At 38.9% G+C, this 144,179-nt stretch overlaps 2 protein-coding genes across 3 annotated transcripts; both read right to left on the minus strand.

Annotated features, from left to right (window-relative positions):
• Nucleotides 1-42,907: 42,907 nt before the first annotated feature.
• Nucleotides 42,908-89,857, minus strand: LOC139165747 (vitellogenin-1-like). Of its 2 annotated transcripts, none has more exons than XM_070748991.1 (26): nucleotides 89,819-89,857; nucleotides 89,246-89,371; nucleotides 86,821-87,027; nucleotides 84,768-84,985; nucleotides 84,583-84,683; nucleotides 80,941-81,065; nucleotides 78,394-78,483; nucleotides 76,527-76,646; nucleotides 75,354-75,540; nucleotides 74,407-74,500; nucleotides 74,094-74,279; nucleotides 67,271-67,406; nucleotides 65,608-65,821; nucleotides 64,181-64,305; nucleotides 62,785-63,156; nucleotides 61,333-61,389; nucleotides 59,385-59,447; nucleotides 55,966-56,169; nucleotides 54,668-54,810; nucleotides 53,018-53,159; nucleotides 51,385-51,508; nucleotides 50,628-50,826; nucleotides 47,718-47,803; nucleotides 44,563-44,657; nucleotides 44,306-44,450; nucleotides 42,908-43,155 (listed from the first exon to the last, which is right to left on the minus strand). In XM_070748991.1, the coding sequence occupies exons 1-25, from the start codon at nucleotides 89,819-89,821 to the stop codon at nucleotides 44,337-44,339; spliced, it is 3,531 nt and encodes a 1,176-aa protein (XP_070605092.1). In that variant the 5' UTR covers nucleotides 89,822-89,857; the 3' UTR covers nucleotides 42,908-43,155; nucleotides 44,306-44,336. The 2 variants fall into 2 exon arrangements, with proteins under 2 accessions (XP_070605092.1, XP_070605091.1); XM_070748990.1 differs by having other exon boundaries at nucleotides 47,709-47,803.
• A 343-nt stretch (nucleotides 89,858-90,200) lies between these two features.
• On the minus strand, nucleotides 90,201-105,370 carry LOC139165345 (vitellogenin-1-like). Its single transcript, XM_070748539.1, has 9 exons — nucleotides 105,331-105,370; nucleotides 104,751-104,927; nucleotides 101,901-102,139; nucleotides 97,309-97,470; nucleotides 92,298-92,455; nucleotides 91,385-91,529; nucleotides 91,086-91,231; nucleotides 90,821-90,986; nucleotides 90,201-90,299 (listed from the first exon to the last, which is right to left on the minus strand). The coding sequence occupies exons 1-9, from the start codon at nucleotides 105,368-105,370 to the stop codon at nucleotides 90,201-90,203; spliced, it is 1,332 nt and encodes a 443-aa protein (XP_070604640.1).
• Nucleotides 105,371-144,179: the final 38,809 nt, after the last annotated feature.

The raw sequence follows: 144,179 nt of genomic DNA on the forward strand, positions 1-144,179 counted from the left end.
ATCTTCCAAAAGAGAAAAATGCCTCTTATGAATGGATGTTCACAAAAAGTAGCTTTCCTATAAACACTTCTGTCTTCAGCCAGACTTAATTTGAAAACAGCATTTGTAGACCTTACGTGTCCGCACTATAAGGTTTTATACTACGTAACTTGATACATAATACAACAAAAGTGGAAAACCAAAGACTCATTCTCTTAGAAAACTTGGTCATATTATCAAGGAACTTCCAAAACTGGTTACCAAATTAAAATAATGTGATAAAGCTAGAAAAATATTGCATGCATGATTGAGGAATAACTGAAGAATAACTATACTGAGTAAATTTAATTTTATGTACATTTAAATTTAAGTGTAAATGAAATGTAATTTTTGCTTGTTATCCAAGTTGAGGACAACATTTGTCCTTTAATGATGTGTGGAAAGACCGCATTTAATCAGACAAAGATTAAATATGGTCCCCAGACAAAGTAAGCAATTTATATACTAAAATTTGTTACCTATGGGGCATTTTACTATGGCAGTAAAATGAATTTTGAGCATATACTGCTGAGTTTACTTAAACATACAGACTATATTGGGGATTTATTCTCTAAAGGTTCTGGGAAATAGTGTCAGCCCTCCTCTCAACAAGTTCTTGTTATTCAAAAGGGGTGTATATATTTCTACAGGATATGCATGATGAAATGTGTGATTTTGAGCTCACACAATTACCGTAAGAACCATTCTTGATGAGAAAAAAATGGTTTGAAAAGGTAATCGCTGCAGATTGGAAAAATGACTGCCAAGTTTACAATGCTCAGTCGATCGAATAAAGGGTGAAACTATTTTATACAAGTACACTTGTTATTTCTCAGTGAAGAATAGCTACTTCATTCTTTTCTGTACTCTGCTCCCTGTATATAAAAAAGTAATCACTCTTGGAAAAGGATGTGTGATTATCCGAGCCATGGATCAGAGATGTGTGATTCTTGAATGTTCTGATGTATGTTCAAGGATCAGGAACACGTTGTCTCTTAATTATTACATTGGAGGGGTGGGAGGCAGAAGTGGATGAATAAGCCTGAGAACAACACAGGGAAAGAAAAAGGAGATAGCTATGAGCCTTGTTCCAAGAGGCCATCTAAACAAGTGAAACCAGAAGAAATGCATCATGTACCTGATATAAATGATGCTGGTATATGGAAATATAAAAATGTAACATAATGTCCTCAATAGCACCAGTATGTACTGTGGCCTTAAACCTTTCTTCTAAATGCTGAATATGTCATTCTCAATATATGTTTATTATACTCAGTAATTTACTACTAAATTTCTCCTGAATATTGTTTACACTATGCTTTTCTACTGAAAATAACAGAGCAATTCCACGAACTAGATTACCAGAGAATGAGCGTGAGATAAAAAGAATATTTCCCAAATATCTTGTCTTGGACGAGATTTGTAGAACTGGCTATGTATTTTTAGGTTAAGAATGAAAAATATATACCGAACTGAAATCTCATATCCTTTCACATATCCATGTCTGCTTGGATTTCTTCCCTAATGTATTATTTTTCAAAAGCTTACTTTGTTTTAAGAGAAGGAAGTGTTGCCTTAGTCGCATCATTAGACTGATATGATTATATAATCCCTGTTAATTTGTGACAAATAATTCAGGAATCACTCCATAAAATTAAATTCCTTTCACCCCAATTCTATTGTTGAATACTTGAAGAAATTGACATTTTGAAGCTCCTTCCAATGCTTTGGTGCCTGATGTTTTGTGACTGAATTGTAAAGCAAATATTTTGAACCTGTGCTTGATTTTACAGATTGATCATGAGCATCATAATAGTTATTTTGTGAAAATGCCTTTAGCATCCTATAGAATGCTTATTGCTTTATCAATCCACATCTTGGCCTGGACTACACTAATTCACATTATAGACAACAAATTGGTATGATTAAATGTTCTTCTACCTAAATTGTATTCCATAGGAGACTCTTCTGACATACAAGTTTCCATCAATATTACTACTTTGTCTGCTGATTATACAACCTCACCAAATTCCTACTTTTATAAGACGCTTCTGCACTATTCCCAGGTTCCTAACCACATCCTTTTAATTGGTCAAGGAATCCTTTCTTGAGTAAAGAAATTTGCTTTCCAGTGATGCAGTCTTACTATATAAAACTGCCAATCAACCTATCAAGTCATTGCTATGTGATTCATTTGCCACTTTCAAATATATCTTTTTAGAAGGTCACTGATGATAAAAATAACCCTATGTCATCTCTCTCTGTCTCTCTTCTTCCCTCTCTCCCTCATTGGAAGCAGAGGTGGGTTCCACTTACCTTTGCCACTGATTCCCTTCGTGATGCTTCACGTGCATGTGCTCCCTTCGCTTGTTCGTGCGTGCATGTCCCTTCGTGCAATTTTGTTTCTGCACATGCTCAGTAGCAGGAGTCAGCCCAAAACACAGATGAGGAGCTGATCAACTGTGCTTTGGGCAAAGAAATAAAGGTCAGTTTTAACCCGGAGGCCCTTTTTCAAGCAGCGGAAGAAAACTTTGCTAATTTTTTTTTTTAAAAAGATGGCAGCACCCATGGACCGACACCAACCATGAAGTCATCAGTGGGTCACTACCAATTTGGGCAATATGATCCAAACCTGGAGAACCCACCCCTGACCAGGAGACTTTGTAATCTATCATCCATGATCCATCATCTATCATGTATCATCTATTTTCTCCACAAAGCTGTGCTAGTGATAATTTGAAGGAATTCAGGTGATCAGCCTATTTGAAGGCTGTGGCAGATGCCAGTAGGAAAGGGAAGAGTGGCACAGCTGCTTCTTTTCTATTATGGGTTGAACACACTGAGGATTTCTCCTGATCTCTTTGGTCTTGCCAAGATATCTCTCCCTCAAACAAGGAAAGGCAGGAGGGCAGGCAGGTTATAGTGGAGGCAACATTGCTTCTACTATCATTAAATTTCAAAATTTGAAAATTATAGTGGGGAAAGTTGGGTCACAGCAGTAAACAGAAGTGATGAAGAAGTCACCACATGGCTCCTTCTCTACCTATCTGTCTATACCAGGGGTCCCCAAACTTTTTACACAGGGGGCCAGTTCACTGTCCCTCAGACTGTTGGAGGGCCGGACTATTAAAAAAAGTGTGAACAAATCCCTAAGCACACTGCACATACATTATTTAAAGTAAAAAACAAAATGGGAACAAATACAATATTTAATATTTATTCTTCCTCTTTCTCTCTCTCTCCCTTTCTCTCTGTCCTTCTGTCTTTCTAGTTCTCTTTCTCTCTGTCCTCTCTCTCTCTTTCTTTCTCTCTTCTCTCTTTCTCTCACTCACTCTCTTTATATCTCTCCCTCTTTCTCTCTCCCTCTCTCTGTCTCCTCCTTTCTCTCTCCCTTTCTATCTCTCCTCTTCCTTTTTCTCTCCCTCTCTATTCTTTCCCTCTTTCTCTCCCCCCTCTCTCTTTCTTTCTCTCTCTCTCTTCTCTTTCTCTCACTCACTCTCTTTCTCTCTACCTTTCTTTCTCTTTCTCTCTCTCCCTTTCTCTGTCCCTCTTTCTTTCTCTCTGTCCCTCTCTTTCTTTTTCTCTGTCCCTCTCTTTCTTTTTCTCTGTCCCTCTCTTTCTTTCTCTCTGTCCCTTTCTTTCTCTCTGTCCCTCTCTATCTTTCTCTCTGTCCCTCTTTCTTTCTCTCTGTCCCTCTTTCTTTCTCTCTGTCCCTCTCTTTCTTTCTCTCTGTCCCTCTCTTTCTCTCTGTCCCTCTCTTTCTTTCTCTCTGTCCCTCTTTCTTTCTCTCTGTCCCTCTCTTTCTTACTCTCTGTCCCTCTCTTTCTTTCTCTCTGTCCCTCTTTCTTTCTCTCTGTCCCTCTCTTTCTTACTCTCTGTCCCTCTCTTTCTTACTCTCTGTCCCTCTTTCTTTCTCTCTGTCTCTTTCTTTCTCTCTGTCCCTCTCTTTCTTTCTATCTGTCCCTCTCTTTCTCTCTGTCCCTCTTTCTTTCTCTCTGTCCCTCTCTTTCTTTCTCTCTCTTATCTCTGTGTGGGGGGGAGGCGGCTGCTTGAAAACCCCTGACCTCCATCGCCTCCCCCCCACGGCACAAGACGAGCACACCTCGCCGCTGACACAGGCGGCGGGGACTGCCCTGTCCCCCTGTCCCCCCTGCGCAAAACTACGCAGCCCCAGATCGCTCGCTTCTCCAGCCAGCAGCTGAGAGGCGCGTCCACTCCTTCGCCCTCCCCGGCACCCAGCGTCCGGCCCCACGCCGCCTCCACCTCCCGGTAAAGTGCCCGATCTCTTCCTGCAGGAACGGGTGGTGGGGCGCCGCGAAGGGTCGCGCTTGAAGGCCACCACGGCGCCGCAGTCCCAGAAAGTGGCGTGCTTTTTAAATGTGACGCTTTCCTTTCCTGCATCAGCCAGCAAAGCCGGGCAGTCGGCTTTGCTGGCTGGAGAAGCGAGCGATCTGTGGCTGCGTAGTTTTGCGCAGGGGGGACAGGGGGACAGGGCAGTCCCCGCCGCCTGTGTCAGCGGCGAGGTGTGCTCGCCTTGTGCTGTGGGGGGGAGGCGATGGAGGTCAGGGGTTTTCAAGCAGCCGCCTCCCCCCCCCACACAAACTTAGCCATGGTGCACTTAGCTGTGACTTTCAGTGGACAGTTTTTCAATTGCCGATCGCCTTTTCATGAATTTCGCATCCACTCACTGCGGAGGAGGAGGGGAGGAGGAGGTGGAGAGGCAAGGGGGCGGGGAGGAAAGCGGGCCTGCAATTGGCCAATTTCTTTCTCGCCTTTAGGGAGAGGAACTGTTGCTGCTCTGCCATAGGGCAGCAACAGTTTCTCTCCCTAAAGGCGACAAAGGAAGGGGCCAATTGCAGGCCCGCTTTCCTCCCCGCCCCCTTGCCTCTCCACCTTCTCCTCGCTGAGCAGCCGACCGCGGTGAGTTGACAGGAGATTCGGGAGCTTATTTTATCGACCAGTAAAATCTCGTGAGCTTGCCACGGGCCGGTTAAAAGACCTCGTTGGGCCGCATCTGGCCTGCGGGCCGTAGTTTGGGGACCGCTGGTCTATACTATGGAAATTGTTGTTTAGTTGGGAAGCTTGTTAGCAGGAAATTGCTTTGATTCTCATTCCCAATCAACTGAGGGGAAAGTTGACCAAAAATTAGAATTTATGACAAAGATGCACAGAATAAAATCAATATGGATTTTGCAAAAAGAATTTATGTACTTACAACCCTCAATTTAACTGAAATGGAGAGAAGTAAATATGCTGGGTTTTTTTTTTTTAAATGGATTTATTTTTCGACAAAAAAGAAATTCAATGAAAAACTCATGAGATATGTCATTTTAATTAAAACTTTAATGAAACTTTAAGTAATTTCAAGAGTGATAAAATAAAGGAAATGAAAATATGGTTGCTTTGTTCATTAGCTTTTGGAGTGCAGTGCTGATAAATGCTGTATCTTATTTTGGATAAGATACAGCAAATTAAAATATTTAACTCATAGCAACATCATGTTCTTCAACTGAATTTACTCTGTGATTTCCCCCCCCTAGCTTGGTTGCAAATGAGAATATTTTTCTTCCAAGAAATCTTGTTGACCTGTTGTTCTAACCTTTCTTTCTTACTACAAATTTATTTGCTACATATTTTCCAAAATAAGCAACACTGTTTATATCAGTTGACCTTTAGAGATGTAAATAAGTAAGACAAGTGGATACTTCATTTCTGTTTAGTTCTATTGAAAGAAAATGACAAGATCTAGCAAATTAAAGATTGGCTATGAAGGAAAGCTAGTACCCATAATTTTCAATAGAAGAAAAGCAAAGGTTGGGTTTAGATATTAACAAAGCAGTCAATTTTATGAAAAAGTCTTATTCCTCATAAATATCAGGTAGATTACATCATCTAAAGCTCCAAAGTACAGTGCAGTTCTAATTCTTCAGTGTTAGCCTGTAATTCAGTGATTTTCAACCTTTTTTGAGCCACGGCACATTTTTTACATTTATGAAACCTTGGGGCACATTGAGCGGAGGGAGGGTGGGGGCTAAAAAAAGTTTGGACAAAAAATTCTCTCTCTCTCTCTTCCTCCCATTCGCTCTATTTCTCTCTCCCTCTTTCTCTCCCTTCCTTCTTTCTCTCTCCATCCCTCTTTCTTTCTCTTCCTTCCTTCCTCTCTCTTTTGCTCTCTTTCTTTCTCCCTCCCTACCTCCCTCTATGTCTTTCTCTCTCTCTCCTTCCCTCCCTCTTTCTCTCTATTGCTTTCTTTCTCTCTCTTTCTGTCTCTCTTGCTTTCTTTCTCTTGTTCTCTTTCTCTCTCTCTTGCTTTCTCTCTTTCTTGTTCTCTTTCTCTCTCTCACTCTTTCTCTCTCTTGCTTTCTTTCTCTCTCTGAGCTTCGCGGCACACCTGACCATGTCTCACGGCACACTAGTGTGCCGCAGCACACTGGTTGAAAAACACTGCTGTAATTGACTGAAAGTATGATTTAATCTCTGTTTGCAGTGGGATTTCTTTTTCTGTCCTTCACATTTTGATTGAAATACTTCATTACATTATGGTCTTCAGAATATAAATATATTTTAGTTAGTGTGCTGCTTTCTTTTCTTATCCACCTTCCCTTCTTGTTTAATTCTTCCTCAGGATGATCCACCTCACTCAAAATGCTGCCATCAACTTACATTATGGAAATCAGACCCTGCCAGAGGAGAGTGAGAGAAATCACTAGGCACTGCAGGGTCCCAAAGGTGCTTTCTTTTTGGCGACAATTGGACTTTCCTTTTTCCCCCCTTTTGAAGATGTTTCACTTCTCATCCAAGGAGCTTCTTCAGCTTTGACAGAACAGTGGGGAATGGAAGGATCTTCTCAGATCTGAAGAGACTTCCTGGATGAGAAGCGAAACATCTTCAAAAAGAAAAACAAGAAAGTCTAGTAGCCTCTTGAAAAAAGAAAAGCATTTTTGGGACAGCCATGACCTGGATGCAGAGTAGTGCCGAGGATTTTAACATGTTTTTCGCTGATGAAATCGCTCGGATCCGAGCGGACCTCAACTCCAATTGTAAAACAGAGTCGACTGACAATGAGTCAGTCGATGTGACTGGGGCTAAACGTCTTTGTCCATCTGTCTGGGGGGAGTTTGACTTGGTGACACCTGATGAAGTGGACAAGACCATTGTAGCTGTGAGTTCCGCCACCTGTCTACTGGATCCGTGTCCCTCTTGGTTGGTTTCGGCCAGTCGAGAGGTGACAAAGAGCTGGGTCCAGGAGATTGTCAATGCCTCCTTGGGGAGGGGGTCCTTTCTGGCTCCTTATAAGGAGGCACTTGTGCACCCCCTCCTTAAGAAGCCTTCCCTGGACCCAGCAGTGCTTAATAACTACCATCCAGTCTCCAACCTTCCCTTTATGGGGAAGGTTGTTGAGAAGGTGGTGGCGCTCCAACTCCAGCGGTCCTTGGAAGAAGCTGATTATCTAGGTTCTCAACACTCTGGATTCAGGCCCGGCTACAGCATGGAAACTGCTTTGGTCACGCTGATGGATGATCTCTGGCGAGCCTGGGACAGGGGCTTGCCCTCTGTCCTGGTGCTTCTTGACCTCTCAGCGGCTTTCGATACCATCGACCATGGTATCCTTCTGTGCCAGCTGGAGGGTTGGGAGTGGGAGGCATTGTTCTTCAGTGGTTCTCCTCCTACCTCTCTGGTTGGTTGCAGTCATGTTAGTGGGGGGGTCAGAGGTCGACCTCTAGGTTTCTCCCTTGTGGGGTGCCTCAGGGGTCGGTCCTCTCCCCCCTGATATTTAATATCTACATGAAACCGCTGGGTGAGGTCATCCAAGGGCATGGGGTGAGATATCATCAATATGCCAATGATACCCAGTTATACATCTCCACCCCATGTCCAGTCAACGAAGCAGTGGAAGTGATGTGCCAGTGCCTGGAGGCTGTTGGGGCCTGGATGGGTGTCAACAAACTGAAACTCAACCCAAACAAGACGGAGTGGCTGTGGGTCTTGCCTCCTAAGGACAATCCCATCTGTCCATCCATTACCCTGGGGGGGAAAATCATTGATCCCCTCAGAGAAGGTCCGCAACTTGGGCATCCTCCTCGATCCACAGCTCTCATTAGAGAAACATCTTTCAGCTGTGGCGAGGGGGGCGTTTGCCCAGGTTCACCTGGTGCACCTATTTGGACCGGGAGTCACTGCTCACAGTCACTCATGCCCTCATCACCTTGAGGCTCGACTATTGTAACGCTCTCTACATGGGGCTACCTTTGAAAAGTGTTCAGAAACTTCAGATCGTGCAGAATGCAGCTGCGAGAGCAATCATGGGCTTTCCCAAATATGCCCATGTTACACCAACACTCCGCAGTCTGCATTGGTTGCCCATCAGTTTCCGGTCACAATTCAAAGTGTTGGTTATGACCTATAAAGCCCTTCATGGCACAGGACCAGATTATCTCAGGGACCGCCTTCTGCTGCACGAATCCCAGCGACCAGTTAGGTCCCACAGAGTGGGTCTTCTCCGGGTCCCATCAACTAAACAATGCCGCTTGGTGGGACCCAGGGGAAGAGCCTTCTCTGTGGCGGCCCCGGCCCTCTGGAACCAACTCCCCCCAGAGATTAGAATTTTCCCCACCCTCCTTGCCTTTCATAAGCTACTTAAAACCCACCTCTGCCGCCAGGCATGGGGGAATTGAGATACCCTTTCCCCCTAGGCCTTTACAATTTTATGCATGGTATGTCTGTATGTATGTTTGGTTTTTTATTATAATGGGTTTTAATTGTTTTTAGTATTGGATTATTGTTATACGCTGTCTTATTATTGCTGTTAGCCGCCCCGAGTCTCCGGAGAGGGGCGGCATACAAATCCAATCAATCAATCAATCAATCAATCAATCAATCAATCAATCAATATCTACAGATCATTAGGCATTGCAATAATATTGACATCAGGAAAAATTTTTTAGTAGCCTCACCTAATGCAATAACATTGCAGAAGAGACGGAGTAACGACTCGGACACAAGAGCTGGATTTAAACTTGGGTCATTTTTATTATAATAAATTTGCATAATTTATTAATTAAATTAGCATGAATTAGCATAAATTTGCATAAATCAACATACTCAACTATGACCCGGAACCAAATGGACCTGCAGGGTCAAACAAACACTTCCGGGGCGGAAATGACGTAAAAGGTCAACATTCCTGGGCAACTATGGGCGTAATCGATGCTGGTCCAGGTGAGGGACCTCTCCCTCACCTGAGACCCCGCCATACACTCGCATGAGGGGGGTCCCGCCGGCTCACCCCTACCCTGGGACTTCAATAGCGGGACCCAAAGACAGGTTTCCCCCAAGTGCGCAGGTAGCACCCACCATGGTCTTGGAGAGAACCTGTCAATCATCCCCAAAGATGCCCAAGGGAGAACGCGCAGTTGCTGAAACCACCCAGATTTCCGCCCCTAACCTGCCACGGAGCGGGGGTCAGATCTCTATCTTGGCCCCCCGACTCCCCCCTCTATCTGCGCCAGCTCACGCAGAGACCTCTGCAGGTCCTGTAAGAAAATGGCGTTCCCCTGTTCTGACAGGTGAACGCCATCGGCCCGGTAAAGCCACGGCCGATCTACAGTGATGAGGGGATGGGCCACTACAATCCCCCCTAATTCTTTGACAGTTTTTCCCACGGCCTTATTCACCCTGCGTCTAACCCGGTGGATGGCCCTAAGGGAAATGGCGTCCCTCCAAACGATCCGTGGGAGGATCTCTGACCACACCACTTGCGTGGTGGGCCATAACGTGCGAAGCCGCCGCAGGTCTTCGCGTGCCTGGACGATCAACGGTAGACCGCCAAGCAGGCATAGGTCATTGCCACCGAGGTGCAAGACCAGCCATCTGGGTGCGGCTATGGGCTGCCGACCACCCAGTCCCATCTGGGCGCGACCCTGGGTAGCCGCCCGCCCAGCAGCGCCGGGTACCGCCCTGAGATGCTGAGTACCCAGCAACGTCGGTAGGAGGCCCTCCCACCGCATACCCCTCCGGCCCATCCAAACAACATTGACCCACCGTCCCAACGACAGCTGGGTCCCGATGGCACTCCTGGCTGCTGAGCGGCCGGCCCAGAAGACCATGCTGTGGCCACACAGCAGCGCCGTCGGTTTCTGCCTGGACTGGGAACCTGGAAGAGGACACACACAGAGAGGTTACCTAGCCTAAACCCTGCCCCGGATCCTCAGCGGGCCTAACATAACCCAAATATGCCGCTGACCGCCAGCGGCCGGGAAACCAGAAAGTGCCGCGCTAGTGGCGGCGCCGATACGGAACGAATGCGTTCCATAGCCGGCGGGATCCATGCCTACCTGAGACATAGCCTTAGACACTATCGCCCAGAATTGATACCGGGTCAGGGGGGAACCATCCTGGTGTATAAAAAGGTACCCAAGCCCTGACCCCCGCAAGACACAAAATTGCTGCAAAGCAGCCACCGGGCAAACAGACTTATCGGTGGCTGCGCTAAGTTCAAGTCTAACCCCTCTGTGTAACTGATCTGTCTTGGAGTGTCTCACCAAAAGAGAGACACCCCCCTGTCTAAAGGTCAGATCAGCGAGCTGGAAGGCGCGGAGCGACAAGTCAGCCTGTGAGGAGGCCATTGCCTCGCTGACCCTGAGGGCCCCAAAAAACATAACGCAAGTCGCTGCCCTGAACAGCCGCGCCTCGTAAGGAGAGGCACACAGACTGCCAATTGCCTGATTAATCAGAGACAGCTGCTGAACCGTCAGGGCCCGACGAGCGTCAGAGGGGAACCCCTGTTGCTCCCTCACCCAACCTTCCAGCATCCTCCGGATGCGAAAATCACCCGTAAGATCACCAAACCCCCCCGCCTTGGACAGAAAGGCGAGGCCGGCTAACCTGGCCCTGATAGTCCTCACTGAAAGGCCACGCCCCTTCAGCAGGACACAGAATTCAGCTAGGTGCTCAACCGGGGCAGGCCAGCAATGGGGGTAACCCTTACCCAGCCTGAAATCCCCAAACTCCTTACCTGCACGCTGATAAGCACGCAGGGTGCTAGGAGCTACCGATAAGGCGATCGCCCTGGAGGCCTCGTCTCTCCAGCTCTCGAGAGCCCGCCCAGGCTCCACAGGTGGGCTGGAAACACCTCTGGCGACTCTCGGGCCCACGGGGCCAGGGTCCGAAACCTGGACAACTGACCACGGGACAAGGCGTCAGCCACCCCATTATCTAAACCAGGGACGTGCCTAGCCAAAAACAAGGCGTTCAAAGACAAGGACCTGTGCACAAAATGGCGGACAAGCCGCATCACCCTGTCACTCTTAGAGGACAGGGCGTTCACAACATGGACAACCGCTAGATTGTCACACCAAAAATGCACAGTCTTATCCCTGAACTGCTCCCCCCAGAGCTCCAAGGCCACTATTAAGGGGAAGAGCTCCAAGAAAGTTAAGTCCTTAACCAACGAACAGGCACTCCATTCCGGAGGCCATGCCGACCAGCACCACTGGTCACCTAACACTACCCCAAAACCGCAAGTCCCCGCGGCGTCGGAACACAGCTGCAGCTCCGCTTCCAAAAGAAGCTCCTGCCGCCAAAACGACAACCCGTTGAAACGTTCCAAAAACTCCCGCCACACGCAGAGGTCAGCCCTGACACCTGCACACAAGCGGGTACGATGGTGGGGCAAACTTAGCCCCTTCATCGCATCATACAACCGGCGAGAAAAAGCCCTGCCAGGCACCACTACCCGACAGGCAAAATTAAGAATCCCAGCCAACTCCTGGAGCTGCCGAAGAGTAACCTTCCTGCAGCCCAGGACCGCCTCAAGCTTGGACCTGATTTTAAACAACTTATCCAGGGGCAATCTGGAAGATGGCTCCACTGAATCCAATTCAATACCAAGGAAGGTAATCCTGGTAGCAGGGCCTTCGGTCTTCTCGGAGGCTAAAGGCACCCCCAATTGAGCACAAAGGGCTTCGAAGTCCCGCATCAAAGCAAAGCATTGCTCCGATTGCGCAGGCCCTGCCATCAAGAAATCGTCAAGGTAATGAACGACGGACCCCAGACCACTCCGCCTCCTGAGCACCCACTCGAGGAAGGTACTAAAGCTCTCAAAAAGGGAGCAGGAAATAGAGCAGCCCATCGGCAATGCCCTATCCACGTAAAACCCACCTTCGAAATGGAAGCCCAGCAGCTCGAAGTCGCCTGGGTGAATGGGGAGGAGCCGAAATGCCGACTTAATGTCGCATTTACCCATAAGGGCCCCCACCCCGCACTCCCTAACCATAGCCACGGCCGCATCAAAGGATGCGTACCGGACTGAACAAAGTTCGTCAGGAATGAAATCATTCACTGACTCCCCTTTCGGAAAAGACAAATGGTGAATCAACCTAAATTCACCACTCGCCTTTTTGGGGACCACACCTAAGGGGGACACACGAAGATTCGGAAAGGGCAGCTCCGGGAAGGGCCCAAGGACCCTGCCCTCAGCCACCTCCTTTCGAATCTTAGCCCGTACAATGTCTTCATGTCCGACAACCGACCTGAGGTTGTCGGACATGAAGGCCCTCCTAATACCCACATAAGGGATCCTAAATCCCTCGGAGAAGCCCCTCAAGAGCAACTCGGCTCTCGGGCGAGGGTGGTAGTCGAACAACCAACCCTCGAGCACCGACACCCTAATTGGACTGGGCCCCTTTTCCCCCAGCTGGTGGGGGAGGTTTTCCTGGACCCCCGCCCTTCTTCTCCGCCCCTTTCTTGGGGCGGGGACAGACTGAAGCTGCATGGGACCCCCCACAATTCCCGCAGGCATGCTTGTATTTACAAAAGGGACGAAAACACGCCCCTTTCGCAGCAAACTCATGACAAGCGGGCGAGGCCCCCTTGCCAGCCACACCCGGAGTCGCCTTGGCTGGCGAAGCCGCGCCAGGCTCCTCCTCCATAAAGTGCCCACTATCCGTGCGCTCACACCCTTCCTTCCCGGACATATGCGTGGCCCGGAACCACAGGTCCGGGACCACCATATCCCACGGCAAGTTAGGCTCCACTGACATCCTCATGCGGAAACCCTTATCATAATGGCGCCAGATGGTGCCCTTATATTCAAAGTGGGCCCTGGCAATCAAGTCTATGTACTTAAACATGGCAGAGGCCATAGCCGGCTGCCGTTGGATCACCACCGACCCATAGGTAAGAAAGGCATACAGCCAAGAGCTGAAGCATTTCGTTACCTTGGTCTTCTTTGTTTTCTCCCCCGGGACTATCTCTTTCTCCTGCTTGGGAACCTCACGGTTCAAAAGCGAAAAAAGATCCACGTATTCACCCCGCCAAATAGCCTCCTTGACCGACGGGTGAAGGTGGCATCCTAGAGGGATGGACGGCAGCCCGCACGGTATGGCCCCCGCTTTAATACAAGCGAAGGGGTCCCACACCGAGTTGGCCGCCACGCCAAAAACACCCGCCCCATGAGGGTAAGGGAAAACCAGGAGCGGGGGCATGACAGGAGGGGCCGGAGGAACCCACCCCCCTGCCCCTGGCACCGCTGGTGTCCCCGCAGGACCCGTCCCAGACAACAGAGCAGCGCTGGCCGCCGGTGGCCCCGGAGGAGGAACCGGCGGAGCCCACACCTGCCCGCAGGTGCCCGCGGGGGACCCCAGAAAGCTGGACCCACTCCCGACCCCCGCCGGGGGGAAACCCGGGGCGGGGGGAGGAAGAAAAGACAGGGATGTGGTGTGTGGTGCAGCCTCACCTGCCCCGTACGGGGTTGAAGACATCCACGGGGGGCCCAATGGTGTGGGGCCCGGGAAAGCCGCCATCGGCCCTGCAGGGGCCTGCCGTCCGAACGGAGCCGGCTGCCCAGCCTGGGCCGCCGCCGGATCTCTCCCCAATGCCGCGGGCACTTGATCGCTGGACGCTCCGGGGACCGCACCGCTCCTCCACTGCTCGAGCTCGTCGAGCCTCTCCAACACCCTGGCCCAAGACAAAGCAGGAGAAAGATCAGGTTGAGGGGCCGGAGGCAAAGAAACCACCCCCCCCTGGTCAGGGACCACCCCCGCAGTCCCCTCCCTACTGGCCCGAGCCCGGGCAGAAGGCCTAAGGGCCCTCCTGGGGCGCGCCGCTGGCGGAGCCATCGGAGCAGTGGCAGGCCTCTTCTTAGGAGCCATCACAGGTTTTCCTAAATTGCAATGAGCCACCAAAACACCTAGAACCGAACCCCTTGAAAGAGTGGCAGGCACAAATCCCCTACCGCAGGGCCCTACCTAGGGCCTGGTTCCAGAGAAGAAAAAAAGGGGGGGGGAACCCCTGCTACCACGACCCCTTTAAGGTATTATAATATTTATAATTAAATGACTAGTGATACAATTTATTATTTTATCCTTTTATATTGCCCTATGGCAGGCCTTCCCAGCCCAGGCAGGCCTCAAAGGCCTGCGAACCCGGCCTCCCGCACAACAATCGCCCAAGACCGGGGGCCCAGACCGAACACCCCCCACCGCGCCCTCCTCCCAGCCGGGAGGAGGTTACCAGTCCCCCTCGGGCCCGAGGGGGATCCTGCAGACTGCTGTCGAGTGGAGAGGAGTAAGGCCTCAACGTTGTCTCCGCAAGAAAAGTTTTACTGAGACTCCGAATAAACCTCGTTGCGCAACGAGCACGGCACTTTTCACCCCCTCGGCAGGCCACAAAATGGCGGCCGCAACACGAGGGAGACCCAAAATGGCGGCCGAGCAGCACCAAAGAAGTGTCTGCTCAGGCAACCAGGTCCGGGCGAAAAGGCTGTTTCCCGGCCTGCTGCCCCTTAAATAGGGCCAGCAGGCCCCGCCCGGACCCGACGTCATGCCCGGCCACGTGGGCAGGGCATTCCCGGCCGAAATCTCGTCTCGCGAGATTTCGGCCGAAAACAAGATGGCGGCCGCCATCTGAAGGGTCCGAGTCTGCCCGGCCCTTCAGCAACATCGCCGTGGGGCCGGTGAGTCAGCCGGCGTTATTATATTGTTAACTGCTATTTATGTAGCATCATACTTTTAGAATAAGTCCTTGAAATTCCACAGTGGGGACTATATAAGAAAAAAGAATAAACAGAAAAAGTGTTGTGTTCAGTTGATGTACTTAATACTTAATTATACCTAGAGATTGGTAATAATATTATTTGCTTCGCTGTTTACATGCAAATTGGTAGCTCCAACAATTATAACATACAAAGATTTTTTGAGAAAACTGTTTCTACTTTAACCTTTTTTTCATTAACAGATATTTATTTAATCAGCACCTCTCTCATATATAGTTTGATTCAACTGCTCTCTAATTGCTATATTGTGTCCTTTTTCATTTTTCTCTATAATCTATCTGAAACCAGGCAACCAAATAGCACAGGTGTACCAAAAATCCCAATTTCAAAGATCATATCTTTGTTGTTGATAAGTTCATGTTTGAGAGCTTACCTGAGAAACTGGAAGGAAACTTGAAAACAATTCAAAAGAAAACATCACATTTGGTCATTTTAAAAACTGGCCCATAAAAATAATCTGCTACAATGTTAACGACTACGTCGTTCCTCCTGTTAACGACTACTTCAGCTTAAACCACAACAATACATGAACACACAACAGATACAAACTTAAATTAAACCGCTCCAAACTCGACTGCAGGAAATACGACTTTAGTAACCAAGTTGTTCATGTATGGAAGTCATTACTTGACTCTGTAGTATCATCCCCTAACTCCCAAAACTTTACCCTTCGACTATGCACTATTGACCTCTCCTGATTCGTAAGAGGTCAGTAAGGGGAGTGCATAAGTGCACCAGCATGCCTGCCATCCCCTCACATAATGTTTCTCTCTTACTAGTATCATGTATATAGAATAGAATAGAATTTTTATTGGCCAAGTGTAATTGGACACACAAGGAATTTGTCTTGGTGCATATGCTCTCAGCGTACATAAAATAAAATATACATTTGTCAAGAATCATGTGGTACAACACTTAATGATTGTCTTAGGGGTCAAATAAGCAATGAAGAAGCAATATTAATAAAAATCTTAGGATATAAGCAACAAGTTACAGTCATACAGTCAACATGGGAGGAAATGGGTGATAGGAATGATGAGAAAAACTAGTAGAATAGAAGTGCAGATTTAGTAAAAAGTCTGACAGTGTTGAGGGAATTATTTATTTAGTAGAGTGATGGTGTTCGGAAAAAAAACTGTTCTTGTGTCTAGTTGTTTTGGTGTGCAGTGCTCTGTAGCGACGTTTTGAGGGTAGGAGTTGAAACAGTTTGTGTCCAGGATGTGAGGGGGTCAGTAAATATTTTCCCCGCCCTCTTTTTGACTCGTGCAGTGTACAGGTCCTCAATGGAAGGCAGGTTGGCAGCAATTGTTTTTTCTGCAGTTCTGATTATTCTCTGAAGTCTGTGTCGATCCTGTTGGGTTGCAGCACCAAATCAGACCGTTATAGAGGTGCAGATGACAGACTCAATGATTCCTCTGTAGAACTGTATCAGCAGCTACTTGGGCAGTTTGAGCTTCCTGATATAAACATTGTTATATCTTTGTATACTACCAATATGTACTTGACAAAATAAATAAACATTTGATATTTCTGGATCCTTCAGTGGATCATTTGCTCAGTGTTTGAAGAGAAACATGACCTGTCTCTCCAGATCCCTTCAATGGCTCCAGAATTATTCTCAAAGAGATGAGCCATGTTTCTCTTCAAAGACTGAGTAAATTCAATTCAATTCAATTTATTAGATTTATATGCCGCACCTCTCCGTAGACTCAAAGTAAATGTATAATCCCATGAAATTGACGGTTTAATACTCACTTGCTATATATAATTATATGCAGTGAAGGGCCGCTGCACATGGGCAGAAGCCAAATCTCATGCAAGGATATGCGCACAATTGAGATTTCACCAATTTTCTGAATTTTTTGCTTCCGCGCATGCACAGAAGCAAAAGTTAGCTGAAAATCAGCTGCTGCAGCTTGGAGGGCAAGAGAGGAGCAGAATAGCCTTCTCCTTCCTCCCAGCCCCCCACCTATAAGATAAGAGACTTCTGGCCACCACCCCTCCCGATGTGAAAGGTTCCCCTCTGAGTCCCCGCCACTCATTCTGGCTGCCCCTGCCCATTCCCCTCCACATCCTAGCTGCTCATTCCGGCTGTCTCTGCCCGTTTCCCTCTGTGGCTCTGCCATCTGGTCTCTTTCTCCCCTACCTTTCCTGCCGGTTGCTTACTAATGCTTCTTCACTCTCTTCTGCAGCACAGGGAGCAGGCTGGGCAGCCATAGCCTGCTGCCACCGCCAGTGTTCCCTCTAATTTTTTTGGGGGGTGGGCGGAAAAGTATAGTGTCTGAGCGGCAGTCCCTTTGGGACTGGGCGGCACAGAAATAATAGATAGATAGATAGATAGATAGATAGATAAACAAACAAACAAACAAACAAACAAATACATAAAAAACCCACCCTGTTTTGCGTCAGAGAATTTCAAAATAAAATACTGTACTGTGTGTCTATAACAGTGAACTCATAATAGGGCAACTCTATCAATATCAAAATGCCACTTAAATAATTGAGCTAGTTTCAAACAAGATTTTGATTTTCTTTCTCTCTTCCTTACTCCCATTCTTTTTCTTTCTCTTTTCCTTCCTCTCTTTTTTCTATTTGTTTCTCTCTCTTCCTCTCTTCCTCTCTCTCTCCTTCCCTCTCACTCTTTCCCTCTCGGCTTCTGGGCAGGTTTGGAAAACTCTGAGTTGATGATGATTTTTAAGTGAGCGATTGCTCACTGCTCAGCTTAGAGGGAACTATGGCCACCGCAGCTTGTTGCTGTTGGCTGGGACTCTCAGGTGCATGGTGAGATTTGGCTGCTGCATATGCACAGCAACCAAAATATTGTGTGAGCAAGATTTCAGTGATTTTTGCAGGATTTTTTTTAAAACGGAATCTCCCCGGTTAAACCCGTGAACAGCTGCCGGTAAGCTGGAACTGCACATGCAGCTTCATTTTTGCTAAAGGAACAGTGTTCCCCCCATTCTGGGTGGAGCACTACTGATTATATGTTGTATAAGGTAAGAAAGATTCCCATGAAAAAAGGCTTTAAAGTAGAGGACCATTAATTTATTACAGTTGCACTGTTTAGATTTTTTTAATTTCCTAATCATAATATTGCTTCCCCATGATGGAAAATTGATCCTGATTCACATATTAATGTCCCCTTGGCAGTAAAAAAAGTTATAGCCCATGAGAGAAGATGGATATATGTTGTTTAAGTGAGTTATTTCAATAATAATAAGAAGGAAGGGAAGTATCAATAATAATTGATACCTTGGGTGCAATGCCAAAACATCTAGAGCATTATGTGAACATCACTGACATTGACAAACTTACCATCCGTCAATAGCAAAAGGAAGGTTAAGTTACCAAGTATAAAACCTTATGTTGTGTTTTTATCTTACAACATAAGACAAAAACATCAAAAATATATGCCTGTCCTAGATCCTTGGCAAGGATTTGATATGTTAATAAAAATGTTAAATCCAATCTAAACATCTGTGCAACCAGTCATAATAATAATATTCAAAACTCTTTCCCAAATGACTATTATTTGGAAAATGTAGCTTTGCTTGAAAGACAATCCTCCCAATTATTCTATTTCTCTCTCTTTCCAGAATCCTTCCATATATGGAGAAATGCAAATAAAGAAGCACATTTGTGTCTAAATGTGAAAACTTGCATTTCACATTCATGCAACATTATCAATCTGATTTGATTGTGTTTCTATCAAAGAATTTCTGGAAGCCGAATGCTCCTTTAGTGATATTTCTCAATATGATTTTGTTCATTTTTGTTCATGTGTAAAACATTTTGGTTTGCTGGAACAAAATAGTCCTTCAGATTTTTATTTTGTTTACTATTTATGCAGGAAAAAAACCCCTTCCTCTCCAATAGTGAGATGCCTTAAAACTGTCCAAAAATGCAAATTTTACAAAATTGCAACTAATAAGCACCCTTGATCATCTTTTTTGTTAAAATGTTCTTAAATGACACAAAATGGAATCGGTCTTATTGTTCAGTAAACATGTTTAAATGCAGCATCTGCATCGCTAATTCTGGTGTAGTATCTATATGGCTAAATGAAGCATTAAGAAGGAATGGGAGAAACAAGAGTAAAGTCAAGCAAATTTAAACAGTCTTTGCCTTTGATAATAAGTGACAGCGGGCAGGATTGTAGCAAGTCCTAAAAACTATTTTTTTTGCAATTTAGTGGCTTCTTCCCCTTAGCAAGACATGTATAGATTATTTGGTCATTGTTGGAGGCTCAAAAGCCTGATAAAAATAAATCAGCTAACATCTTTATATCTTCAAGACAGTGAAAAGCTGTTAGATATTATGAGTAATAAATGTAATTGCTCTAACCTGGGATCTCTCTTTACAAAGTAAAGTCTTTCAAATACTAAAAATAGTCTAAAGTCTCATAAGGAAGATTTTCTAGCTCCATTTTTGCTTATAATAGATAAGTTGTTTTGAAGACTGATGATCCTTTGGGTGACTCATCATCTTCTTTGGGAGAGAAATTTCCAATAATTTATGCTAATGAAGAGCAGATGGAAAAGTTATTATCTTTAGAAAGACCATTCAATGCAGCAAGCTTCATTTTTCAGCACTTTTTAAATTTGCAAATCAATGTCTGTTAACTATCAGAACTGTGACTGATATTTTTGAATAAATCATTTTGCTGCGTAGAAAAATAAACTTATAAATGATGTTTTCTGAGAACTTTGTCCAGAACTTTGCTGAACACAATTTCAGTAACTCTTGTGATCTGTGATCAATTACCATTTGGGAAAAAACTAAAGTTCTCTTGTCATGCTACATATTGATTTGGCTGGGCCATTTAATTGCCAAACCTTCCTGATCTTGGTAGACACCTATTCCAAATGGGTCAAAATCTTCCTAATGGGGGTCAACCACTGCTGAGGTGGTAATTGAGCTCCTCTGGTACCTATTCACCACCCATGGGCTACCAGATCCAACAATCCTTGTCCATGCCATTCCATCTGGCATCAAATAGCCTTGTTGTCAGCCTCACTTTGTTTCATCCTTCAACTGTGCTTCAGCTGTCATGAGAAATGGGGGGATGGGGCAGGTGTTGGGATTTAGGAATGGGGGAAGTCTGCTGGAGGAGGCCAAGAGAGTTTCATTTCTCCTGAGAAGGAGTGATAAAGGGGTGGGTTAGTGGCGTGCATTCCAAAAGTGTGACGCGTCGATGAAAATGTGTCCATCTGACGAAGATGGACAATGGGGTTTCGGTGAATTGTCAAGGGGATGTTTGGGGTTACTTTGTAATGAGTAACTATCGTGCTTTTTTCCTCAGACTTGATTTAGTCAAGTTCACTTTTGAAGTTCAAATGGGCTCTGAGTTTACTTTTCCTAAATTTTGAGTGAACCCTGAAACATTCATATGATCAGCCAAGGGAGTCTTAGGAAGGCTAGCCCTGGGGACTGGCAGGACAGGGTGTTCAAATTCCTATTAACCCAGTATATTACCCCTTATGCAACCACAGCCTGCAGCCCGGCTGAACTACTCATGGGACGCAGGCTTTGTTTGGTCTTAGATCACCTGCATTCGAATTACACTCCAACAACAGCAACAAAACAAGCCAATCCATTAGATCCTTCTCCAATTCCGTGTTTGCACGGAATTATGCCGAGGGGTCCCTAGGGCTACATGGAGAAGTGGAAATTTTTTTAGGGTCAATGTCCTATTTAATCAGCTGAGCAATGGTCAGCAATAGAAACAGCACATCGAGCAGCTTAGAAAATGTACTAAGGGGGAAATTCTAAATCCTCAAAACATGAATAATTATAATCCTTCCCTAGCTAACTCAATCCGATGGAGCAGGAAGACCTACGGTACTTGAGGAACCATGAGTCTAGCGGGGATTGTAGGATGAACCAGTTCCAATATCCAAGGAGGCCAGTCCAGAGATGTTCCAGGAGCTTCCAAGCTCAGAACTTGGAGCAGCAGCAGAGCTGTCTGCTCAGGCTGCTGCCTCGCCAATGACTGAGCTACGCAGGACAGGGAGGGTTCCCAAACACCCTGCCTACCTGGGTATGTCTACCAACGTATGCCACATAGATTGCTCCATGAGGAGGGGGGGATGTTAAGTATTAAGCTGTCTACATGGTATTGTATTGATGTATGAAAGGAAGATATGATAGAACTGTGATGTGTGTGTGTGTGTGTATATATATATATTAAAAATTCATCAAAAATAGTCTCCCTTAATTTTAAAATTCCTGGTGCTTCTGTCCTTGTTCTAGGGTGAACATAGCGAGACCTGAGCTGCCTTCCTTCTATAAATACTGGTGGATGGGTGTGGTTTGATGGCTCAGCAATTGCCTGCTGTGTAGAAACTTCCTGGTGAGTCTGTGGGGTAACACCTGGGGTCGTTGATTTAACTGAGGCATGCTGATTAGTTAATGATTGTGGATTAGGGGTGATATCCTGAGTAGTTGGAGCTTGCAGGCTACTTGGTTGTTTTGCAATGTGTGTACTGAGTCTGGTTTCAGTTTCTATGGCTGGGATACATTTGTTAATGAGGGCTGGTTTCCAGATGTCTGGTAGGCGGGAGGTATCATCCCGCTTGTTCATATTTTGAGGATGTTTTTCTATCTACATCGATATATATATATATGTTTTTTGTTTTTTTTTATGTCAGATCATCATGGTATATTGAAGGAACGTCACAGCTCCTTCAATATGGGCAGTTAATTTATTCATAGCCAACAAACTATGTTTTGTATGTATCACCTATTTTTGCTGAATATTTAAAATTAAGGGAGACTAGGAGATTAAAAGGGTGTGGCTACCTGATCAAGGCAAATAAGCCCCAAATAGATCTATAGTGGTCTCCCTTCCTATTCATTATCAGCAAAAATATGTTACATATATGTATATATATGTTTGCGTGTTTTCCTTTTGTAGTTCTGTTTTTTTGTTCTCTGTGTATTGTTTTCTTTTTTGTATACATCACAAATGTCAGCTTTTAAAAAAAAAAAATTAAATAAAAATCCAATATGGCTTGACGTGCCATAGGTTCACTATCACTGGTATAGGGTTTCCTGATTGAGCATGGCATTGAACTAGAAGATCTCCAAGGTCCCTTCCAATGCTGTTATTCTGTTCTTCCAGTTTTTGAATCTGTTGAATGGATTTCTAGAACAGAAAGTAAACTAAAATGGTAACTTCACTTTGATGTTCAGAAATAGGTGGTCTTGATAAAGTGCTTTTAAAGTTGTTTGCAGCACCATTGAACTGAAATAACATTTCATGGATTTATTACATTTATATTGTGTGTAGATTAGATTATGCAAATATGATTAATAAATATTTTTAAAAGTATACTTTTAAGGTATTTTAGGAGTCATGTATTTGACCAGTCCTTCTCTATATCAAAGAGAAGGAAGAATCTGGTGAGAGAAGAAAAACGTATAAGTCTTCTCTGAATTTCTTAGACAGTTGGAGATGACGGATTAATTAAACCCTGTGACTTTTACTTTTCAAAGCTATTTGAACACATAGGGTGGATTGGATTCCAAACTTTGGTTGATGTCATCAGTTAAATTTATTTCAGTATTCTTATCCAGACATATACATCATCAAATAAATAATTTTCTTGTCATGACAGACACAGAGGTAGTGTCCATCATTTAAATTATTGAGATAACAACATTTTAAACGCTGGTGAATAGCTCCAAAAGGTTTTCTCAAATTGTATGGAAAGCAGGTGATAATAAATACAAAGGTCAAGTGACATGTGTTGAAACAAGAATCGGATATAATAAGTTCTGCAATGGTAAAGTGGTAAAATATTTTCTATATTGTATATTCAGTTTAGGATTAAACTGAGCAGCACCATTTGTACATTAAGAATGTTAAAAAACTAAATTGGAATGCCTTTTTAAATTTGTGTTAGTAGATATATCTATCAATGACACATATAAAAGATAAGGAGAAGGTGATAGAATATACTGTAATATCATGCAGGTCTTTTTTTTTCTTTTTTTAAAAATAGCACTGGTTCAAAATGGAAATGATGGAAAGCCACGACCCATCATTTTCTGTGACACTGACAGATTGGAAGAATAATAAGGAGGTAGTCTGCTGTTGATGAAAGGCCTATTCTATTAAAAGGTCATATTCCTAATAGATTCCAGGTGGAATCCATCATTTTAATACTCAAACTTATTTATAATTTTAATTTATTTATGCAAGAATGCTGACTTCATCATTTCATTGCAATGGTCTCAATGTTTTAATGTATTTCACATCCTTTCACATTCCCATTCCTGCCACTACCGGTGTGCTGCGTGCACAGCTTCGCTTCTCCTTTATGCATACATGCATGTCACAGTGTGTTTTTGCTTCCTACTCATACGCAGAAGCAAAAACACACTGGGATGCATGTGAACACATGCATGATAACTGAAGCTGCACATGCAGTGCAACGTTTGCTACCAGAGTGGTGTATTCATCCCTACCGGAAGCAACCCAATACTGGTGATAGTGGTGTATGTGCAAACAGAGTACGTGCGCAGCGTGCTTCCAAACCAGTAGAGAAGGTAAGTAGATTTTACCACTGTGAACAGGTAATCTATCGATCAAGGACTTCACCAAGAGATCTGCTCATTCTATGAAGAAAAACTGAAGAATTCATTGTTTTCCTAATCTAGGAAAGAGTCATCTTTAAGAACACGATAGACACTTATAGAACTACAGTACTACTAGTTTGAAGTCACAGCACACCCAGATCTGTGGTCTGTTGGAAATCCAGTTCTCATAGAAACAGATGTTTCTATACCTTTCAGTATGAATATGTGTAGACCCATATTATCCACTGAACTGAATCCTGGAGAAATTCTGGCAACAAGGAACCTTGAAATCAGATGACTTTCTACCTGGCTTTGATTTACTTTGGATTACACTTTAACCCCAAAGTTCAGGCCACAGCCTTCCAGAAAGGAAGTGTACTTTGCGGAAATATATTTTTTCCTCAAATTCTACTATGGTAACAACTGAACAGTTTCCAAAACACTAACAAGCATGAATTTGTTTTAGGCCTAGGATTAAGTGGAATATGCTTTAAGACAAAATGATTGAACCTGTGAAAAAAGCTGGCCTTGCAAATAACTATGTAACTTGTTTAGGAGAGGTCTAAAATCTAATGTAGTATTCCTTTCAAAAGAGTGCTGTGTTTTAAAGTGCCATAGCATATAAAAGTGGATGTTAGGTTTATGTTCTGTCCCACGTGCTGAAGTCCCAAATAAGTATGCAACACACAACATGGTTTGTTTTAGAAAGTAATTTACGAACAGTTCAAAGAAGACCAAGAAAAGGAAGACAAGGAAGTCCGGTTATTTTACTGAGCCTCCAAGAGTTGGCAAAGTTTCTAGAAATTAGTCCTTAAAGAATCCATGCTGAAACAAAGAAAGCAAACTAGAGTCGTTGAGCAGGCTATGAACAGACAGGTTTTCACACAGGTTATGAACAGACAGGTTTTCTGAAGACTGGAACCACTGAAGCCAAGATTCAAACCACGATGCAAACTGAAAACTGAAGTCAGGATTCAGGATTGGTGTTGTTCCCTGCAATTAGCCCTAGTGTGGTTAGGCCTTAAGGGTGTGGCCAATTAGCCTGCAATTCTACTCTCGAGTAGACCTCCACCAGAGTAAACCTTACTGAATTTCAGTAGTTACTGCATTTTGGTAGTTACTGCATTTCCTGTGTGCGCTTGCATTCAGGCAAAGGAGTAGCCCTCCTTTCTCAGCCCTGCTAAGAGGCACCTCAGGCTTCCAAAGGCTCTGGATGCACAAGCAACAACAGTTTATTAGAGTTGTATCAAGCTATTTTATTTAATCAAAAGTTCATGGGGATAAAAACAGCCAGGTTTGCCCTGTTCTTGTGTAGGGGGAAGGAAATTCAGGTGTCTCATATGTTAAAACCATTTACTGTATTATTTTATACCCTTCAGTCTGGCATAGTGGTTAAGGCAGCTGAGTGGAAATTGGGAGACCATGAGTTCTAATTCTATCTTAGGCACAAAGGAAGCTGAGTAACTTTGATCCAGTCACTTTAGAAGGGAGCAATGGTGAACCACTTCTGAAAAAACCTTGCCAAGAAAACTGCAGGGACTTCTCTAAGAACTGGACATGATTGAACAGAAAATCTATTTTTTTATATCCCTATATTTCTCTTAGTTTTTTATCTCTCTCTTGCAGAGGAAGTTACTTAAAAATAAGAGGAAAAGATTTCCTATAAACCAGAGTTGGCTTGTAACCTATCTCGCTGCCAGTTCACTTCTGTCCATGCCATGTGGAAAACTCAGCTTTTGCGCATGCGCAGAAGAAAAAAAACAGCTTCTGCGTGTGCACAGAAGCAAAAAACAAGATGATGGTCCCTATGGCACTACCAAGAGAGCCAATTCTGGGCTGTGGCAGCCATCATTCCCTATTTGGAAAATGGGGAAATTCCTACACCTGGTTCTAAAGAACTGGTCCAACACGGGGGGAACCAACGTCTCTTACAAACCTTAAATAATTTTATTGCGTATGTTAGAGTCTAGTCTAGATTAGTTAAGTTTGAGTTTATGGAGTGGATCTTAAATGGCTATGTTTATTACTTGAAAAACACACAGCTAAAATCCATTCTCTCCCTCTGCCGTCCAATACAACTGTACTTACACTCTGGATATGTTATAGCAAAAATTGATAGCTCCACACTTGTCAAATTCAGATTCAAAACTGTACTCACAGTTTTAAAGGATATTACTCTTTTCAGAACCATGTTCTTATAGATATTAAACCAAAATAAGAGTATTTGTGGAGCAAATTCACATCAAATATGTATATGTCTCCCTCATTTTATATATCCAACCAATTTTTTTTAAAAAATACATTCTGCCATAAGATGAACAAATATGAAAAAAATTAAAATAATTAGAACAATATAGAAGTGACAATTTTTAAAGGCAATCCTTATCTTAAAAAATTGAATATTCTAATTCTAAATTCCAGATTTTTGTAACTAACTAATATGTACTCTTATAGAATTTTAAAATTTTCTTTTACAGTTTTTGCAATTTTGGGAACATATTTCAAGATAGTTCCAGAATTAAATGCTGCTAATACGGATGGACTAAAGTATAAAATCAGAAGATAATTTTATTGACTATAATGCCACTCTGACTGAAATTATTTAAAAACACAATAAGCCATAAACTGATTAAAAATAGTAATACTTTTATTTGTCAAAATAACTGTAACTATGGGATTTAGTCTGTTTATATATTGGCTAGGTGCCTCCTTGTGGTGACCACTGGATAAACTAGAGAGTCTTAGGTCTGGGCTTTTTGAATTACAGTGTTCCCTCGATTTTCGTGGGTTCAAACTTTGCGAAACGTCTATACCACGGTTTTTCAAAAATATTAATTAAAAAATACTTCACGGTTTCCCCCCCATACCACAGTTTTTCCTGCCCGGTGATGTCATATGTCATTGCCAAACTTTCATCTGCCTTTAAAAAACATTTTTTTAATAAACTTTAATAAATAAACATGGTGAGTAATAATCTAAATGGTTGCTAAGAGAATGGGAAATTGTAATTTAGGGGTTTAAAGTGTTAAGGGAAGGCTTGGGATACTGTTCATAGCAAAAAATAAAGTATTTACTTCCGCATCTCTACTTTGCGGAAATTCGACTTTCGCGGGCGGTCTTGGAACACATCCCCGCGAAAATCGAGGGAACACTGTATATCTGACCTAAGATTCCCACCCTCCTTCTGTTGAGCTAACTACTCTGCAGGAAATTCTTTCTATTGATTTCCAAGGAAACAAAGGGTGAAATGTCTTGGTCCTTCTGGAATTCAAGACTACAATAGATATAGGAACAAAGCATGAATGACCTGTCTTCTAGCTATGAAACTGGTTTTAGCTCTGGTACAATTCCCATCTAAACTTAGTATAGCATAATATGAGTCTTAGTAAACATAAATTTCACCACTATCCTGAAGAACTGGAACTGGATGCTGAATGAGTCATGTCTCTTGTATCAAAAAGACAGAATTGATCTAAAGAAGACGATGAAGCACTAATGAGACATGCAAATCAGGGATTAAGGGATGCTTAAAACAGATCTTTTCCAATGGATGTGTTCCCTGGACCCTACAGAATCTATCAAGAAATGTATTTAATAATTAAAATGGGCTCCTTCAATAATACTTTGCAAATCTCAGCACTGCTTGCCAATAGACTCTACACCACCCATACCTGGTTCCACATATCTAACTGGAAGAGTCGCCCAGAAAGTAATGCACCACATTTTTTTCTCGGCCTACAGTAATGGTATGAATGCAAAACTTTAGATATACATTATTTGAATTGTCAAGAGTGCATGTGTAAATTTTGCATTTCTCCAAACAGATAGCATAGCTGCAGCAGTGTTTCAAAATGGCATCTGTAAGTGATGTACATTACAAGCAGCGTTGTCATCATTGAATTTCTCACTGTGGAGAAAGAAGCTGTTGTGAACATTCACAAATGTTTGTGTGCAGTTTATGAAGAATCTGCAGTCGACAGAACTACAGTTAGTCACTGGGCACAGAGATTGAGGCCATTAGAGGTGATTCGCACAGTGCAGAAATGGCTTTGTGACCAGAACAAGAAGTTGTGTCTCACTGGAGGAAGGCCATAGAACAGGTTGGAGATTACATGGAAAAATAGGGAGTGTAGAAGAAACATCACTCTTTTTTGTGTGTAAGTTTCATTGTGTTCAATTGTTGAAGAAAAAAATGTGGTGCATTACTTTCTGGGCAACCCTCGTATCATGATTAATATTTGACGATATTAAATATCATCAAAGGCCTACATTGGGAGCAGAAACTCTACATTGCGTGCACCATCTGTTCTTGCAAACTTACCCCATAGTAAGATTGCAGAGTTTCGGAAAGATCAGGTCAAACAATTTCCCCATACATGGCAGCTGAGCATTATGCAAATCATACTGTCTAATTAGACATTGGTTTAATAAATTAATATAAAAGGCAAACCATGGAACTTTACAGTTATGAAGTTTCTGAAAGATGCCATAATTCAGTGATTTTCAACCTTTTTTGAGCCACAGCACATTTTTTACATTTAGAAAATCCTGGTGCACACCACTAACCAAAATGACCCAAAATGACATTCTAACACAGTACATATTATACATATAGTTAATAATATAATTTCTAAATGTATTTATACTCACTTAGTGTGAAACCTGGTCCTGTTTCGATGAACACAAAAGGGCAGGAATGGTAGAAAGACACACAAAAAGCTCTTCTTCAACAATTCTATCTATCTCTATTTTTAATTTTTATTGCAATCAAGCTTGAGAAGCTCAGCTCATATAGATATGTGGTTGAAAATGGGAGCAATCTTTGTTGGTCAGAATGGGGAACTCCTAGGCAACAGATAACCAAAAACTATCCAAAGGAAGATCAGCAAACTTTAGCTTTAAATCACGATTAAAAATCGGGAAAATGGAGAGGAGTAGCAGCTTCAACTACTCGCCATGGCCACACAATGACAAGTGCGCGGCAGCCCGAGCAGGGACCTTCCTGGGTGTGGATGAGAGGCGGCCAGCTATTTGTTCATTGCTAGTGGTTGGGATGAATCCTAGAAGGTGATTGGTCAGTGAGCATTCCCTGTGCCTCCACTCTTCCTGTCGCTGATAGCTGAAGGGATTGTGAGGGGAATGTTTATGTTCGGATGGAAGCGGCTGGCGGCAGGCTGGATAAATGGCCTCTGCAGGCTGTAGTTTGGGGACCCATGTTTAATTTCCCCACGGCACACCTGACCATGTTTCACGGCACACTAGTGTACTGTGGCACACTGGTTGAAAAACACTGCCCTAATTAATTCAAGAGCCATGAGCCAAGATTCAAAAAAGTTGATAAAAGCATCTGAATAAAGTTCAATGCAGTCTAATGCAGAAATTGAAAAAAAAATTGTTTGTGATTTCTGTTTGTCTTGGACCTAAGAACATATCACAGTATTTAAATTGACACTGCTTGGGTGTATCTGTTCTAACATTCCAAAACAGTCAAACTTGTTCTAATGTTTATGTTCTGTGTTAACAGTTTAGGTTTATATTGCAAGATTTATGTCAATTTATGTGTTATGAAATCCATGTATTAAAAGGTGAGAGATTGAGAAGGAGAGAGGAAAAAGGAGTGGGAGAGATTTTTTTCAGGAAAAAACCCAGAATTGGTGGACTTTGGGATACTACTTGCTTTGTTTTGATCAGTTATTGACACACAATACAGCCCCCAACAGATAAACCACACAGAAATTCACAGGGAAAAAGGAAGATCACTTTTGATCTTATGCTGTGGAAAAATAGGAACAATGAAGCAATCTCTAAAGTATAGAGAAGAGAACAGCAAGTATAATTTGCAAGTTTTTAATGTGGGAATCTTGAAAACAAAATCATTTCTTTCCCCCAAAATCTCTACTCTGTTAACAGCGGAATGTATCCTACCAAAGGATAGTCTGGTTAAGAAATGCCTGTCCCTAAGTGACATAGTGTGCTGGCAAAACATCACAGTTCAAAATGTAGTGCTTCTGAACTGAAAAGCATTGAAGAGAATCTGCGTCAAAGTACCTGAAATGTTCATACACCTTTTTCTCAACTATCAAAGTTTGAACTAAAAAAGAAACGGCCACTAGATGGCATGAGAGTCTCATGATTTAATATTTAAAATGCGGGAGAATTGCCTAGCTCCTGCTGATTTTGTTCAATGCACTGGTGCTTTGCAAAGCGATAGCAAGTTGAATATTGCAAAATATCCTTGTCAACCAGTTCCCTGAGAAGTACATTTGCAAAAAGACTAGACAGCCATCTGATTGGGATACTTTAATTAGGATTCTCACACTGAGCAAGGGGTTTGACTTGATAGCTGCAACGACCACTTTCAACTCTATAATTCTGTGATACTTCTCTTTCACATAGCCAGCCAAATACTGCACATGACTGTGTTACAACATTAAATTCAGTTTAAAATGAATATAGCTGAATTGTTTATGTTTTAATTTTTTAAAAAACTGGTGTTATATTTAGTAAGCTGCTCAGACTCCACTGGAATAGGTAGGTGCATTCAATTTAAATATTACCACTACTAATACTATTAATAACTTGTATTATACATTTTCTCTGGATGTAAAAATGGCCACATATGTTAAAACCCTTAGTCTTTCTCAATATGGCTGACATTTAACATTAACCCAGTCAAATATTTTATCGGCTCTATCACTACAAGGAAGATTTTAGTGTATTCCCTTTGCTTCTCATTCATGATGCCATAAGATGGGGAAGTCTGTTTAAACAGATCTTATATTATCCTGCATATTTTGTTTAAATGTCAGATTGAAATCTTTGGTAGCTGCAAGGTAATCATTCTTAGTTATACCTATGAGACCGCCTTCTGCCGCACAAATTCCAGCGGCGAATTAGGTCCCACAGAGTTGGCCTTCTCCAGGTCCTGTTGACTAAACAATGTTGCCTGGCGGGACCTAGCGGAAGAGCCTTCTTTGTGGTGGCCCTGGCCCTCTGTAGATTCGAATTGCCCCCACCTTCCTGTCTTCCGCAAGATGTTAAAGACTCACCTATGCCACCAGGCATGGGGGGATTAACTCCCCCCTGTCTTCTGACTATAGCACTTGAGAATGGTATGACTGTGTTGCATTGATTGTTTTTAATATTAAGGGGTTTTAATTTTACTTTTATTAATAGGATTTATATTATTGTTTACTGCATTTATTGTTTTTGTGAGCCGCCCTGAGTCTTTGGAGAGGGGTGGCATACAAATCTAATAAATTAAATTAAATTAAATTAAATTAAATTAAATTAAATTAAATTAAATTAAATTAAATTAAATTAAATTAAATTAAATTAAATTAAATTAAATTAAATTAAATTAAATTAAATTAAATTAAATTAAATTAAATTAAATTAAATTAAATTAAATTAAATTAAATTAAATTAAATTAAATTAAATTAAATTAAATTAAATTAAATTAAATTAAATTAAATTAAATTAAATTAAATTAAATTAAATTAAATTAAATTAAATTAAATTAAATTAAATTAAATTAAATTAAATTAAATTAAATTAAATTAAATTAAATTAAATTAAATTAAATTAAATTAAATTAAATTAAATTAAATTAAATCAAATTATTATTTGGATTTGTATGCCGCCCCTCTCCGAAGACTCGGGGCGGCTCACAGCAAGTAGTACAAATCATAAATAATCCAATCAGTTAAAATATTTAAAGCTTTAAAAAACCCCATATACTAACTAACAGACACACACACAAGCATACCATGTATAAATTAAACATGCCCAGGGGAAGATGTTTCAATTCCCCCATGCCTGACAGCAAAGGTGGGTTTTGAGGAGTTTACGGAAGGCAGGAAGAGTAGGGGCAAATTAAATTAAATTAGATTAGATTAGATTAGATTAGATTAGATTAGATTAGATTAGATTAGATTAGATTAGATTAGATTAGATTAGATTAGATTAGATTAGATTAGATTAGATTAGATTAGATTAAATTAAATTAAATTAAATTAAATTAAATTAAATTAAATTAAATTAAATTAAATTAAATTAAATTAAATTAAATTAAATTAAATTAAATTAAATTAAATTAAATTAAATTAAATTAAATTAAATTAAATTAAATTAAATTAAATTAAATTAAATTAAATTAAATTAAATTAAATTAAATTAAATTAAATTAAATTAAATTAAATTTTACTATGTAGGCTTTCAAAAAAGATTGAGAATATAGATCTAAAACTAAAACAGTTGTTCTTTGTCTTCTCAAAGAACCCAATATTTCAAAAAGGTCATTTAGTCCATGAAATCCAACCGAATGCAGGAATTTAAATTAAGGCAACTCAACTAATAATAGTCGTCCTTCAGGCAAACTTTTTTTAAAAATGAAAGTGAGTATATACTTGCCCACATTCTGGAAAATTGATCCCACCCCTCACCTGATTTTAAAAATTCCACTATTGGATTAATTTTAGGTATGTTAAAATGTCCCCAATCCCCTGTCTTATTTATTTGCCTTAGTTATATACTGTCCAATTTCTTATGGGTTCATAGCAGTGCCTTTTAGCATGTTAATTGCTACTCAATTTTGGATCACCTGCATAATTTATAACCATTCCCTGTATCATTTCAATTCAAACATTTATACAATTTTTAAATAAATAAAACCCTGAGACTGAATCTAGTGATGCCTCATCCCATTTAATGAAGAGTCACCAATGGGCACTCTTTGAGTATGATGTCCCAGATTGCAGGACAAGAAGCCATGGGTGGGAACTAATCAAAGAGATAGCCAGCCTAGAACCAATGAAAAGTGTCCTGATAGTTTCATCAGTGGAATGATGTGTCTCCAGAAGTTGTAGGTGTTGCAATACTGGAAGATTTTAAGAAGAGATTGAACAACTGCCTGAAACGTTGTAGGGCTTCCTGCTTGATCAGGGGGTTGGACTAGAAAAATATCTGTCATTATTTTATTCTGTTGTTCTGCAATGATCTACCTAATTGTCCAATCTTATTAGCCTTTACTAATAAAGTTCAGTTATTCAGACGTATAGCAGGGAAAAAAAGGCTTCGGATCATACTCAATTCATTTCACTTGTTGATCCGTCTTAAAGAATCTTTTTGTAGTGATGCACAATAACTTCAAGTCTTATGGAATTTGAGATAAGGAGGTCCAGTATCCTTTTCCAGTTCTTGAAAACAGTATATGCCTCATCAGTTATTCTGACATTATCTCCACAATTATGGACTAGTTACAGTGTTTTTAATTAGTGTCTTTGCCAGAGGTGGGCTCCTCTCAAACTGGTAATAAACCTCTGGCGATGTCATGATGATGTCATGGAACTGGTTTGGTTGGTGCCGGTTTGTGGGTGGCACCATCTTTTTGTTTTGAATTTTATTTGGATTCTATTTTATTTTATTTTAAAAAAAATAAAATTTATTTATTAACAAGGAATAAATGGGGGGAAGGAAAAAAAAGGGGGGGTACATAAATTCAAAATGGGTAAGAGTATTTATCACATGATATTATATTTCATAATATATGTAACAAAATGAAACAGAATTTCAATATTCACATTTGTATCTTATTGCTATAAATCAGTGATTTTCAACCTTTTTTGAGCCGCGGCACATTTTTTACATTTACAAAATTCTGGGGCACACCACCAACCAAAATGACACAAAATGACACCCTAAGACACTCTCCTCTCTTTTTCCATCCCTGTCTCCTCCCCACCCTTGTGTGTGTGTGTTTGTGTGTGTATACACACACTCTTGAACCATTTCCAAAAACAGGTGAGGGCTGAGGGTTTTTTCTCTCTTATTCTTTGGGTGCTTTTTATCATATGCTTTAAATCAAGAGTCACTTCTCTCTCTCTTGTTTCTCTCTCTTTCCTCTCATTCTCTGTCTCAATCATTTTCTCATTTCTCTTTTTTTCCTCCCCTTTTTGCTCATTTCTCTCTCTCTCTCCCTCTCCTTTTCTCTCTCTCTCTCTTGCTTTCTTTCTCTCTCTTTCTCTCTCTCTCTCTCTTGCTTTCTTTCTCACTTTCTTTCTCTCTCTTTCTCTCTTTTCTTTCTCTCTCTTGCTTTCTCTCACTTCTCACTCTCTTTCTCTCTCTCTTTCTTTCTCTCCCTCTCTCTCTCTCTCTCTCAGCAAAAACTTGCAAGACCGGAACCTGAGCTTCCTTCTTCACGGCACACCTGACCATGTCTCGCGGCACACTAGTGTGCCACGGCACACTGGTTGAAAAACACTGCTATAAATAATTCATTTATCTATCTCATCGTATTAATTAAAGCTTATTAAGAATAATAAGTATTAGTAAGAGTAGTAAAAGACTTATTTGTAGAAAAGTAAGTAGAAAAATAAGATTAGGTTTATATGAAATATTGCGCAAAAGGAAAGTATATATTAAAAAAAATTAAATAAGTGGGGGAAAATGAAAAGGGAATCTGCATGAGTTGCAGACGTTATCAGGAAATACGACTAGGTGTATTTATTATTTATTTATTTATTATTTGGATTTGTATGCCGCCCCTCTCCAAAGACTCGGGGCGGCTCACAACAAGTGAAAAACAATCCAATACATAATCCAATTAATTAAAATATTTAAAAATTTAAAAAACCCCATATACTAACATACACACACACAAGCATACCATGTATAAATTCAACGTGCCCAGGGGGAGATGTTTAGTTTCCCCATGCCTGACGGCAAAGGTGGGTTTTGAGGAGTTTACGGAATGCAGGAAGAGTAGGGGCAGTTCTGATCTCCGGGGGGAGTTGGTTCCAGAGAGTCAGTGCCGCCACAGAGAAGGCTCTCCCCCTGGGGCCCGCCAACCGACATTGTTGACGGGACCCGGAGGAGGCCCACTATATTGATATATTATTGGGTGTATCAGTAATATTTCAGTAGAAAAAAAAAGAAAAAGGAAAAAGGAGTAAATAGAGAAAATAAGATATATTTATATCTATGCAGTAAGTGTTAAGTGGATTTTATTTTTGGGGGGGGGGGATTTTTTCCTCTGTTTTTTCTTCTTCTGTGCATGGGCAAAAGCTGGGTTACCCGCACTGCACATGTGCTTGCCATCCTGTTTTCAGCTTTTTGGGGGGATTTTTTAAAAAATTTTTTTGACTGTGCAAGCACATGTGCATAAAGCACTCGCACATCCACAAGCCATGGTCATGTGGCACGGGAGGAAATGAACTGGCAGAGAGGTAAGTTAAAACTCACCCCTGATCTTCACCCTTCCACTTCCCATATGTGTCGTGCCTTGTTTTCAAATCTCCACTGAAATTGTTGTTAGTTAGTCACTACCTTTCCGTGTTTCTGTAACTTCCAGTTTTTGGATTCAGGCATTCCCAAACGAAGCATATTTGGACCGGGAGTCACTGCTCACAGTCACTCATGCCCTCATCACCTCGAGGCTCGACTACTGTAATGCTCTCTACATGGGGCTACCTTTGAAAAGTGTTCAGAAACTTCAGGTCGTGCAGAATGCAGCTGCGAGAGCAATCATGGGCTTTCCCAAATATGCCTACGTTACACCAACACTCCGCAGTCTGCATTGGTTGCCGATCAGTTTACGGTCACAATTCAAAGTGTTGGTTATGACCTATAAAGCCCTTCATGGCACTGGACCAGGGACTGCCTATCTTAGAGACCACCTTCTGCTGCACGAATCCCAGCGACCGATCAGGTCCCACAGAGTGGGCCTTCTCTGGGTCCCGTCAACTAAACAATGTCGCTTGGCGGGACCCAGGGGAAGAGCCTTCTCTGTGGCGGCCCCAGCCCTCTGGAACCAACTCCCCCCAGAGATTAGAATTGCTCCCACCCTCCTTGCCTTTCATAAGCTTCTTAAAACCCACCTCTGCCACCAGGCATGGGGGAATTGAGATACTCTTTCCCCCTAAGCCTTTACAATTTTATGCATGGTATGTTTGTATGTATGTTTGGTTTTACAATAAGGGTTTTAAACTGTTTTAATATTGGATTGTCAAATGCTGTTTACTACTGTTGTTAGCCGCCCCGAGTCTACGGAGAGGGACGGCATACAAATCCAATAAAATCAAAATCAAATCAAATCAAAATAGTTGGTACTCTCTGCCATCTTCTGAAGGAGAAAGTGGCTAGCTACACAAAATGGGAAATAATGTTATAATTTTAGCAAGGATTGTGCACCACTAAATGCTGTCATAGTTAAACATCTACTTTTTAAAAGCATCTTGTTTGATGGATGGATATTAGCATACAACTGAATTATTTTTGTCGTCATGTATTTTCCACCCCTAAATAAGTGCTGTCTACCAGATTACAGGAATCAGTATTTTGGATCCCTGTGAATGTGTGCTTAATCTTCAATGGAATTTCTTTTTTTAAACCAATTCCATTCTTCAGTACCTATTCTAAAATAGGAGTCATTAAATTGTATTTGCTTTCTTATATTAATGGTCAGGACTAGAACTGTTTATTTTTCATGATGTTATGGTAGAGACAGTGAAGGCCTTGGATATTATGAGCCAATGTTCTGATTCACCATTAAGGCATTTCATAGACTCATTAAAGCAATCTAATGTTTTCATAACATGACTAATTTTCTGATAATCTTTTGCAAACTATACTCTTTATATCTCTCTGCCAGTTTAAATGACAATCAAATGTTCCAAGCAGAATAGTGGGTGCTGAGCCTGCAATAATCACAGTGCAGTCAAAAGAATCTGGTTGTATGAATGTTGGCTGAGAAAAAGTTATATCAGAAAACATGATAAGCTATTATTAGATTCAAATGTAACAGAGTAAATGGAAATGGAAAGTTTAAGAAAATAAACCAAGACATATAGCTTTATGCCAAAAAAAATATCTGAAAATATTTAAATATAAAAATATGGTATACACACACACTACCATCACCACCAAACCCAGTATGAGGTAGTTTGTATGAATCATCGATGTGTAAATTGGTAAATTACACAAAAGTAATAAAATGTACTGTTCAGTTATTATATTTTAAAGTTGACTTTTAATAATATATCAGCAATATTTTCCAGCTACTTTGTTATTTAATTATTATTTTTTTTAAAAAAAAATATTGTTTAGACTTTTAAATCCTCACTTTATTACTTTATAAGTAACTCAAAGTGTAGAACATATTTATTTATTTAGTCCAATATATAATACACATTGAAGAAAATAGATATATAGTAATATAACTAAAGAAATGAATAGAAGAAAAGATATAAAAGTATAGGTGAACAAATTTGAAAGGAAGAAAAGATAAGTGAGATAAGGAGAGACAATTGGACAGGGAACGGAAGGCACACTGGTGCACTTATGCATGCCCCTTACTGACCTCTAAGGAACCTGGAAAGGCCAATCGTGGATAGTCTAAGGGAAAAATGTTGGGTTGACACTACTGAGTCAGGTAATGAGTTCCATGCTTCGACAACTCGGTTGCTGAAGTCATATTTTTTTACAGTTAAGTTTGGAGCGGTTAATATTAAGTTTGAATCTGTTGTGCGTTCTTGTGTTGTTGCGATTGAAGCTGAAGTAGTCATTGACAGGTAGAACGTTGCAGCATATGATCTTGTGGGCAATACTTAGATTGTGTTTTAGGCGTCGTAGTTCTAAGCTTTCAAGACCAAAGATTGATAGTCTGCTTTTGTAGGGTATTTTGTTTCGAGTGGAGGAGTGAATGGCTCTTCTGGTGAAGTATCTTTGGTATGGGTTCCAGACAGATGAACTGTATTCAAGGATTGGTCCGGCAAAAGTTTTGTAGGCTCTGGTGAGTAGTGTGAGATTATATAGTTTTCCTTCCTCCCGTTATTTTCCCCACTGTGAGGTGAGCTAGGCTGAGAGAACTGAGAGAAAGTTAAAGTTTGAATGCTAGACATGCGATTCGAGCAATGTTTGAATAGCATTTGTTAGGAAATAAAATGAATTTCAATGTATTGACGATTCCAACTATCCAGTGTAAATTATAACTTTGGGAGAAGATACATTTTCTATATTTTATTTGTGTGTGTGTGTGTGTGTGTGTGTGTGTGTCTTTTGTAGTACTAGAATTTACAATGTCTGCTTTTCTAGCCAGTAGCCTTGGTAGGATATTTTCTGTCTCTGAATAAACACTCTGAATAAACAACTGAACTATAAATGAACACAAATTGTGTCTTTAATAGCTGAGAAGAAAGGGTGGGAGGGAGGGGGAGACAGTAAGTAAGGGAGGGAGGGAAGGAAGGAAGGAAGGAAAGAAAGAAAGAAGGAGCTTCTGTTTAAAAATGGAAGTAATACAACCTACCTAATCTCTGTCATTAATGAAACCAAAGAAAGTGAATTATTCTGCTCTTCCCTCTCCTTCCCTGAAGAGAGTCTTATTATATTTGAAGCCACTTTGGAAGCAAAACTTTGCTTGAGTTGGAATCGTTGCCATTCTCTGTGCTACTAAAGATAAAAAGCAAACCACTTCTCTATCCTTATTTCTTTTCAACATGTTGGATGTCAGTTCTCTTCTGGAACTAGTGGGCTGCAGCTGAGAGTACCAGATTACATTCAATTCAAATGTACTGGTTTATTCTTTGAATGCACTATATAGCTTGATTCAGGTTCCTCTTGATGTTGGAAAAAAAAGAAGAAAGAATTGACTTGTGTTCTCTCTCTCTCTCTTTTATGGCAACTGGGAAAAAAAATAAAATCAAACAGAGAATATTTTTCTACCTCACGATTCACATTTCACCTGCCTTTATGTTATGCTGTTTGGTGGGAGATGAAGAAACTTGTGGCCCACTTCTAAATTACAGAGAAAGGATGCTTTGAAAGTTACAGCACTAGGCAAAAGGGTGGGGGAAGGAGGAAAAAAGAATTAGAGACCTTCAGCTGATGTGGAACAGGGCATGGCATCAATTGAACATGAGGCTTAGGTAAGGAAGAAGATACACACTTTCATTAAAAGAACTGTGTTCCAGGAGGAACTGAACTTTTCACGATGAAACTGAAGATGCTCAGTATATTTTTCGAGTCATAGCTGAGGTCAACGTGTGATAGCATGGCATAACTCCAGGCAGTCTGAAAACTGCCTAAAAATATACCTTTAATTAGATCTATCCTTTCTACGTCTGAGTTCCTCTGAGGAGGATAGCAAGGACTGGAATATGTTACATGATCAAATGACATATGCATTTGCAATTTTAACAAGAAGCTGTGTATTCAAGAAGCCAATGCACCAGAAATATCGAAATAGGGATATTTCTGGTATCTCTGCTGTTCACTTTTAATCAAAGCCTGGCACCGAATATCCAATGAGCAGCAGGACTCTAAGAAGTCCTCTCCTCTCTTCTTTTGCAAATTCAATTAAAAGGAAATAAAACCTTTAACTGTGAACAAATAAAATAGGTTTACTACTTGCATTAGAGAAATGCAAGAGAGATAGCTGAGTAGTATCACACAGGTAAAAGGATAAATTTAACAGTGCTGAGCTCTTGAAGGCATTGGGATGAATCTTCATTTTCTGCTAAAGAGGATTCATTGAAAACCTAGCAGTCTGTGTTTACTGCTCGTTTTAAAGGTACAGTACATATCTAACCATTACCAGTGAAGGGCTACCAAAATGTTTACTACCACACTATGGGTGTGGCTTATGCAGGATGCCCTGCATTTTCTTTCAACATCTTTCAGTACAAATTGGGTGCTCTGGGGTGGAGCTATATTTTCGCTCCCCCACTGTATCCCCCCCCCAATCTGGGTAGTAGCTGACCATAACCATAAGGGCCTAGTGATTAAGCTGCTGGGTTTGCTGACCAGAAAGTTGGCAGTGTGAGACCCAAATACCACATAATGGAGTGAGCTCCTGTTCTTACCACATTTTCTGCCAACCTAGCAGTTTGAAAGCATGCAGCTGTGAGTAGATAAATTGGTACAACTTTGATGGGAAGGTAACAGTGTTCTGGTGCCTCAGTGTTTAGTCATGCTGGCTGCATGACCATGGGAGCATTGTCAGCCAGCGCTGGCTTCCTCAGCTAGGAAACAGAGATCAACACAACTCCATAGAGTCAGAAACTACTGGACAGGGAATTTTTTTTACTTTTACCACATCAGTTCTCTCCTTCTCTCTTTGCAATTGGATCAGCAGGAGTCTGTTGAAGCCATTGTTTTTCTTCCTCTATTCTTCCTGACTGCTATATCTTTCTTCTGGGCTGGATGGCCTCTCTGGTCTAATTTGTTTCTCTTCCTGGCTCTTCAAAGCTGGGTCCTTTCTCACCCATTCGCTGGGCAACTTCCTCACATATGAAACTGCCAGGATCCCTCACCTTGTTTTGACAAAGTTCTATAAACCCCAAGTTCTCTTCCTTCATTATTGGCTTAAGGAAGTGGGACCTCCATTGGTCAATTGAGAAAACCTTCCTGCTTTCTGCCTCTTATCTCTTGCTTAGCATACGTAGTCTTTATTTCTTTAAAACTTCATCTTTTATTTCCTTATTTTTCAATCCACCTCTCTCTAGGCTAACCTTTTCCTTCTTTTTCCCAGTATTGCTCTGGGCTAAAGTTACTCTCTCTCTTCCCCCTTCCTCCCTGGTTATGGCTCTTTTGTACCCAGCACCACATTTTTTAATACATTTTCTAACTCTCCCAAGTGTTGTTTCTGGCTTCCTGCTTCTAGAAATCACACACATTATCTTCACAAATCCCTACTTCTAATTTCTTTCACTTGCCCCAAGCCATCTAGCAACAGTCATTTTAATGTCTCCTAATTACTTTCTCTCTCAAAGTTCTTACTACTCTGATTCTGACTTATTTCAGTTTCCTGACTTATTCTAGTCAACTTCTACCAGTTTGCACCAAAATTTCAGTCCAGTAATAATTTCTCAAGCTTATGGACAGCAACTGGGTTGCATAGATCATAGAGGTGTTTTCAATATAATTATTACACAAAATTGGAAGAACAAGATTTGTGTAGCATTTCCTTCTTAATCTGCATTCCCAGGTCTTAAAAACCCTCTCTCAGGCTTCAGTCCCACATTTGTTTATAGACAAAAACTTTTTCAAGTCAAACTTGCCTCCTAATGACTTCCTGGCAACGTGGAGAAGGAGTTTAGTGCTGCATTTACTAAAAAAAAAATAAAAATCCTTATCTTTCCAGACTATAAACTGGTATTGTTTGAAGGTTGCCCATCAACACACTGTTGAGGCCTGACCTGTTTAGCTTCTATATTAAGACAAGGTAAGTTGGATGCTACAAATTATGTATCTATATGCTTATTTGTGGTTAAATGCAATGGAACTTTCTAGTTATGACATAGGTTCATTGGCCATATAATCACAGCTGGTCATTGGAAGACAGTCTAGATCAGGGGTGTCAAACCCAGGGTTATGTTTGACCTTAGGGGGACTGGGGTGAGTGTGGTCAGGAGGGCCATCTCAACATCACTCATGTCAGGGGCTCCTATGGTGGCCCGAGTGCTCTGCCAGTGAAAACAGGCTCCTGAGCTCCACTTTCAGCTGCCAAAACTCTGCCAGTGAAAACGGAGCTCTGGGGGCAGCCCTCCTTTGCTTCGTTTTCACTCACAGAAGGTTGCAGGAGGCCATGGCAACAAAAAAATGGAGCTTGAAAGCCCATTTTCACTGGCAGAAGCATCGTGGGCTGGTCCTTCATTGTTTCCAGGATGGCCCCATGGGCCAGATTTAAGTACACTGCAGGTTGGAGCTAGCCCTTGGGCCTTGAGTTTGACATCCCTGATCTAGATTAATCCAGCTTTAAATATGGCAGCACTGATATTAGGATCTGGTTGTCAGCGAACCAACTAGCATCTGAGAAATAAGTCGCAATCCATTGCTGTGTACACACAAAAAGTTCGATTTATTATCAAAGCCATACTGTATCTGGATTCATACCAACACTGGAATTCTTTTTTTTTTAAATATAGATTTATTAATTTTTTCCTTTTTAAAAAAAAGTACATAGTCATATTTACAGATGAATCTACATCGTATATACATTCCTATCAACATTGTCTTCTAATTACTTTTAGATTTCTTGATGTTTTATTCCAATGCTTCTTTTAAGTTTCTTTTTTTGTCCATTGGTACCATTTTGTCCAGGTTTCATAATAGTCTGATTTTTTCCATTATGAAGTTCCATTGTCAGTCTGTCCATCTCTGCACAGTCGTATATTTTCTTGATAATCTCATTGTCTTCAGGTATTTGCGGATTTTTCCAGTTCAGTGCAAATACAATCCTTGCAGCTGTTGTAATATGCACGCTTAAATATTTTACATTTTTAGAATAGTTACTTCTCATAATACCCAATAAAAAAAAATTCTGGCGTATATTCTATTTTTGTATTTGTTATTTGACACAACCAATTATTTATTTTTTCCCAGTATGTTCTTGTCTCTGGACATAACCACCATAGGTGAAAGAAGGTGCCTTGAGTGTTTTTACATTTCCAACACGTTGGGCTGTAATTTTTGTGCATTTTAGCTAGTCTTTTGGGTGGAAGATGCCAACGGTATAGCATTTTATATTGGTTTTCTTTATATATTGTGGATTTTGTTAATTTAATATTTCTCTTCCAAATCTGTTCCCATTCCTCTATATATATATTATGGCCTACGTTTTTTGCCCAGGAAATCATTGTACCTTTAACTATCTCCTCTGGTCTTTCATATTCCATCAGATATTTATATTTATACACTGGAATTCTTTTCCGTAATTATCTAGGTTAAAGTTTATTATCACAACCCCACACCCACAAATGCATCACATGTACCAATCCAGGGAAGGGAGTGCTGGCTAGGATTCTGCACAAGGAATGTGCCATGGTACCAATCTCTCTCTCTCTCTCTCTCTCCTCCCATCCCTCTATCACTGTTACTGTATCAAGAGGTCTGACACTGGTATTCATTGCCCTTAGTTCATTTCCCCACAGCCATTTGGCAAGGCTAGATGTCCATCCTGCCCCCCCCATAAAAAAGTCTGATGTGAACATGATTAATAATTTGTACTATTTATGTTTTCTTTCATCTGGGATAGGCTTGGCATGATACCTAATTTATTTGCAGAACACTTTAACACATTATGGACTTCTACGATTATGTATGTAGTAATTCAAAAGTAAATTTACTTCAAAACTTATCATTTTAAGAATCTGTTTTAATAATTGAGTTGGTTTCTCATTAATAAATAATGGTGTTATTACTTTATTTTCAGTTGTATATTTTCTGGGGATAAGAAACAGTAAGAAAGGCCATGCAAATTTCTTTAGTACAATGGGCATTTATTGAGACCTTCATCCAATGATTAGACATTTGAATATTTATTTATTTCCAATTAGCATAAACTATTCACATTACATAGGGCTTCCACATCCTTCAAATTATTTAGTTTATCTATGGGCTGAAGTGTTTGTCTGAAAGAAGTTATCTGGGAAAGGTCAGTCAGACAAGGTCTTGCCAACAAGACCTTCTTGGGTCTTCTTGTATTAAATCAAGTCTGTTACAATTTCTGCAAAAAACACACAATCAATATTAATAAATAATAGAATTCAAAGCAAATACATTGGAAATTTTTTTTGTAGGCTTTTTGATTATATAAAACAGTATCTTTATCCATTTGAATTAATAATGATTGTCAAAAGAAAGGATATGAACAGGTTTGGGATTACAAAAAGCTAGACATTTCATTTTCATGATTTTATCCATAAATACAAATTTCAAACAATCAAACAATTATTATTTTCAGGCTGTTTTTTAAAAATCAGATACAAATGCTGTCTGCTCACAAATCCCAAATCCCATAAAGGAAAACAATTCATTGTAATATTTCAAGCTCCCAGTTGCTAAATTAAGGAGCAAAGCATTTCAGGGAAATAGCTGATTTTTGCATTTTAACTACAATGTGGCAGAACAACAAATCCTGGTCAGAAAAGGGATAAATCTTGGTTTAAATAAAATAAAATCATAGGGGTGGAAGGGACCTTGGAGGTTTTCAAGTCAGACCCCCCCGGCCCCTGCTCATCCTTCTTGAAAACATGTAGCAATGATACACAACTCCAGAAGGTACACTGTTTCATTGGTTAATTACTCTCACTGTTGGGAAGTTTCTCCTTGGTTCTATGTTGAAGGTCTCTTTAATGAGCTTCCATGTATTGCTTCTTGTCCTATCCCCAGGACTTTGGAAAAATGGTAGCCTCTCAGGTACTAGATGATAGCTATCATGACAACCCTAATTTATTCTATGTTTCTACTTTTGTTGTGAAAACATCTCTTGCAATGTGATCTGTGGAAGAACATGTGGTATTGTAGAAATCTTTTGTTATACTTTTAAAAGGCTATTTGAATCAGCAAAATGCAGTCATTTATGAAGCTTCTGATTTATTTTGCTATGTACATAGCAACACCTTTCATGTTTGGAGAAACTTGAATGACAAAGATTATGTGCCAGTTCTTTCTTGAGATCTCTAACTAGATTTTTTGTATGTATCCTTATGAAACCAGGAGGCAGAAATAGAACAGGGTTTTTTTTCAGATTCAGTATTATGTGGATTTATTAAAATCGAAAGCACCATTATTTTAGCCAATACATGCTGCTTCAAACATTTATAATTTATTTCTATCTCTAAAATGTTCAAATTTTTCAAACCTGCAATACATACCTGAATCCTGCTGAAGTGTGGGACTTAAAAATCAGTATTGCTCAGCGCCAGCTTGATTTGGGATCAGGTATTCATGTTTCATTTCTCCATTGTAATCTCCGCAAAGTCCACAGGTTTTGCCTTGTACGTTTGCAGAAGTTTTTATCTACATGAACAAATGAGATGTTGCCATAGAAGCATAAGTGAATTTTCTTGGAATATCATTTTAAAAGTAAAAAATAAGAAATTCCTGCACAAAAAACAGCAGTCTGACTTACTCTCAGTATGACACCATCATATGTCACCCTTTCCAAGCCATGTTCGGGAGCCTTGATAATAACATTGTTGGTTGTTCTCAAAATTTCAATGTTTTCTATAAAGAGAAAGCATAGCTTCAGAAGGTTGGCTGTTTACTACAAGAGTTTTCAAACATGCACACAAACCCTTAGATAGCCAGGTGTGGGCAGCAGGCAGAACGGGGTGGAATGCAGTTCCACCGGTGGAAATGAAGCTGCGTGCCCAGCTCGAGCTGACTGGTGGCAGTCACTTTCAGGATTACTGGTCTCGGTTGGGCTGTCCTTTTTTCCCCTGCTGCTGCATCTGCGCTCCTCGCTTTTTTCCTCTTTCCTCCTTTCTGGCCTCAGACGAGCTTCACTCTCTCCTTTCTGGCTCCCCTCCAGTCTCACATGGCCACCTCCTGAGGCCAAGAAGAGAAAAAAGCGACAAACGTGCAGCAGCAGGAAAAAAAAGGAGAGCTGAGCCAAGCCGCATCAAAGCGGTCTGGGCTGCGGTCTTTTTCCCCCTTGCAAAACCCTCACTCCGTCCAAAGCTGAAATGAAAAAGCATTGTGCAGCAATATTAACCATGCAACTCTCCCTCAGCTTTCCAATATTTTTAAATCCCTCCCATCTTCCTCCTCGGAAAGCAGCAGGGTAACCAGCACTGGCAGGAGTTGCAGGGGGCCCTTTTCCTCCCCCCTCTTTTCTCAGAAGCTAATCAGCACCCTTTAGCCTAGTTACCCAGCCTTAGGCAGGGGGCGGACCCAGGCAGGAGAGCAGGAGAAACACAAAGCAAATTGTCACCGCAGCAAGCGACACTGGTGAGATTGTAAGTCAAGGATTTAACAGTTCACTTGAACGATGATGATTGTTCAAGCCACTCCCACCTGGTCACATGGCCAGCAAGCCACTCCTACCCAGTCACATGACCATAAAGTCAACCCACAAAATAAGCCACACCCACAGTTTGGCAGTAAAATATTTGGCAGCCCATTACTGGAGATAGTGACCACAGTGACCACAGCACAATCAACTTCAACCTCAACCTACATCACCTAAACACTCACCAGAATAACATGGCTCCTAAGTACAATTTTAGGAAAGCCAACTATGATCTCATAGATGCCAATCTCTCAATCCTTAACTGGCAATCCTTGTTCTCTAACTGCATCACCACTGATGATCTCTACAATATGTTCTTACTCCAAATCAAAAGGCTCATAGAACTACATGTGCTACTCACTTCTTCCAGAGGCAAACGAAAAAATAACATACCCTTCATTAGTGGACAACTACAGACCAATATCTCTCTGTTGCGTCCCTTGTAAAATCATGGAATCAATTATAAATCGATCAATCACCCTTCACTTAGAATCTAATAACCTACTCTCAAACAAACAATATGGATTCAGAAAGAAATTATCCTGCAACCTACAACTACTTCACTGCAAAAACATCTGGACTACCCACCTCGACCAAGGAAAATCCATTGATGCAATTTATATAGACTTTTGCAAAGCCTTCGACTCAGTGGTCCACGACAAACTACTCCTAAAACTCAAATCCTATGGCATCTCAGGACTCCTCCACAACTGGATTACTGCATTCCTGTCAAACAGGCAACAAATTGTCAAAATTGGAAGCGCCATTTCCACCCCCATCCCTGTCATAAGCGGCGTTCCCCAGGGAAGTGTACTAGGTCCTACTCTCTTCATTCTCTACATCAACGACCTCTGTGACCATATTGAAAGCAACTGTGTTCTTTTTGCCGATGATGTGAAACTTTTCAACACCACTGACAACTCACTCACTCTTCAAAAAGACCTGGACTTTGTCTCAGACTGGTCTAACACCTGGCAACTTCAAATATCAACCAACAAATGCTCTACCCTCCACATTGGCAAAAAGAATCCAAACCGCATATATGAACTGAATAAACAATCTCTCATGGCCAACCCACACTCAGTAAAAGACCTTGGAATACTAATATCGAATGACCTAAGTGCTAAAGCCCACTGCAACAATATCGCCAAAAAGCCTTCTAGAGTTGTTTACCTGATCCTACGCAGCTTCTGCTCAGGCAATCTCACACTACTCACAAGAGCCTACAAAACTTTTGCCAGACCCATCCTGGACTACTGCTCATCTGTCTGGAACCCATACCACATCTCAGACATCAACACCCTTGAAAACGTCCAAAGATATTTCACCAGAAGAGCCCTTCACTCTTCCACTCGAAACAGAATATTCTACGAAAATAGACTAACAATCCTGGATAGCCTAGATAGCCTAGAACTGCGGCACCTAAAACACGACTTGAGTATTGCCCACAAGATCATATGCTGCAACGTCCTACTGGTCAATGACTACTTCAGCTTCAACAGCAACAACACAAGAGCACGCAACAGATTCAAACTTAATATGAACCACTCCAAACTTGACTGTAAAACATATGATTTCAACAATCAAGTTATCGAAGCGTGGAACTCATTACTGGACTCAATCGTCTCAACCCCTAACCCCCAACATTTCTCCCTTAGACTCTCCACGATTGTCCTCTCCAGGTTCCTAAGAGGCCAGTAAGGGGCGTACATAAGTGCACCAGTGTGCCTTTTGTCCCCTGTCCAATTGTCTTTCTTTCTCTCGCTTTTCATATATATTTCCTTCCTTTCATACATCCTCTCCTATAAGTTCACTTTTACCCTTATATATATTACTACATGTCTATTTTTCTTCCTATGTATTTATGTATTGGACAAATGAATAAATAAAAAAATAAAAAATAAATAGCCATTGCATGGTTCTACATGATTCTTGCTTCAGGATTCTTTCCATGCAATTATCTTTTTTATCAGATCTTTCAAATTCTGGGATGCCAATTTGCCCCAAGCACAAATATGCAAATCCAATTTGTGGATGGGATATTCAGCCAACCCAAAGGAGTTGCCCTATTATTGATAAATGTTCCCTTCTTTTCAAGTGCATTTTGCTACATTCTTACGATGCGTTGAAATTACTAGTAAGTAATTCAAATTTATTTTAAAAAATAATTATTGAAAAAAAATTAAGTAACTGAGCCAGACTATATTGTGATATGATCTTATTTCAATTATTTAAGATATATAATATGGTATCAGATGCAGTACCTTTATTACCTTCATATCCTTCTCTATCGGTTGGTGCTGGTGCTTTATTATGTAATACATTCAGCATCCCAGAGGAATCTTGAATTGTGATTTCTCTGCCATTGTGAAAAACAAAAATGTTTCTTGTTAGAAAGTTAAACAAGGAAAAAAAGAATAATAACCAGCCTTTTCCTGAAGAAATGCTTTTGCTATACCCACTACCCACTTGAATAGATGAAATTTGGTTGCAGTCCACATTGCAGTGGACTTGGAGATCTGGTAATATGGAAACAGATACCATTTTTTTTCTTTTTATGACCCTGTAATCCCTTTTATCAGTGTGGAATTGGGAGTGTTTCCTGGCCGGATGCCCTTCCTGATGCCTATGTAGAGTTTGCAGCAGATATTTTAATTATTAGCATCCCAATAAACATGTGTTTCTGCATAGGATTGAAAAGATGCCATGTTCTTATATAATTCAGATTGGCCTGAAAAGATCTCCCACTGATGATCTAGCTAGAACAGGAGCGTCAAACTGAAGGTCTATGGGCTGCTTCCGGCCTGCGAGATGCTTAGATTTGGCCTATGGGGATGAATTGTAAATAGCAAAAGACCAGTCCATGGTGCCCTTACCAACAAAAAACAGAACTCAGGAGGGCATGTGCGGCCCTCTCAGGCTCCGCTTTCAGCAATGAGGGCCTCCTGCAGCCCTTTGCCAACAAAACAGAGCTTGGCGACATCACATGTGACTTCCCTGAGCTCCATTTTCACTGACAGAGGGTTGCAGGAAGCCATCACCACCAAAAACAGAGTCTCATTGAGTGATATTGAGCTGGTCATGCCATCCTCAGCCATGCCCATCCTCTGCCCTCCCAAAGGTCAAACACAAGCCTGATGTGGCCCTCAATGGAATTGAGTTTGACACCCCTAGAGGAATAAAGGACTGTTTCACTGTCAGCTCCACTATGCCAACATAGAGGGGAGTCCCTGGTACTTTCTGAGCTTGGTTGTTTTCTAGCAGATGTTTCATTATCAAGCTAGGTAACATCATCAGTGCACAAATATTCCCTTTTATTGGAACTCACACTGAATTACTTCAAATCATCTAGAGCAGTGTTTTTCAACCAGTGTGCTGCGGCACATTAGTGTGCCGTGAGACATGGTCAGGTGTGCCGTGGGGAAATTAAACATGGGTTCCCAAACTACCATTCCTGCCAGAATATCCCTTTTGTGTTCATCGAAACAGTCCCAGGTTTCACACTAAGTGAGTATAAATATGTTTAGAAACTATATTATTAACTATATGTATAATATGTACTGTGTTAGAGTGTTATATTGCGTCATTTTGGTTGGTGGTGTGCCCCAGGATTTTGTAAATGTAAAAAATGTGCCGCGGCTCAAAAAAGGTTGAAAATCACTGATCTAGAGCACTTCTCCTATACAATGACAGGTCATCTTCAACTAAAACTAAATGTCATAAACTGAAAGAAATAAAGATCCCCGTCTGTTCATGCTACCTTAGCAATCTCTCTGTTGTTTTCCTTATTTAATTTTTAAAGTAACTTATTATATAAATTATATATTTATAAATAATTCATTTATTCTAACCTTGTTATGTCCTCACATTGTTAAAATTTTTTAAATGTATGTAAATGACACAATAGGTAACAGTAATTTCATATATTATAATGTAAGTGTTTATGATCAGCCTATGTATAAATGATTATCAAGCACCTGAACTACTGTATGTGTAAGAATTCTAAAAGCTCTTTTTCTTTATTATTGTTTTACTAAATTAAAAGTATTTCTCTGTAATCCACATTCATGGTTATAGGTTTGTTCAGATGACAGCTTATCCTGTAATTGCATAAAGCCAGGAGACAGCCATATTACATTCTAGATCTAGAACAGTGATGGGAAACATATAGCACAGGTGCAACAGGTGGCACACAGAGGCATATCTGCTGGCACGTGAGCTGTTGCCCAAGCTCAGTTCCAACGTGTGTGCCGGCCAGCTGATTTTTAGCTCACACAGAAGTTCTGGGACGGTGTTTTTGGTTTCTGGAGAGCCTCTGGAAGGATGGGGGAGGGTGTTTCTACCCTCCCCCAGCTCCAGGGAAGTCTTTGGAGCCTGGGGAGGGTGAAACACAAGCTTACCGGGCCCACCTGAAGTTGGGAAACAGGCCGGTTCTAGAGGGCCTCTGGGAGGGTGAGGGAAGTTGTTTTTGCTCTCCCCAGGCATTGAATTATGGGTGTGGGCGCTCACGTGGGTGCAATAGCGTGTGCATACTCTTTTGGCACCCGAGGGAAAAAAGGTCCGCCATCACTGATCTAGAATATATGTTTAGGGAAGGCAACCAGTTATTGAATAGCAACACTTTTGTGCTGTATAATTTTTTTGAGAAGTAATTCTGTTATTACCTTATATGCCTATGAAGTATGCTAGTATGAGATTCAATGATTTATATGGGTCACATGCTTTCCAGCTTTAATTAGAAACCAAAGCAGCATCACTACCAGATGATGGAAAGTACATTTTAATCTTCACCCCCCCAAAAACCATAGATTCCCTATTACATGTTTAGGCTTGCTAGGATTTCTATGAATGGGCTGAGTTTTGAATGATGATGATGATGATGATAATCATCATCATTAATTAGATTTATATACCACCTGAAGACTAATGTTGAAATTAATTCTTGTAAGCCCCTATAGGGCTGCATTAGTTGAGATGTTCAAATTGATTGATTCTAAAGTCTTCACTGTTTGTAAAACCAGGGCACCTTTGGATGATTTTAGAGAATTGGGAAATTAAAAACCCAAATTATAAGAAACATCTAATCAAGAAAGACAAAATAATTTAGAACAAAAAAGAAAGCATTTTAAAAAAAATACTTTTTGAAAGAAACTTGAAATAATTCTCTATTTGGTTACACTTACGCTAAATTAATGGATATGTGAATTTCTTTTTGGGAACCAGATTTGGAATTGTGGATCCATATTTGGAATTGTGATTTATAACTGTCAGATATGGTGCAATCCTTAACTATGAGAAGGTCGCATTCTCTGTTGGCAATACTCGTGTTGAATGTCTTGTTGTCAAAGGTTGAAATCATTTCGCCCTGCACTTCACACACCGCTGATAAAAAAATAAATAGTACGATCAGTGTTAAATCTCCGTCCTACTTTTTGGACTGTGAAAAGCCTAAACAAATCCTCAACTTTTGCCAAATAATTAATTATATTAAGCATGGCAACATCTATAAATGTATCCTGCTACATAAACAAGTAAGATAACAATTTCAAGCCATGTTGCAAATGACGTTTGCTAATAATTTACCTAGGAATAAGACTTATTTAAGAATCCCTAGCTGATATGAATAGGACTAGTTGTTAAGGAGCAAAAGCTCAAAATAATGGTTTGGATCATTATTGATTATATTATTATAATAGCTATTTTATTAAATCATATTAAATCATTGTAATCATTGATTAAAATGGATACATTGAAATTAACCAGACTTAAATAACATAATAATTACCTTATGTTGTGCTAAAACGGAACTGAACTGAAACAGCAAAAGGCCTAGATTTGGCTGTACTGTTTGCTAACCAAAAAATGACCACAACAAGATAAATGGCTAATACTGGTTAGACTGTTAGGTACTAGCTTGGTGGAAAAGCAGCATTAATTTACCTTCAACTCCTCTGGACAGCCATAAAGCCATGTTAAATTTGTTTAATTTTGGAGTTTGATAATATGGACTTGGGATGCCAGTGGGAAGAAAATTGAAATAAAAATCATTCATGTAAAAGGTCATCTGGAAAGAAAATAATGAAGACACAAAATGCATTTTGTTTGGCATTTCAATAAAAGAAATGTTTATACCTAACGTCGGAGGGATCATCAGAACAGAGGTCGTTATGCAGGTTTGGAGCCGCAGGGACTCTGCGCTAGCCCAGAGGTTTCACTGAGTGACGGTAGGTTAAAGTCCCCCAAGACAATAAGTCTGGGGAACCCTATTGCTAGCCCGGCTACCTTGAGCAGCACAGGCAGGGCTGTTGACACGCAGCTGGGAGACAGGTACCTGAGCAACAAGCCCACCTGAACCCCTAAGTCCAACTTCACCAGGAGGGACTCGCAACCCGCAATCTCTGGAGCAACAAGTCTACACAGGCAAAGGCTCTCCCTGGCTATGATAGTCACTCCTCCCCCCCTTCCGGGGGTCGAGGCTGATGCCAAACCTGAAACCCAGCTGGGCAAATTTCAGAGAGAGGAACTCCTCCCTCTGGTCCCAGCCAGGTTTCAATCACACATGCCAGGCCGGCCTCCTCCTCCAGGATTAAATCCCGGATGAGGAGAGATTTATTTACCACCGACCTGGCATTGAGTAGCAGCAGCCTGAGCCCAGGGCCAGATTTACACTTGCCACCAGTGCCCTTGGTTGTGCTCACAGAGCCGGAACATGGGAATTGCTATTAAGCAGCGATCCAGCCTTCCCCTAGAATGGCTATGAATAGAATAGAAAATGGTCTGACCATGACAAAGGCAACACTTCTAACCCCCTTAGTCTCAGACCATTACTCAATTGCTCAGAGAGGAATACCATGTCGATATTCCAGCTAAAAAACATTTGACATATATATATATATCCTAGTCTCCCCTAATTTTCAAATTCAGCTTAAACATGTGACATATATATATATATATATATATATATATTTGTTTTCGTAAATTTTCACGGGTATATGTATGTAGATTGTTCTGAGTTCGGGTTTTTCCCTGTGTAATATTTTGCATGTTTATGCGACGTTTCGGTGAAATCACATTCACCATCATCAGGCTGAAGTTTCCAAGCTTCGTGCTTTGGCATATTCTGGTCTTTTCCTGTGTAAGATTGTTTACTTCAAATTGAGAAGACTTATATATTTATTTCTCTGATCCAGTTTTTTCACATCATAAAGATCTTCCCAAGTCAAGCAATAGATAGTATTAGGATTTCAAAGAATAATTAAAACATGTTTAGTGGATAAGTTTACTCAGTTAGGTGAGCAAAAGAGGAACAGCAGAGAAAATCTTCTTCACAGGTTAAAATGAATGGAGAAATGGCCTGTGTTTAGGTCTCTTGGTCTACAAAAGCATACCCACAAAATAAGGACAGGAACTGATATAATCTACATTTTGAATTTTAAATTATCTCAGTAACATGCCCTTTGAAATAACTGCCTATGGCACTGTCTATCCTTTTCACTATACCATTCTATTAATTATCCAAATTCAAAAGTGGAACTGTATTAGTAATTTGAGAAAATGGAAAATGATCACCTACATCGTGAACTTTAATGATGGCAACATGAGCAACATCTGGAGATTTTTCAATAATTCTGACTATCATCTCACGGGTAGGATTCCTCTCATAAGCTGTGGAAAATCCTAAATGATATGCAATTCCAGGAAGTAAATACCTATACCTATGGAAAAATCAAATGATCGATGTGATTTATTTCAGTCATAGGCAACAAACTTCCCACCTAGGGAAACCACTCCCCATAATTCAGCAATGTTCTATCCCTCCCAAAATTAAGGGTGGGTTTAGGAAGCCTTAATTATTTATTTATTTTATTTATTTATTCTTTGTCCAATATACAATACATATGGAAGAGAATAGACATTAAATAATATATATAAAGATAGAAAGTAAAAAAGAAGAGAAGTAGATGGGAGAGAGAGAATATATATGATATAAGAGATAAGGAGAGAATATATATATATACATACACACACACACACACACACACACACACACAAATAGATAGATAAGGAGAGAATATGTATGATATATAAGATAAGGGAAAACAATTGGACAGGGGACGATAGGCACATCAGTGCACTTATGTACGCCCCTTACTGGCCTCTTAGGAACCTGGAGAGGTCAATCGTGGAGAGTCTAAGGGAGAAATGTTGGGGGTTGGGAGTTGACACTATTGAGTCCGGTAATGAGTTCCACGCTTCGACAACTCGATTGTTAAAGTCATATTTTTTACAGTCAAGTTTGGAGCGGTTAATATTAAGTTTGAATCTGTTGAGTGCTCTTGTGTTGTTGAGGTTGAAGCTGAAGTAGTCGTTGACCGGAAGGACGTTGCAGCATATGATCTTGTAGGCAATACTTAAGTCGTGTTTTAGGCGCCACAGTTCTAAGCTTTCTAGACCCAGGATAGTTAGTCTATTTTCGTAGGGTATTCTGTTTCCAGTGGAGGAGTGAAGGGCTCTTCTGGTGAAATATCTTTGGATGTTTTCGAGAGTATTGATGTCTGAAATGTGGTGTGGGTTCCAGACAGATGAGCTGTATTGAAGAATGGGTCTCGCATAGGTTTTGTAGGCTCTAGTCAGTAGTGTGAGTAACTTTCCAACACCTGAAATGGATGCTTGGGTATATTTGTGCTTATGTATGTATACTTGTGGGTGTATTGTGGGAATAAAGGACAGATATTGTGTAAACATTCCCCCCCCCATCTCTAACCATGAGGTGCTTTCCCCAGGTTTCAACCACATTTCTTCCCACCTAGGTATTCATCGGCATACAACAGTTCATTGTTTGAAGTTTCAAAAGCATTGGAAAAAGTGACTTTCACACATGATCATTGTAGCACCTCCATGGCCACATGATCAAAATTCAGACACTTAAATTGACTCATATTTAAGATGGTTGCAGTGTTCTAGGCACATGTGATCATCTTTTTGCAACCTTCTGACAAACAAAAGCAACGGGGAAGCCAGGCTTACTGAATGACCTTACTAACTTAGCAGGCGTAGCAAGAAAGGTTGTAAAATAACAAATTAACTTAACAATAGACATTTTGAGCTCTGTTCTGCTTGTAAGTCAAATACCTCCTGTTTTTTCCACTAGGAAATTCAACTCATTGAAAGAAACATTTTAAAAATCTATGATTGGAAGAATGAGAAGTTACAGAAATCTTACCGGGAAAGACGTTTGTATTTGAGGAAAGGAAGCTTAGTCCATTTCATTTTCAGTTGGAGAGCTTTATAAATTGCAACTTCGCCTGTGGACATCTGGAGTTCTATTTTGTAATCCTTGCATTCATGTCCCCAGCCCAAAGAATACTTGAAGAGGATGTAAACACACAAATGTGATAGAATTAAAAGAAAACCATGTGTAGCGATCATCATGGGATTGCATCACTTCATTAATGGACTTGATGTCACAATTTTGTGTGACCTATGGCTGTTAGCCATGCCAAACTTTTCCAGGATTTGGAGAAATATTTAAGCTCCATCATTGCTACCAAAATGGACAGGGGAAGGGTAAATGATGAGTGGAGTTTTTGCACTTTGATTCTAAAAAAAAATTCTGCTAAAGATTTGATTACCACCCTCCCTGTGTTACTATTAGAATATTAATCTGCTACTAGAGTCCTTTCAAGAGCCCTTGAAAGCCCTATTTGAAAATATCATTGGTTTTAAAATGACTTTGATTTAATATAAAAATATGGATTGACTTTAGGCTACAAATGTAGCCCAAAGTTTTGGAATATTACATTGGCTTCTGTAATGAAACCTAATCATTCAGTAAAACAAAACAAAACAAAAGCAAAAGAGAAATGGTAAAATAATCACTAGAAAGACTTATGATCAGTAATGGAATGTCTGTGGAGATTCTCAGTCACCCAGGTCATGGTTGTGCCAAAAGTGCTTTTTCAAGAGGCAACTGGACTTTCTGCTTTTTCTTTGAAGATGTTTAGCTTTAGGGATTAATAATAGGACAATTTAAATTATTCAGTATTTTAATAGTACTCATTTACCAATGAACATTAAAAATTGGAGCTCATTTTTCTAGATCCCGGTTCCCAATGTGGGGCACACGCTCCACAAGGGGGCAATTTGATTTTTGAGGGGGGCAAATGGAACCTGGTTGAAACCAAATTATTGGCATTTTAGGTTTCCTCCATATGAGTAGTTCACTTTTTGAATAGTAAGAACTATATGTCATGGGGGTGGGGGACATCAGGCTTTGAGATCTGCTTAGGTGGGGCATGACCAAAAAAGGTTGGGAACCACTGTTCTAGATGTACAGTTTGACTGTCCAGCTAAGATACTATGCAGAACTCTGAAATTCCCAAGTTGTTGTAAAAACCTGAGATTGTGGAAAACATAGATCACAGAGGTGAGAAGGGTTTCTAAAAAAACATGTTGTTTTTTAAGGCAATTAAGTTTAATTACAAAGCAACTTTCACAATTAAAACTTAAAAAAATTCATACCTGGGATTTGGAAGGTAGCACAAGGCTATCAAGACATGCCCTCCATTTAGTATGGTTGAGTTGACCAGCAACTATTTTGAAATGGATTTTGTGGTGGTCACGCTTTTCATACCAGGAAAACCTGTAGCCCTGGTCTTTGTTGTCACTCCTAACTGCTTCAAACACAACAGTGAGATATGGCGGTGGAATATCTCCACCTATTGCCTAAAGAGACAAACAAAAAGTTGTGATTTTAATCCATGTTTTGATTAAGTAAGATCCCAAAATTATTTATTTGGTGATTTGTGGAAGCAGCAGATAAGAAAGCAGCAGATAAGAAAGTGGGATTTTGAGCCTTCTTTTGTTTTTATTAAAAAGAGTTTTTCTAAAAGTTCATTTGATATTCCAACCAGAAGATGACACTGGAGTAGGAGCTTAGATAAGTGGCTGCTAAAAAAGGGACCTTGGTTCTTCAGCCACCTATGTAGTTTCACTCATTGGTATTGCAATTCAATTGTGTTTTTAAGGGGGTAGATTGATACCTTTAAACTGTAGCCCAACACAGAAAGTTTCGGAATACTTTGGCTTGTGTAATGGAACCAAATCATCTAATCTAGAATAGATAGATAGATAGATAGATAGATAGATAGATAGATAGATAGATAGATAGAAAGAAAGATAGTGTCATGCCAGGCTTCACGTTACAAACCCCCAATTAAGTCCAAAGGAAAAATTCAAACACACATGTTTGTAAAGTAAACAAAGTTGGTTTATCAAAAGGAAAATACTGTCCAAAATGCACTTTTAATCAGCCAAAGTGCTCTCTCACACATCACAAGCCTTGAATGTTGTGAAAAACATAAAACGAAAGCAAAGCAGATAAAAAGCAGCTGTGAAGACGTCACAGCCAGCCCCCTTCAAGAGTCCTCACGCTTAAACTTAACTGAATTAGTACAAGAGTCATGTAAAATCCTGAAACAGTTCAAAGAGTCCTTGTACAATCCAGACGTAAAACACATTTCTCTCTCTCTCTCTCCAAACGGATAAACTCCCACGCAAAGAGGCAACAATGCTGGCAATTTATCAGTAGCCACATTAGCCTAATTTTCCCAGCCACAGGTGTTCTCCCTTATTTCCTGTAATACTTGCGCAGTTGTTCCTTCCTTGACATCAACCTGAATCTGCAAACATCTATGAATGCCTCCTCTTCTGAACCTAATGATGATGATGATGATGGTTCACTAATGGGGTAATTTGTGAATGGGCTGCCTGTAATTACCTCCTCCGTTGATCCTACTTCTCTAGAATCTTCCCCTGACACAGACACTTTGCTGTTGGAAGCTGTTGGCAGTAAAACTGGCCTCTGATAATGTGAGGATTCTCCCACATCAACCCACACAGTCCTTGGAGCAGGAGCTGGCCCAGAGCCAATCACAACAGACAGACAGACAGACAGACAGACAGACAGACAGACAGACAGACAGACAGACAGACAGACAGATAGATAGATAGATAACTAAGTAACAGAAAGTGACAGGGAAATATTTTAAACTGGCCTAAAAATAAATAATGCTTAGAACTGACTCATGTTTAAGATAGTTGCAGTGTTCCAGGGACATTTGATTATAAAATAAACAAAACTTTTTAGTTGTGTCCATTCCTAAAGTTGGATGGATCAGGGTTATATAGATACAGTCTCTGTATGTATATGTGTACATATGTGTGTGTTTGTGTATGTTTCTCTGTATTATATATTTTTCAGGGATGATTTTTACACACACACACACACACACACACACACACACACCTGTGACCCATTGTCAAGAGGAGGGGGACCATATAACCTATGGATTTTAAGGAAAACTCTACCCTTGCTTCCCACTCTGGTGTGTCCCCAAAGGCCATCTCACTGGGAGGAACTTAACAACAGCCAGTCCGATCTCACTAGCAAGCATCTGTGTCACTCTCTCATTTATGTCTCACTGGCCACTGCCATTAAGATCTTTAAAATTTCAGCCTTTGTTCAAAGACAGCCAATGGCTACTCACTGATCAGACCTTGCTGCCAGCTGATTGAGTGCAGGGGCCAGAGGGAGATCGGAAAGGGGATGGAGATGTGTCCCTCCCATCTTTTCTTGCACCATGCAACCTGCATATTTTTTGGATGTATACCTAGATGACATTGTTGTGCTGAAGAGGCCACAAGGTCATTTAAGTATAAAATATATTTTTGGTTATGTAGCACAATATGGCTGCACTCTTGTTCCTTTCTTTACAAAAATAAATAATCTATTATTTACATTTTTGTCTCAATTCTCATGTCATGTGTCCCAACATTGTGTAAGTTAGCTTATTTGAGTTACCTTGGTTCTATAGTTGTTGCCTAATTGGAGATTACAGGCATTAAAGTTTTACTGAAGTATATATGAATATCTGTTCTCTGTCTGTCTCTGTCTCCTTATCTGTCTTCCTCTCCCTCTCCCTCTTTCTTTCCCTCTCCCTCTCATCAATCTATTTTCTATTTGTCTATCATCTATATCTATCTATCTATCTATCTATCATCTATCTATCTATCTATCTATCTATCTATCTATCTATCTATCTATCTATCTATCTATCTATCTATCTATCTATCTATCTATCTATCTATCTATCTATCTATCTATCTATCTCTATCCATCATCTATCTATCTATCTATCTATCTATCTATCTATCTATCTATCTATCTATCTATCTATCTATCTATCTATCTGTCATCTATTTATCCCAGGCTAGAAACCGGGAGACTGTGAGTTCTAGCGCTGCCTTAAGCCTGAAAGAAGGCTGAGTGACTTTTGCCCTTGTTTTCTCTTAGCCCACAAAATTAGATGTGGATGACAATCTAGTTGGCACGTTTCTGTGGTAGCCAACATTCGGTCAATCTGAAAAACGTACTCTGCACCTGGACAAAGTGTTGAAGTGTTAAAGTAAACTGAAAATGGTTTTGTGAAGCCCTCTACCAACTGCCAGAAGAAAGCCTGAAGCAAGATATAGGTTGGCTATTTGAACCAATATTTTAAAAATGTTGGATGAGCAAGAAACTGAAATACCAATTCAATTCAGTTCAATCCATTTCATTTTTTAAAAAAATAATCAGAAACTTATAAAAATGAACCAGAGTTATTGCCATGTTGCCTTTCCTTCCAAAGTAATAGCCAGGTTATTAGGGAGTTTCATGTCAGACAAAACATTTTAACTTTGGTCATCCCAGTCCTAATTAACCTCTCTAACCTAACAAATTATCAGCATAATGGCCTATTCGTCATTATCTCAACTGGTACATTACTCCTTAGCCTTTTCCTGAAAATACACATATCATTTGAACATCAGATTCCTATCAATGATTCTTTTTAGAAGCACACCAACTTACTTACTTTTCTATTAATTCTTTAAAAACATACCTCTTCTTCCCATCTGGACTCATTTCTGCTGCTTGCATCAGGATAAGACAATGGACTGCTGGACTGCACCATGTAATACAACATTTAAACAGAATTAGAAGTACTGAGTGGCAGAGGAAAAAGTTAGAAGGGTATGGTGAAGGTCTATCAAAACACAAGAGCAAATATTTTTCAATTTCAGTGTCCTAAGCATTAATTATTGAAAGTCATTTTCAATTATGTTAGATGGTTGTGATATCTATCCAACAGCAGCAGTCTATATTTGTATGTTTTGGGGGAGAGAGTGGCAACAAAAAGTTAAAGCAGTCATAGCTACATGCAATATAAGATATTGTGTTGATACAACAATTGGTTTGTCCTTGCCAAAGTACCATCTAAAATAGTATAGGCTTAATCTTGTGGACTGAATCCTCAGATTCCAGTCTTGTACTTTTTGGAAGGTTCTTGGGATATCTTAAGATACAATTCTGAAAGTCCCTATGAAGCTAGGGTGAATTTTATCTACATCAAAGGAGGATGCACGGTGGCATGCTGGCACGGTGATTAGAATGCAGTACTGCAGATCTAACTCACCACTCACTCCAGGAGTTCATTTCTGAGCGGCTCAAAGTTGACTCAACCTTCCATCCTTCAAAGCTTGGTAAAATGAGGACCCAGATTGTTCGGGGAAATATGCTGATTCTGTAAAATTGCTTAGAGAGGATTGTAAAGTACTCTGAAGCAGTATATAAATCTAAGTGCTATTGCTTGAAGTACGTACTATAATGTGGACTGACTGTATCAGCCCATGATACTCAGTACTGGTTGTGTCACACAAATCAGATAAGAAACCTGCAGAGACCCTAAAATGGAAGACTTGGTGTAATATATGAAGCTGAATAAAACAGTTCTATTATTGAGTAGAGATTAAAATCTATAAACAAATGCAAATATCCACTATAGGTAGACTTGCACAAAGAAGCCTGATTGCTGTTTATTGGCTGAAACTACAATGAGATCATGCCTGACCAATTCAATCACCATTTCAGTTAGATGTGGTAGTGGGTTTTTTTTTAAAAGGATTGGATTGAAGGGAGGTCACCACTCATTCCAGCATTTAGAAGCAGGTTTCTGTTTGCTTCCAAGCATCACTTCTCTAGAAGCTTTCTGAAGCCACTTCGGGGCTCTGCCCAGCCTTGCAGATTGACTGCATGGCTCATTTATTTATTTAGACAACTTATATATTTGCTTAACTATAATAGCAGTTATGTGAAATACCTTGCTGGCATGTAATAAAAAAACAGTATCTGCTGGTTAATTTACGAGTGTGAACTAGGAAACATTGTCTTGATTCTGTAGCTGACAGATCTGCTTGAGTTAAATTATTTTCTCATCAACTTTCGCATTCCACAATCATGTCTTATTTGGATTCCTTTTCTCCAAAGACGGATGAAAGAATCAAGCATTGGAATTTATCCACAATAATATTTATTTATTTATTTATTGGATTTGTATGCCGCCTCTCTCCGTAGACTCGGGGAGGCTAACAACAGTAATAAAAAACATCATGTAAATCCAATGCTAAAAACAACTAAAAAACCCTTACTAAACATCCATACAAACAAACATACCATGCATAAATTGTAAAGGCCTAGGGGGAAAGAATATCTCAGTTCCCCCATGCCTGACGGCAGAGGTGGGTTTTAAGGAGCTTACGAAAGGCAAGGAGGGTGGGGGCAATTCTAATCTCCGGGGGGAGTTGATTCCAGAGGGCCGGGGCCGCCACAGAGAAGGCTTTTCACCTGGGCCCCGCGAAGCAACATTGTTTTGTTGACAGTACCCGGAGAAGGCCCACTCTGTGGGACCCAACCGGTCACTGGGATTCGTGCGGCAGAAGGCGGTCTCGTAGATACCCTGGTCCGGTGTCATGAAGGTCAGTTGAAAGTCATAATAATATATTGAAACTCACCTCTTCGACCTGTCTTTCCATGAAGGGTAGCTTTGCCAGGTCTCGGGCATTCAGTTCCTGCAAAATGTCAGAGAAGAAAAAGCAAAGCAAGGGTCACCCAAATGCACATGGCTGCATGTGTGCATTCATGTCAGAGGCACTGAAGCCCTTCTGGGTTGAAAGGATTAGTGGGTGACATCACTATTGCCCAGGGATGCCCAGTTGGGTGCTTCTTTCACGTATCCATTGAAGTGGTACCTATTTATCTACATGCAATTACTTGCTTTCGAACTGCTAGGATATCAGGAGCTGGAGACAATGATAGCAGCTCATCCTTTCACACACCAGCTCTTGGGTCTCAACCCAGCATCCCAACCATGTCAGCCACAGCACTGTTAGATGCACATAGATAAAGGAAGAGATAAATCACATCCCAGCCAACAGAGATTTTGAGCTAGTGGCCCCTGCAGGGAAAGATTTTTCCTAAATTAGAGTTGATGGGGATTTAACCGGAAGGGTTGTAGTAAGACAGTGGTGAGACAGGAAACAAGGGAAACTCTGACAAGCTTTGTGAAAAAGTCAGCTTGACAAACTGCTGCTGGGGTGGTGGGGTGTCTTCAGACTGGAATAACCATCCTGAAGGAATGGTAAAGAAGTAGAGACATCTTGGGTGACCTAGAGGAACAGACAAGTTCTTCAATCAGTCAGAAACAGCTCTTCAGATCAGTGGTAGGGGCGGCAGCCATTATTAAATGACTGCTACAAAACTGGGGCAACTGGACCAAGTTTAGACGCAGGAGTGGTGAATGGACAAAGTGCTATAACCGGGTGAGAAAAAGACCAACTCACAGGTAAAGGCAATGTTTAAATTTGGATTTTTGAAGAATTTCCCTAAGCCGAAATAGTGGCTAATAGTCCCCGAGTCTTCGGAGAGGGCAGGCATACAAATCTAATAAATAATAATAATAATAATGATGATAATAATAATAATAATAATAATAATAATAATAATAATAATAATAACCTGGAAACTATCAGAGGAAAAACAACAACAATGGAGACTAAAACTTTAAAGCCCAAGAGTATCCCTTTCACTTTGGATATAATTTTTACTTGGAGAAATTAAAATTAAAATTAACTAAAACATGGAGAGATGTTGTAATAAAGAAAGATAGAAAATATGAGAAATATATGTAGTAAATAAGATAATTAATTCATGTGAAAGGGTCTAGAAATTTGAGCGATTAGTAAATTATGTAGGTAGCAAGAAGAAAATACGTTAAGATAAAGAAATACATGTACTGTATGTAAGTATAATTCTATGAGTTGGAATTGAAATAGAGAGCTAATAATGCAATTGATAACGTATCAGAAAAACTATGTATGATCAAATGTGACCTGGACAACACTTTGAGCAGAAACTATGTATTGTTTGTTGAAAAAAAATATTGATTTAAAAAAACTGATGGGTACCGTCTCATCACTGTGGGCATCTTGCCTCTTGCTGTGCTTCTTTTTCTCCATATCTTTCTCACCACTTGGATAATCCTTCTCCTGTTGTTTTCTTCCATAAATATGCGTATCATTTTGCATGCTGTCACTGCTATCACTGCTGCTACTGCTACTGCTGCTGCTGCTGCTGCTGCTAGTATCATCAGGTTTTTGCTTTTTATTCAGACCATGATGCTGTTGGAAATGAGGTCCCTTCTGATCCTGTTCCTGTTGTTCCTCATCATTATCTTGCCGCTGGCTGATAGGAACTTCTCTTAGACCAATAATTTCCTCCAAACCACTTTCACTGCTTGATGAACTTTCAGGGCTCTCATCACTGCGATCTGGATAGTCCTAGTATAAGATATACACAGAAAGAAAAATTATCTGTCATCTCATGTAATTTGAAAGTTTAGGCAAATTGATATGCAGAATTAACGTTGCAAGATCAATACCGTAAATTTTAAAAGCACAGATTTTTTTCTGCAATTAGGGTATATATTGAAAAAGTGAGGGCACCCATTCAGGTCCCTCAGTTAATTTTCCTAAAGAGCAAGATTGTTCTGAAGAAACTTACGTGTTGAGTAGAAGATAATACAATATAATTGCATTTGTCTTAATGGTATATGATCAATCATAAATCTCAGATCAATCATAAATCAATCCATTACCCTTTACCTAAAAACTAAGAACCTACTCTCTAACAAACAATTTGGTTTCAAAAAAATTATCCTGTAACCTGCAACTCCTACACTGCAAAAACATATGGACTTCACAACTCGATCAAGGCAAATCAATAGACGCAATTTACATAGACATTTATAAAGCCTTTGATTCAGTAGTACACAACAAACTACTTCGGAAACTAAAATCTTATGGCATCTCTGGTCCCCTTCATGATTAGATAACTGGTACTTTCTTAAACTGAATATGCTGATTCAGTAAACCACTTGAAGAGGCTGTAAAATCACTGTGAGGTGGCATATAAGACTAAATGCTATTGCTATTAAGCAAATGTGGCTCAGCAATATAAATTGTGTTTATTACTCTCCAGAGCAAAGCATTTGATGGATTTCTTTCTGAAGAAGTTAGAGGAAAGAATACAGTTAACCGATACAGTTACTTGTACAATAAAGCCCTAACAATTCACACTGTATTTTCAAAGTCAGAATAATTTGATATCTATAAAGGATATTAGCCTAATAGCATACAGTATAAATAATTTATGTAGTTTTCTATGATACTTCAAGATATTGGTGTAATCCATAATGTTAAAAACAACACCAGCAAAACATCAAATGTTTGCATACAGGCCATGTATGATGTTGAGAGGGAAATTTGGATAGTTGCTATCTTATCCCCCCCTCCAAATAAATACCCTTATCAATTTTCCAGTCGCTAGTTCCTTTTCTTCATTTTTAAACAAATGCACCATCTGATCAGTAACACGAGCACCTCCTCGAATAGTGAGTCGAACCTTCTCAATTGGGATATTTGGATCCGCTGAAATTATTTTAATTATTATTAGTGGAACTATTGATACAATCATTACACACACACACACACACACATATGTACACACACACACACATATTGTACTGTAGTGACATAATAACACATAGAACCATTTGAAGTTTGATATTAATATGAATTTAGCAATAGCAGGCAGCAGTGTCTACCTGACTTCAGCTATTCATAGAATTGGGGCTGCTTAATACTTGAATATGAAACCACCAGGGATTATAGGACTTTAGGACTTTAAGAGTGTAGAGTAAAAAAAGCATATTGAGGAATTTATTCACTAATCACTGCCAAATTGCTGCCAAATATGCCAAATATGCCAAATATGTCATTATCAGAATTAACCTTAATTTGAAGGCACTTTTATCTTTTGTCTAAAGATCCTACTAAGAACTAGGACAGTGATGGCGAACCTTTTTTTCCCCCTCGGGTGCCAAATAAGAGTGGGCGGGTGCTGTTGTGCATGCGTGAGTGCCCATACCCATAAATCAATGCTTGGGGAGGGCAAAAACAGCCCCCCCTGGAGGCCCTTTGGAGGCCGGAAAAAGTATGTTTTCCAACTTCTGGTGGGCCCAGTAGGCTCATGTTTTGCCCTCCCCAAGGCTCCAAAGGCTTTCCTGTAGCCAGGGGAGGGTAAAAACACCTCCCCCCAACCCCCCTGGAGGCTTTCTGGAAATAAAAAACACTCCCAGAGCCTCTGTACGAGTCAAAAATCAGCTGGCTGGCACATACATGCACATTGGAGCTCAGCTAGGGCAATGGCTCGTGTGCCAGCATATATGGCTTTGCATGCCACTTGTAGCACCCATGCCATAGGCTCGCCATCGCTGTTCTAGGATATTATCAGTTTACTAGCCCAATTATTACTGTTCTCTTCTAAAGCTATTTTTATCTGTTTATGAAAAATAACAATAAATATAATACATTATGCTGCATTATTTAATGAATAAAAGAGTTCTGGATTAAGGATTGGCAATAGAGAACAGTAAACCAGAACAGTTAATAATTTAAGTTAGGAAATACTAAAAGAATTATTGCTAGGTTAACCAGTAGAAACTCACCATTTGTTTGAAATATATTATTGAATTTATGTCATTACTACATAATTTACTTAACCTAATTACTATGAGTGTCATGTATTCTACACTGCACTATGCGTCACAGTGAGATTTTTGACAGATTAGAACACAACTCTTAAAAGCTCCATTTGCTTTTTTTAACTTTTAAAGTTTTGGTGTAAACTACAAATCCAAACAAATATATATATATAAAAATATGTCTTACATTCTTTGAGGGAGAATTTGAGACTATGTTCTCCAATGAAATTGTGTATAGTTTTTTGTGCAACATGTGCAGTATTCATATTTGCCCAGTGAAAGCAAGCCTTACAACCAAAGGTACTGGTTTCAAAGCACTTCGTTTGGTGAGTTGATTCTAAATACTTTTTCCATGGCGCATTGAGATTCTCAGATGATTTTTTTCCTGATGGAAGCGTGCCCTGGTTGGGTGATTGAACATATTCAGACACATTTCCCTCCGACACAGTTTATTTATTTATCTGAAAGTAGCCATGTTACATTTTTTTGAGCAAAAACACAATATAAATAATAACTTAATTATTTAATTATAAAATGACACGATATTGTATTGGTTAATCTTTAAGGTACCATTAGATTCTTTCATATTTCACTCTTTTTGGTAAAGATGAATAATTCAACCATGCTATAATATTTTAATGTCAGCAAATATTACTGTCATTTTCTGGATGTTCATATAGTAGAAATGCAGCGATTGTTTCAATTTTCTGTTTTTGTAGGCAGTAATGATCAATTCACTGCAATCAATACTAATTATTTTTCATACATTTTTTAACACAATTAACTCAGAATCAAATTATGTAGGCTTTAATGACAATTAACCACAACTGAATAAGAATGTATTCAATTTATTTGGCATTATGTACTAGATACCTGGATTCTTGATATAAGAGAATAAAAAGGCTGGATGTTCTTTAGAAGTTCAGAAGTTAATATTATAATAATATAATAGTATATACATAATATAATATTATACTATGTATATAATACAGGTTTAGTCCTCAACTTACAACAGTTAATTTAGTGATTGTTCAAAGTAGCAATAGCACTGAAAAAAGTGATGTGTGACTATTTGTAAACATACAATCTTTGTAGCATCGCCATGAACATGTGTTCAAAATTCAGATGTTTGGCAACTGGCTCATACTTATGACATTTCCTCTGTCCCAAGGTCACATGATTTCCAACCTTTTTTACGAGCAAAATCAATGGGGATCAATTTTTTTGGAGTTATGAGTAAGGTTAAAGAAATATTGGTCGTTTTGCTTTTAAAGTTGAATGTATGGCATTAGTCTGCTAATATACTTGTTTTTTATTTTAATTTACTAGGTTGGAAGACACTCAGGGAAAGGTATTAGAAGGTTGAGAGGAAGTAGAAAGGGAGGAAGAGAAGGAGAGAGAGGTTGAGGAGGAGTGAAGAGAAAGTAGGTAGGAGGAGGAAAGAGAGAAAGAGAGAGAGGAGTGCAAGAAAGAATAGTTAAAGGGGCAGACTGGTGTTGGTTAAGAAAAATAAATAAGATATTGGCTTATGAACAATGGATAAAAATGTGTAATTATGTATGCTGTATGTAATATTGGAAGGTTATACATGTTAAATTTGTATGTGAGAAGGTGGAGAAAAATAAAAAAATGAAAAAAACCCTCATTTAACAAAAGTCTCACTTAACAACTGAAATTTTGGATTCAATTGTGCTTGTAAATTGAGGACTACCTGTATAATACAATTATTGCTAGTATCTTGGTGGGAGAGGAGGACAGGAAACAATAAAAATAAATTATTTCATGCCATTTCTATTGCATAGAAGATCAGAAAACAAATAAACAACATCAGGAAATCCAGTATCGGTTACCTTTCTTTCATCCCCTTCTGTTGTTGACATATCAAAGGACTCCTCTATAGTTCTAGACTGATTTTCAGGGAAGGAAGCAGGATCTGACACAACAGTTGCCTCTTCTATATTGCTTGTGATAGCAGATGACTGAAATCTGCAGGAGAAATAAAAACATAGGGAACATTGCTTTAGAACAGGGCTGTCAAACTTACGGCCCATGGACTGAATGCATCATGTGCTGGCCACGCCCATGCACAATTTAGAGAAGGGAGGAAAATCCTGATACATCTCATGATGATGTGTGATGATGTGAGTTTGACACCCCATTTTAGAAATAGAACCATATGAAAACGAATTGAGATATAGCTTAGAAGGCTGAACTGATGGCCAACACCCTTCTTTCCATTTTGCTTCACCAACTCTTAACATGACCAGTCATGTACAATTAAGAGGGCACTGCCTGAAGTTGTTTTCAAATTTAGGAATAGAAATGGTTTCTCTTACAAGCTTCTAAGAGATTCAATCACAGCACTGGGATTCCACCAACCCTTGCTTTTGTAATTATAAAGAAGAGACTGCACAATCAAGGCAGAAGGGGGAAAAAGAGATGAGATGAAATTATTTTGCTTGGTTAAAAAAAATAGACATTAGCTCATCATAGAATTCCCCATGATAATTCACCAAGAATTCCAATTATTGCGAATTAGCTAATCTGATTGCTTAGTTTATAGGATCCTATACTGTAGTTCAAGTTGTTTATTCTGCTACAGTAAATGACTCTTTGTTAATTATTTAAATAGTCTTAAATAATTAATTATGATGCTACCTGTATTACATTAGGTCTCTCAGAACGTTTAGCCAGAATTGCTCAATTCTGCCACCATGATTGTATATGGTTTATACCAGTGGTTCCCAACCTTTTTTTGCCCATGCCCCACCTAAGCATCTCTCAAATCCTGATGCCCCCCCCCCCCGTGACATATAGTTCTTACTATTCAAAAAGTGAACTACTCACATGGAGGAAGCCTAAAAGGCTGTTAATTTGGTTTAAATAAAGTTCCATTTGCCCCCCTCGAAAACCAAATTGCCCCCCTAAGGGGCGTGGGCCCCACATTGGGAGGGTTGATTAATGTTGTCTAAACACTTCTAAAATATAGGGCAAAACCTATAATATTTTCAGTCCCACCCTGCTCCAAAATAACTCTATAGATTTGAATGGGTAAAGTTAAAGATTTGCAAGATTGATTTCACCACCACAAAATAGAAATCAGCTCCATAGGAAGTTTCTAACTACTTTTATTAATATTATCTATACTAAGGGAATTTTGTAAGTCTCACTATGATTTCATGCTTCCGCCAGATAAATCCTCCCATATGTACATGAATTAGGGAGGTATTTGGCTGAATCACTTACATATGTTTATTTTATTTTATTTAGTTTGTCAAACGTATACAAAAAAACAGGTTTAGTATAGGTTTAGGTGTAAGTATAAATATATAAACATATGGGAGGGGGGGGGCAAGAATACTTGCCTGAATCACTAGCTCATTCCTTTATCTTGTTTTGAATTTAAGAAATATCTCCCCCCCCACTGCTTTGGTAATTAATGTGACCTATCTCTGTTATCTTTCTTACTTTAGTGCATACATGGGTGTATTCTCTTTGCCTCTCTCTCTCTCTCTCCCTCCACTTATGGTGTATCTTGAAAGCCACTGACGCTATTGCCTTGGGCTTGTTTTAGGAACAGAGACTGATGTTACCTGTCTAGCTGTGAATGGAGAGGTGATCCTTGTTCCCATGTTGAGTGTGAAGCATTTCACATTCAGAGAAGAAAACTCAGAACACCTCATCCTTTCTACCTGAAAAGTGGATTTGCATCCCTTTCATCTCTTCCTTTTCTCTGTGCCATGCTGCTGAATTCACGAGGTGTGCCATCGTTGCAATAAATAAATAACAGAGAACAAATAAGCTTTATTTCTCTCCCCCCTTCTCTCTTATACATAAGGATATGATAACCACACCTGTGTTAAGCTTAGTTCAGGAATGTTCAGGAACAAAAATATAAAAATAAATCCCTTAACTAAGATAGACTTGAAATAAAGTTGAAGGGATCAAAGAAGCTACAAATCAACTTACATTATATGATGGCTCATCCAGACAAAATAGATTAAAAGGAAGTGGCTTTCATATTTTTCACATTCAATAATTTAGACCATCCTCAAATCACAGGCTGTATACCTCCAGGCATAAATCATTGGCATTCTCACCTTCCTATTCCTGCTGCTTTTCCCTTAGTCCTTTCTAATTTTTTTTAAGCCAATAGCCTAGTTTTATCACTTAACAAAACTTAATGATCAATTCTTCCTCACTGAGAATGGGAACCCAGCAAATCGAGTTGCATCACAGGGGACATTAGTTGTTCCCTGCCAAATCACATAGCACTGTAAGAAGGAGATTACTGGTTTTCTTGTGCTTTAACAGAAATAAAGAAAAGTTTAAAAAAAGGCCTAAAGGTAGAGTACGAAAGTGGATTTGTGATCTGTGATCCCGAGGGAGATATAAAAAGGGAACAATTGTACAATTCCTCACTACAAGGGATGATTCTTTTTTAAAAAAATAGCAGCATTTTGGATAGATACAATACTGTGGTTTGCTTATTTTGCATTTATTCAACTGACCTGGCGAACCTCCGAACATTTAAATAATCAGTTCAAACTAGCATGGATGTTATGGCTACACTGGATTACTTTTGCTTGATGTGCAAATGACAGTCTGTACCTCAAAGAAATGGCAAGATGATTAACTCTAAAAGAATAGTCACTGAATTTTGATGAGCTTTTATACATTCCATATTTTTGACAATGACTTGAAAGCTACAGCTGACACATCATGCAATAGCTGTAGAAGTCTGATACCCCAACATCATTCATTCATTGAATTTGGGGAGGGGGTCCTTTCTGGCTCTCTACAAGGAGGCACTTCTGCGCCCCCTCCTCAAGAAGCCTTCCCTGGATCCAGCCATTCTTAACAACTATTGGCCAGTCTTCAACCTTCCCTTCATGGGGAAGGTTGTTGAGAAGGTGGTGGCACTCCAACTCCAGCGGTCCTTGGAAGAAGCCGATTACCTAGGCCCTCAACAGTCAGGATTCACGCCCGGTTACAGCTTTGGTCGTGTTGATGGATGATTTCTGGCGAGCCCAGGACAGGAGTTTGTCCTCTGTCCTGGTGCTTCTTGACCTCTCAGCAGCTTTTGATACCATCGACCATGGTATCCTTCTGCACCGGCTGGAGGAGTTGGGAGTGGGAGGCACTGTTCTCCAGTGGTTCTCCTCCTACCTCTCCGGTCAGTCGCAGTCGGTGTTAGTGGGGGGTCAGAGGTCGACCTCTAGGCTTCTCCCTTGTGGGGTGCCTCGGGGTCGGTTCTCTCCCCCCGCTATTCAATATCTACATGAAACCGCTGGGTGAGATCATCCAAGGGCATGGGGTGAGTATCATCAGTATGCTGATGATACCCAGTTGTACATCTCCACCCCATGTTCAGTCAGCGAAGCAGTGGAAGTGATGTGCCACTGTCTGGAGGCTGTTGGGGTCTGGATGGGTGTCAACAGACTCAAACTCAACCCTGATAAGATGGAGTGGCTGTGGGTCTTGCCTCCCAAGGACAATTCCATCTGTCCGTCCATTAGCCTGAGGGGGGAATAACTGACCCCCTCAGAGAGGGTCCACAACTTGGGTGTCCTCCTCGATGCACAGCATACATTAGAGAACCATCTTTCAGCTGTGGCGAGGAGGACGTTTGTCCAGGTTCACCTGGTGCACCAGTTGTGGCCCTATCTGGACCAGGACTCACTGCTCACAGTCACTCATGCCCTCATCATCTCGAGGTTTGATTACAGTAATGCTCTCTACATGGGGCTACCTTTGAAAAGTGTTCGGAAGCTTCAAATCGTGCAGAATGTAGCTGCGAAAGCAATCATGGGCTTCCCTAAGTATGCCCATGTTACACCAACACTCTGCAGTCTGCATTGGTTGCCGATCAGGTTCTGGTCACAATTCAAAGTGTTGGTTATGACCTATAAAGCCCTTCATGGCATCGGACCAGAATATCTCCGGGACCGCCTTCTGCCGCACGAATCCCAGCGACCAGTTGGGTCCCACAGAGTTGGCCTTCTCCGGGTCCCGTCAACTAAACAATGTTGGCTGGCAGGATCCAGGGAAGAGCCTTCTCTGTGGTGGCCCCAACCCTTTGGAACCAGCTCCCCCCGGAGATTAGGATTGCACCCACCTTCCTTGCCTTTCGTAAACTTCTTAACACCCACCTCTGCCATCAGGCATGGGGGAATTGACACATTTCCCCTGGTGTATATATTTTATGCATGGTATGTTTGAGTGTATGTTTTATTTTAAATAAGGGTTTTTTTTAGTTTTTTAATTATTAAATTTGTTTCCATATATTGTTCTTATTATTGCTGTGAGCCGCCCCGAGTCTACGGAGAGGGGCAGCATACAAATCTAATAAATAATGATAATGATAATGATAATGATAATGATAATTCATTCATTCGTTCATTCATTCATCTATGTCACCCAGCTCCCTAGGGAATCAGGGCAGCTCACAACAAAAACGAACATGAATCAGTATAAAATCACTTCAATTTAAAATAATTGCAACCATCCATACATTCATGGGCTGATCTCACTAGTCATCCTCCCAAGACCAATGGCACCAGGCCTGTCAGAAAAGCCTTGTCTTTACTGCTTTCCGGAAGTCCAGTAAGGTGGGAGTAATGCAGATTTCAGGAGGTAGCTGATTCTAGAGTGACGGGGCAACCACAGAGAAGGCTCTCTCTCATGGATCTGCCCGCTTACACTGTTTAGCTTACGGGACCCAAAGAAGACCAACCCTGTGGGATCTTACCAATCGCTGGGAGCTTTGTGGAAGAAGGTACTCTGGCCCTGAGCCATGTAGTGCTTTAAAGGTAATAACCAACACCTTGAATTGTGACTGGAGACTGATAGGAAGCCATTGCATTTAGTGAAGAATTGATGTAGTGTGGGTGTATCTTAGTGCACCCACAACAGCTCACACAGCTGCTTTCTGGGCCAACTGTAGTCTCTGAACACTCTTCAGGGATAGCCCCAAGTAGAGCGCATTGCAGTAATCCATCCGTGAGGTGATAAGGGCATGAGTGACCGTGAGAAGAGCCTCCAAGTAGGATCACAATTGGTACACTAGTTGAACCTGTCTAAAGGTCCCCTAGCTACAGCTGTCAGGTATTGATCTAATCTTAGCTATGAGTCTAGGAGGACACCCAAATTGTGAACCCATTCTGAGGGGGTTAATTTCTCTCCCCCCCAGAACCAAGGAAGGAGAGTCGACATAGTCCTTTGGAGGCAGTATCCACAGCCACTTGGTCTTGTCAGTCTCACCTCATCCAGGCACCGGCACATCACATCCACAACTTCAGTGAACTGACATGGCATGGAGTTATATAGCTGGGTGTCATCAGCATATTTCTGAAACCTCATGCCATGTCGTTGGATGATTTCACCTAGAGGTTTGATGTAGATGTTAAATAGTAGGGGAGAGAGGACCAAGTCCTGAAGCACCTCACAAATGAGGGGTCTAGGGGTTAGACCCGTCCTACCAACATTGACTGTGATAGACCAGAGAGATAGGAGGAGAACCATTGCAATATGGTGCCTCCCAACTCCGACTCTCTTAGTCGGCACAGAAGGCTACCAATGGTCAATGGTATTGAAAGCAGCTAAGAAGTCAAGTAGCACCAAGATAGAGGAATGACCCCCATCTCAGGCTTACCAGATATCATACATCAGAGAGACCAAAGCAGTTGCTGTGCTATAGCCAGGCCTGAAACCCAGTTGAAAAGGGTCTAAATAATCAGTTTCATTCAACAACTGTCGGAGCTGGAGTGCCACCACTTTCTTTACAACATTTCCCACAAAGACAAAAGTTTTTTAATTCTGCTGGATCCAGGGAAGGCTTCTTGAGGAGGGGCCTCACAACTACCATCATTAATGGTTGTGGTACAAACCTCTCCCTCAAGGAAGTGTTGACCAAAACCTGGAGCCAGCCTTGTGACACCTCCCTGCTAGATGAAACCAGGCAAGAGGGGCACAGGTCCAACAAACAACTGGAGGAATTCATTGGTCCCATAGCCTTGTCCACTTCCTCAGGTGTTGCATGCTCAAATTCTTCTCACACAATGGGGAATACAATTATATCCACAAAGGAGAATATAACAGAACCTATCTCCCAGTCTTTCCTCTAATGGGAATTGCTGGCTTTGATGGACAGAAGGAATTTTATGGAATGGAATTTTTGATCCAACAAACACTACGTCAATTATAATGGGTCTCCCAAATCCATATACTGCTTTAAAAAAATCACTGAAGATGAAAAGGTCTGTGTTCAAAATGGTTAAGAGAAAGTGCAGAATAAAATGTCAACACCTACTTGATGGTTTTTTCCTTTATAAATCAATTTAACTCTAGTTAAGTTAAACTCTAGTTAAATTCTTAACTCTAGTTTATTTAAGAGATCCCAGAAAGCATAATTAATCACATTTGTGATCAATAACATAAACAAGACTCTGATGTGGGCTGTGGGCCCTGCAAACAGGATTCTAAAAACTAAAATGAAAGCACTGCTAAGGTGTATTTTTCAACAACCCATAAACTGAATTTATTCTGGATATATCTACATTATTAAAACTGATTTAATCTTTCAATATAGCTACATCTAAATTTGCATACAAAAACTAGAAAAAGCAAAAGAAGATTTTACTTGTTTTTAGGCACAAAGTAACAAGAGCCTACCTTAGAGAAATTATGTCTATTTCCTCCTTGCATGGAGGAAGTTCAAGTTTGAAGGTGTTTTCTTTAATATTCATAGCAACATCCATATTTATTGGGACATTTGCTGTCACTGTGGCTTTCATTTCTAGAACGGCATTAATTTCAGGTGTAATAATTCCCGTGTTTAAGATCATGTTCTTCTTCATACTGCAACAGTAAAGAAAACAACATATTTCCCCGACATATTGTAATGGTGAGGAATAAATGATGCCAGCTATTTTTTTCATGATGTTCTTTTAGCCTGATGACTTTAGATAACATTGATTGTACTTACTCAAGTCGCAGTATAGTTTTCAGTTTGATATCACTGTTAATTATGTCAGACCATGTGATTTGGGATATTGGTTCTGGGGTCACCACTAATTGAACTGTTTAAATGAAAGAAAATAAATCAATGCATGCATTAATGTATGTATATATAAAGGCAGACCCTACAGGTTCAAATCCTGGTAAGGGTATGGCTAACTGAAGAGAACAAAAGAGCTCGAAAGAGATCTATACTAGTCTCCCTTCCTTTTCGCTTATCAGTAGAAATATGTTACACACACACATATGAGATGAATTTTCTTTCATATCCCTGCTCATAATCTAGCAAAACCAACTGGCTGCATCAAAACGTTGCTACAGAGCACTGCACACCAAGACAACTAGACACAAGAACAGTTTTTTTCCGAACGCCATCACTCTACTAAACAAATAATTCCCTCAACACTGTCAGACTTTCTACTAAATCTGCCCTTCTATTCTACTAGTTTTTCTCATCATTCCTATCACCCATTTCCTCCCATGTTGACTGTATGACTGTAACTTGTTGCTTATATCCTAAGATTTTTATTAATATTGATTCTTTGCTTATTTGACCCCTATGACAATCATTAACTGTTGCACCACATGATTCTTGACAAATGTATATTTTATTTTATGTACGTTGAGAGCATATGCACCAAGACAAATTCCTTGTGTGTCCAATCACACTTGGCCAATAAAAATTCTATTCTATTCTATTCTATTCTATTCTATTCTAAAGTGATTGAAATCTGAATTTTTCCTTAGTTTTCTGCAAGTTTTTTTCTTTATTTCTTATTCTTTCTTCTACCTTTTCTCTGCAATGTTTCTGCTCAAAATCTTTAACAAAAGTGGTAAAGTAGGCATATGTACATGCTTGTATGTTCATATACATAAATATATTTATTTAATAATGAATAAAATGTATCGCCTTACCATCTCCAGAAACTTTTGTGTGAGCAATATGGACCAAACCTATTTGCCAAGGTAACCCAGTACATGTTGGGACAACGCGCTGGATTTCTGCAGACATGAAATATTTCTCCCACAGAATAGGTAGACGATTTTTAAGGATATCAGCAAAATATGTTACCCAAGGAAGATGGACATTTCCTCGATATGCCTGCAAAAGTAGATTTAATTCACTTAAACAAATCTGATGCAAACATGGCTTCCCCAAAGGAAAGCTTGCCAATACCGTGTTTCCCCGAAAGTAAGACAGTGTCTTACTTTCTTTTTATCTCCAAAAGCCCCACTATGTCTTACTTTCGGGGTATGTCTTATATTGTCCCGGGCACCGGGGCCGGCTCGTCTTCGGGCTTCGGCTCGGGCGAGGCCTCTTCGGGTGCCGGAGCCGGCGGCGACTTCCTGACGCGCTACCGGCTGGTGTCGTCTAAGCTCCGCAAGCGCTTCCTGCACAAGCCCAACGTGTCGGAGGCGTCGGAGCAGTTCGCGGCGCTGGCGAGGGAGCTGCGCGCCCAGGAGAGTCTCCCTTACGCAGCCTGGTGCTAGCTGGCGGTGGCGCGCTGCGCTCAGAGCTTGGGCCACCTGGCAGGCGAGGCAGCGGCCCTGGCCTAAGCGGCGCGGCTCTGGCTGCGGCACGAGCGGGAGCTCCGACTGCGGCAAGGCAGCTAGATGAGAGGGAAGCGGCAATACCCTCTCATCTAGCTGCCTTGCCGCAGTCGGAGCTCCCGCTCGTGCCGCAGCCAGAGCCGCGCCGCTTCGGCCAGGGCTGCCGCCTCGCCCGCCGGGTGGCCCAAGCTCTGGGCGTAGCTGCCACCGCCAGCTGGCACCAGGCTGCGTAAGGGAGACTCTCCTGGGCGCGCAGCTCCCTCGCTTTTAGTACCATGTTTCCCCGAAAGTAAGACATATGTCTTACTTTCGGGGTACGGCTTATATTAGCCGACCCCCCTGAAACCCCCGATATGTCTTACAATCGGGGGTGTCTTACTATCGGGGAAACAGGGTAGTAGCACATCATAAGTCAATAATATTTAGATATTATTAAAATAGGAATATTAGATAATATTTAAAATATAAATATTCAAGACCTTAAAAAGTAGGTAATAGTTTAATGGTAAATGTCAGAACAGTATGTAAAACAGGCACCTGTAACATTTGTCGAATACGATCCCCCTTTATATACGCAGTTCCAATTTCCTGTCCAAATATTTTGACATACCCTTCTATATCAGACAACTTCTCTGTTGTGATTTTCTGGTTAGAAGGCTGTATAATAAGAAGTAGAAATTAGAATGTTTATTATTTACTTGACTCTGCATTCTGATTCTGCATTTATGTATACGAAGCATCATACAATAGCCTTTAAAAAAATAAATCCAGTAGAAATTAAATAAAAATAAGCATCACAATAAACATAGATATTTATGAAAGGACCTCTATGGAAAAGTAAACTGAAAAAAAAAGAGAAAAAAATTACAAACATCTTTGCTGGCTTTCATGCCTCCGATTTGAGCCTCAGCATTAACACTACAGAATTGCTTATAAAAGCTGCAACCTTGAAAGAGATGGGCAGAAGACACAAACAACAGATAGAAGACATTTGCGTATTTTGGTAGCTCTGCAGTGGTAGAATCACAAGAAATAGAAAACAGCCAAATAAAATGAGGTTTTTTGACGGAGGTAAAAGCATCCACAAATGTATGTATGTATGTGTGTATGTATGTATGTATGTATGTATGTATGTATGTATGTATGTATGTATGTATATATGTATGTGCACATCTAAGCCAATCCAACATTAGAAAGGTGTCAGTACTTTAGCTGCTGTTCATTAATAAGAGAAAAATTTGGCAAAAGTAGATGTCGGGGGGGGGGGGGGAGGATGTAAAGGCAGATCAGAGTCTGCAAAAGTTAAAATACATTTATATACAGTAATAGTAGAGCAGAGTTGAAATGAATAGTAAATTAAAGGACTAGTTTTGTCTAGTAGTTAAGACACCAGGCTAGAAAGCAGGAGACCATGAGTTCTAATTCCACTTTAGCTATGAAAGCCGACTTGGTGTTAGTCTCTTTCCCTCAGCCCAACTTGCCTTATAAAGTTGTTGTTGTGGGGAAAATAGGAAGAGGAAGTTGTATGGGAAGTGTCCGCTGCCTTGCATTATTTGTACAAATAATAAGGATGGGATACAAATAAAGTATAGCAGCAGGGGTGATATTATACTTGTAGCAGGAATAGTATAATATAGCACAGAAGTGCAAGTAATAGTATAGAATGCAGTAGAAATAGACATATACAGCAGTAGCATATAGTATAGAAAACATTGTATTGCTTAAGTAGAATAAAAATAGAGTATAATGCAGAAGACATAGAAAGTTTTTGCACGTGTATATATATCTGTATCTCTCAGTTTTGTATCTTAGATATTTTTAAAAACAAAACAATTCCCCAATCCTTATAAGCAGATATAAGAATCCAACTGTCTACAGTCTAGTCTTTTGTTGAATTTTTGAATTTGGGTCAATCAAACAAACAGGGTATACTCTTTAAAAAGAACATGTGATAATCCATTACTAAAGAACTGAAAACAGAGGCGCTGAAGGTAAACCTTACAGTATTTTTTTTTAAAAAGAAGTGACAAAAATTGTTTGATTTTTAGAAGTACTGACTAGTCCTGAAAATTCATTAAGTCATTAATTCAATCATTAAGTGTTTTATCTCATGATTCTTGACAAATATATCTTTTCTTTTTATGTACACTGGGAACATATCCATCAGGCAAATTCCTTGTGTGTCCAAACAAACTTGGCCTATTCTATTCTATTCTGTTCTGTTCTATTCCATTCCATTCCATTTCATTCCATTCCATTCCATTCTATTCTATTCTATTCCAATCCATTCCATTGATGGAAAAACAATAGATTCCCCCACACATTTTAGGTAGATTAACATGGGAGGTATTATCCTCAGGAAAAAGAAAGCCATTGGAAACATTCAGAGCGGCTGCACATTTACCTCCTTCTGACGTTGCTGTGAATCACGACCTTTGCTAACTTGATGCAGGATGTCTTTGATTTCCTTTATTCTTTGTATTTGAACTCCCACCTATATTGAAAAGAAAAATATAACTGGGAAAATAAATCTATATACATTTGAACAATGTATTGATTTAAATAAAATATTAATATTAAAAATATTTTTAAAAATCTAATTTTTTTCATTTGTACCTCTGAATGTATCTGATTTGGCACAGCAACTAAATAAGACAGACACAGACTCCAATGGACAGTTAGGATGGCAGAAAAAATAATTGCAACCAGCCTGCCTTTCATTGAGGACTATATACTACATGAGCCAGAAAGAGGGCAGTGAAGATATCTAAAGACCCCTCACATTCTGGACATACATGGTTTCAACTTCTACCCTCAAGATGACACTATAGGGCAGTGATTTTCAACCTTTTTTGAGCCGCGGCACATTTTTTACATTTACGAAACCCTGGGACACATTGAGCCGGGGGAGGGGGGGTTGTTAAAAAAAGTTTGGACCAAAAAATTATCTCTCTCTCTCTTCCTCCCTTTTGCTCTATTTCTCTCTCCCTCTTTCTCTCCCTTCCTTCCTCTTTCTTTCTTTCTCTTCCTTACTTCCTCTTTTTTGCTCTCTTTCTCCCTCCCTGCCTCCCTCTATGTCTTTCTCTCTCTTGCTCTCTCTCTCTTGCTTTCTTTCTCTTGTTCTCTTGCTCTCTCTCTTGTTCTCTCTTTCCCCCTCTTTCTCTCTCTTGATTTCTTTCTCTCTTTCTCTTGCTTTCTTTCTCTTTCTTTCTCTCCCTCTTGCTTTCTTTCTGGAACCAACTACCCCCAGAGATCAGAATTGCCCCCACCCTCCTTGCCTTTAGTAAGCTTCTTAAAACCAACCTCTGTCCTCAGGCATGGAGGAATTGAGATATTCCCTTCCCCCTAGACCTATACAATTTATGCATGGTATGTTTGTGTGTATGTTCGGTTTTTAAAATAAGGGTCTTTTAATTATTTTAAATATTAGATTTGTTATATGTTGTTTCATTATTGTTGTTAGCTGCCCCGAGTCTACAGAGGGGCGGCATACAAATCTAATAAATGAATAAATGAATAAATGAATGAATGAATGAATAAATAAATAAATACATTTCTCTCTCTGAGCTTCACGGCACACCTGACCATGTCTTGCGGCACACTAGTCTGCCACGGCACACTGGTTGAAAAACACTGCTATAGGGCAATTCAAACATTCAATATACAAAACTATTTACATCAGGTTAATGAATATTCACCAGGCATTGCACACCTAAACAAAGAGACCCAAAGACAGTTCCATTCCCCACCCCATGCTATCACTCTATTAAACTACTAATTCCCACAACACTGTCTAGGCCCTGAGATGTCAAATCACCTAGTAGGGATTTATTACTTCTTATTCTTCTCACATGTCACATTACCTATTGTTATGACTCTAATTTGTTGCATCTCATGGTTTATTTAGATTGCTTTTATTTGGTATCCTATTATGTTGTATTATGTTATATTCTATGGCTATCACTGAGTGTTGTATCTATGATTTATTATGATTGTATTTTATGACTATGATTATCACTTGTCGTTTGTCTGTACACTGAGAACTTATGCACCACAGACAAATTAATTGTGTGTGTCTAATCACCTGACCAATAAAGAAATTCTATTCTGTTCTGTTTCATTCCGTCGCGTTCCGTTCCGTTATGTTCCATTATTCTATTCCTATTATATGTTGATCCATAACCTGCAGTACAGTGGTGGATTCAATTTGTTTTTACTACTGGTTCTTTGGGCATGGCTTGGTGGGCATAGCACATGAAGGATACTATAAAATGTCCATTTCCACCCCACTCCAAAGGAAGGATACTGCAAAATCCCCATTTCCTTCTGATCAGCTGGGACTCGGGAGGCAGAGAATAGATACAGGACGGGCCAGTCAGATGTGATATTTACCGGTACTCTGAACTACTCAAAATTCCCACTACCGCTTCTCCAGAACTGATCAGAACCTGCTGAATCCCACCTCTGCTGCGGTATATTTAAAGACTCTCTAATGTCTCTGCATTTTGAAAATCCCACAAAGGAAGCCATTTTTAATTAAGATGGCTTAATAGAAAATATCATTAAAAAAAGCTCCATATGTCTCCCCATCTACTTTTTAAAAATTATCAAATGATGCACAGATGAAACCAATGCTAAACAGATTTTTTTTAAAAAAAGAATAAATACATGAAAGATTCATTGGTTATATACAAGTCACTTAATGTTGACTTCAGAAGTCTGTAATTATCAGTATCGGTTAAAAAACAAAATACAGCTAAATAAAAACAATTGTATTTTCAGTATGAATTTCGGCATAAGAAATGAATATCAAGAAGCATAGGTTACACTTTTTATGCTTCTTGTCAGTATTCCCAATATGTTAGAAAGTAGTATGGGTAGGAAACAAAAAAACAGGAACTTTAATTTATAATTCTGTTCAACAGATAATTATGGTTCTATATTTAAATACCTCAAAAGGAGAAAATATGTTGCCCAGGAAGAGTCCCTTGAAGTTGGCCATTAGAAATGTTGGTTCCATATTCCCTTCTTCATGAAGAAACACTGAATTCATTCCCAGACGAGCTTTATACATTTCTGACAAGATAGATAATCCAGTAAGTCCAATTATGCCAAAACAGAAAATAAATACTTAACTTCCGTTTTTAATTGCTCAGTGCAATTTATGCAACAGCCACAAAGTCTACAGGATGTATAAAACAGCCTATTATAACAATGTTGGACAAGTGGAACTTCTATACATATTCCACACTACTCTGCTTTGGTTGGCCACCATTGGTATTGGAATTGTTCAAAAAGGTTAGGGATAAATCAGACCAAATGCAAAGCAGGATTACCCAGATGGTGAAAGGTTAAGACCAATCACTAGGAGAATTATTTAGAGGATCTGGGTATGGCTAGAAAAGGTAGGGGAGATATCAATTAATATATTGTTTATATATTATCAATAAAGTAGAGTATTTATAGATCAGGGTTGAAATGAGCGGTCCTTGGTGCTCTCTGAGCTTGCTTGTTTTCTTGTAGACATAATTACCCTTACTAGACTAGCTAGTCTTCAAATAACAGAGTAACAAAATTGGAAGGGATCTTGGAGGTCTTCTAGTCCAACACCTTGATCAAGCAGAAAACCCCATTTCAGACAAACGTCCAATATCTTCAGAAAACTCTCCAGTGTTGGAGCACCCACAACGTCTGGAGGCAAGTCATTCCACTGATTAATTGTTCTGTCAGGAATTTTTTCCTTAGTTCCTGGTTGCTTCACTCCTTGATTACTTTCCATTCATTGCTTTTAATTCCACCTTCAGGTGCTTTGGAGAATAGGTTGACCCCCTTTTCTTTGTGGCAGCATTGCTATGATATCATCCCAAAGTCATTTTTTCCATTAAACTAGATCCTTGCAACTCAATTCCTGCAACCATTCTTTGTATGTTTTAGCCTCCTGTCCCCTAATCATCTTTATTGCCTTTCTCTGCACATATTTGAAGCATTGTCACATGGAAGAAGAAATGAAGTTATTTCTTATTTTTCCAGAGGCCAGGATTAGAAACAAAGGATTATTAAAACCACAAGGAAGTGGGATTAGGTTAGATGTCAGGAAGAACTTCCTAACATGTTGTTTATCAGTAAAATAGGCTGCCATTTTACTAGACAGCTTCAACCAGAGACTGGATGATAATTTGTCAGATAAGTTTTTGTTGATTTTGTACTGAATGGAGTTTTGGATTGCATTACCTCTAAGGCTTCCTCTGATTGTATGATTATATGATTTGGGGTTGACATTCTCCACTAATGAAGGAGAGTATATTCAAATCTATAGTTATTCTGGATGAAAGATGAAAAACAAGTAATAAGGACACGATAATGGAACATATTCTCCATATGTTCCATGATCATTTATCCATGTGATAAATGGCACTGCTGAGCCAAATGATTCTTAAGAATTTATGTTTCAAGTAATAAATGCTGTACAATCAAAGACACTGGCATTAATAGTTTAACAACCTTTATCAAACAAAAGCTCCTGCTTATAAAATGGGCATGTATGTCACAAAATGTCCAGTATTCCTAATTGATAGGCCTTCATTTTCCTTTTCCTTTCGCAGACCTGGATCCAGAGCCCTTGGGGATTTGGGCAGCATAGAAATACAATAAATTAAATTATTTATTTATTTAGCTTTATATGCCACTCTTTTCAGCTGACTCAGGGTGGCATACAACAGAATGAATACAAATACAAAACATGTGAGAAATCTAATATTAAAAGTTTATTTATTTTAATATTAGGAGAGTCCCACTTTTTTTTAGAGAGGGTAATATCTATATAACTCCTTCCTATATTTGAACAAAAAAAGTCCTTTTGGAACGTTAGAAGCTGCTTGTGTTGTGTAAAAAACCATTAGGATCCGCAGGTAGAAAGAGGGAACCAACCATATTTTCCCCATTGCAGCAGCTCTGCTGCATTCTATAAAAGAAAAGAATCCTTCCATCAGCAGAACAGCTGTTCTGGATCCAAACCATACTTTGCTAAAGGAATAATAGAACTGTAGATGGATGATAAAGTTACATATAAAATGCAATGCAATTTCATGTATAAAAGTATTCTTTAGAGAGCGCAAAGTTCATCTGGAAAGTAAGTGCTTTTGGCATTCCTGAAAATACAGCTGGGAGAAAGTAGGTCTGAATAATGTGTATAACTTTGGTTTCAGCTTTTTGTGTGCTACTTAGTTTTATATCATGAAATTAATGAAATGGTCATGTAACGTCGCTCCCGAAAATCTGTAATGTTGCATGAAATGGCGCTAATTGAACTATTTGAATTGTACTAATTAATTCCACTTCTAAAAAAAAGGCGGAGAGAAGGTTTTGTTAAGCTATATGCACAAAGTTTTCAGATATGTTTTGAACTCTTTCTTTCTCTGGATATAGGTATTTCTGGGATTTACCCTGCAATTTAATGCTATGAAAGTTCTTTATAAGCCTCCTTCCCTATAGATGGGTTGTGTCCATATTGTGAATTGCACTGATCTGAGACTGGCACCATTCCTGACATCCCAATGTTGTTGTGACCTTGGGTGTAGCTTGAGAAACTGAACCATTAACTAGAGGGGTTAGTCTTGGTTCAAGATAAATAGACTATTCACCTTAGATGTTCCTTCTACTGCTGTATTTCAATTTCTCATCTCAAATCATTCAAACTTCAAAGAATTTCTACCATGCCTTGGTGGCCCTGACTTTTGCCAATCACTTGGAGATTTGCTAAACTTCTTTTTGCTACTATTTCAAGCATTGTTATTTTTTTGGAGACAAAAAAATAAATGCAACAAGAAAAGAGATAGGCCCTTTATGTTCCACTCTTCCATTGAGTGGAAAGAGTGCTGGCTATTGATACTGGAGGACAGAACAATAGGCATAGTTATGCAGTGAGACAATCCTACAGAAAATGATGTGATAGACCTGATTGTTTTGTGTGTGGAAGGGCTTGGTTGATCAACCAAGCTTTATCATAAAAGAAAGGGTTGAAATGAGCAGCCCTTGGTGCTCCCTGAGCTTTCTTTCTTTCTTTCTTTCTTTCTTTCTTTCTTTCTTTCTTTCTTTCTTTCTTTCTTTCTTTCTTTCTTTCTTTCTTTCTTTCTTTCTTTCTTTCTTGTAGATGTTGCATTACCCTTACTAGACTAGCTATCACTGATGATGTTACCTAGTTAAGAGTTTATGTCAGATATGTCCAAGAAAGGAAATCTAGAATTAGAACTCTTTGATATTACCTTATATTTAAAAGAAACCATTTTAAATATTGACAGGACTGCTGCAGCCTAGTGTGCTAATTGTAGGCTATAGAAAGGTGCTCAGGGGTGGGCGGGTTCCAATTGTTAGTTAAAAAAACCTCTCTGTCATTCAGCCTTAGGAAGCAGGCAATGGCAATCCGTTTTTCAAATCTTGCCAAGAATACTCCAAAGAGTCATCCAAGCAGCCACCACCAGGAGTCAAAATTAATTTTGAGATGGTAAAACAAAAACAAAAACTCTATAGAAAGGCATTTTAAGTTACCGTTTGGGTCTAAGTGATGTATAATAGTAGATGACAATATGTTGCTTACCATCAAAGAACTCCATGATGGAATATCTGCTGACTGAATAACCAGCCCATATTTGACTTTTTCCAGATAATATTTTGAGAGCCATCCGGTAAGAGGGAGCCCTGAAAGAAAAAGAATGTATCCACCAAGGTTTACATTGAACTCTTTGTTACTTGTGGTTAAAAATATTTTTTAATGAAACTTACATCATTAGGAATTCAGGAGATCTGCTCTCGGCTATTGTGCTGAGGTACATGGACACAAAGCTTTCAACCTGTATACTAGGCTCATGTAACATTGCATTAGCTAAGGCCATCAGGAGAGGTAAAGTAGGCTTTGATTCCAGAAGGACAAAGGCAGCACATGTGCGGACAAGAGGAGCATTTTTGTAATCCTTGATTATTGGAAGTAAAATTCCTTGCACCTGTTCAAAATAAATAGGAAATATGAGAGGTGTGAAAAGATCATGTGATACATCCATGGTCCTTGAAAATAAACAGACTGATCATGTTAATCTGGGATTGGGAGCCCATTCTTGCTTGTTCTTGGTTAAGAACTTCATCTGGAAAAGCCATATTTGATTTCTTATCTAGAATGGGAAAAAAGAGACACAGTGTTGCGGTACTGGAAAGAGAAACAACTAAGGGGACTAGTATCTTTTCCCCCCATTATCATCAAGTTTAGATGCCTGATGCCACTCTGTGATACATGTTGAGATGGATGGTTCTAGAAATAAATTAAATTAAATCAAATAAATAAAAAAAAAACAAATAAGGGAAATTTTTGTTTTGGAAAAGTTGTCCATCTTGGGGGAGGGGTGTTAAATTTCATGGAAATTGGTGTTGAAAATTTGTGTTATAGCCTATATTTTCTTTCTTTTTCTTTATTTCTTTTTTTCACCAGAAAGAGATGAAATTTACAAGGATATATAATTATTATGAGAGGATGAAATAAGCCCCAGGAAAATGTTGCAAAGTTTCCAGGTTGCACCATTTTTGACCATAGCGAGGATCATTTTGACAGCCAGCACAATTTTTTAAAATTTGATTTGGTATCCATTGCCACCCTGCCAACTGTACAATTTTCTACAGTTAATAAGAAAAACAAAACAAATGACTTGTGAAGGGATTTAGCAAGCACGAGAGAATTCAGCAGTACCTAATGCCACAAAGTAAAAATGAAGTTCAACCAACATAAAATAGTGGCTTTTCATTGTGGTACTTAATGTAAGGGGAATAGAGGAGGGAAAAGGATAGGAAATTGATACAAAAAGGTCGTGTTGATTAGGCAAAAGGATTGTTAAACTCTGAATTCAATATTTGCTCTTCTTGTCTTTGCCAAAGGTTTATATAATCAAATGCTTTTTTGTGGCTTAGTACAGCTTTCCCCATCTTACGCCCATCTAAGACATAAGCAGAAATTGAATAGAAATCACCTCGTGTGAATCTTCCCTCTAGGCTGAGCTGTTAAACTTCCCATAGGAAGTGAGAATTGTGAACGAAAGATGAGTTAGGAAATATTTTCCTGTCGCAAATGAGTTAAAGAGTATGCAAATAGCCTCATGTCTGGCCTATAGCAAGTATGTAGTTGGGGCACAGTCCTACTGGCAAGAGACATGGAGTTGTTTTGTGTAAGAAACTATGTGCATTCAAAAATCATACCCAACAAATATTTAGCTGCTATTCTCTCATTTGCTGAGAATAGAACCTTCAAAATATTTTTGCTCTTTGGAGAAAACGGCAGAATAATTCAAAGGAATTGTGTTGCCTTCTTCTATCACTATTTTTTTTCCTGTGAAAGCAGGAATAATGGCTTCAAACTTTATTATTTATTTATTTATTTATTTTATTAATTGGATTTATATGCACAAAGAACCCCAAAGGTAACAGTGAATTTGTCTTTTTTTCCCCCATTCACTTTTTTCAGGAGAATTCTCTGGCAATCAGAACAGAAGATTCTTGACAAATGTATATTTTATTTTATGTACGTTGAGAGCATATGCACCAAGACAAATTCCTTGTGTATCCAATCACACTTGGCCAATAAAAATTCTATTCCATTCTATTCTATTCTATTCTTCCCTCCACTGGAAAATATTCTGGCTTAATACAATAAACTATGACACATAATTATGGAACATAATTACGGATCAACTTATGTTCAACCACTTGCTCCATGATATTGTAACTATAATAATCAAGCAAAAGCAAGCCAATTAACCTCCTTCAAAAAACAAAAATGAAAACTCTCACTACTTACCCGTATAGGATCTTTTTTGGCAGGATTTCTTAGAGCCATGATAGCATTCTGCTGAATTCTAACATCAGAGGGAACAGCAGATTTTAGATATTTCATAATGTGTTTCAAGACAATTTGGTGTCTTATATTTCCAAAGGTTTTCAAAGCCAAGACACTTGCATCTATGTCAGATGATTTTAAGGCTTTTGTTGCAAAATCAGTCAGAGGCTGTAAAAAATATGGTGTTCTGGTAAACCTGGTACAGTGTTGTGGATAGTTAGTAGTTCCAATCAAGATTTCAAATGTACAAGGTACTCTTGTGAGTATCCCAACAAGTGGGAAAAGTATAGCTATTCCTTTGAATGACCTTTGGATGGACTGATATATACAATAATAGGTATCAGGAGGAAATAAAGATGATCCACTCTTGGTTTAGATGAGTTCATTTGGCTAAATGCAAATACATAATTCTAGCTAGTTACCTTGGTCACTAGGGGGAATCCAGGGGTGGGCTTCCATTCCCAGCCCTACTGGAATGGGTTGGGAGCACATGCCCCACACGTGCGCTCCTGCACCCAGCATGCACGTGCCCCCCACGCGGGATTCAGCTTCTGTGCATGCACAGAAGCCTAATCTTGTGCGAGGATGAGATTTCTGGGGTTTTTTCGCTTCTGTGCATATGCAGAAGCGAAAAAAAACCCGGAAACAGCATAAAAAAGGATAAGTGGCCGCTTGCTGCTGCCGCTCGCCCCACTCACCACCATTCGCCTCCCCACCCATGCGCCTGTCACGGCGGCTCCCTGCCACCTTTTGTCCTGCCTGCAGCCGCTGGCTGCCTTTTGCCCTGCCATTCTGATCAACAAGCTCTGCATCTTAGCCACAGACCTACTGTGAGCTACACACAAACACACAAACAAACAAACAAACAAACAAACAAACACACAAACACACAAACACACAAACACACAAACACACAAACACACAAACACACAAACACACAAACACACAAACACACAAACACACAAACACACAAACACACAAACACACAAACACACAAACAAACAAACACACAAACACACAAACACACAAACACACAATGTGTGTGTTTGTGTGTGTGTAACAGATTTTTGCTGATAATGAAAAGGAAGGAAGACTACTATAGATCTATTTCAAGCTTATTTGCTCTTGTTAGTCAGCCATACCCTTACTGGGATTTGAACCTGGGCCTCTGCCTTTTAAGGCAGTGGGCGTAGCCTCTAGACCAGTGATTTTCAACCTTTTTTGAGCTGCGGCACATTTTTTACATATACAAAATTATGGGGCACATTGAGCGGGGGGGGAGTGGAAGGGCTACAAAAAGTTTGGACAAAAAATTATCTCTCTTCCGCCCTTTTGCTCTATTTCTCTCCCTCTTTCTCTCTCTTCCTTCCTTCCCCTCTCTGTCCATCCCTCTTTCTTTCTTCCTTCCTTCCTTTCTTTTTTGCTCTTTCTACCTCTCCCTCCTTTCCTGCCTCCCTTTCTCTCTCTTGCTTTCTTTCTCTCTCTCTCTTGCTTGCTTTCTCTCTTTCTTTCTTTCTCTCTCTTTCTCAGCTTCGCGGCACACCTGACCATGTCTCGCAGCACACTGGTTGAAAAACCATGCCACGGCACACTGGTTGAAAAACACTGCTCTAGACTACAGGCTCACCTCTTCCTTATAATTCAAACACACACACACACACACAGAATGTGCACACTGTGAGTGCAACATAAATGCACTGTGAATGCAATGTGAATATAACATGTTTTTGCTGAATTTGAAAATTAAGGGAGACTAGGATAGATCTATTTCGGTCTATATATACAGTGCACACATCCATGCAAACACACACACACACAGTATGATTATTTGTAAATATATATATAAAATCATGCATATATCAGTATGTTTCCAATGCTAGTGTACAGCAACATAAACTTCAACAATGTGTAGAAGACAATGATAATTATTCTAGCTGGTAACAATAATATAGGTGTCCTACAAAAATGGTAAACATTAAGGCATATATAACTGACACATTTGCTTTTATTTTTAATTAAGCAATGGAATTTTACATTTAATTCTTTTAAAAAAGAGACTTATAATAACGAGAGTTTCATAAATATGCTTTATAAAAGAAAAGAACAAGTAATGTAAAGCTATCATGAAAACATATTTGGCAAATATGCCATATAAATGTTAAAACATTTTCTGCTGTTCTCACATTCTCCCCTCCCCAGATCTGGTTGGCATTAACAGTTCTGATGCCAGTGAAGCAAAAATCTCATTTTAATGTTTTGTAGTAACACCTGAAAACTATTCAACAGAGTTATTTTCATTCGAAAGTTCCTTCATCTGAGCTAAGTTAGCACTCTGGAGCTTAAGGATTTTTAGGTGAAGAAACAGAATTGAAATTGGGCAATGTACCTTGATATATTTGTCGGGGACTGTGTTTGAGACAGCATAGAATCTGGAAAGTAATGATCCATAGGCGAGACAGACAGAAGTACGATAGAGACTCTCCGGCTCTTTAAGAACGTCTATCATAATGGCCTGTGGAAAGAATTTTCAGCTGTTATTATAACTGAGTAGCAAAGGCAGTTGTAGGTTTTTTAAAAAAGAATTCTTTATTGGCCAAGTGTGATTGGACACACAAGGAATTTGGTTTTTTGTACATATGCTCTAGGTGTACCTAAAAGAAAATATACATTTGTCAAGAATCATGAGGTACAACATTTAATGATTGTCATAGGATACAAATAAGCAACCAGGAAACAAATATTAATATAAATCATAAGGATACAATTAACAAGTTACAGTCATACAGTCATAAGTGGGAAGAGATAGGTGATAGGAACAATTTTCAATTACAAAGCAAAATGTTTGCTTTTATTTAACTTGTGGATCTGTAACAGATCAGAATCAGAAATGAAAGATCCAAATATAAAGCAATGGCCCTGCTTAGCATCTGTAAAATTGTCTATGGTGTTTATATCTTACCATATCTTACAATGTGCTATTACAATATTTCCTGTAAGAACTGATCAGGATTACTTTTTCCACATCATAGATGAGTGGCTTGCCTAAAGCCCTAATTTATGAGTTTGTGACAAGGCTTCGTTTAAACAAACAAACAAACAAAAAAGATAATCCTACTCTACTTTCCTGAGATAACTCAGATATAAGTCAGCAAAGTATTCTCAAAATCTGATAAAGAGACTTGAATACCGTAAAAATAATTTCAGGACAAATTCTCTGCTATATCTGAGGCATTTTGAAGAACATTCCATTAGATGCTGTCAGTGCTCCAGGCAAGCATGTCAATAATTACAGACTACACATGGAGAATTACCATAGTTTATTTGCAGAGAGTGTTATCATTTTAGATGGATAGAATATGAGTTTCTTTAAAGTGACAGCTTTCAGATATGTTAGAATTGCAGTTCCTATAGTTTGCAGTCAGCATAGTCAACAGGATGTGCTAAAGCCAATTTAAGAATAAAGCAGAATAAGCTCTAACCATTTTGTTCATGTATTGTATAGCACACATGTTTCTGCATTTCACCTTGCAGTCTGTCTTAGCTTTTACACATGATAGAAATTCATGATTTAGTCTATGATGATGGAAGTGCAAATTCTAATCGAGTTATTGTTTTAGACGAGTTAGTTGACCCAATAGCCTTATAGATGATCCATTGCAAAGGCTGAGTAAGGAAGCTGGAAAATATGGTTCAGCAACAGCTTCGAAGCAACAGCATCTGCTGAATTTCACTCAGGCTAGTGTCACTCAAGATATGGAGAATGAATTTGGAGGCTAGATGTTATTTGTAAATCTGTGGGAAAGCCAACATGAATGTATTGCGACATTTTAAAATTTCCTTCAGTTATTCTACTCAATATTCCACAGAGGATTGGTTGTAAGAGTCCTACTGCTTATAATAAACAGTTAACAACTTTAACACCATCATAATAGTAACAGCAAGAAAGACAGCAGTATTTTACCATAGCTTCTTCGACAACTTCTTCAGATGTATTGCAGAAATGGAAGAAGACAAACAATGTTTGGGCTGCTTCAATCGTGCTGATCTGTTGTTGAACTATTTTGTGCCTCACGTATTTTAGACCCCTTAAACTACCTGCAGTAGCGATTAAATCCAAAATGATGGGTCTGTGGAAAAAGGAGAAATCATGCTTGAACTGTGATTATTTGGATTTAAATATCCAAATTTCATTTCCAAGAGTAAAATAACTTCCTATTTTATTTTACCTGTATATTGCCTTGCCATAACAGTGGTCAAACACTTCAGAATAATTAATTTCATTTTTTGTGCGCAAAAGGTTGACCAGATGCAGAAATCTTTTACCATCCTTTGGGACACTTTCATTTGCCAGGTAATGTAATCCATCCTCAATCTGTTGGATAAGGGATTTGGGGTGGGGGGGGTGGGGGTTAAAACAAAAAAGAAACCAGTAAGGTTCAAATCATTTTCAGATATTACTTCAACACTGAACCAAGAATATTTACATGGAAACAAAACCCATTTGCATTTTAACCTTTAAGCTTACCTCCTTGTTAATGTTCTTGATTTTTGATAATGGAACAGGAAGTAGAGGACCATCTTTAAAACTATATAAAAGTGACCCATATTTCTTCAAGTTAGAGGGTAATTGTGGCAGTCGGGTATGGACTTCAATGAGTTTCAGTTTTTGACTAAAGAATAAAATTAAGAGAAATCAAATTATGAACACTGGTGATCATTTTGCCCTAGGTTACCAGCTGGTTTTTGTTTTGATAAAATCCAGGCCCTTTGATATTGGGCTCATCTTTTAATGCAAATAGTGTTTGATCTCCAGGTCACAAAATATTGCTGAAACTTCAAAACTATGCTATTATGAGATAGCAATTCGCACAATGTATATAATTTTAGTGGGTCTATAAATCAAGTTTACTGTCCTTAAAAATTAATTCTAAGCCACATAATTAAGGTAAATTAATTTACCCTAATTAATATTGAACCAGTTTTGTATTATTCAGTACTTATTGAAATACAAAAAAGAAGTAGATATGTCATGTAATTATTAAGGTTATCATTTAGTAATCAAAATCTTTGCACACCAGTCAATACTTTCAACATTTAAAGTTGGTTGAACAAAATATTCTGTATATAATTATAAAAATGTTCAGGCTGATAATGGAGAATGTAAACTTGTCCGCTTTGAATCTGGACAGATGGTGTCAAAATGAGTCTTCTCATTTTACTGACAATATTTGTTATTGGACAGATAAGGATAAAATAAATAAACAAAATATTTCATTTTTATAGCTAACCATAATACTCTGTGATAATTTGGTACTTAACAAATACAATTCCAGAAACACAATGGAATAGATGTTAAGGCAAAGGGGGTAGGTAATCAGATACTATCATTAAACAAAGACATGCATAATTTTGGAAAAATTATAACAGAGTTGTAAGACCTGGACTCCATTATGACACTTTTTTCAGTTCTTTCGCTGAATGGTGAGAACTGCTGAATTTCTTGAGCAGTGGCTTGTATGATTATTTTCTCATTCCTTTCCTTCAAATCCTTCATTCTGTAGTTGCATGTTCTTGTGCCTTGAAAATTCTTATTTTTCTTTACAAAAAATTAAAATAAAATGAAATGTTATTAGAAACCAATTTATGCAATAGAAATGATAACATGACTATTCATGCCATAAAATAAAGCAAGTTTGTTTTGGATACAGTTAATAATAAGAATTGGCAGCGAGTAAACTACATTCCCTCCAGAACAACGGAATCTCTGCCTTTTATGTGACAAACAAATTTAATTCTTATATTGTCACTTCCTTGAACATGTGGGGAATAGGAAAGTGGCTTTTACCCGCTCTCTTTTTGTGTTATCTGCTGTGATGATCAATAGAAACAGTGGTGAACAAGATGAATATGGAAAATCAATAAGTAGGAATGAATGGAACATTTTTTTAAAAAAAGAATTAGATTTAGAATATCTAAAGGGGAAAAAAGTATGTGAAAAAGAGAATCTGCTTGTTTAAAATGTTTGGGTATCTTGAACATGAAAATTAGTTTACTATTTTCACAGTAACATTTTTCAAGTTTCTACATTTTTACATAACGATTAATGATATGCCATCAAGTAAGTGTTATCTCTTGGCAGTTGGCACCCGCAATAATAGACCTACTTCAGATGATCAGTCCTAAATTGTCATTCAAATATTCCAATGAGATAAATAGTACAGGTAGTTTTTGACTTATGACCATTCATTTAATGACTGTTCAAAGTTCAACGGCATTGCCTTCTGTTGCAACCGTCTGTTAAATTTGAGACAACTTTCCAGTGTTTTTTAAAAATAGTTTCATATGGTAGCATGACTTCACTGTGTTGAATTACCTTAACTGAACTTATAATTTAACAAAGTTTGAACTGTATATGGAGCATATGGGAATTTAATCCCTTTAGACTGTATGTATGTATGTATATATGTATGTATGTATGTATGTATGTATGTATGTATGTATGTATGTATGTATGTATGTATTTATTTAATTTATTTGTTTGTTTTGTCAAGTATGTAGTGGTGGTATACAAAGATATAATAATATCTTATATTATTATAGTATACATGATACTAGTAAAAGAGAAACATTAGGACAGGGGGTGGTAGGCATGCTGATGCATTTATGCATAACAACAACAACAAGCAATACATTTATTCAATGGAACATTGAATATTGTAGTATACCTTGCAGGTGCAAAGTAGAAATGAAAGGAGAATTTCTAGACCTATATTTTGAGTTAAGCAAATCATATAATCATGCCTCTTTAATTTAATACACACAATATAGTTATCTTAAGACATAGGCTTCCAATTAAACGAATATGATTCCCATGAAAATAGCTACATGAATAACTTTTTCAAGATGCCAGTAATGTTCTTGTTAGAGAAAAGACAATATCTATGTTTATTGCTGACTGGAAACCCCTTATGAACTTTTTGCATAAAAGAAAAAAAGAACATGATCTAAAGTTTTGATGATTAAGTAAAACAGATTATAGAAAGAAGAATTATGGTGTAACTTTAAAGAACACTTTACCCTTAGACTATCTACAGTTGACCTCACCAGGTTCCTAAGAGGTCAGTAAGGGACGTACATAAGTGCACCAGAGTGCCTACCATCCCCTGTCCTATAGTCTCTCCTATATCTCATGTATCTTCTCTTCTATCTCTTCTATCCATTATGCTGCAACCCAACAGGACCGACACAGACTTCAGAGGATAATCAGAATTGCAGAAAAAACAATTGCTGCCAATCTGCCTTCCATTGAGGACCTGTATACTGCACGAGTCAAAAAGAGGGCGGGTAAAATATTTACTGACCCCTCACATCCTGGACAGAAATTGTTTCAACTCCTACCCTCAAAACGTCGCTACAGAGCACTGCACACCAAGACAACTAGACACAAGAACAGTTTTTCCCCGAACACCATCACTCTACTAAACAAACAATTCCCTCAACACTGTCAGACTTTCTGCTAAATCTGCACTTCTATTCTACTAGTTTTTCTCATCATTCCTGTCACCCATTTCCTCCCATGTTGACTGTATGACTGTAACTTGTTGCTTATATCCTAAGATTTTTATTAATATTGCTTCTTCATTACTTATTTGACCCCTATGACAATCATTAAGTGTTGTACCACATGATTCTTGACAAATGTATATTTTATTTTATGTACGTTGAGAGCATATGCACCAAGACAAATTCCTTGTGTGTCCAATCACACTTGGCCAATAAAATTCTATTCTATTCTATCTCCTCTATCTCTTATATTTTTCTGCTATTTCCTCTAGTTATATTTACTGCTATATTTTCTCTTTTATACTCTCTTTGATACATTCTACTTGTATATATCCTCTATAACTTGTATTGGACAAATAAAAAAAATAAATAAAAAAAATAATTTTCCCTTCTTTTCTATTTTTCTTCTACTTTTTTCTTTTTTCCTTTAAGTTTTCTTTGCTATTTCTTTCTTGTTATTTTTTCCTTCTTACTGTTTTGGTTTATATTAATACTTTTGTTTTTAAATCGGAGAGGGGCGGCATACAAATCCAATAAATAAAAATATTAAAAAAGGATGCCAGTAAATGTTTAATTGACATTTGTCTCTCTCTCTCTTTTTGCAATTGGTGATTGCACATTAAAATGGGTCAAACCATGTGATGAATTGTAGCAACCAAAGACTAGTAACATGGCAGTTATAGAATTGTGTGCAAATAAATAGCAATGAATCTGCTTGCATTCATAAAATGGCTTATATGTTTTATATCTAAGTATGTATAAACAAATTTACTAGGACAGTTATCTACATTAGCAATAAAAGAAATAGAATTAGAAATTATGTAATACAAAAAACTGAGTTTGCAAACAAGCCAGGGAAATGGTTGGCATTTGAATTATGAAAAGGAAAAGATACTCATACAAGAGGGAACAACTTTATTAATAGATAGTCTGGCCATGAAAAAAAGATTTTGTTAATATTATTCTAACTTGTATAAAGTAAATGACTCCCCTGTTGAGAAAATAGATGAATATCTAGAATTTTGACAAGAGGAATACAAAATAAAATCAATGGAAGAATGGGTAGCAGAGGGACATATTTCCAGTGGTTTTCTTATTTACAGTTATTAGAAAGATTTAAAGTAGATAAATAGTTTATGTTTTTGAACATTGTAAGATTTAGTCTGAAATTTATTTATTTATTATTTATTTATTATTTAGATTTGTATGCCGCCCCTCTCCGCGGACTCGGGGTGGCTCACAACAAGGCATAAACAAATCGAACAAATCCAAATAATTTAAATATTTAAAAAAGTTTAAAAGAGAACCCCAATATACTAACAAACACACACACAAGCATACCATGCATAAATTATATATGCCCGGGGGAGATGTTTTAGTTCCCCATGCCTGACAGCAAAGGTGGGTTTTAAGAACTTTACGGAGGGCAGGGAGAATAGGGGCAGTTCTAATCTCCGAGGGGAGTTGGTTCCAGAGAGTCGGGGCAGCCACAGAGAAGGCTCTTCCCTTGGGGCCCGCCAACCGACATTGTTTAGTTGACGGGACCTGGAGAAGGCCCACTCTGTGGGACCTAATCGGTCGCTGGGATTTGTGCGGCAGGAGGCGGTCTCGGAGGTATTCTGGTCCAATGCCATGAAGGGCTTTAAAGGTCATAACCAACACTTTGAATTGTGACCAGAAATTGATCGGCAACCAATGCAGACTGCGGAGTGATGGTGAAACATGGGCATACCTAGGTAAGCCCATGACTGCTCTCGCAGCTGCATTTTGCACGATCTGAAGTTTCCGAACACTTTTCAAAGGTAGCCCCATGTAAAGAGCGTTACAGTAGTCGAACCTCGAGGTGATGAGGGCATGAGTGACTGTGAGCAATGAGTCCCGGTCCAGATAGGGCCGCAACTGGTGCACCAGGCGAACCTGGGCAAACACCCCCCTCGCCACAGCTGAAAGATGGTTCTCTAATGTGAGCTGTGGATCGAGGAGGACGCCCAAGTTACCCGAGGGGGTCAATAATTCCCCCCCCAGGGTAATGGACGGACAGATGGAATTGTCCTTGGGAGGCAGGACCCACAGCCACTCCGTCTTATCCGGGTTGAGTTTGAGTCTGTTGACACCCATCCAGGCCCCAACAGCCTCCAGACACCGGCACACCACTTCCGCTGCTTCATTGAAATTATGTTGAAATGAAATTATGTACAAATGATAACTACATAAATGCTAAGCTGTATCAATATGTATTGCAATAAAAATCAGAAGAATAATGAGTGAATATATGATAAAACAGACTAAGCATTTTGGTTACAATATACAAATGGATGGGAAACTATATGGTGAAAAAGACTGAAATTTACATTTTGTCAAAAGCTTAAAGAAGATTTTTATAAAATGATTTTTGTTGGCATCTGTTACCAGAAAAATAGTTTAAAATATATAAAGGCATTTCAAATTCTTGTGTGAAAGGTGAAAAATGAGAAGGAATATCTTATCATGCTTGTAAAAAATCTAGGAAATTCTAGATTCAAGTACATACACTGATTTTCATGATTTTAAAGATTAATGTGCAGGAAGCCTTCTTGGACAAACAGTTGGGAAAAATCATGAAACTTTTTTGTGTGTATTATAACTACTGCTGGATTATTGTCTGCACAAATATGAAAAGATTCAATACTGATTTTTATTTCTTACTTTATATTAGTATGTATTAGTTTTTAATTTCCCTTTTTAAAATTTCTAATAAAATTATAAACATATAAAATATATATCTATAACTATGTTTAATAGCAATTTAAATTGTTTGCCTTTTCTCTGTATTTCTATAGCTTTAACATGTCTTTAACATCTATTTCTCTACACACACAGACACACATATCCGTTAACAGTACTGACCTGTCTGCAGAACTCACATGGAGTAACATATGAAGCACCAACAACCTTTCTAGCCACATTGTCACAAGTAGTTAAATCTTTGGATTTGGTCATCAAGAATTCATCTGGTTTTTCAGTGTTTTGAAGGAGGTAGATGGTATCACACCTACCTTCAATGCCATTCTGCAAAATAAATAAATGTGAATGAATGAATAAATAAATACATAAATAAAATATTAATGTATACAATGTAATGCATACAATATAAAGAAAAGGTACCAATGAAAAGTATCAATTCACTTGGGGAATTGCAGTCTCCTTTCTAATTCCTAATGTCTTTGATTAACAACTCCTCCTCTTCCTCCTTCCCCTCCTTCTGTTCCTCTATCATGCCAAACCTCTGCAGTCCTTAGTAAAGACCTGACAGATCACTTTGCAAAGTTCTTTATTCGTTTTAAATTAGTCTTATTTTATATAAGGCATAAATTAGAATTTTTTAATAAAAAAACCATGGCCAAATAATCTGATCGATGAGAATTACATCTCCAAAGCAAGACATTTCAGAGCTAGAACTGGCATATTAGCCCTAAAAATCCTATTATACCTAATCAACAATTCACACATTCCTGTGTTAGAAGCCTTGGAATTGTAGATGAGTAGATGGGCCATGAAAGCTGCAATAATTAGGTCACTTGCTAAAGAAATGCAATCTTTCTCTCCTAAATTAGCAGAGTTCACTCAGATCTCTAACGTATCAATTTTTTTTGGGTATTCATCAAAAGTGAAACCTCAGTACATACCTAGAATTTCTACTAAGTTTAAATTTGGTTTTTTCTTCCCCAAGGCAATTCCTAGACATTTCCATGTGCTTTATACTCACCATTAGCTTAATGAATTGCTATTCACCATTCCACATTGTAGCAATACTCTCACATAATTAGCCCAATATGAAATGAAAGAGGAAGAATTTGTGTGAAGGGTGTGATTCAAAAAACCTACCATGTGACTTTCCATGACTTTTATTTCTTTCCCCCACCCTTCCTAAAAACAAATGGCCTATGGATGAATTTAAAAAAAAATATTTTTAATAAAAAATATGTTTCTTTACATTGAACATACAACTCCATATACCTTGAATACAACTTAATATGCATATAGTGTATCATTTTTCCAAGTACAATAAACTAGATCACATTGCAATTTTGCTTTATATTGTTTCATCTGTATCCTTTTTTCTTCTTTCAACTTCCCTCTTTCTATCTCAGATGGCTGTTCTGCCTCTACTACCTACCTTCTTACTCCTTCTCCCTCCTTCTACTACCATTCCTTTCTCCTTCATCCTTTCTCCTAGTCTTCTATTCTCTCCCCTTTCCCTCCTTCTTTCCTACTTTCCATCCACCCTCAAAATCCTTTCCCTGTGGATAATGCAATTACAATTACATGATAGACTAGAATGCTTCTCTAGATTTTACCCTTTATAATCATTCCATTTATTTCTAAATCTTCTATCTATTACATTTAAATTGTAACTTTCAGTATATGCATTTTAACTCATGCAACTTCCTTTTACCTAGTTTTGTCTCCTGAGTCTGCCCCCAACCAATTCAATTTTTATTCCAGATTAATTGCTATAGACTCAATTAAAAAAAAAATCAAACTGTAACTATCAATTTATCCTGTGGCCTCATATTAACAATTGTATTATTCTTTTGTATCTTATTCTGCATCAATATCATCAATATTATCATAGTCCTTACATTGTTGTTTACTCACATTTATAGATTATTCAGATCCTGTATCAGGAAAACTTTGTATGTGAACACATTAACACTACAATTTGTGTTTACTTCCAACAATTATATTGTAAATTCCCTTAATAGAAATACATCTATCTGCTATAAGATATGATATTGAATAAACAATCCTTTTAAAAATATTCCATAATCATATTATTTATCTAATACAAACTTATGCCTCATAAATCCAATCATATATCTTTCAATTAAGTCTTCTTCACTATTAATAATAATTATAACAATGTTTTATATATACATGTTTTATATATACATGACATTATTATAATTATTATTAATAATGAAGAATATTTAAATGGCCATGGTTTGGGCCTAGAGACAAAAAGGAAGCTCCTTCAATATACCAGGGTGATCTGACAGGAAAAAAACATATAACCCTTCCCTGGTACAAAGCTGAAGGGATCAGTTCCTGTAGCTCAGAGGTTAATTCTCTGCCTTACAAGGCAGAAGCTGCAGGATCAAATCCCAGTAAGGGTATGGCTAGCTGATGAGGCCAGAATAAGGCCGAAATAGTACTATCCTAGTCTCCCTTAATTTTAAAATTCAGCAAAAACATGCGACATATATATATATATATATGAAAGTATATGTGTATACATACACATACACTACTCATTACTATTCATAATGATTATAACAATATAATATACTATAATAATATTGCGAAGTAACAGGTAAAGAAATCTATTTCTTTTCTTTATTAAATCATTCATTTTCATGTTTTCATCCCACTTTTCTTAAGCCTTTCCCCCCCTTTTCTTCTTTTCCTCCAAGCTTTTCCCCTCCTCTTAAATAGTACTTGTCCAATACTACCTTCATTTTTCCCTCTCTCATCAATGTTATCCCCTTTATTTTTTAAAATTTCATTGGGCGCCAATAGGTTCTCCTAATTCTCTTTTGATTACTACAAAACCCAACAAAATCATCATAAATTACAATATAATCATCAAATTGTCCATTTGCAATTTTTTTTCTTTTTATCACTATAAAGCTGGGGTGGTGCAGCAGGTAGAGTGCTGTACTGCAGGCCACTGAAGCTGACTGTAGTTCTGTAGGTCAGCAGTTCAAATCTCACCACCGGCTCAAGGTTGACTCAGCCTTCCATCCTTCCGAGGTGGGTAAAATAGGGACCCAGATTGTGGGGGCAATATGCTGGCTCTGTTAAAAAGTGCTATTGCTAACATGTTGTAAGCCGCCCTGAGTCTAACGAGAAGGGCGGCATAAAAATCAAATAAATAAATAAATAAATAAATAGCTTTCATTCTTTTCTAAGTTCATCTTTTCTTCCTAGTCTTCTTGTTATTTATTTTCATCATTACAAATGTTGTTAACCTCTAGTTTCTACTTAAAGTCATTATTATCCTTTAATTTTTTTGTCTTTCCAATTCTCAGTACAAAAAAGTCTCTTTTTAAATCCCATAAGGCATCTTTTGTGTCTTTTATTTCCTCATGAAGGTCTTTTAAAAATACCACCAATTCTTCATAATTGTTTATCTCCATGTCATCAATATCAAGAATCATTAGGGTTACAAAATCCAGCCGTTAACAGGTATCTGCATCCACAGTCTTTTTGCTATCTCAGTCTATATCTTTACAGTCCCAATCTCTTATTCTTTTCAACATTAACGTTTCTTCAAAGTTCAATCTAATTCAGGCAGATCCAAGGTGTCTTTCAGTAGAATAACATGTTACTCCTTACACATACTCCTTATTAACAAAATATTTTCATTAAAAATACTTTTTTTTGCCAGGCTATTAAATGACCACTTCAATAACAGAGTTCCAAGTCCTCAAGGTTTAGGTATCAGTTCAATTTCACCCCCCCCCCAATTTATCTATGGTCCTCTGTTGGCTAGATAACTGCTTTTTAAGTTTCTGTCCTTTTGTTCCCCTTTAATTTTTAAAAACAATCTGATTTGGGCTTCTATCGGCGGAAAAAACACTCATTAGCTTCTGTTTACTACCTTCTTCTCAATCTCCAGCACATTTTTATATCTTCCTTCCCAGGTGACTTCACTCTTCAACAATCCAGCCATTCAATCTTCAATCAATCCAACTATTCATGGCTGCTGCAACTAGGACAACAATGTTGTTTTCCGTCACCGCAGGCCGAGAGGACTTTGTTGGCTCCCTGGGGGATTTGCCACTTCCCCAGCTTGCTATCAGGCACCTCTCCCCCCCCGCTACAGGACAGTTCTGGTCTGGTTCTGATTGAGCTGGACCTCCTAGCGGTGAGAATATTGGGCTTCCCCAATAGAGCGTGCGGAACACCCATCTCACTGTGGTGTTTGGCCACACCTTCCTCGCCTATGGGTAAATTCTTATAAGTAGGAATGCCACACACAATATGAAATTTTATGTGGAGAAAAGCAAGATTTTACACCTAGGCAGGAAAAACCAAAGGTATAAGTAGAAATTAGGTGAAAGCTGGCTCAAAAACAGTAATTGTGAAAGGGATCTTAGAATCCTAGTGGATGATCATTTAAATATGAGTCAGCAGCATGCAAGCAGAAAAATCTTGCTTGCTGTTTATGGTTTGAAGGTGCAATTCGTAAGTTCTTGTTGATGCTAACATCAATGACTACACAGTAACTGCAGTGAATCTTCAGTTTGGGGCAACCATTCCAAACACAGTGAACCTAAAGTTGATCTAGGTTCATCTTCATGTAGATCTTCAAAATTCTTGCCTGGCTGAATAATGTTGCTTACAACCTCAACAGAACTGTAACTGTTATTAGACAAAAGAAAAGCAGAAGTTCATAATGCCATCCCACAAATAAAACTGGAATTATGATTTACCTCTTTTATACTGTATGTTTTCTGGTCATTCCTGATGGTATTTTCATATAAATTCAAAATTCCTTTGCAGAGGTTTATAGCAAATTCTGAGGCATGTTCTGGAACCATTATGTCATCGACATGCCCATTTCTGTGTTGAAATGTAACCATTAAATTATTCAATTGTTTCTGGAACACTGCAGTTAATTTGGGTGATAAAACAAAGTTGCTCCAGGGGTGTATGCCATTGTAATCCAGTGCTTCAAGACAACCAACCTGTCATACAAAGAGATTTTAAAAAGTACATAGTAAAATTTTATTCTTCCTAAATCTCCCAACTGAATTTTACAAAAAAAATTAAAGAAAAGAGATCATATATTCTCTCTATGTAGATATTAAAAATAAAGTGAAGTAACATTTTTAGTATTAAAACCTTAGCATTTACAGTTATCTTAAATGGTGCAGAAGTTGTGTAAGGCAGGAGTCCATTGTTCTAAGATAGATATAAATCTTATGTTAGTGTAGATCAGATGTCTCCAAAGTTCTGAGAAGAATGAGTTGTTCCCTTACAAAGGCAAGGGAAAATTAAATTTGGAGTTTAAATCCTATAGACCTATAGGAGAGCAGGAGACAAGGTTTCTGTTTAGACAGGGCTAAATTCTTGCCTGAAATAGATAAAATAAATTGTACCTAAATTAATATGTTTTGACCAAGTCAATTTCTGAATAAAGGATTCAGACTTCTATGAAGTCAGAATTTACAGCTGGGTTTAGACTAAATCTGAGAACTAAAGATGGGTAAAATTTTATTTTTGTTGTTCAGTCCTAAGTCTTGTCTGACTTTTTGTGACCCCAATGGACCACAGCCCTCCAGGCCCCAACAGTGGGTTCCTCCCATTTCAGCCTGGTTCTGCGAACCGGTAGTGCTGGTAGCTGGAAGCTCTGCCCACCTGCCCAGGATGCTTCTGCGCATGTGCAGGAGAATCACACATGTGTGAGCACGTGTGCAAACTGGTAGCAAAGGGTTTTAAAACCCACTACTGCCAAGCCCAATGCATCCTCAAATATCTCCCTAAAACTGCCCAAATTCATGCCTGCTGCCTTGTTGACACTCTCTAACCATCTCATTCTCTGCTGTCTCTTTCCCTTTTTTCTCTTTTTCTCTTTCCAAACATTAGAGTCCAATGAAGGTTCTATCTTATGTCATAAACACAATTATTCCTATTTCTCAGATGGGCAAAATTATTAATCAGGGGCTTTGAAAGGGTCTCCCTCCCTTGAACAAAATTTGTGTAATTTCTAAGCAACTAAACCAAATGTGGTCCCTCAACTCCCCCAAAATGCAGTAGACACCTTTTTTTGATATTGCCCACCTAGCCAAAGTGGCCTGTTAAGAGTAGAGAAGATGACATGACAGGGAAAATTAAGATATATACTGTATGCTACAGAGTTCTCAAGACTCTCAAATGTATTGGGATTGTAATTCCGGGGAATATTCAACTAACAATATGACTACGAATGGAAAGACCTTCAATCTTTCCATAACTGAAATCTACTACATGCAGAAGTTGGTCTTAGTACTAGGAAAATACACGTCCCCAGTGGTGGGCAGCAGCCTGTGTGTCCAGGTGCACGGCCCTGGCAAGTCAATTTTTGCCTTTTTTTGCTTCCGTGCATATGTGGAAGCAATGAAATAGGCAAAAATTGCCCAAATCCCGCATGCGCAAGCATCCTTACTCGAGTGAGATTTGGGCGATTTCCACCACTTTCTTGCTTCCATGCATGCACAGAAGCAAAAAAAGGTGAAAATTGCCCAAATCCCGCATGTGCGAGGATGCTCATCTGAGCACATGGAGTGCACCATGAGCACTGGTGCACAGCAGCACATCACTGCATGTCACCATCCTTCTTTAAAGTAACCAAATTATAATGGAACAAAATATGAATTCTTTATATAACTCTGTAAATGAGAGCATCATTTTACATGGAGAGCAGCAAATAATAGTTTATAGCCAACCCTTTTAGTATGGCACACTGTACAACACTTGCAAAAAAGAGTCAGTCTGGAAGTTAAAATTTCAGATTAGGAGAGTGACTTCTAGTCCCGCCACAGGTAAATTTATGCCTAGAAAGCCAGCTAGCTCACTTTGGTCCAGTCATTTTCTCTCCTCCCTAGGAAGCAGGTAAAGGCAAACCAATTCTGAAGTATTGCCAAGAAACCTGGGGAGACTTATGACAATTTACCAACAGTAACTCATATACATTAAAAAGAAAGAAAGAAAGGTTCCTAGGTAAAGAATTAGTAATAAACCTCATCCTGCAAGTAATGAAATCGTCATGTGAATTTAAATATTTTTACTTGCCTAAAATGAAAATCATTTAATGAAGTAACTTAGCACTTAGATTTCGGAGGAGGGGTAGAATTAATCCAGCAAAAATAACTATGGATCCAAAATTATACTTTGCCTCTGTTTAGTTTGATCTAACTATAATTATCTGATAAAGTATTTATTTATTTATTTATTTATTCATTTATTTATTTATTTATTCATTTATTCATTTATTCATTTATTCATTTATTCATTTATTCATTTATTTATTTATTTATTTATTTATTTATTTATTTATTTAATTTATTTATTTATTTATTTATTTATTTATTTATTTATTTATTTATTTATTTATTTATTTATTTATTTATTTATTTATTATTTAGATTTGTATGCCGGCCCTCTCCGTGGACTCGGGGCGGCATACAAATATGGCAGGGCATTTGCTATATAACAGGAAATAAAGCAGAACATGTATTCTAAACTGGAAAAATAGATGTCTTGTTTTCCTCTTCCCAAACACATAAACAGCAGAAGCTCACTTTCAAAGAGGATTTCTTTTCTTACCTTTAGAAACTTCCGATCTTGTTCAACACTTCCAATTTCTACTTTAAATTTAGCTTTTAGTCCAGCACTTGAATAGCCATTTTCAGATATTTTATTCTGAACTTCAATTTCATAATCATACGATAAAATTTTATCAGGACTGGAGACAGTTTCTATGAAAATTCAAACACATGTTAAGATAATATGTGGAAAAAATACTGCTACATATATATAGATTCATAAATTGGCTTTTAAAATTCTATATAATTAAATAATGATAGGCAGAGAAGATACTTATGATCAGTTTTTTGTTGGCAAGCTAGAAGATAAAAATAGAAGTAAAAAAATGCTTTTATTTCTTCAAGAAATTTCTGCCCCCCCATTGTTTTTAAATACACAGGTATAACAAACATAAATGGATTGGAGGGATTTTAGTTTAATGTTGCTGTAGTCATACAAAACTTTTAATGTCTCCATTAATGTGCAAAATTTTTGCCATTATTTGTTCTGATGAAAATGGACTAATTTCTTTAAGGTTCGATTTTTGAAAGATCATAAATTAAAATGCTTACTTACCCACAAGGGTCAATGCCAGTGCTAAAATTACAGCTTTCATTATGAGAAGGGAATGTCAACCCAGAAAGTGCAAATACCTACTTTATAGAGAATCATATTTAGCCACATGACCAACTTGGAAAAGTTTTTTGGATGAGTAAGTGCATGTTTAGTTTAGTATTGATTGGACAAACAAGAAATATTTCTGGATAAAAGATAAGAGATACTGATGTCACACAATCATGCAATGGCTTTAGCCAAATCAATATTTAAATATTCAGTAATTCTAATAGCTAAAAGCTAATGCAAACGTCTAAGGCATGGGTGTCAAACTCGATCATGCCATGTGACATATGGTAATGTATCGCGATTGATTTTGCCTTTGTGGAGCCGGAGTGGGTGTGCCTTGCACATAACATATCAGACCCATTGACCACAAGTTAAAAAAGCCTGTTAGGGGTTTGACTGGGATGTAATAAACATTGGTTTACAATGGTCCTAAAATGGGTATTTTATAGTAAAATACAGAGAGCAATGCTGTAATGCAAATGGGAGGGATGGAAGAAATCCCAGTGGCTTTCTAAAACTCTTATTCTAATCACTTATTGGAAGACCCAACAAAAAACTGACTCTCCTCTACAACTTTATTATTCCATTTCGTTGGAGTTGTGTCATCCAGCTTTAAGAAAAAAATGAAGTTATTTGGGGGTTCTTGATGGTCTTTGACCTTGACTTGTTTCAAACACTGTTTCTTGCTTATATTGGGTTTATATGATATATGTAGGAAAAAATTTACACTTACAGTCAGGGATGTGCAGCAGGCAGGATGAGGTGGAACGCAGTTCCACCGGCAAGAATGAAGCTGCGTGTGCAACTTCAGCTGAACGGTGGCAGTGACTTCCTGGATTACCGGTCTCAGCTCAGCTGTCCGTTTTTCCCCTGCTGCTGCAGCATCTGCACTCCTTGTTTTTTCCTTTTTCCTCCTTCCTGGCCTTGGACGAGCTTCCCTCTCTCCTGCCCAGCTTCCCTCCAGCCTCACGCAGTCACCTCCCAAGGCCAGGAAGGAGGAAAGAGGAAAAAAGTGAGGAGCATACAACAGCAGCAGCAGGGGAAAAAAGGAGAACCAAGCCACACTGCGCAAAGCAGTCTGGACTGCGGTCTTTTTCCCCTAACAAAGCCTTCACTCCACTGGCAGTTGAGATGAAAAAGCATTGTGCGGCAATAATAACCTTGTAACTCTCCCTCAGCTTTTTGACATTTTAAAATACCCCCCTCCAGTCCTCCTTCTCGGAAAGCGGCAGGGAGATAAGCACCGGCAGGAGTTGCGGAGGGTCCTTTTTCTCCCCTCACTTTTCTCAACAGCTGATTGGCACCTGTTCACCTAGCTACCCAGCCTGAGATGGAGGGGGCAACCCGGGAAGGATAACGCAGGAAACACAAAGCAAATTGTGGTTGTAAGTCGAGGACTTACACTTGAACGATGATGATTGTTCAAGTCACTCCCACCTGGTCACATGACCATCAAGCCACATCCACAAAATAAGCCACACTCACAGTGTGGCAGTAAACATTTTGGCTGCCCTTTACTGCTTACAGTGTCTTTAACAATATACGGACACATTCAAACACAGTTTTAGTAGGAAAACTGTAGATATTTTAGACCAAGCCAGACCAAAAGTTGTAATAAAATTCCTTACAGACTTGATATGTTATAATAAACACATAGTCATAACAAACACATAGAGGTAAACTTGATCTACAAACTATTTTTTTTTTAAAGAGCAACTAACGGAAGAAGCCCTAAGCATAATTTCTTTTTAATGTCATATTCTCTTAATCAGTAGCCAGATAGGTGTTTTCTGTTTGCTTTGCAGAAGTTTCATTACACAGTGAGCTAATCTCATCAGTGACCTGGTTAGGTCACTGATCAGGGCATCCATAATAATGCATCAGGGCAACAGTATCGGGGCACGGATGATCTTACAACATTACATAAGGAAATGTCTGCAAGCAAACAACCAAGTTAAGAGAGTACCAAAGACTCGATGATTGAACTCTGAGCTACAGTTATTCTCAATAATCCATTCAAGACTTGTAGGACAAGCTGACATAGGTGAATACCCAGCAAAGTCATCTTTCCCATAAACTGATGATGGTACCCTCGTGGCAATAATATGTCTGCAGGAAGGAATGTATACTCACAGAGTTGTCATTGATTTGAAGGCACATAATTAATCATTTGTAAAGCATTCCAAGTCTTCAAATGTAGGGCAGCATGTAAATAGCTTTATCTATTGATACTTAGCATTAGAATGCAATATATTAAGCTGAGAAAAAGCCAAAAAAGAGGCAAGAGTTTGAATAATGAAACAGTGCTGTAATGTCTTATTGAGCCATTCACTAATATCATAATATCATGTCATAAATATATCATAAAGGTTCCACATTAACATGAGCTGCTGAGTGTTGGTAAAAGTCAGCCCAACTCAACCCTTTTGAAGGAGTTAATCCTGATAGCTGATTCTGTTGGCCATCATAATACTGATGGCATTCAGAACAGTGGTGCGATTCAAATCATTTAACAATTGGTTCACCCAGGTTCAGGTTGGCTGTCATGAGAGGTGTAGCCCACCCCCATCCTCCAGCTCCACATGGTATGTGGGATGAGTCATCCACGATGGACAACTTCATAGTGTGTGTAGCGGTTGTTAAATTACCCCCCCCCCCAATTAGAGTGGATCCTGGGTGCTATGCTGTGATGCAATGGAGATACAGGCAACAGAGTGGCCAACACGAGGAAATGAGGAGGGAAAGGGGTCTTCTCTTTCTCTTGCGTCAGCCACTCCATTGCCTGTTTCTCAATTGCAGCACAGCACAGTGCCTTGGATTTACTTTGATAATGGGGTGGCTGGGTAATTTAACAACTGGTTCACCTGAACCAATAATAATAATAATAATAATCCCAGTGACCGATAAGGTCCTACAGAGTTGGCCTTCTCTGGGTCCCGTCGACTAAACAATGTTGTTTGGCGGGCCCCAGGGAAAGAGCCTTCTCTGTGGCGGCCCCAGCCCTCGGGAACCAACTCCCCCCCGGAGATTAGAACTGCCCCCACCCTTCTTGTCTTTCGTAAACTACTTAAGACTCACTTATACCGCCAGGCATGGGGGAGTTGCAACACTTTCCCCCCAGGCTATTTTTTATACTTTGTTTTATGTTTGGTATGAATGTTGCTGTTTGGCTTTTAAGTAATGATAGGGTTGTATATGTTTTTCATATTAGATTTGTTCCACTGTTATATTGTTTTTATTGCTGTTGTGAGCCGCCCCGAGTCTTTGGAGAGGGGCAGCATACAAATCTAATTAATAATAATAATAATAATAATAATAATAATAATAATAATAATAATAATATATTAGATTTGTATGCCGCCCCTCTCCGCCCCTCACCTGTCAGGCTGAAGCTATTTTAATTTGGATCTTAGGACTGCCGCATTTTATGCTGTTCTATGAGGGTCACCCAAAAAGCAATGCACCACATATTTTTTCTCAGCGTACAGTAATGGTACGAATGCGAAACTTTAGATATACATTATTTGAGTTGTCAGGAGTGTGTGTGTAAATTTTGTGTTTCTTCAGATAGATAGCGTAGCTTCAGCAGTGTTTCGAAATGGTGTCTGTAAGTGATGTACGTTACAAGCAGTGTATCTTCATCGAATTTCTCACTGCGGAGAAAGAAGCTGTTGGGAACATTTACAAATGTTTGTGTACAGTTTATGGAAAATATGCAGTCGACAGAAGTATGGTTAGTCATGGGAGACATTTTGAGGATGACAAAGAGGTGATTTGCACAGTGCAGAAATGGCTTCAAGGAACAAGGAGTGGTACCAACAGGGCATACATGTCCTTGTGTCTCCCTGGAGGAAGGCCATAGGACATTGGATGGAGATAACGTGGAAAAATAGGGAGTGTAAAAGAAACATCATTCTTTCTTGTGTGTAAGTTTCATTGTTGAAAAAAAATGTGGTGCATTACTTTCTGGGTAACCCTCGTACTATTCATTTTGTATTGTGGGAGAATGAGAAGAGGGATTATTTAAAGTTGTTGGCATACAGCCATAGCAAATTCTTTCTAGGAAGCCAAGGTCATCCTTTGTCTATGCACCTCTGCACCTGCAGGGAAGGAGATGGGTGGACTCTATCAGCATGGCAATTGAAGATTGGACATCATGTTGGATTTATGGGTATGGGGGCAAGGGCTTGAACTTTCAACTGGGTGGTGAAACCCAGAGGACTCCAGATTTGGGTTTCACCCAGATGTACCAACATGGCTCTGTTAATAAATTGGAACTTTGATGAATACTTTACCTTGGATTCTGATTTAGTTTTGGATGCTATTTGAAATCCTGACACCACCATTGATTCAAAATGTCTAAATATGACGTCATTTCTCACTTGGATTATAGCTGAGGTTTGAAACAGGATTTTCCTGCTCACCCTCCATTCTTCCTATTGATTATTCAGTGCTGAGAATGTCCCATATGCCCCAATGGCAGAACATTGTTAAGATTTTCTGAATGGGTTCTTCATCCTGGTCCTTGACTTACAACTACAATTGAGCCTGAAATTTCTGTGGTTAAGTGAGACATTTCTCCAGGGAGTTTTGCCCCATGTTACAACATTTCTTGCCTCAGTTGTGAAATGAATCACTGCAGTTGATAAGTTAGTAACCGGGTTGTTAAGTGAATGTGGTGTCCCCATTAAGTTTGCTGGTCAGAAGGTCACAAAAGATGATTACATAATCTTGGGACACAGCAATGGTCATAAATATGAACTATTTTTTATTTATTTTTTTATTTATTCTTTGTCCAATATACAATACATATGAAGGAGAATAGACATTAAGTAATATATATAATGATAGAAAGTAAGAAAGAAGAGAGGTTGGAGGAAAGGAGAGAAAATGTATGATATATGAGATAAGGAAAGAAGATTGGACAGGGGACGATAGGCACATCAGTGCACTTATGTATGCCCCTTAGTTGCCAAGTATTTGAATTTTGATCATATGACCATGGAGATACTGTCATAACTTGAAAGATGGTCATAAGTCACTTTTTTCAACGTTGTTGCAATTTTGAGCTGTCACTAAATGAACAATTTAGGACCACCTGTATTCCAAACCTAATTCCCTTCTATTAGAAGAACTTGAATTTTTCCAGTCCTATAGAAAAGGTGCCTAGAAGTGTCCAAATACATGGTGTGAATTATGGGTGTATAGATATTGATAATAATACATGTATGGCTAATTTGTGACTGGTTGACAATGTTGATGCTTCCAAGGATATGCTCCAGGCTTATCCTTTTTAAAATAACTTTTGGGTTTTGATATTTTTGTTGGATGGGTGAGTGGAATTTTTCTTGCCACTTGGCATGACCAGGCCTAATTTGTTTTTATTATTTATTTATTTATTTATTTGTTATTTGCTTATTTGTTCCTTCCTTCCTTCCTTCCTCCATTCATTCATTCATTCATTCATTCATTCATTCAGATTTATTATTTATTTGATTTTATTTATATGCTGCCCATCTCATCTAGAACAACTGTTCCTTTTCTTATCCTGTTTCTAAATTCCATCATTTCCTTCCTGAAAATGGGGCCATAGCGGAGTTATATATTTTATTTAAAAATGCCCAGAAAGCCAAAGAGACACTTATGAATTCATAAAAAACAAAACTGAACATGGAAATTCCTGAAGCTGATATCTGAGAGATAGCTTTAAATTAATTTGCACTAATAAGTATTGTATTGCAACCCATGATGGGCAGAATGAGAGAAAATTACCTCCTGCAAATGTTCAGTGGACTTTAGTGTAATTGAAGTGGATACGTTGAATTTGTAGGATCTTTGCTGTATAAATGAAACATGGAAACAGCTTAATTAACTGTAGGAGAATGATTGTTTGTATTTGTATTGTCTTTCTCTTTCTCTCTCACACATTCTTTCTGGGTAATAGGAAGCATCTGATCTATTGTTGGAGTGTTGCTGATAAACTAAGTCTTGCTCTATATTCATGTTGTTAAATTATTGTGCAATGAGACCAATTTCATACTGAGATACATAGCCTAACTGTAAAGCATGATTTAGAGAAACAGTTCTAACAAATACCAATATCTTCACAGAGTACATATAACAACCCTGTTTTTAAGAAGAGTTAAGGATTTTTTAAAAACATACATTACCACTATATCTTAGAAAAGTTTAATATCAATCCTTCAGTGGCAGAGAAATAATTTTAGAATTGTAAGGACAAATTCTGGGTAATAGTTAGACATTTTAAAATTGTATTCATAAAGTTTGTATCTTTTCCCACACTAGACACTTGAGAATAAGAAATCTGATCTGTTGGATTTAAAGAGGGAATGGTAGCTGGATGTGCAACTTATATTCAAGAAAATGAATTCATTTATAGAAACTAATGAATATATACATGATTCAAGCTAAAGTGCCATTTTTTCTACCATAATATGGTTATTTGTATGCTATGTTTTTATGACAAATCACACTAAGGATAATTTATAAAAACATTGGGAGGGTTCTATATTTAAGGTTGATTCTCTAATAATTACATGATGACAAAAATTTAAATAATGAGGATGGTGCACATTTTAAATAATTCATGATACAGAACAAGATCTACAAAAGTAATAATGCAGCATATCCTAAAACAGTAAAACAAAAACAAAAAAAAATTCTGGAAGCTCTGAAACAGTAATATTGCTAACTTAACTAAGGATACTATATGTATAGTTGCACTTTTATTCCAACCCTATAAATTAAACCAGACTAAGAGATCAATGCCTCTAAGTCTACTCTTATTGTAAAAGTTATAATAGAATCTTGTAAGACTGAATGTACTTCCTCCCTCCCTCACAAACTTATTCAAACGAGTTTCTTCAAGAAGACTCAAACCAGGTTTGAATGATCATTGATTCAGTAGAACTTCTTCCTCCAATTATTGAAGGTCCTCTACATTTGATAAAACAAAGTGTAGACTAGTAGTGGGTTCTAAAACCCATTGCTACTGGTTTGCACTCGCATGCAAGGCTTCTGTGGATGGGCACAAGCGCCCCGGGTGGGTGGATGAAGCCTCCTGTTGCCACGCTACAGGTTGGGAAAACTGGGCTGAACAGGGAGCAATCCACCACTAATGTAGACCAATTTTATGCACTTTAATTGAAATACATTATAGTGATTTCAGAAAAGGAAGCATACCGCTTCTTTTCGCCTTCAGCCCCACTCCAGGGTCTACCTGTTAGCTTTCTATAAAATTTATGCTTTTAAGTAATCTTTTTCACTTAATTTAGCAATTATCATAGCAGAATTGTGCAACACAATGTATATTAGGAATTGGGTGAAGTCAACAGTGGACAGTCTAAGGGTAAAGTTTTGGGGGTTAAGTGACAAAACCACAGTCAGGTAGTGACTTCCAGGCATTAATCACTTGGTTGCTAAAGTCGTATTTTCTACAGTCAGGTTTGGAGCGGTTTGTACCTGCTGTGTGCTCATGTATTGTTGTGATTGAAGCTGAAGTAGTAATTGACAGGAAGGATGTTGTAGCAGACAATTTTATGAGCTATGTTTAGGTAGTGTTGAAGGTGACATAGTTTTAAGCTTTCTAAGCCTAGGATTTTGAGTCTGGTTGCATAGGGTATTCTGTTGTGAGTAGAAGGGTGGAGGCTCTTCTAGTGAAGTATCTCTGGACACTTTCTAATGTATTTATGTCCGATATGCAGTGTGGGTTCAGACAGATGAGCTGTATTCAAGGATTGGTATGGAGAATGTTTTGTATGCTCTGGTTAGTAGTGTGATATTACCAGAGGAGAAGCTACGTAAGATTAGGTTAACAACTCTTGAAGCCTTTTTGGCGATGCTTTTGCAGTGGGCTTTGGCATTTAGGTCATTTGATATGAGTATTCCAAGATATGTGACATAGTGAGGGTTGTCTGCAAGGTCTTGTTTATTCAGCTTGTATTTGGTGTTCTGATTCTTTTTGCCAATCTATAGGACAGAGCATTTGTTGGTTGAGATTTGGAGTTGCCAGATATTTGACCATTCTGACACAATGTCAAGGTCTTTTTGGAGGGTAGCAGTGTTGACGTTGGTGTTGAAGAGTTTTACATCAAAAGGGAAGAGAAAACAGCCGCTTGTAATGTGATTGCAAAGATGATTTATATAGGGTATAAAGAGTGTTGTTCCTAGTAAGCTGACTTGGGGTGCACTGCTGTTAATATGAACAGGATTAGATAGGGTGCTCCCTAGTTTGACAACTTGTGGGCATGGCTTATGCAGGATGCCCTGCATTTTCTTTTAACTTTCAATGCAAATTGGATGCTCTGGGGTAGAGCTCCATTTTCGCTACCCCACTGCATCCCCCCCCCCTGTCCAGGCAGCAGCCCACCCCTGGTCAAGTCCCAGATTGGTAACAGTGTTGTATAGGGTTGTATGAATGGGTTCAGTTGTACATTCATTTAGGGTCCAGTTAATGAGAGGTAGATTCAGCTCTCCAAGAAATATAAGGGGGTATGGGCAAGAGGTTGCCCATGTTAGCGGTGAGGCTAATTTGTTCACGTATGTGATGTCATAGTCTGGGGCTTTGTAACAAAGTAGGAAGTGGGGTGTAGTATTTAAGGACTGATCACAGACAATGATTTCAGGAAGGGGGATTTGATGTGTAACTTGCATCTATCTATCTATTATTTAGCATAACTATCTTATAGTTATGCGTAGTCCAAGAGTGTCAAACTTGATGTCTTTGAGGGCTAAATAAGCATTGTAGTTGTCCTCTCCAGTCCAGAAGGCAAGGAGGGAAAGACAGGATGGATGGCAGATGGGACAGTGCTTCCTGCAGCACTTTGTTGGCCAAAACAGGACTTGGGGGGCTGTGCAGAGTGCTGCAGGAGGCCATGCAAGCTAAAAAGGGGGAGTGAAGGTGCCCACAGCTTTCCTCTGCTCTGTTTTTGTTTTTGTGGGCTGGTCCTTTGCTAACCCCACAGGCTGGATCTAAGTACCCCGCGGGCCAGATTCAGCATGTGGGTCTTGAGTTTGATACCCCTGGTGTAGTCTTACTTGAAACTATGCATGTTCAGAAATCTATAAGATCCGTTGAAATGAAAGGACACATTTTTTTCACTAAATGTAATCCGACATGTAATTATTGTAACTGGAGAGGACTTCTGCTTGTTATGATTCTAGCAGGCATAGACTATATCACATATTAAGATACTAGAAATTACATCAAAATAATTTAGAAAACATTTGTTTCCAGTTAAATTCAATTTATTATTCGGTTGCTTGGTGGGTTGATTGTGTCAGCTTCCATGCTGCCTGCTTGCTTTGGTTGCCATAGAAACGGAGGGTGAAGGGGGGGGAGTCAGATATTTGGTGGTGGGGAAGCTGTGCTGGAGATGTCTCTCCTGATTAGGAGTTTAGGATGAAAAGTTCTCATCACGTATGGCTAGGCTGCATGGACATGTTTACAGTCTGCTCAAGATCAATGGCTTTGACTGACCAGATGTGGAAAGTCCACCTGGATGTGTGGCCACATGATTTCTTAGGGTGCTGGAATTGGAGGATTTGCCAATGGAGGTTATGTGGGATTTGGGGTTATTTCTATATCCAATTTACATACCTTTTGCCTGAGATCTTGATTTCATTTTGTTGCTATCAGTTCTTGCCTAATAAAAGTACTCTTCTCTAACACCATGGAGTTGAGGTCTTTCTCTCCTGGATTTTGAACAGAAGCACACCTGACAGATTGGTTTCAGCCATTAAAAGAAACCATAGTTTCTTTAAACATGGTTTGTTTCATAAATTATGATTGGCTAGACTTATGTTATTGTAACAAACTATGATTTACAAAGCATAGAAGAGCAATTTGTTTAAAGAAAAGCTAAAAGAATTATGATGAGAATACCTGTAAGTAGAAAAGAACTGTAATCATAAATCTGTTACTTTACCTTTTAAAATTGAAACGCTAATAATAATATATCCCATCTGAAAGAATAAAATACTCTTTTAACCAGGATGCTTGTCAGATACAATCGAACATGCAAAATTCTGATTACAGTGATACCTCATCATACAAACGCCTCATCATACAAACTTTTCGAGATACAAACCCGGGGTTTAAGATTTCTTTGCCTCTTCTTACAAACTATTTTCACCTTACAAACCCACCGCCACCACTGGGATGCCCCACCTCCGGACTTCCGTTGCCAGTGAAGCGCCCGTTTTTGCGCTGCTGGGACTCCCCTGAACTTCCATGTTTTTGTGATGCTGCAGGGGAATCCCAGCAGGGGAATCCCAGCAGTGCAAAAACAGGCGCTTCGCTGGCAACGGGAGTCCAGAGGTGGGGTTTCCCAGCGAGGGGAGCCTCAGTGAAATCGCAGCATCGCAAAAACACAGAGGTCTGGAGGTGGGGTTTCAATGACTTTGATGTTTTTGCGATGCTGCGATTTCACTGATGCTCCCTTCACTGGGAAACCCCACCTCCGGACTTCCGTTGCCAGCGAAGTGCTTGTTTTTGCGAAGCTGGGATTCTCCTGCTGGGATTCTCCTGCAGCATCGCAAAAACACAGAAGTCCGGAGGTGGGGTTTCTTTGGTGGGGAGCCTCAGGGGAATCTCAGCAGTGCAAAAATGGGCGCTTCGGCTGGCAAAAGGGGTGAATTTTGGGCTTGCACGCATTAATCACTTTTCCATTGATTCCTGTGGGAAACATTGTTTCGTCTTACAAACTTTTCACCTTAAGAACCTCGTCCCGGAACCAATTAAGTTTGTAAGACAAGGTATCACTGTATATGCAAATAATTATTCCAGCAATAATAATTTCTACTTCCATTTTCCCCTAATTTCTGATTGAATTCTAATACAATTAGAGTATCTCCATATAATCAATTACCTGTTCCTTTTCTATTGAATTGTTACATCCTCCATTAAGAACTTTGAAAAGTCTATTCAAGAAAAAAAACGCTTTAATAACATATTTACTGGAAGTTGCTTTTAGCTTGATGTTCTGGTCCCTACAGGCAGAATTACTGTCAGCAGCAAATAACATTTGTGCTTAGTAGCATTTTTGTTGCAGAGACTTTTAACTTTACACATTATCTAGTTTTTTAAATAATTGTTAATGTATGCCCAGTATGATTGTTTTGCCTAAAGGCACCATATGATAAATAAACTTAGAGCATTAAAGTGAAGAACAGTTAAGAACCACACAATTATATGCATGTTTTTCAACCCCCCAAGGAAATGCTAATACATACTCTCAAATAATAAATGGATTATATATGATTTGGGGGAGTTTAGTAAATAATAATCAAAGGCTCTCCAATTCAAGCTTTCTGTCTCTTTTGGAACCACTGTTACTTTTGTTAGTTTTATAACAAGTGATGAAAGTGGCTCAAGTACGATATTTTTCAGAGTATAATACATGCTTTTTCACTCCTAAAAGAGGGTAAAAATTTGGTTGTGTCTTATACACTGAATATAGCCCTGCCCAGCTAATCAAAGGGTTCTCTGTTTGAGAGGCTTTTTTTTCAGCCATTGAAACATCAATACAATGGACATTTCTGGACCAGATTACCTCAGGGACCGCCTTCTGGACCAGATTACCTCAGGGACCGCCTTCTGGACCAGATTACCTCAGGGACCGCCTTCTGCTGCACAAATCCCAGCGACCAGTTAGGTCCCACAGAGTGGGTCTTCTCCGGGTCCCGTCAACCAAACAATGTCGTTTGGCGAGACCCAGGGGAAGAGCCTTCTCTGTGGCGGCCCCGGCCCTCTGGAACCAACTCCCCCCAGAGATTAGAATTGCCCCCACCCTCCTGGTCTTTCGTAAGCTGCCGCCAGGCATGGGGGAATTTCGTAAGCTGCCGCCAGGCATGGGGGAATTGAGATACTCTTTCCCCCTAGGCCTTTACAATTTTATGCATGGTATGTCTGTATGTATGTTTGGTTTTTATATAATGGGTTTTAACTGTTTTTAGTATTGGATTATACTGTTTTGTTACTGTTGTTAGCCACCCCGAGTCTGTGGAGAGGGGCGGCATACAAATCCAATAAACAAACAATAAACAACAACATTTCAGAGGCTGAAAAAAATCCTCTGAAACAAAGGTTTCACAGGCTGATAAAGCAAGAAACAGACCTCACAACCAACAAACCTGTCACTAAAGTTCACCTTTTAGGGAATGGCTGACTGAGGGTATTCAGGAAGGCCACCCCCACAAATAGCTTTTTTTCTTATTTTCCTTCCTAAAAACTAAGGTATGTCTTATACTCCAGTGCATCTTATAGTCCGAGAAATAAAAGGTGATATGATTCCCTTTAAAAATATGCATCTTTTTCACTGGGATGTAACTTATGTTACACTGGGATGCATTCCCTTCCCCCCAAAGACTTCAATTATTAACAAATGGATATAACACAAACATGACTTGGGTCAGAGTCCGCCCCAGATCAAATCTGAATAAGGTCTTTCCTAACCACATTTTGAGTCTTTCTGTCATCTCATCTCTTTTTTTCCTTCTTCTTCTCATTCCAATGAGTTCAGCAAAGCCTATTTGAAATACAGTAGTACCTCTAGATACGAGCTGCTCCACATGCAAGTATTCCAAGTTAAGAGCCACGATGGGAGTGAAATTTCTGTTCGACACCCGAGCTCAAATTCGGGATACGAGCCAAGCTTCCACTAGGTGGCGCAAGAATCCTTGCTTCTGGTTATCTCGGTGGGGAAAAACAACATCTAAAGGCATTCGTTTGAGATGCGAGTTGATCGACATACGAGCTTGGTTCTGGAACGAATTAAACTCGTATCTAGAGGTACTACTGTACACATATGTACTTAAGTGGCAAATATTCTTCCTTTCTGATGGAAAGATTACAGATCTTGACAGTGGGAATGGTACATTAGATACAGCTTACTCTGTCAATGAAGGCAGTTTCCATTGGAGTCTTCTCCTTTCAGAAGAGAAATTTCTGCTAAACAGCTAAAATATCCACTATTTCCTTCACCCACCTTACATGCCTACCATTCCTGTCCTAATGTCTTTTTACCTTTTCTATCTCTACTTTATACTTATATTATGTTAAACATACTGCAATACAATGCTATATTTGTATGACAAACAAACAAACAAACAAACAAATAAGATCTTGCCTAAGCAGAAAAAAGAAGGACAATAAAAAAGGACAAAAAAATTGAAGGCTATAAATTCTGTTCATGTTCTGCTGTAAGAATGGTCTATAACACATGCGCAGCAGAGACCTGAAGACCAACTGGTCAGTGGGAGGTGGGGCATCCCAACAGTAGCAGTGGGGAAAGGGATAAGATCTTTTTCTTTGTTGAACTTATGTTTCATCACTTGAGGGAAGTGTTAAAAGTGTTCGGAAACTTCAGATCGTGCAGAATGCAGCTGCGAGAGCAATCATGGGCTTCCCAAGGTATGCCCATGTTACACCAACACTCCGCAGTCTGCATTGGTTGCCGATCAATTTCCGGTCACAATTCAAAGTGTTGGTCTTGACCTATAAAGCCCTACATGGCATTGGACCAGAATATCTCCAGGACCGCCTTCTACCACATGAATCCCAGTGACCAATTAGGTCTCACAGAGTTGGCCTTCTCCGGGTCCCGTCAACTAAACAATGTCGTTTGGCGGGTCCCAGGAGAAGAGCCTTCTCTGTGGCGGCCCCGACCCTCTGAAAACAGCTCCCCCCTGAGATTAGAACTGCCCCCACCCTCCTTGCCTTCCGCAAACTCCTTAAAACCCACCTCTGCTGCCAGACATGGCAAAACTGAAATATGTTCCCCAGGCCTATACTGTTTATGTATGGTATGATGTATGCATGGTTTTTAAATTATGGGTTTTTAGCTTTCTAATTATTGAATTTGTATTATATATTGTTTTCTGTTGCTGTTGTGAGCCGCCCCGAGTCTGCGGAGAGGGGCGGCATACAAATTTCATGAATAAATAAATAAATAAACAGATAGATAGATAAATAAATAATTAAATAATTAAATAAATAAATAAATAAAGCAGAAGCTAATGAAAGAAATGCCCTGGAGATCTGACCTGGGGCAATGACAAGTGTGCCAGCAGAGAGGGATCTGCGTGCCACCTCTGGTATGTGTGCCATAGGTTCACCATCACTGTGGGTCTATAAGATCTTCAAGCAAAGGTTCGGGGTCTTTATCTCAGGAAAGTCACTGACATAATGGCAGAAAAATATCCCAATTTCAGTCACAACACGCACAGGTGTGAAATGATTAAAAACGTCTGATGATGGTAATCTTATGGAATATACCAGGAATAAAATAAATTTAGATCAGTCCAGGTCCTATAAACTAATATTAAATAAAATATTAAATGATTTTAGTCAATTGGGAGTGGGGGACCCAAATGTCCACAGGGTTAATAAACTGCATAGATTTTGCCGTATGTAAACTGGGCACTGATATGGAAAGAATGGATTCTCCACTATTTTAGTCATGGCACCTGTTGCCAAACCTAACATGAATCTTTCTCCTTATTTTATACTCTCTTGTAAAACCAGCATAACTGAGTACTGATCTGAATAGATAAATCAATAAAATCTCCTTTAAGGCAAGCTCATTTCTTGTGTTCGGGGACATACTGAAATTTTCTTATCAACAGTGTTGAAGTGATTTTCTATTGCTTTCTTCTATGATGTGGGATGTCTCCCACATAGCTTTCAGGCACAGATACAGCCAGGTACTGCCTCCAGGTTTTATTTTATCTTGCAAGACTTTTCTTTTGAGAAGAAGGTCAAACACCAAAGTGATTTTACACAGACAGGCTGAACGTTCCTTTTAAATTTACTTACAGACAAGATAGATTGTAAATAAACTTTTGATCAGGTCACAGTGACTCAGTTGATAAGAGAATCAGGTTATAATATCAAGAGGGAAACAAATATATCTCTGCCAATGTAAATAATGAGCACACTACTTGCAGGCGACAAATCAGAGAAGACATCAATGTGGATTATAAGAAATCTTCCAGAACATTTTACATATTTATATAGTTGTGATATGTGTAACCAGACTTATTGAAAAACAGGTAGAGGTTTACTACAGTACAGTAATAAGTGCAGGAGTCCTAAGTTATAACTTGGGATATCATGTACATTTACAGGAACATGGCCCAGGTTCTGACAGTACAGAGTTTTCCCAGAGAGAAACTCAGATTAAGAATCTGTACAATCCTGACCTGGATGGAAGAAGGGAAAAGAGATTCACTCTAGAATCTCTCAGGATATATGTGGTAGGTTAGAAGGCTGTAACTTTAGTATGGTAAGATTCTGTCCATTAGATGCAAGCAAATAAAAGACTGTACTGTACTGAATATCTCCATGTCATCTCTGGGCTTGGATACAACTTAATTTCACATAATGGGGTTTTATTAATGGTTGTTTCCCAGTGGCTAATCCATATTGATTATAATATATGTTGATTATAATACATGCAAAGGAGGAGTTTCTGAACATCATCATTATTACTTTATTTCTTAGTTCTCATTGTGTTATAAAAACCTTTGATCATCCACACTTTTCTGAATAATTCCAGATATCACCAGTAAAAGTTGACCTTCAATAGAAACAGAAACATAGAAGACTGACAGCAGAAAAAGACCTCATGGTCCATCTAGTCTGCCCTTATACTATTTCCTGTATTTTATCTTACAATAGATATATGTTTATCCCAGGGAATTGATGTGTGTGTGTGTGTGTGTGTGTGTGTGTGTTGTTTTATTCCTGTATTCCCTAACACAGCATTCAACTAGTGGAGAAAAAACAAATCATTATATGATTTTTTCCCCAAAATTTCCTACATTGTCCCCCAAATTCTATGTTGGGAATTTTCCCAACATAGTCATTTCAGAACTGTGACAAAACCAGAAAAGGTAAACTGAGTAACTTTAGTGCAATGTAGATGGGAAGGTGTGGAACATAAACTGAAATAAAAGTAATTTTCAATTTAATCATTTATAATCTAGTAATTTGATAGCTGCAGGATTTTTCTACCTTTCTATACCTGTGCTTACTCTGATAATAGAAATCACTTAGCAATTGACATCTTATTTCCCTCTACTTGCCTTTAAAAGCAATGCAATATTACCACATAAAATCATTCCAATGGGATGTTTGGAAAAAGCAAAATAACGTTTTCCAATACAGGTCCATTTTTTGTATTAAAACAGTATTTATTATGGTATAGTATGACTTGGTGGGTCATCTGGTGGACCTTCATTTCTACTATCAGCATAATAGCCAAAATAAGATGAAAAGATGTGGATTCCCTTAAAGAAACTTAAACAAAATAATTCTGTTCCTCTATAAAAACATTGTCAACCACCCCTCCCCTGGCTGCCTTTATGAACAGTGAATATAACTTTTATCATGAAAACTGGTTTAGGGAATCTTACTTTACATTTTGTTAGTGGGAAAATGAAACTTGGGAGATACGATACTCTGGATCTTACAGAAGGAGTCACAGATAAGAATATTAGTGGGTAGAAATATTGTGCTCTCTTTTAGATTGTGCAAATTGCCCAAACTGGTTTTAACTAAGGAAGAAAAAGCATCTTGCTGTGCTTCATCACAAGTGAGATTGGCAGAACTTGTTTCTTAATTTCATGGATGTTTGCTTAAAATAAACCTCAGCTACATAAAATGCAAGTTCATAATACAGTGATACCTCGTCTTACAAAATTAATTCGTTCTGTGATGAGGTTTGTAAGAAGAAAGGTTAGTAAAATGAAACAATGTTTCCCATAGGAATCAATGTAAAAGCGAATAATGCGTGTAATCCCAAATCTCACCCCTTTTGCCTCATTACCACCAGCATTCGAATCCTTGTTCAGGGGCAGGTGGAGGAGGGGGGGAGATGGGGGGAGACAGTGCAGGTTGCCTGGAGGGAGCCTCATGGGTGGATTGACACGTGTGGGAGCTGCCTGGCCTTCCACAAAGACCGAAAAGTCCACAGTTACTGGTTCTCCCACGGACCTCTTCCACACACCCCGACTCCCCCAGCCTCTGCACTTTTCTTTTGGCTTCTGGATGGACAGGAGGAGCTAAGTGGCTGGAGACCTTCAATTTAAAATGAATCAATGTAAAAGCACAGAGGATGGGGGAGTCGGTGTGTGTGTGGAAGAGTGTGCCATCCCCGGGGCAGGGCAGGATGGTGGCTGGTGCCCCCAGAGGGCATCGCAGGATGAAACCCAGCTTTTCACTTCTGCGTGACAAAGCCTTTAGGTGCTTGGAAGAGAAGGCGTGCTGCCACCATGGCGTCCTGAGCAACACAGAGCCTTCCCAGAAGCGGACGTTCCTTGGGACTGCTGGTGCAAGCAAAAGGAGGCGGGGAAGCCCACCGGGGGTGGCAAGCAAATAGGAAATCCTGGCAGTGACAGTCACAAGGCAGGGGAATCCCTGCGGCAGTAGGAGAGCGCAGACGCAATAAGAGAGGGCACGCGCAGTAAGAGAGCCCATGCACCTGGGCTCGGGTTCGTAGGGTGAAAATGGTTCTTAAGACGAGGCAAACAAATCTTAAATTCCGGGTTCATATCACAAAAAGTTCATATGAAGAGGCGTTCGTAAGACGAGGTGTCACTGTACTGTAATTTCTCAGCATGATCATAAGGAGGCTCTGTTCTCATCATTCCCATCACCCATCTCCTCCCACAAATGACTGTATGACTGTAACTTTGTTGCTTGTATTCTTACAATTTATATTGACTGGTTCCTAATATGATTTGATTGCTTATTTGTACCCAGACTTTGAGGGTTGTACCTTACGATTCTTGATGAACTTATCTTTTATTTTATGTACATTGAGAGCATATGCACCATGAACAAATTCCTTGTGTGCAAGTTGGATAATATCCTTGTTTGAGGGAATGACTTGACCAAAATGCATCCAAATCAGACAACAGGAAAATAAAGAGGCTGGAATGTTACCCTTCTGATATGTTACCTATGACTTGATTTCCAAAGCTATTCCTATCATTCATAAAATGCAGCCTACCCATTCTGCTCATAGAATTCAGCTTATAGAAGTCAAGATGCAAAAAAAAAATGTTAGTGAGAGGAAAAGAAGGAAGACAAAAAGGAAAATGATCAAACAGTGTGTGAGAATATTGATTGAGAAAATAGAGAAGTAATGAAGCAATACCATTTCTGCAATTGTGTATTAGCACTGGTGATAACATATTCATCTCCCCCCCCCCCTGGTTTCTAACAACCAGGATGATTCCAACAAAATCCAGCACATCAAGTAGTTATGAGTGCTTTCATTCCAAAGATGAACTGTATTTTTATGCGGTGCATAGGAAAAAAAACAACCATAAAAAAATCTGGATATAATACAGGCATTGCTAACATTAAGGTAACCGTGTATCATAAGAAAACTGTACATAATGCAAAAATAAAACAAAAGAAATAAAAAATAATGATGAATTATTAGTACAAATGGCACAAACAACTATCAATTTTATTTAGATTTCCATTACTTTCTTTACAATTCTCTGGAGTGAACGCTAGTGCTTCCCACATTAGACTAAGAGAACAAATTCCTCTCTGTTTATATATATATTTCTTTACTTGTTTCATCCCAGGAGAAAAAAAAATCAGAAACAAGTAAACAGACACAAACAGAGAGACGCATTGGGAGAGATAGGAACATACACACACATTCATGTTCACACACAAACACACACTCCTGCCTCCACACATTTATTTATTTATTTTATTTATTCAATTTTTATGCCACCCTTCTCCTTAGACTCAGGGCAGCTTACAACATGTTAGCAATAGCACTTTTTAACAGAACCAGCATATTGCCCCCATAATCCGGGTCCTCATTTTACCCACCTCGGAAGGATGGAAGGCTGAGTCAACCTTGAGCTGGTGCTGAGATTTGAACCGCTGTCCTACAGATCTACAGTCAGCTTCAGTGGCCTGCAGTACAGTACTATACCTGCTGCACCACCCCAGCTCACAGACATATATAGAGAGAGTAAATTTGAACACTGCTGTCAAACAAATGGAATCTTACTGGTTTTAACCTTCATGAATGTACAATTATATGGTTAGAGCTTTCTCTAATCAAACGAAGGAATATGTTGGAAACCTATAAAGATTTTTCAGATTTTGTTGCTCTTGTTATTTTTCTTGTGAGGTCTCACTAAATTATCCCATCCTGTTTATATCCTGTGCAAATGAATGAATGAGGCTGATTTAGGCTCATTGGTGACTCAATTGGTGACTGAATGTCGGGAATTAAATGGTGGCTCTGCTTCAGAGGTGGGTTCTATACAGTGAAGGGCTGCCAAAATTTTTACTACCACACTGTGGCCATGGTTTATGCAGGACGCCCTGCATTTTCTTTCAACATATCTCAGTGCAAATCGGGTGCTCTGGGGTGTTGTGATTAGCTCTGGCCCAGCTCCTGCCCCAAGGAATGTGCAGGTGGATGTGGGAGAGACATCCACATGCCGCAGGCCTATTTTGCTCCCGATTGAATCTGCTGATGAAGCCTCCTCTGACCAAGGAAGCATGAGTGACAGGGAAGAGGGGTGTTTGGCAGACAGCCCAGGAGGAGATCAATCATCTGTATCATCCTTGGATTCTAAACAAGAATTAATGACACATCCACGCATGCGTAGAGTGATGCATAGGAGACAACAACTGAAGGATTATTACAAGAGAAAATGAGGCCACCTGTGGTTGGGTGGGGCTCCAGTAATTAGGGCTGCTGCTATAAATAGCAGCGTGTGGGTTTGACCGTTGTGAAAGAGTATCTGATCGCAGTTCTTCAGGAGTCGTGTGTTGCTGTTTTCTGGACTTCGTTTGTTGATTTTTCATGCCTTTGAAACCAAAGCAGAGCAACGTGTGTGTGTGTCTCACTTAGTTGGAAGAAGAAGGGGTGTGAAGTTTCTTCAGAGCTGCTAGCTAAGTACTTAATGACTGCTTAAGGAAAATTGTACAGACTACCCGGTTGTTTTGGGACAAGTGCTCTTTGCAACACAAAAAGAGTGCTTAGTTTATTTTGAATTTTGTGATAAAGAACATTGTTTTGAATTTGCAAACATGCGTGTGACTGAAATTTGTACCCTTGAATTTTTGGGAGGCTCCTACCAGAGAGCCTGGCAGAACATGGGGTGGAGCTCCATTTTAGCTGCCCTACTGTGTTCCCCCCCATCCGGGCAGCAGCCTACCCCTGGTTCTATAGAACCGGTAGGAAATTGACAATCTGAGTAGCTAGAACTGGCAGTGATCTGAGTAGCTGGAACTCAGGCCAGCCATGCCCCTGAACTGGTTTTCTCGACAGCACCATAGCTGTCATTTTGTTTTTTGGCATTCTGTGTGTGCACAGCGGGTTTTTAGCATTCGTGTGAAGTTCATGTGTGCCTGCAGAGCATGTCAGGAAGCAAACTAACAGCAAGTTAAGCCAGAACTCACCCCTGCTCTGCATCCTCCCTCTCTCTCCTTCCCTCCCTGACACACACACACTTACATGGGCAAAGTTTTTTTGAAAGTACCCCATAATGGCAGCCTTGTTTTTTTTAGTAAAGGATTTATGACTGGCTGTTTCACTAATGAATTAGCACCAATTGTAATAATAAAATGCCATTAGTCCATGGAGAGGGGCGGCATATAAAATCCAATAAATAAATAAATTAGAAGCTGTTTACAGGACAATGCTCTCTGATCTTTTTATCTTCAGTGCCGGTAAACTGTACAATGATAAATTTCCTAAATTCAGAAGTTGGATATGTTCAGCGTTTGCTTTGATCCATTTGTTACCACTGCATCATTCAGAATGTAACTGGAAGCTACTCAGGCTATAATCTTTCACTCCTGCCTTTGCTATGCAAGAAATAAAGAAATGTTACTTGAGAAAAAATGCCCAGGGCATCTCATCTTCAAGCTGAGAAGTTACTGCAATTGACTGGGGAAAGAAAGCCAATTCGATGGGAAATCTCTCAGTCTTAAACAAGATATGCTTTACTTGAAAGCACATCAGTAACTCTTGCCATAAATTTCCACTCACCTATGGGATATATATATATATATATAGGAACACATAAAAGGGAGTGATCATAGCACATATAAGGGTGCTTAGATAGCTTCTGTGCAAAGAAGAATAAATGATGTGTATTAATGAAGCTTGGAAAAGATAGTTATATTAAAAAATCATTTGTCAAGCCAGAATAATCTCTTGAGAAAAGAGAGAAGGTGGGTGGGGATAGACTAAGGTTTCAGATGAAACCACAAGAAGTATTCATTATATACCGGTACAAGAATCCATGTATTTGCATGTTGGGACTTCAAAAGCCTTAAAACCTAACAGGTAGTCCCAAGTATATGAGGGAAAAAAAAGCTGAGATTCCAGGATAAAGTCAGTTAAAGTAAAGGAAAGCAGCATGACTGCCAATCCCCACTACCAATTATATCAAGCTCCCCACTGTACTTAGAAAAGATTCACCCACCGCATCTTTACCTTGAAAAAGTAACAGTGGGACTGTTACTGTTACATTGGATCCCTGATACATAAATCTATACTGGATCGGAATCCTGAAACCACCCCAACATAACACAAAGGACTACAGTAACTACATATGGAAATACAGCAGTACTACATGAGGAAGTAAAAGTCAATTACTACAAAACCCTTCCCTTTCATCCTACTACACTACTTTACTTCATCACTCAGTGATTAAATGATATTATAATTTTAATGATATTAATGATTATTAATTACTTGAATAACAATGCTTAATCAATTGATTGTCTAGCTGATTAATTATTGCCTAATTATTTTCATGATTAGCAATGCTTAATTTATTGATTGTACAGCTGATTAATTACTGTCTAGTTAATTAATAGTTAATAGTTAATTAATATTTTAGATTGATTTATTGAATTTAAATAATTAATTAGAATTTAATAATTTTATTTAATTAGAATAACATTGTTTACTGAGCTATTGTTAACAGATTAATTACTATGTGTTCTGTCGGGCTCTCTGGTAGACTCCTCCCAAAAATTCACAGGTACAAATTTCAGACACACACACGTTTGAAAATTCAAAACAATGTTCTTTATAATGAAAATTCACATAAACTGAGCCCTCTTTTGGTATAGCAAAGAGCACTGGTCTCCAAACAAACTGGTAATTTGTACAAGTCCCTTATCAGTTCTGTGATACTTAGCTTGCAGCTGTGAGGCAATTCACAGTCCTTCTTCTTTCACAAAATGAAACACACTTTGCTCTGGTTTAGTTTCAAAGCGGGGAAAAATCAGCACACAAAAGGTCAAGGTCAGTAAAGCAGTAAAGCAAAACGATCAGATAATCCTCCACAATGGCCAAACCCACAGGCTGCTATTTATAGCAGCCTCACTAATTACCACAGCCCCACCCAACCACAGGTGGCCTCATTTTCTTTGATAATAATCTCTCAGTTGTTGTTGCCTATGCATCGCTCTCCGCATGCGTGGTTGTATCATTAACTCCTGTTCTGAATCCAAGGAGGAGCTAGATAATTGATCTCCTTCTGAGCTGTCTGCCACACTGTCCTCCTCCCTGTCACCATGCCTTCATCAGCAGATTCCACTGGGGGCAAAACAGGCCTGCAGCATGTGGATGTCTCCCCCACATCCACAGTCCTTGGGGCAGGAGCTGGGCCAGATCTAATCACAACACTATGAATATTGAAACATTGACTAATTGGTTGTGAGTCTATTGACATCTAGATAAGCCACCAGTGAAAGAGAGATAGAAAGATAAGCCTTTTGAGAAAGAGACTCTTTGTTCCAAGTTATTAAATACAAACTAATCAGTGACCATGCCATGTAAAAACTCCAAAAACCCACAAGCAAAAGACCTGGAAAACAGCAGAAACACAGACAACCCCAGCACATGCTATAAATGCAATGTTGCCATCAATGAACATGATGCATCCAAGAAATGCCACATCCACCCACCACTCCTGCCTAAAAATAACCAAAGAGGTAGCCAACTTTCTCCAAGAAACTCCTTTATTTTTCTATTCATGCCCATCCTGCTTATCTAAACTAGACAACTTCATTGCTAGTTTAGTATATCATCTGTACCTTAGAAACAACCATAAAGTCTCAACAAACAACCATAGAAAACATTGAAACAAAGGTAGAAGCACGACTACTGGCATGCTTTGAATCATGACTACTAACATAGCTAGAACCATGTTTTATATTTTGGGGGAAAATATCCAAATACAGAAAAATGCAAACCCAACAAACCAAATACTTAACACCATTCCACCACCACCACCTCAACCACTACCACTACTGCAACCACAAGGACCTACCAACTCAACCACCAACATCTTCATTGTAGTCAAAGACGCCATACTGCAATCCTATTTCGACTAGAAGAAAATGACGAGTCTGACATTACAAAAGTATGCAACAACAACAGCAACCATCATACACAAACCATTACCTCTGAAGAAATCATTGAAGTTTCCAGAGATCTGCATGGCTGCCACTGATTGCGTAGTCTAGCGGTGGAGAAAGGAACTGCTGTCATTGGCCAGCAGGCTACAGGGAAGCCCTTAAAAACAGTTTCCCTGCAGTCTGCCAGAGTTTGTTTTGCTCTCAGCTTAGGAGAAATTAAGGTGCTGAACTGTTCCTGTGTCTTGCTCCTTCTTTCCGTGCTAATCTAACATCTAACACTCTTTCTTTCTTTCTTTCTTTCTTTCTTTCTTTCTTTCTTTCTTTCTTTCTTTCTTTCTTTCTTTCTTCTTTCTTTCTTTCTTTCTTTCTTTCCTTCCTTTCTTCCTTTCTTTCTCTCTCTCTTTTCTCACTTTCTCTCTCTTATATTAAAAGCAACTTGTCATTATACTTGATAGTCTTCCTTCTCATTTTCTCTATGAGTCCCACACTAGAACTCCCAGCTTATGATCTCTGATCTACATTTTTCTCAATTTAAATAAAACAAATAAAATAAATTAAAACAGGTTCATCTTATGTTACCCCCTCCCTCTATTTTTAATCTTGTCATTTTTGTTCCTTTCTCTTTATTTGGCCCTACATAATATGGTACTTCCCTCCTTTCCTCCTCTTTCTCTTCCTGAAAAAACATACCACAATCCCACATTTCTGGAACTCTGAGCTCAGTTAAATTTCAGAATTGCTTTCCACATAGGGTTGGGTTTAATAATTCCTAAACAATACATTTTTAGATCGGAATAACTTTCAGATAACAAGCTTTTGTCCCCCAAGCAGCTTTGGTTATATACACAGAAATTACATCTTACCTGTTAACGACTACTTCACCTTCAACCGCAACAACACATGAGCACAAAATCGATTTAAACTAAATGTCAACTGCTCCAAACTTGACTGCAAAAAATACGACTTCAGCAACAGAGTAATCAATGCCTGGAATGCACTACCTGATTCTGTGGTTTCTACTCCTAACCCCAAAACCTTTAACCTTAGACTATCTACAATTGACCTCTCTCCCTTTCTAAGAGGTCTGTAAGGAGCGTGCATAAGCGCACCACTGTGCCTACCATCCCTGTCCTATTGTCTTCTTTTGTTACTTTTTATCATTACTCATCTAATGTTTTATTTATACAAATTATCACCCTATAATTGTTTGACAAAATAAATAAATAAATAAATAAAAATAAATAAATATTAGAGTTCTTCTTTTTGATACTATTCCTGAGCTTCCTGAATTTCACTATCAATCAACTACATTCATGACCTCAAATTTATCCCTCACAGGGTCACATTGGACATACACAAAACATGGCGTGTGATATACTGACTACATGGCAATGTTCACATAATGGTAGATATGATGTAAAACGAAGGAACTAGACAACTTTCCCAAATGGTAAACTGGCAAGAAATTTCTGGGAGATCAGCATCAAATGACAGACTGTGTATTATTTCAATATGCTTTTCCTCAAACAGGGTTTCAGCGTGTGCTCATTTTTAAAATCTGGGAGTTAAAGGCTACACATCCGGGATATACTGATGAGAGAAGCCTTTGAGGTCTTTTGTCTGGCAATGAGAATGAATTATCTGATTTTATTCCTTTTTACTCTTTCCCTGGCCTTACCTTATTAATAAGAGACTCTCTTATTACGATATATATTAAACTTATTTCAGAAAAGGTAGGATTTCCTGGGGGGCCTCTCTTATTTCAGTTGTTCGTGACCAAGAAGGATGCAGCTCATCTTTTCTCTGATCTGATTTTATTCAATTTCATCAAAACCTGGCATTGAGTAATGAAGGATCACTTTCTATGAGATCATTGAAGGAGAGCTAGATAGAAACTTTATAGTCTTTCACCTCTCACAAAACACAACTGGAACCTTTGGGGCACATTTTCTTTCCTTAAAATAGAGGCTTTCTGAAACCATTTCCTTCAGGCTGGAATCAAAGAGTTGAAGTAGAGAAATTGTCTTTACTTACATAAAAATGAAGGGTTTCTAAAAGGGATTGATAGCTACGTGACAGCAAACCTGCAATTTTTCCCCCCAATACCGCAGGGAATCTTTTAATAAGTCACCAAAAAGTTCCATTTGATGAGTTGAGCCTTGATTCTTTTGCAGACACATTATAGCTAAGGAGGGGCTAACCCAGTACAGTGGACAAGGGTGTATAATGGCAATTCAATAGAACAGACTGAGTTATTTTAATGCTGTAAAGAAAGGCTCTTCATGAAAACAATGAAAGGACTGGGGTAGTGAAATGAGAAGTCTGCCCTATTATAAGTCATATTTGGGATTCCTAGATACCGCACCATTATCCTAGTACTTTGATCCAACAATTGATCTGTCAAAAAAAAATCTTTACTGGCAAAATTAACAGCATAAATTCAGAGCATAAGGATGACTAAATTTATATAAGAATGGTTTCCTTATACATCTTATGTAAAAAAAACAAAACCCACCAAGGTAAAATAAATTCAATAGATAAAATAAATAACAAGCCCAGATACTTAGAGTATGGTTTTAAGGATAAAATGTTGTAAAGATGGCAAATAGAAATAGAGTTAATATTCACTCAAGTTATATGGAAGGGAATTTAAACTATGTGGTTTTCCAACATTATTTTTTTTCCTTTTAGTTTTTAAGATTTAATTTTCCCCTTTCCCTTTAACCTCTTTTTCCTTTCCCTTCACATACCTACATACAGCTGTCTGTGGAATAATGACAAATATTGGTGATATCAATATTATAATTTTGTAGTTATTTCTTAAGATTTCTTATTTCTTTCTTATTTCTTATTTCTTTCAGGTGGTAGGGAAAGCAAGTAGGATGCTTGGCTACATAGCTAGAGGTATAACAAGCAGGAAGAGGTAGATTATGATCCCGCTATATAGAATGCTGGTGATACATTTGGAATACTGTGTTCAGTTCTGGAGACCTCACCTACAAAAAGATATTGACAAAATTGAACGGGTCCAAAGACGGGCTACAAGAATGGTGGAAGGTCTTAAGCATAAAACGTATCAGGAAAGACTTAATGAACTTAATGAAGGAGGGAAGTGTTTTTAATAAAAAAGTGAACACAAGAACAAGGGGACACAATCTGAAGTTAGTTTGGGGAAAGATCAAAAGAAACATGAGAAAATATTATTTTACTGAAAGAGTAGTAGATCCTTGGAACAAACTTCCAGCAGACGTGGTAGATAAATCCACAGTAACTGAATTTAAACATGCCTGGGATAAACATATATCCATCCTAAGATAAAATACAGACAATAGTATAAGGGCAGACTAGATGGACCATGAGGTCTTTTTCTGCCGTCAGACTTCTATGTTTCTATGTTTCTAAGATGCCATAATTAACTTAGTCCTATACATTTAATTAACCATTTTTAACCATTTTACCTAACCTACTCTACTGTACCCTGCCCGACAAAGGAAAAGACAAGTTCTGTATTATAGACTGAGCTCCGTTCTTAGAGACAAGATAAGATATAAATTTTACAAAAACAGAAATAAATAAATTTAAGGATGGGCAATTTAAGAATGGGTTTATATGTTCAAATACTGTAACATAAACAGTAGATATTTCTTCCAAATATATAATTGAATTTCTTTTAATTTATTAAAATCCAAAAAGGCAGGAAGAACCAGGGCATAACACTGCTGGATCTTTAATATATTCCAGCTGTTCCAATATTTCTGACAAAAACCATTAATGAGTAGAATGAAAATCTAAAAGAACAATATCATTTGAAATCAATATATCTAAATAACTGGAAAAAAAACATGCCCATATCTTGTCCTGTTGAGTTATTCATTTTTCATTATTGCAAATAATGGTTGAATGAATTTTCTTCCTGTCTTTATGCATAACAATAAGCACATGGTACATTTATTCTATTTAACAGATATGTCTCAGCTGTTCCATTTCATTAATGCACAGGTAATATTGGACAAGTAAATGAACATTTAGGGATGAAATTATTTTTTTAAAACATCTTTGTAACTGTTTATGAGCTCAGCATTCCTTGATACATATTTAATTAATATAGATATTTATATATCACAGAAACATTCCCTTCCTGAAGAAGTTGATGAATGTTAGGTATAAAAAAGGATAGGGCAGGGGAGAAACAGATGGGTTACATTTTTCTGAATAGTGCTATGCAGTCACACATTCCAGATATATAAGACCATTGTCCCTTGGAGTGCCCATTTCTATTGATGTTTCAGTCAAAATATATTGTGCACATTTTGTGGGCTTGACTTCATCACAGATGGCCTTACTGGCAGCTTACAAAGTCATACAACCTCCTGCTTATTCTTGATTTAAGGCACATTAAATTATTGGCAAGCAACCCAAAAAAGAAACAAGACGGGGAGAAATGGAAGTGAAATATATTTAAGTGTCAAATTCAGTCAGTACTAAGAGAAGATAAAGTATGGCTTGTTCCCTTCCTGACTGATGGAATGCGGGGTGGGGGGATGGCATCATCAGTCCTAAATTTGGTATTTGGCATCATATTCAGGTACCTTAATATAATCTGAACTTTTGCAAATTATTTGTAGTCTGAAGAAGTGAAGAAAAGATAACTCAGTTCCTTCAAAATTAATGAACAATTTATGCAATGATAGCATATTTTGTTTATAGCAACCCTGGTGATTGTAGAGCGTATTATAGGCTATTGGAACCTATAAACTCTTGGAAAAAAGGTAATAATTATATATTGCTGTCAGGCATTCAAGTCTGCTTTGCCTCCTGGCAACCACCTAGACAAGTTATCTTGACAACAATTTCAGAAGTGGTTAGCCATTGATTTCCCCCCCTAGGACTGAGCTAGAATGACCAGTCCAAGGTCATTCAGTTGGCTTCCATAACTAGAGCAAGGTTAGCTTTCAGTTTTTCTTTTTGTACTTTTAAGCACTACAGCAAACCATAGTTTTCTGTTACAGCAAACTGGTTTTCTGCTACTCCTTAAATTAAATGAATGCCATATTATTTCTGTGAAACTGTTTTTCTCACATAGCATTCTTATAATGTATATTATTCTCTTGATACTGAGAAATAGGTTTTATTTTAATTGAACCAAGTTACAACTGTGATTTAACTTTGATAATTCTAAACATTAGCATTAGCTTTGCAATGAATCAGTAAGAATCCAGACCTAATCTTATATTTTACTTTATTCTGCATGATTATTGTATTGCTAAATTTAACTCATAAAGAAGGGCTTCTCAGATTCCAGTAGGAAATACATTCTGATATAGGTAATGCTATAAAAGAGCTTTTACTGCCAAGAACGAACCTTTGGTGTATGATCTGATTACTGATAGAAGAATCTTTATGCAAAAAGTGAGTTGAAAGGCATATTAAATAAAATAAGTTAGCAATGTTTTGGCTTCATAATATATCAGACTTTCGGCTTTTATATGCAGGACAGAAATGAATGAGAATTAGTGAATAATAAAATTTGGTCGTGACATCAAAAGTATAGTAACCAAATTATCATGATATTCCAAATGTATCTCATTGTCAGTGGTGGCATGCTGACGTTTTGGATCGGTTTTTTAAAACTGGTAGCAGAGATTTACTGCTACTCGCTGAACTGGCAGCGATGACCGGTGGTCCATGCTCCTGAACTGGCCCTCTGGTTGCTGCAGCTTGCAAAAAATCCCTCTCTATGCATGCACAAAGGCTTCTGCACATGCACAGAAGATCATTTCTGGGTGTTTTGTGCAAAGTGATGGGAGAGAACCAGTAGGAAAGGTAAGCAAATTGCTGCTGTTGTTAAATTAGTCACCCAATTAGAAACATAGAAACATAGAAGACTGACGGCAGAAAAAGACCTCATGGTCCATCTAGTCTGCCCTTATACTATTTCCTGTATTTTATCTTACAATGGATATATGTTTATCCCAGGCATGTTTAAATTCAGTTACTGTGGATTTACCAACCACGTCTGCTGGAAGTTTGTTCCAAAGATCTACTACTCTTTCAGTGAAATAATATTTTCTCACATTGCTTTTGATCTTTCCCCCAACTAACTTCGGATTGTGTCCCCTTGTTCTTGTGTTCACTTTCCTATTAAAAACACTTCCCTCCTGAACCTTATTTAACCCTTTAACATATTTAAATGTTTCGATCATGTCCCCCCTTTTCCTTCTGTCCTCCAGACTATACAGATTGAGTTCATTAAGTCTTTTCTGATACATTTTATGCTTAAGACCTTCCACCATTCTTGTAGCCCGTCTTTGGACCTGTTCAATTTTGTCAATATCTTTTTGTAGGTGAGGTCTCCAGAACTGAACACAGTATTCCAAATGTGGTCTCACCAGCGCTCTATATAAGGGGATCACAATCTCCCTCTTCCTGCTTGTTATACCTCTAGCTATGCAGCCAAGCATCCTACTTGCTTTTCCTACTGCCCGACCACACTGCTCACCCATTTTGAGACTGTCAGAAATCACTACCCCTAAATCCTTCTCTTCTGAAGTTTTTGCTAATACTCTGATTGAGGATTCCTTTTCCCCAAGTGCATTATTTTACATTTGGAAACATTAAACTGCAGTTTCCATTGCTTTGACCATTTATCTAGTAAAGCTAAATCATTTACCATATTACAGACCCCTCCAGGAATATCAACCCTATTGCACACTTTAGAGTCATCGGCAAATAGGCAAACCTTCCCTACCAAACCTTCCCCTATGTCACTCACAAACATATTAAAAAGAATAGGACCCAGAACAGACCCTTGTGGCACACCACTTGTAACCTGTCTCTGCTCAGAATTGTTAAGTGAATTGTTAAGTGAATCTAGCTTCTCACCACCACCATGAATTTTGTTTGGAGGGAGGTCGCTCTAGGTGACTCTTGGACACTGCTGTCTTGCCCAAATACCCTGGGCTTTACGAAAGGGAGATCTGCAAGATGCTTCTAGGCTTCATATGTTAACTGTAGATAAAAATATTTGGAAAAATAATGACATTTTCTGCCTGGATCTGAAAAGTCTTGCTGAACACCAACAAACATCTTCCTTGTTGCTTTATCACCAAGCTTTTAGACAGGCAAAGTCTTACGTGAAAATATCCACAAAATTAGGCTTGCAATTCCAGCAGGCCTGAGGTCATTGACCGAATGAGCTATCATCTAGATTCAGCCATGAGAGATATTGAGAGAAAACCCCTTTATTAGGGTTTTGTAATTATTTTTTAAATTGTTCTTTAAATATTGTGTTTATTTGTTTCAAGCTGCCCAGAATCCTTGAGGAGTTGGGTGGCATATATATTAGATAAATAAATAAATAAATAAATAAATAAATAAATAAATAAATAAATAAATAAGTAGAACCTATCCCTGCTTATTGTGTCTACAAAAAATGTTTTTCCAAAGATGATATTGTATTTTCTATTAGGTTTCCCTGAGCTAATCCAAAACTGTTTTCTCTTCAGAATGCCTTTCTATTGCTCTCTTGCCATTTTTTTTTCCTGAATATGAAAACTCTCAAAATATTCTGAGTCTATTGGAGTGATAAATATTAGGGCTGGGCAGATTCAAATATAAGAAAGATCCCTCAGGCAGTTACGTACTCAGGATTCTTTGTGGGTTTTCACGTTCAAGGAGAGAATAGTCTATCAATTTGGGGAAAAGAATTTTTTTGTAGAAACAATGAGGTACATCTGGAATATCATGATGGTTTGGTTACTATACTTTTGATGTCATCACAAAATTTTATTGTTCACTAATTCTCATTCATTTCTGTCCTACCTATGAAAGCCAACTGTCTGATATATTATGAAGCCAAAGCATTACTATCTTATTTTAGTTGTCCTTTGGGTTCCACAAAGTCAAGATAGTGACTTGACTGCACAATATAAATCATTTTTATCTACAAACTACTTTTAAAAAGGGAAGCTTTTCAAAGCACTTGAAAATGCTACGTCAAAAGAAGCAAACATTTCCTAATGTATTTTATTAAAAACCAGAATTGTACAAAATCATGAATTGGGTCCATATTCACTTTATGAAAGAGTGAGCAAGTTCCGTGCATAAAAAACATTGGGATCCCACAAAATTCTGTAGTTTAGAGAAGGATGGATTAGATTATTAGATTGTTAAATTAGAGCTGAAACAATGGAAGTATAAAAAACAGACAGCTTTTATCCCAATATTCTTCTTCTGAGACTAATAAGGTGAAGGCGAAGGTTTGTTCCCAAGCTTCTGGGTTGAAAATAGAATGTTTCATTACCAGGCTTGGTAACATCTTCAGTAGAGTTTAGAGTCAGTGTCAGTATTCTTCCATTTATAAGGGCTCCAGGTGAGATATTTATTGCAACTCAGAGGTTCTGTCATCTTCATGGTAATTTTAACTCTAAACTTGCCATCCAGAGGGGCATGGGTAAGTGCCATGGCTACACAGAGTTCCTCTTGCTCTGTAGAGGAATCCCAATATCCCTGCTGCCTGGGGACCTGCTTCTATCAGAACTTCTAGAAGTTCTCTGGAGGGGTGGTGAAGAAGTGGGACACCACTGGCGAGCTGGAAAGGTGGTCAATCCTCCCCCCCAGAAAGCTGGCATAGAGTCCACAACTGGCAACAATGGAAAATGGCTCGTAAAGTTTTTCCTAGCTGTGGCAGCCACAAATGGACTGACGGATTGATTTGGAAGATCAGAAGTCATCTGTAAAGGAAAACTAATTTAAGGAAAGAGCTGGAGGTAGAGAAGAAAAGTAGAAGAGTAAACTGGTGAGTTACTTGGCCAGAGAAGACATTTGGGATTTTTTTTAAGCTTAAGGGAAACAAACACATTGAACAGTTTGGGAAGCAGGTAATTAACAAATGGAAGAATTTTAAATAACTCAGAGGGCTATAAGTAAAACCCAACACTAGAAAACTCTGAGAACTTTTGAATTAACTACAGATTAAAAAAGTGTTGGATCTAATTTATATTTATTTTTACCATTTTTAAAATATACAAAGACATTGAATAAAAGGAGAAGACTTATCGGACTAATTTCTATTAGGCTGTGGAAAAGACAGCTGGATTTATTATAAAGACTTTTGACTTTTAACATTGATGACATGGAAGTGGGTAAATTTGAGGATTTGGCAGATTTTTTCAAAGACTATTGTGAAGACTTAAGAAGAGACTTTAAGAAATTTGAAGATGGAATCAGGAAGAAAATATAGAAAGTTTTGGACAAAAATGAGGCTTCTAACAATGATTATAATAAGGATAACAGCAAAGACTTTGAAAATATGATGTCAGTTACAAAGCAAAGAGTTGGTTGAAGAAGAAAAATCTGAGGAAGATGACCAGATGGAAGAAAATATAGAAAATCATAGAGACAAAAAGAATGAAAATCTTGAAAATGGACAGATTAATGGACAGATTAATAGTATGATGATTATTTGAGTTGATTAGTGATGTGAAAGGAGAAGAAGTAGAGAATTATAGAGACAAAGGGAAAGAAGACTTTGAAAATGAATAGGCTAATGGTCACATTTTATATTATGATTACACTGGGATGAACAGCGATAAGAAAAGGTTAGGGTATTGGCAGAGGTATTGGATATCGCAAATTTAAGAGGAAGAAGAAAATAGAGGAGAGAGATTGAGAAGAAAAGGAAGATAATTCACATAAGTAATATACATAAAGATGAGAAGGGGAAAAAGAAAAGAAAGAAACTGGGGGAATTTGGAAAAAGAGAATGGATGTTTAAAGTGAATGGATAAATTGCTAAATATATGAATTAAGGGGAAGAAAAATAAGCAAAATGAATGGAATGTTTTAATGGGATACAAATTGATATAAATCTGATTAATTGACTATGTTTAAAATTGGTACATATTTATATGTTATTTTTAAAAAGCAGCACTCTTCCCCCCCCAATGCCGGAGAAGTGTAGGTTCGTTCTCTTCTCCAACCCTCCGATCTCTTTCTCTCTATCTCTCTGTGTTGGGCATGCACAAAGCAACCCATAGCCTGGACTTTTCGCTCTGGACTGTCCAGAACAAATAAAGCATCTCCTTTCTCTGGGCACCGGGAAGAGGAAGCTTCTCCCAGCACCCAGAGAAAGAAAATGTTTTATTCGCTCTGAGCCATCCAGAGCAAATAAAGTGTTTCCTTTCTTTGGGCACTAGGAGGAGGAAGCTTCTCCAAGCGCCCAAACAAAGGAAACACTTTGTTCGCTCTGGGCAGTCCAGAGAAAGGAAAATTGGGACTTTTAAAAAACCCTGTGGAATGTGGGACACATTATTAAAAATTGGGACTGTCCCCCCAAAAGTGGGACATCTGGTCACCTATGCTAAGGGCAGTCACAAACTGGAACCTTGTCTGTCTGTTTATCTTTTTTCTTGCGATTTTTTTTGGGGGGGAGGTGAACATTTTTTCAATATGTTAATAATTTAGTATATCATTAATTATACATTAACAAGGGAATAATATCCATTATATCATCTTGTCCCACCAATAACTCATTTTGTGTCCTAAAGGGCAACCCACACTTTATCCATCAGTTACCTCCTTGGAATGTAACAAAATGCTGGCTTCCTTTCTATTGTTTTTCTTTTCTTTTGTTCTTCTTACTGCAGGCAGTACAAAGAATGAAAATTTGCCAAACCCCTAAAGGTGCCTGTTGTGCTATGCTGTATGAAAGCTGGAAGCTATAGTTTTGGGATAAAAAATAAGGGCATTTTTTTTACCACCGTGTTATAATTTCTTCTAGAATAGCAATAGCAGTTAGACTTATATACCGCTTCACAGTATTTATTTTACAGCTCTCTCTAAGTGGTTTACAGAGTCAGCATATTCCCCCTAACAATTTGGGTCCTCATTTTACTGACCTCAGAAGGATGAGTCAATCTTGAGCTTGGTGAGATTTGAACTGCCAAATTGCAGGCAGATGACATTCAACAGAAGTAGCCTGTAACTACTGTGGCACTGTGGCTCAAGATTTTATCCTATGTACATTTTGTCGTTATAGAGCTCAAAGGCACTCCTTACTTGGGAAGGGTAACCAAATATTAGTTGCAACTAAAGATGATGAGGATGTCAGAGGATTGAAGGATGTAAGTTTGCTTGGCTATAATGTGTTCTGTCTGGGTCCCCCCAGACGCCAACCCCAACCAAAAAGAGTAGCCAGACACACTGGTAAAAAGCAAAGGCAGTTTATATAATTGAAAGCAAACACAGGTAACAAAAACTGTTCTTACAGACAGGAACACTATGAAGCTTCACAGAGGTTTCACGAAGGTCAGGCAATAAAACAGGATTCTTGCTGGCAAAAACAACGCCTCCCCCTAGTCTTCCAGACTTCTAGGCCACAAGCCAAGATCAGAGACGCCAAGAATCGAACCAAGGTCACAGGACTCCCAGTTGATAACTCTTCACAAGACTGTAAGGGCAGGCCTGCCTTTTCAACCCTGCTGAGGAGAACCACACCCAAACCCAGCTGTTTCCAATTCAGGGATGGAAATACCTTTCTAATTGGCCCCGTCTTTGAGCTGCACGTCGCTGCCTCATGTCTATTATAGCCTGTGCGTCTTCATCCAATGAATCCAGGCTACTAGCTGGGGAGAGCCCCCCCCGGGGGTCTCAAGCTTCTCTCCCTCCTCCTCTTCCTGACGTTCCTCTCCCCCGTCTGCCTGGTCCTCCCCCTCCTGTTCACTGTCCTCCTCCTCTGGGCATGGATCCGGCAGAGCTCCAGCCGGTCCCTGAGGAACCTCAGGCTGAATCACAACATAATGAAAGGTAGTTTAAGCAGAAGTTTAAGAGGTCAGACCTGCTTAAGGCCAGATTTGTTCAGGTGGGATTAGAGGTATAAGTTTTTCATGTGTGATTTGGCTTAGTAAAAGTTTCTGAAACAATGTCAGTCTGTACAGGACTTTAAGATTTCTATTTGTAACATATGTTATTGCTTGGGTGAACAAAGAGGGAGGAGAAAAAAGGAAAACAGAAAAAAAGAAAAGAAAAAACGTATTCTATTACACACTGAAAAGAAATAGCTCATTTTTAAACATATCATTAAAACTTGATTGTACAAAATGATTAATCTTTTCATTATACCAATAATGAGTCTGTTCATAAACAGAAAATAAACACATATTTAAGCTCTCTTTACAACATCAGAGAATAACCTTTTGTCTGCTTTTATTCTTCTACGTATAGTAATAAATTTAATATTTTGCGTGGGTGTATACTTCCAAAGTAGTTTATCAGGATCAGGGCCCTACATTATGTAATATTCCAAATTGCAGATAGAAGAATTGTAATCAATGTAATGACTTTAACAATGTAAAACTGCATAGTCATGGTGAATATATGGATTGTAATGTAACCTGATTGCCTGACAAATGTATATACCATGATGCACCTTTGCATAGGTGTAATTTAGTTTGGATTAGTATGGCTTAGAGATATTATGTGGCTTATTGTGGCTCGTGATGACTGAATAATATTGTGTCTGAAGTATTGTAACTGAGCATTGTAACTGAGAATAGTAGATAGAGATATGTATTATGTATAGTATCTTCTAAAGAAATAGCTACAGTGTAAAATAGTGTAATTTTGCTAGGAAAGAAGTAAATATTTTCTTAAGAAACTCTGCAGTACTTGTCTTCAATTATCTTCAAGACTACAGTTTCTGATATCCTGGTCTGAGGCAGACTGGCTAGCTTCTCTAGCTATCTGGGTGGGCTAGCTTCTGCAAAATACTACTCCAACACAGTTATGTCTTCAACCTGTATTAATCTTTCTAATACAACCGTATTAACAAAGTTAAGACTATTAAACCAGAAGAGGATAATTGTGGTGCCAACCCACATTATATGGCATAAGCTTGCCTAGAGAAAGTTGAAAAATACTTTATGTGAAAAAGTTATCATTATAAACTTCCAAAAATATCAATATACTGTATATTTTATATCACTCAATGGGATTGGGTGAGGATTAAAACTTGCAAAGTAGGAAATTAACAGCCTAATTGTTAGAGACCCACAAACCCGCTTTATGGTCTGTTATCCCCCTATATTTCAAAGTATTTGTAGCAGGACTACCAGATTCTGTAACAGCTTTTTCCCTATGCCACTGACCTGGTAAACTCACAAGGTTCGTTTTTCTCACCGTGTGCATGAATACATCTGAAATAAATTGTGTTATTTCTCTGTGTCATATAATATATGTGTGTATATGCATCTCTCTCTCTCTCTCTCCCTCTCTCTCTCTTGCCATGTTTATGTAGTGTCTATTGGAGGTGATGACCCTTTGAGAGCTGTATGCAATGAAATTTCATTTTAATGTATGCTGATTAGTGCACATTTAAAGTGACAATAAAGTTATTCTAAGTTCAGAGGTCAGATAAAGCAATTTTGGGAGGAGTTGTGTGAAATCGACTACAAGCAAAAAGGTTAGTTGCCTGAGTTCAGCATGGATCCCATTTTTCACCTCTCTGAAGTTGCAAGGATATATTCAGGTCCTTGATTTTTTAAATTACAATTCTGAGAAGGGAGATGGTTCTCCTTCCATGCCATGATCACAAGATTTAAAAGGTTGAGACCGCTGACGTGCTTATAGAAATTATGGATCTTCACCAAGTTACATATCAAAGAAGCCTATAGACTCAAGAGAGTCATGAATATTTAACTGTCTTTCCAATCTGAGATGAAAACATTGAACTTGTGACCATCTTATTTTTTTCAAGTTTATAATGATAAACTAGGAAGAACTGGATAGACTAGAAAGAACATTGCAACCATCCAAAAAGTGGACCAGTAGCTTCACTAACATAACCTGTGTGCTAATCTGGAAGAATGTGCTTCAATTTGCCTATATTTGAGCTATCACATTTCCCTGATTGGAACTTGGGAACTTGGGTTTGAATAAAGTAAAGTTACTTTTTTTGTGGTGGTGGTGGTGGTGGATTTACAGTATTTTTTTTCTATTGTAAAATTTGTTCTATTTTTTTCCTGGACATTCCATATTATTCACACATTTTACCAAAATAGGTATTTCTGATGGATGACAGTACACAACCACTTTCATCCTCTTTGAGATTTTTTTAAAAACATACGTAGTCACAGATCTTTCCTCGGTGTTCAGATTCTGCTGGGAACTGAATTGATAGATTGTTGCACTGTAGGAAGCTAGCAACAATACATAAACTTTAAGAGTTATCTCTGTCTATTGTTTAGGAGCATTGCAGAATGGACTAAGTAGAGTCTATCTAACTTTAGAATGATATATTGCATTGTAGCCCAATCTTTCTTAAGTTCTCAGAGCATAGATACCCAGATGTTATAGAGAAAACCAGGAAAAACAAACTGACAAAAGCCAGCAAAAAGTTTAAAAAAAACAATGCAAAGAAAATAAAAAAGTGAAATTGCAAAAAATAAAATAAATAATAATAAAAATCTTTAACAGGTCCCTCCCTCAATCATTACTACTGATATCTGATAGGACATGTATTTATTAAGAAAGTTTATATTGGAAATATAAATATAATCATGAACATGGACAGCTTATCTCCCATTAAAAATGGACAGATAGGTAGATGAGTTTAATTTGGAAAAGTTTTGGAGCTGTAATTTCATTTCCCCCCCACTTTTTTCCATTTGTGGAAATTCTAGCTACAAAGTTTCCATAACTTTTTTCTCACTTCTCTCCTGCTGATGATTCTGCTTATCTATACATGACAGTTGGATTAAATGTATAACTTCAAGATAACCCACATAGATTTACTACACTATTAACCCAGATAGTAGCAGCTGTTCATGAGACCAGGAGACATGTGGAGCATCAGCACTGCAAGCCAGTTATGAAGATTAAATTCTTTTTTTGCTCTATATCCTCAACTAGACAGAAGAAGGTTAAAGAAGTATCGTAGATTTGCTGCAAGTGTTAAGAACACATACATGTGAAGTTTTCCATACAACAGGATCCTGGAATACTGCACACTATGTTTGTCAGATAAAAAAAATTAAATCCTGCACCCTTTTCTCTTCCCTTTTCAATTTATGTTTGTCAAGTATTTTGTCAAGCTACCCAGAATCTTTTGGAATGGGGCAGCTTACAAATCCATCCATTCTTCCCTCCCTCCCTCCCTTCTTTCTTTCCTTCCTTCCTCTTCGAGTCATTTATTTAGTTTGAAGGTTTCTGCTACCTATCTTTTATTTATAAAATGTCTTTTTCTCTTGTGAGAAAGAGAGATTCCTGCCTCATTAGCTCAAACCCTTTCACACAATCTAAAAACACCGCAGATCAGCAAATTTACCTGAAGATAACTGATAATAAAAATATATAA

This window comes from Erythrolamprus reginae, chromosome 3, assembly GCF_031021105.1.
Source record: "Erythrolamprus reginae isolate rEryReg1 chromosome 3, rEryReg1.hap1, whole genome shotgun sequence".
NCBI classification, from domain to species: Eukaryota; Metazoa; Chordata; class Lepidosauria; order Squamata; family Dipsadidae; genus Erythrolamprus; species Erythrolamprus reginae.

Excerpts from the sequence above, each read along its gene's own strand:
- LOC139165345 (XM_070748539.1), bottom strand. The coding sequence starts at position 105,370 with ATGAAAGCTGTAATTTTAGCACTGGCATTGACCCTTGTGG. Across the intron at positions 102,140-104,750 it reads AAAAGAAATCCTCTTTGAAA|CACTGGATTACAATGGCATA; the intron begins GTGAGCTTCTGC and ends GTTGTCTTGAAG. Across the intron at positions 97,471-101,900 it reads AAACATACAGTATAAAAGAG|AATGGCATTGAAGGTAGGTG; the intron begins GTAAATCATAAT and ends TTTATTTTGCAG.
- LOC139165747 (XM_070748990.1), bottom strand. Across the intron at positions 81,066-84,582 it reads CATCATGGAGTTCTTTGATG|AAATGTATAAAGCTCGTCTG; the intron begins GTAAGCAACATA and ends CTATCTTGTCAG. Across the intron at positions 59,448-61,332 it reads TGGAAAGACAGGTCGAAGAG|TCCAGCAGTCCATTGTCTTA; the intron begins GTGAGTTTCAAT and ends TACATGGTGCAG.